This window comes from Nomascus leucogenys, chromosome 1a (genome assembly GCF_006542625.1).
Source record: "Nomascus leucogenys isolate Asia chromosome 1a, Asia_NLE_v1, whole genome shotgun sequence".
NCBI lineage: Eukaryota > Metazoa > Chordata > Mammalia > Primates > Hylobatidae > Nomascus > Nomascus leucogenys.
In genome coordinates, this window is record NC_044381.1 from 58,618,882 (window position 1) to 58,749,902 (window position 131,021).

The 131,021-nt window shown below is 40.8% G+C and overlaps 2 protein-coding genes across 4 annotated transcripts; one reads left to right on the forward strand and one right to left on the reverse strand.

The window, feature by feature from the left end:
* Window positions 1–8,086: 8,086 nt before the first annotated feature.
* Window positions 8,087–69,784, reverse strand: OSTF1 (osteoclast stimulating factor 1). Its single transcript, XM_003267427.2, has 10 exons — window positions 69,531–69,784; window positions 40,172–40,218; window positions 30,446–30,496; window positions 27,680–27,743; window positions 26,495–26,548; window positions 24,927–25,034; window positions 23,940–23,989; window positions 20,747–20,825; window positions 17,120–17,218; window positions 8,087–11,360 (listed from the first exon to the last, which is right to left on the reverse strand). Exons 1-10 carry the CDS (start codon window positions 69,562–69,564, stop codon window positions 11,302–11,304), a joined length of 645 nt encoding a protein of 214 aa, XP_003267475.1. The 5' UTR covers window positions 69,565–69,784; the 3' UTR covers window positions 8,087–11,301.
* Window positions 69,785–69,929: 145 nt separating this feature from the next.
* Window positions 69,930–97,397, forward strand: NMRK1 (nicotinamide riboside kinase 1). 3 transcript variants are annotated; one of them, XM_030809785.1, is made up of 10 exons: window positions 69,930–70,240; window positions 71,549–71,633; window positions 75,097–75,160; window positions 80,701–80,791; window positions 81,069–81,117; window positions 88,530–88,677; window positions 88,759–88,830; window positions 89,470–89,576; window positions 91,739–91,822; window positions 97,031–97,397. In XM_030809785.1, exons 3-10 carry the CDS (start codon window positions 75,132–75,134, stop codon window positions 97,048–97,050), a joined length of 600 nt encoding a protein of 199 aa, XP_030665645.1. In that variant the 5' UTR covers window positions 69,930–70,240; window positions 71,549–71,633; window positions 75,097–75,131; the 3' UTR covers window positions 97,051–97,397. The 3 variants fall into 3 exon arrangements, with proteins under 3 accessions (XP_030665645.1, XP_003267471.1, XP_003267474.1); XM_003267423.4 differs by lacking the exon at window positions 71,549–71,633; XM_003267426.4 differs by lacking the exons at window positions 71,549–71,633; window positions 88,759–88,830 and having other exon boundaries at window positions 69,931–70,240.
* The last annotated feature ends 33,624 nt before the right edge of the window (window positions 97,398–131,021 follow it).

Genomic DNA, 131,021 nt, shown 5'->3' on the forward strand with positions numbered 1-131,021 from the left:
ATATAAACAACAAAATAAACAAATCTTTGGGCAGGTTCATGCATTTCTTTGGTTTGTAGTGTCAAGCCTCTGAGTTTGGGAAGCAATTGTTTGATTTCAGAATCCAAATAATGTTGATGATACCTTACCCACATCCACAACTAGCCAGAAGTAACCTCATCATTTTTGAAATCTGAAAAAAACATTGTTTGTATGTCTATTTTAGAACTATTCATTATATATAATCTTTACGTATCTATATAATATATATAAATATTATGTATATGTCCATTTCTCTATGTGCCTCCAATGAGGCTTATCACAAATTTTGCTTAGGTATAGCAGTCCATAAGACCACATGGTTGAAATTATACTGATCATTTATTCACCTGTTCATTCAAAAAGCACTTGCTTAAACCTGTACACAAATATTTATAGCTCTTATAATTGCCAAAAGCTGGAAACAACCCAAACGTCCAGCAACGAACTGTGTTAGATCCGTATAATGGACTATTACTCAACAATAAAAAAGGAAGCCACAATTGATACACGCAACAAACTTTGATAATCTCAAAGTCCTTATGGTTGAGTAAAATGAGTCAGCCTCAAAAGACTACATACTGTATGATTCAGTTTATATGACATCCTAGGAAAAAACAGAACTACAGTAATGAAGAATAGATCAGTGATTGGCAAGGGGGAGGAGAAGGGGAGGGTGTGACTCTAGAGTGATCGCGCAGGAAGTTATTTAGAGTGTTCTGTATCCTGATTGTGGTGGTGGTTACCCAAATCTATATATGTGTTAAAATTTATAGACTTAAACATAGAAAGAAAAAGAAGTCAATATTGCTATGCATTTCTTTTTAATGTTTAAGCACTTACTGTACACTAGGCACTGGGCTATCTTGAGGCAAAAGCGATGACAGACCCTATCTTCAAAGAGTGCAATGAGTTAAGGCATGAATATAAACACAAAGTAACTATAACACAAAAATATTTGTTACCTGATAACTAAAAAATAAAAACAGCAAATGTTATAAGAAATTAAAGGAAAAAAGAGATCATTTCTAGCTTAACTACACAGAAAATGCTTCAGAGTAGAGGTTGCATTGGATCTCACTTTCAAGAGCCAGAAAAGGCAAATGATCATTCCATGTGAAAATTTAGAAAGATTATCTTGTCAATAGTGTGCAGAAAGGTGTCTCAGTCTGTTTTCTGTTGCTTGCAACAGAGTACCTGAACCTGGGTAATTTACAAAGAAAAGGAATTTGTTTTTTAAAGTTATGGAATCTGGCTGGGTGCAGTGACCCATGTCTGTAATCCCAGCACTTTGGGAGGCTGAGGCAGGTGGATCACTTGAGGTCAGGAGTTCGAGACCAGCCTGGCCAATATGGTAAAACCCCATCTCTACTAAAAATACAAAAATTAGCTGGGTGTGGTGGCACATGCTTATAATCCCAGGTACTCAGGAGGCTGAGACAGGAGAATTGCTTGAACCCAGAGGCAGAGGTTGCAGTGAGGCAAGAGCATGCCACTGTACTCCAGCCTGGGTGACAGAGTGAGACTCCATCTCAAAAATAAAATAAAATAATAAAATATAAAAATAAAATAAATTGAAAAAAATAAAATAGGGCTGGGCGCAGTGGCTCTCACCTATAATCCCAGCACTTTGGGAGGCCAAGGCAGGTGGATTACCTGAGGTCAGGAGTTTGAGACTAGCCCAGCCAACATGGAGAAACCCTGTCTCTACTAAAAACACAAAAAATTAGCCAGGCATGGTGACATGCACCTGTAATCCCAGCTACTTGGGAGGCTGAGGCAGGAGAATTGCCTGAGCCTGGGAGGCAGAGGTTGCAGTGAGCCGAGATCACACCATTGCACTGCAGCCTGGGCAAGAAGAGCAAAACTTCGTCTCAAAAATAAATAAAATAAAATAGTTACAGACCTAAGAAGTCTAGCTTCAAGGGGCTTCATTTGGAGAAAGCCTTCTTGCTGGTAGGAACTCTCTGCAGAGAACTGAGGTGGCATGGGGCATCACAGGTAAGGGGGCTGAGCATGCTGGCTCAGGTCTTTCTCTTCTTATGAAGCCACCAGTATGACTCCCATGATAATTCATTGACCTATTAATGGATTAATGTATTCATGAGGGCAGAGTCTCAAGACCCAATCACTTCTTAAACACCCCATCTTTCAAGACTGTCACATTGGGGATTAAGTTTCAGTACGAATTTTGTAGGGGACAAACATTCAAATCATAGCAGAAGGGATGCAACAGAAAGGGCCTAGAGGTAGAAAGCATGCTTAAACAGAAGACAAGGAATGCGGAAAGAGCCTGAGCTAGGGTGCTGGCCATGTAACCTGGCATAGCCTTCCAGGAAGCTGGATTCACACTTGGGCCCCCCCTCCCGCTTCAGGTTGTACCGCCTTTCCCGACAGAATCGATGTACACCTTACATGTATTTGAATGATGTCTGCTTGTAACTTCTGTCTCCCTAAAATATATAAAATCAAGCTATAACCCATCCACCCTGGGCACATGTTCTCAGGACTTAAGACTGTGTCTCAGAACTTGGTCACTCATATTTGGCTCAGAATAAATACCTTCAAATATTTTACAGAGTTTGACTCTTTTTCATGAGCAATCTGCTAAGAGGGAGAATAGCAGAGGCTACACCTGGGCCTTTTGTTCCACAGCAAGAGGTTTGAATCTTTATTCAAACTTAGAAGTATTTTAAGTTCTAGAGATTGTTCTAGATTCTTTTAGAGATTAGAGATTGTCCTAGAGTTGTACAACAATGTGAATAGTTAACAGTTGAACTTTACTCTTAAAAAATGGTTAATATAAATTTGACATTGTGTTCATTTCCAGAATTAAAAATTAAATATAAAAAAATTAGACAGTAATGATGGCTATACAACTCTGTGAATACACTGCAAACCACTGAATTGTATATGTTAAATGGATAAAATATATGGTATGCAAATTATATCTCAATAAAGTGGCTTTAAAATTTTTTTTAAGTATGGGAAACTGCATAATATAATTTTTTAAATATCAAATAATAAACAATCCCTTGACCAGACATGGTGGCTCACACCGGTAATCCCAGCACTTTGGGAGGCGGAGGTTGGCAGATCTCTTGAGCTCAGAAGTTCGAGACCAGCCTGGCCAACATGGTGAAACCCCATATCTGTAAAACAAACAAACAAAAATATACAAAATTAGCTGGGTGTGGTGGTGCGCACCTATACTCCGAGCTACTCAGGAGGCTGAGGTAGGAGAATCGCTTGAACCCAGGAGGCAGCGGTTGCAGTGAGCTGAGATCATGCCACTGTACTCCAGCCTGGGCAATAGAGCGAGACTCTGTCTCAATCAACCAATCAATCAATCAACAATCCCTCAAATCACAATTTAAAACTCCTTATTGAGGTGGAAATAAGGAAAGAATTTTCATAGATTTTATAAAATAGAGAATAAGAAAATAATACATGATAAGAATTTCTTAAGACTTAAGTATTGGCTTCTTTCATAATAAAGAAATTATGTTGAAAAAGAAATGAAAATGACTTATATACAGAATAAAGTAAGTTTATCACATAGCTTGTAGTAACAAGGAAAATGACAGTACTGGATGTACATTGTTACAGTTTTAGTATTAAACCACAATCAACATGCAACAGAGGAGACCCACAAAGGAATGTGAACACAATGAGACTTTTATTGTGTATCGTTATGAATTATGTAAAACCATTATCAACAGCACAATAAAAAATGCATGCAAGCCATTAAAATAAGCAAAGCATATCAATAAAGATTGAGGACATGAAATGGCCTTGTGTTCTCATTCAGTTGAAGTAATTACAAATTTTACTGGGCTCTTGGTTAAAAAGGAAACATAGTCGCCACCAAGTATTTACTGAAATATTACCTATTTGCCTATTTATGATGACTTCATTCTTAAGATTCCCCAGTGGTTCTAAAGGATAATGCTGCTACTAAACAAAGCCATTCAATACATTTATTCTTATTCTCCAACTTTAAAAGGAAGCATCTTAAACATGAAAGTGCTATTCACTGCTGATAGATGAAATAAAAAGTAGAGTGAACATTGATATTCTGTAATAGGACAGACTCCATGGGATTGAGTGATCTTGTTATTGTAGTAACTAAGAGACCATAAAAATCAGGACACAAGACATTCAGCTCCTGTTTATCTAGGAGAGGTAATAGGGGACGGCCAAAACACATGGGATTATAAACTGTATAATGGCATTTTGGTTGGCATTTCAATTTCTTCTCATATTTGCCACATTAAATCAAAAGATAAAAGGTTTTTTTTGTTTGTTTTGTTTTTTGTTTTTTTGAGATGGAGTTTCGCTCTTGTTGCCCAGGCTAGAGTGCAACAGCACAATCATGGCTCACCGCAACCTCCGCCTCCTGGGTTCAAGCGATTCTCCTGCCTTAGCCTCCCGAGTAGCTGGGATTACAGGCATATGTCACCACGCCCGGCTAATTTTGTATTTTTAGTAGAGGCAGGGTTTCTCCATATTGGTCAGGCTGGTCTCCAACTCCTGACCTCAGGTGATCCGCCCGCCTCGGCCTCCCAAAGTGCTAGGATTACAGGCCTGAGCCACTGCACCCAGCCTCAGAAGATAAAAGTTAAAAAAAAAAAAATAGTTGATTTAATCAGGCCCTTTCCATTCCCCTGTGTGTGGCTAAAATGGAATTAAAGAAAAGGAAGGAGGAGAGCGCTGAATATAGAGTACCTAGAAAATTCACTCAAGGAAAACATGCCCACAGTGGGAAAATGATCTCATGCAGCAACACGATCTAGAAGGAAATACTCATGGTATTTCCTTGCTTCCAATTCCTCATTTGCTGGTCAGCTCTGGGGTTGACTTATGTTTCTCATAGCAAGTCACTTCTGGGCCTCAGGCTCCAGCTATTAAAAAGGGGGTGGGGGTAAGGCATGGGACTGGACATCTAAGGACTGTTTAAAGACAATATGGAAGAACAATTCTCATATGAGCAGTTATAGTTTTCCTGCTGAGATTTCCTAGCAAGGAATAATTGCTTAGTAGTTAGAAGTAGCAGTAGCAGTTTCAGTTTCAACACCAGAGGAAAATAAATACATTAATAAATAGTAGTGGTAGTGGTAATAATTAATGAATTCACATAGCAGTATACAAGACACTATTGCTAACTAAAAATGAGAAATGGGGAGAGAGAGAGCTGATAAGGCATGATTTCCCATTTCCAAAAACAGAAGAAAGGCATTCACAAACTTCATACAGTATCTATATATGGTGGCTAAAACATAAACAGTCTGTGAAATGCAATGGCTCGTAGAAGAGCAAGACTCCCAGCATTGCCTAGAGCAGGTCTAAAGATCCAGTGAATACCTCCACCACACCAGACCATACTCACATACTCAGCTGGGCCCTTGAGTGCTCTTTCATCCTGAGACTGACCACCTGAGCCCCAGATCTGAGATTAAGCACAGGAGTTTGTCACGCGTCCTGATGCAGATGAGGCGTACCACACCCTGGAAAGTTGACACAACCACCACAGAGGGTTAAGCTGTGATCCAAGGCTCAAAAATCAGGTCCTGGTCGAAGACCTCTAAGAAACTGTTGCAGCAATGATAACTTGCTTCACACAAGGAGGAGCTGATATCATCGATTCTAATTTTGGGCATATCATGTGGACCAAGGGACCTGGTCAATGTCACAGGCTCAGGATGACAGAGGACTGCATGCCAGCTTTCCCTGAACCTGCTGTCAGGGTGGCATGCCCCCTCTGAGAGCTTTCAGGGCCACGAATTTCTCCAAAGCCATTTCTAGTTTTAGTCAATGACCAGCTTTGTGTGACTCTTCAAGCCAACCTGTATCCAAACAGGCATCACATCCACATCTCATACTCACTGTTGGCATGAAGCATTTTCTTGTAGCCTCAGGAATTCCCCTTCTGAAATGGGTAATAACAAAATATGCAATTTAGTTCTTTTTTGTTCGCCTTGTTTTTCAAAGTTAATGATTGTATGATACTTAACTTTAAAGTGTGTTCAATTCTCTTTTTCTCATTGACGCTGTGAGACTAAATTCTTGAAGTTTAGACTTTATAGAGGAACCTATGAAGGTGCAAAGTGTATTCATTTGAATAATAGTATTGTCTGAATTTTGAAGTCATGTAACAGCAGGATAGTAAAAACAAACACCTTTCTGATTTCAAATCATCACGTATCAAACATCAGACCCAGGGTCTATCAAGCCCATCAAACCACTTGAAAGCAACAAGATAAAATTGAAACAGTGGCAGAGACAATCTCCCTATTTCATCTTTGAATTACTGTAATAACAGTAATAACCAGGTCTTTTCCAGTTACATATCTCTTCCCTGTAACTCAAAGCACATTTATATTGAAAAACTCGGCCGGGCACAGTGGTTCATGCCTGTAATCCCAGCACTCTGGGAGGCCAAGGCAGGTGGATAACTTGAGGTCAGGAGTTCGAGACCAGCCTGGCTAACATGGTGAAACCCTGTCTCTACTAAAAATACAAAAATTAGCCAGGCATGATGGTGCGCGCCTGTAGTCCTGGCTACTCAGGAGGCCGAGGCAGGAGAATTGCTTGAACGCGGGAGGCGGAAGTTGCAGCTGAGATCGCATCACTGCAGTCCAGCCTGGCAACAGAACAAGACTCCATCTCAAAAAAAAAAGAAAAACTCTACTACCACAAATAAAGAAACCTAAATGACTGGAAGGCAACATCATTGTCCTCCACTCATTTTTAAAGTATTTTAGGAAATTCTGCTCTTCAATATTGGTGAAATTGAAAAACGTGTTGACACACTCCTTTGTATAACACACATATCTGGTTTTAATGCAGACTTCCCAGTTTATGGTTATACCCAACATTAACTGAGCAACTGCTCAGTAGTAGAGTTTTTCAGGAAGTAAGTCATTTGCATATATGATTTTATTTAATCCTTCTAACTCTAGACAGTAGATACTACCACTTCCTCCATTGCACAGCTAGGGAATCTGGGTGTTTAGGCAACCTGTCGCAGGTCACTCAGCAGAGTCAGGCTTGAATCCAGACAGCGTGATTCCAAAGCCCACACCTCTCACCACTTCTCGAAGCATTCTACTAATTTCTGTCAGAACTACGTGTCATTTAGAAAAGGTAACCATTTTTCCTTTGAGGCTCAGCCTCTTCACTCCTTGTCTATTCCTTCCACTTTCCTTCCTGCTTCCTGTCAGGCTCTCTAATGTATACCTTTGGATTTCCTCAGTGTTCTTTTCCAGCCACAGCGAGGAACCTGGCCTCCCTCTGGCTCCCAGTTGCCCACAGTGCAAACTCTGGAGAAAGGCTGAGCCTGCTGGGAAACCCAAGCCGCTGGCCACTGGCGACAGACACAGCAGCACTGCCTGGGAAGTGTGAAGTTACTTACCTCCATGTACACATCAAGCTCCCAGACTCAGGTAAGACCACATCCCCTGACCCTTCCAAGGGATGCATTTATTTTCATGGTTACACAGAAGTGAGGCGCTCTCAGACTCTCTGAGAGAACTGCTGAACTTAGCAATGTAAACTCAAAGCAAAGTGCATAGCTGCTGATCTAAGCTTTCCTTCTCTTATACTTACTCATACTCTAATGTGTACAGAGTAGGAAATTTTGGAAACTTAGGAGTAAAACCTGCTTCATTAAATCATATTTCTTTAGGGTTACTGGGAACTAAAAGTTTTGCAAAAATTTCTCTGGAAGCGCTTAGGATCATTTTAAATAAATTATGAATTGATTAACAGATATGCTGAATTTGTTAGATGCCTATATCCAGGGCTTCTGTTGGAAAGAAGCTGCTCTGTTTCTGCAGCTTGTGAATGATGACATCTGACTGTTGCAGCAGGCAATAGCGCGTGCGTTCCCCAGACCCGTGTGTCCACCTTCAAACAGTGTGACCTTGAACCAGTTCCTTCACTTCTTCAAACCTCAGCGTCTCTGTAAAAAGTTGGGGCATTAACATTCCTCGCCTAAGGTTACTGCAAAGATCAAATGACATCATGTCTGTGAAAATGTCCTGCACAGGCACTGGCAGAGTAGACATTTCATAAATGGTAGTTTTATTTAATTTTATGTCATTTTAAGGGAGGGGCAGATGTAAAAGCTTGTTATTGAGAAATAAGGAAACAGAAGCCATAAATTTGTGGTCTGCAATTTTTCCTTCACATAAGAAAACTGTTCACCAAAGCTATATTTGCAAACAGGAATACCAGAATCTTTTACAATATTTCTCCCACTAAAACCTCAACTTTTAGTAATTGGACACTTCAAAGTTTGGCTATACAATCTTTTCCTGCTATATACATATTTACAATATAAAAATTAAGACAAAAAATACACAGTCTGAGTCAATAGGGAATGCAGATGATCAGATGTAAATGTTAGGTTCCACAGCCTATCAGAAATCATCATTTACAAAGATGATAAATATAGTGCTCACAATAAGAAAATCAGCAAATCAGAAATTCTACACAATAAAAAACATTTATAAAGAAGGCTTATGTGGAAAACTTACATTTCCATCTTTAAAATTATCTGCAAATCACCTAAAATTTCATTTTCAGCATTATTTCTTTTTTCTTTTTTTTTTTGAGACGGAGACTCTCTCTGTTGCCCAGGCTAGAGTGCAACGGTGCAATCTTGGTTCACTGCAACCTCCGCCTCCTGAGTTCAAGCGATTCTCCTGCCTCAACCTCCCAAGTAGTTGGGATTACAGGCACCCGCCACCATGCCCAGCTACTTTTTTTTGTATTTTTTAGTAGAGACAGGGTTTCACCATGTTGGCCAGGCTGGTCTCGAACTCCTGACCTCAGGTGATCCACCCACCTCGGCCTCCCAAAGTGCTGGGATTACAGGCGTAAGCCACCATGCTCAGCCTATTTCCAGTTTTTTTTAAGAATAATAAAATGGAGTCGCCATTGCTTTGTTCAACATTTCCCTTTGGGTAATAACATAATTATTCTACTGAAAACAGGACCCATGGGGGCTCATAAAGAAATGCTGTAATACATGTCAGCCCAACAACAACAACAAAATGTGCAACAGAACAGCCCAGAAAGAAAACTGAAATGGGAACCCCTGATAAGAATTTTTCTTTGCATGAGGCTCCTGGGCCTACAACTAAACAAGTATCGCACTGCCCAAGTAGCTGGAAGGCATTTCCTATTTAAAGGGTGCAATCGCTAGAAAGGAGTTCAGGCCACAGTGACTGTCAGCAAGCTCAGATTACAGCAAAACCTCTGAAGTTATTTCCAAAACATAATCAGAGCTCTCCTCTGCACAGTCAAGGCAGTGGCAAATTCCTAGAACTGATTTTTGTCGCTGAGTTCAGCACTTAATCTCTGAGAAAGCTCAGATTAGCCAGGCTGAATAAACAAGAAACAAACCAAAAAAATTTCCAGTGGAGTTTCAGCCACAACTAAATGAGTTGTCCTGTTTCACCAAAAATTCATGCACATAGCTAAGTACTCTCCTCATCTTCAAAAAATCTATAGTTGTCCAACTTTCTAAAATTCTCTTAAGTTTGATAATGTTAAAAACAGTGATAGTGAGACCTCCACTATTCCTTCCCTCAGATATACAAGTAATATATCTAAGCAAGCAACATGGTATTTTGATAAAAATTGTCTATAGCCACACAAGCTGTATTACTTCTGCCCATGTTTTAAAAATTAAGAGTCTTTAGTTGAAATCCATCCTAATTACCCCAGCCCAAAGTATAGAAGAACAAAAAGTTACAGGGTTCTCTAAAAGCTTTTTGTTAAGAAGTCCCATTTTAAAGAAAAATCTTAAAGGATCTATGGGAACAGATACAATTTCAGGAAGAATTTCATATCTTCAAGTTTATGTTTAAGAAGAAATACAACTGGTTAAATCAAATTTAGTAACATATTTATTTTAAGAATAAAATGCCCTCTTTTGTTGGTGCCAGAATTTGTGTTCATACTTTGTTGTCACTAGTGGTACAGATTCCCTTCTACTAAAATTTAGTTGGGGGTGTCTGAAAGACCTCAAATGGGCTTCTCTGGGTATCATTTCTCAAGGCTCCCACAGAGAGAAAAACCAGTCACAGAATAAACTCTTATAGAGGCAGTTATTCATTTCCTGAGCTAACCCACTTCCTTCTTCATACATTTCCTTCTCTTCATCAACGTGTTTTTTGAAATTAGCATTGAAATCATCTTGCAAAATATACTTTTGGACCTAGGGCCGGGATTCTAGGCAAATTCCAATGGCCATGTCATTTTTAATATCATCACTGTAGTGATACAAAATTAGAACGCCAAATGAAGTGTCATGTCAGTAGTACAGAAGGCTCCCTGCAATGCTAATTGTGTTTCAGCAAAAGAATCTGAATCATTATGAACTAGATCCATACTGTGAGAAAACAAATGTTATTAAAAAAACTGAATGCAAAAAGTTTCATGGTTCCTGACTACTCCATATGGAAAAGTATGGCATCTATCATAAAGAAATAAATTTTTTTAACCTTTCAAAGCTTAGCGAAACTGTAATGAGTTGTTGGGTTTCTCCACTCTAAATACAACCTTGCAGATAAAAACTGGAAGTCTCATAATTAAATTTACCTATTTTATTAGACATGCACCTTCTCCATGATTATTGTCTTCACTTTGATCAAAGCTAACACAAGAAGTTGAACTAAAATGTGGCTCTCATTATTCTTCTGTGCTAATAAATATAAAATATAATTTAAAAAATAAAATCAGTTCTTACCTAAATATAAAAAGCTTTACTTACTTAGCAACAATGAGTGATACCACGGAAACAGACAAAAGAAATAGTCTCTCAAAATGTTTATTTTTGTCAGAATAGCTGACGATTTTCTGTTAAGTATTTTGGTGTAGTATTATAATAAGCATTTTCCCCCCTTGAAAAATCCATTCAAAATATCTCAACCATCGAGGTAAAGCACTTTAACTAAAAAAAAAAAAAAAAAAATCCTGATTTGTTTTAAAGAAAAAAAAATCTTAAAATTCCTTTTGCTTGATAAATAGAAATAATCTCTTCTTGTTCTACTCTGGTGAACACAAATGTATTTTATACAGCCAAGAATCCAGTCACTTATTGGCAAACCAAAGGTGGGAACAATTCATTTACACGTTCTACTCAAACACAGGGCAACACTGCCGTGTTCATATATACTTTTCTTTATAGTTACCAACACTTTTCTGGCAAAGACAAAGTTTTGGAATGGCAAAAGCAACAGAAGTTTTAGATCTCAAAGCTCCAGAAAGGAATTAATCTGAGTCTTCATCATCGAGATAGTCCTCGGCATTGCTTAATGTTCGAACTGCATCTGAAAGAAAGAGGAGGGAAAACAGCAAAATAGAGAAATTATAAACTGCTCAGATTTTATTTTTTCATTTTCAAAGCTCTTAAATTAGAATAGAATCTTCCATCTGACCCAGGGATTCTACTTTCCCTGAGGATCTTTCTCTGCTTTTGCTTTTCAGCCTAACCATTAAGTTTCTGTTGCCACAGAGGCTGACGATGCATTCCATAGTCATGCAGAAGAGTTTTGGTCCTAGGTGCCATGCATCCATTTCCAATAGAAAGCCCCAGCCACAGGCACCATGACCAACATGACACACCACCAGCAGCACTCCACTCTGACAACTGCGCTTCCAGCCTCCTCTCCCAGTGACAGCCTGAGGTCTTGCCTAAAGGCAAAGTCACTAGGTAGGACGTTAACTACCGAAGGGGAAAAAGGAAAAGAAAGAACGAAAACAAAGAAGCTTCCATTTCAATGTAGAAAACACCGACAATAAAGCAAAAGGCTGAAATGGGGGGAAAAAGTTTTAAAATAGAAAGAGCTGGACCCCATCAAATTTCAAGCAACCTTGAACAGGACTCGAAAGGAAGACATCTGATCTTTCACAGTCACCCCTTCAACTGTCTAGTCAAATTCCTATAGCAACAGATTAGCCCAAGTATCATTTTAGTGGGAAAAACAGAATGCAAACACAGGCACATTGTTGAAGTTCAATAAATATATGTCACAGCACCCAGATCTTCATGGTCTCTAAGTATCACATCTCTGAAGCTTATCATACATATGACCAGTTCCAAGTATGGCGCAGGAAGTGTAAGGGATGGACCTAGAACCCTAGTCATGTCATAAAGCAAGCATCCTATCAAAGACAGCATCATGTGAAAGGGTCTGAGATTCAACTTAAAGAGGCCTCCACTAGCCAAAGATGGGCTATTGATAAAGCTACTAACTGGACTGGATTAAAGCACATCAAATATTTCAAGGCACACCAAAAAGAACTCATTTGTCACCCTTTGCAGGATGACAGAGACCAGCTTATTATTTTAAAAACTCTTAAATAAAGGGCAAAAATCAAGCATTTATCCTGCCCTTGCTACATTAACTATTCCTCTGCATAACAAAACAATTGATGAGGGAAAGCTTTTCCTAATAGAATGTTCCAGCTAATAACTCAAAAAGAAGATGATTTAATATCATCATTTTGTGCTGTTTAGTGAAGTAACAGATCTAGGCAATGATCATCAATGGATGTCATATTACAGGAAGAGAGACAACCAGGGATCAGGTGCCCCTGATAAAAGAACACAATATTCTATATGATTTATTATTCCTTCTACTCCCAAAAAAGATACATGATAAGGTAGGTAAGTAGATAGGTAGGTAGGTGAATAGATAGATAGATTGAACCTAAATTGGATCAAACCTCTGGCTAGCTAGCTAGATTAGATACATAGCTAGGTAGGTAGGTAAGTAGGTAGGTAGGTAAGTAGATGGATAGAACCTAAATTGGATCAAACCTCTAGATAGATAGATAGATAAGATAGGCAGGCAGATACATGATTGATTGATTGATTGATTGATTGACTGATTGATAGAATGAACCTAAATTGGATCAAACCTCTAAATCTAACACTAATTGACAAAAACATAAAGGACAGAGGAACATGACAAATAACACCATGGGAATGCAGTTAGCAATGTCCACAATGGGAAATTCAAGTGAGTTGACCCAGTTTCTTTAACAAATAAATTGCAAGGTTAAAAAGGGGGAAGAGGAGAGGGAAAGGAACTATTGCTTAAAAAATAAATAAAGAGATATATCTACCAATCACAAACTGACCTTATGTGAATCCTGACTTAAATAAACCATAAGTAAATAAATAAGTAAAAACAAAGATGTATGAGAAAATGGAAGTTTGGACAAGGACAAGATATTTGATGATATTAAGGAATATTAAGGAATTATTTTTAGGTATGCTAATGCTCTTTTTAAAAAAAGAAGTTTTCATGTTTACATGTTTCGGAAAATGATTATTGAGAAAAAGAAAAGAAGAAGGGATGATCAGTACAAGGGAGGTGGAAGCCGATTTATCTTGCAAGAGAGAGAAGGAAAGATAAAGCAGAACAGAGGCCGAGTCTCTTTTCTGGATCTCATTCTGTCACCCAGGCTGCAGTGCAGTGGTACAATCATGGCTCACTGCAGCCTCGACTTTCTGGACTCAAGCGATCCTCCCACCTCAGCCTCCCAAGTAGCTAAGACTACAGGTGTGCATCACCACACTCAGCTAGTTTTTAATTTTTTTTGTAGAGACATCATCTCACTATGTTGTCCAGGCTAGTCTTGAACTCCTGGATGCAAGCAATCCTCCCTGCCTCCCAAAGTGCTGGGATTACAGGTGTGAGCCGCCACACCTGGCCATGTTTCAGTGACTTCACACCAGCCTTCAAGCTACTGGAAGTCTTCAGGTTGACTCTATTATTCTCCACTCTCCTCAAGAGAAGTTCACAAGAAGTGGGAGCAATATATTTTGTTCTCCCCCAACACACACCCAGGAACTTCAGGACTTCATGTCAACTTGGTAAAATGTAGCTTTCTAAGCTAAAGCCTGAGAGACAAATAGGAAAACTCTGTCCCCTTCTACTTTTCTATCCTAACTTTTGCCCATATTCTGTGTCCTTGGATGGTTACTTCTGCTCTTTATTTTATTCTTACTTCTCCTATTAAAAAGAGAGGATGATTTGCCACGGTGCAGACTCTGACTGAGTGGTCATCAAAAGACAGGCCCAAGTCAGGCAAATAAATTCCTTCTCCTTCCTTCCTTTCATGAACTGTTGTGAGGCCCTTTTCTCAGGAAACCTCCCACATGGTCAGTTGTTGTGTGATGAGCTGTATCTCTTCACAGCCCACCTCTGGGCATAGCACGCACAGGAATGTATCTTCCTGCAGCACTGCCATCCTTCCCTAGCTCACGTTCATTTTACCTCAATCCCATCACCCTGGCTTTACATATCTCAAATCAAGAACCAGCACTTAAAACCAACCAACAAACATACAAACAATAAATAAATGATGGAGAAATAAACACAGGCATACGGATGAATCTCACAGACATAATGTAAATGAAAGAGGTCAGTCACAAAAAGTATATACGGTTTGGTTCCATTTACATAAAGTTCACGATTGGGCAGAACTAATCTATGGTGAGAGAAGCAGAAGACACTGAGGGAGGCATGTGGCGTGTGGGAACTGTTCTCTAGCTTCATCTGGGTTGTGGTGAACAGGTGTAAAAAAAATTAATCAAGCTGTATACTTAAGATTTATGTACTTACTTAATGTAAATTATACACAAATTTTTAAAAGTTGGAAAAAAATTTTAAAGGGCTCAACTCTTGAGTATAACCCCAAGCCCTATAACCTAGTTATCTTCCATAGTAACTGCAAAATGTGAATTTTTGTACCTATTAAAAAATCCACATTGTGCTTCTAAAAGTAGACTACAACTACTTTGGGAGGCCAAGGCAGGCAGATCGCTTGAGGTCAGGAGTTTGAGACCAGCCTGGACAAAAAAGGTGAAACCTCATCTCTACTAAAAATACAAAAATTAGCCGTGCATGGTGGCTCATGCCTGTAATCCCAGCCACTCAGGAGGCTGAGGCAGGAGAATCACTTAAGCCTGGGAGGCAGAGGTTGCAGTGAACTGAGATTGTGTCACTTCACTCCAGCCTGGGTGACAGAGTGAGATTCTGTCTCAAAAAAAAAAAAAAAAAAAAAAAGTGGACAACAGTATCAGAATATACCTTTTCCAACTTAGAGTTCATGCTGACAATTAACTCTATGGCCAAATAGTCCAAACCTACTCCAATGAGGATCATAATACAAATTAAAGCTTTTTTTTTTAACTGTATAATTGGGGAAATGAAGCAAGAAAAAACATTTTAAAAGTAACATGAAAATTGAAATATAAAAACTCATTTCTTGGCTCTGTCTGCCACCAGGCCCTAAGATTACCTCGTTAATGAATCCATTACCTAATCAGTTCAAATTTAGGAAGGTAGACTAAACACACTTGGGGTGCACAGAGAAAAGAGTACCTGCCTCCCAGCCCTGTTCTACAAAGGCTGCAGAAAGGCTCATCACCTGCTTCCCTCAACTCAAACCACTCCTGAGTAAGGCTTCTGGGTAAGCTCTCTGGGGTCTAAGAAAGTTTGGTATATGCCTTGTCTATCAAAATGGAGCTCACAGCATGCATGAGACTCTGATACCTTCAGGTCATAAGAAGCCTTACTCTTCGGTCAGGACAGGCTAAGGGTAGCCACACAACAGGAAGTCAGTGGCAGAGAAAGGAAGTTAGGCCAGAGTCCTACTTCCTGACCCAATCAAGGCAGCAAGGAGTAGGAGGTCAAACTCAAGCAGAAGTATGTCTCTCACACTGCTGCAAATATGGCTACTCAATCATAATGTAGCTGGGGAGCACCAGCTCAGCTGATACTTTCTCATTCCCTTAGTAGAACCCATCTCCATCTACCCATGAGGAATTACTTTAAAGAAAGGCTTGTACTGCCAGTGAGGTCTCATGGATTAAGGAATACCAACTGATTAACAGTTACACTATATTCAAACTGAAGTTAAAAGAAGAAAAGAAATCTGGAACAAAGACATATCTAGAATAAAGAACAAAAGGAGGCCAGGCACAGTGGCTCTCGCCTGTAATCCCAGTGCTTTGGGAGGCTGAGGCAGGAGGATGGCTTGAGTCCACAAGTTCGAGACCAACCTGGACAACATGGCAAGACCCCTATCTCTACATTAAAAAAAAAATTAGCTGGGCATGATGACACATGCCTGTAGTCCCATTTTCTCAGGAAGCTGAGATGGGAGGTTCACTTGAGCCCAGGAGTTTGAGGCTGCAGTGAGCTATGATTGCACACCTGCACTCCAGGCTGGGCAACAGAGTAAGACTCCATCTAAAAAAATAATAAAAATGTACACCTAAACTCTATTTTAAAAAACCACCCATAGTACTACAAGTAAAGTCCAAAAGATTTAGCAAAGTCTAGAATAATTTTGATTATAGTTTACTGATATCCTCATTTGAAACAGAAATAAAATATAATCATGGAGCTATTAAATGTTATTTTAAAAAATATTTAGTGATAATCGCTCATAAATACATACTGAAATGAAGGAATGAAGACGATCGTTCTCTGAAAAGGACTATAATCGAAAGCAAGGTGATTAGAACTTGATTGCAAGGAATAAAAGAAACACACAATAAAGGTAAAAGATTATGTTTCTTGTCTAATTTCTGTTTAATTGAGGATGTCCTATTTTGGGGGTTCTGATTAAGATCAAGGATACAGAAACAAACTTCAGAATCATCTGAAGAGTGTATCTTTTTTTTTTTTTTTTTTTTTTTTTTGAGATATGGTCTCACTCTCACCCAGGCTGGAATGCAGTGGTGCAATCACAGCTCACTGCAGCCTCAACCTCCCAGGGCTCAAGTGATCCCCCAGCTCAGCCTCCTGAGTAGCTGGGACTACAGGCCCACACCACAATGTCTGGCTAATTTTTGGTACTTTTTGTAGAGACGGGGGTCTCACTTTGTTGCTCAGGCTGGTCTCCAACTCCTGGGCTCAAGTGAACCTCCTGCCTTGGCCTCCCAAAGTGCTGGGATTACAGGCATAAGCCACTGCACTCAGCTGAGTTTATCTCTTTTGCGCAATTCTAAGTTAGTAAATCTTAGTTATGGGGCACCAGAGAAGAAAGGAGAATTTAAAACAAATACCTGTTCCCTGTTTCTTTTTTAGGAGAGATGCACAGGCAGCATTGGTAGCCATGTCGAAGGCCAGCTTCTTCTCATTGTTTCTTAAGTCTGTTCTAGCACCTTCCCAACACAAGAAAAGTCAATTAGGTGTCTTTGAAGACTATATAGTAGTAGCCAATCCTCTCTCCCCACAGCTAACAACTTTTGGCAAAATAAACTAGTGAACAACTCTGGCCCAGAAGTAAACGTTCTCAAAACAATAAACTTTCTCATGCAGTATAATTTGGCATCTTTAATCAGGAAGCTTGTTGCTGCACCTACGATAACAATTAATTCCGAGCCTTTCGGGTCCCTATAGAATTGCATGTGAACTTTTCAGTGAGGAGTTTATGGTCCCTGTGGGGCTTAACTTCAATGAGCCCTTTGCTTCCTCTTTTGCTCAAGAGGGTCTTTAGAAAAGACCAAGTGGGTAGTGCTTGAGGGGATTAATATTTTATATCTCTAAGTATGCTCTCATGCAAATTAGCAGAATAGCAACACATAAAACCAAGAGGCAATTCATTATTCCCATAAGCCATCTTCTACCCACTTTTCCTTTGCCTTTATTGTGTTCAAAATTACATCAGAATTCATGAATACATTTGCATTGTTAAGGATTCAAAAATACAAATGTATGCTGAACAAAAGCACAAGTTCCATTTCATTCCTTCATCTTCTACCTACTCCTAAGGTAACCATTCTTAACAAGTGGGTGTGAGTTCTTATCTCCCTTATTTGCATCAATGCATTCATATACATATTGATATAGACACAAAATCATACTACACGTATTGGTCTGTAATTTCATGTTTTTAAAACTTAATGTCTAATGGTACTGTTTTCTTAGCAAATACACATATTTGTAACTCAACCATTTAAGTATTCCATTTTGTGGATGCTCCAAAATTTAATTACTCCTGTACTGATGGGCACTTAGGCTACTCCTAATTTTCATTATCACAAATACTCCAGTGAACATACTTGAACAACATCTTTGTTCACATGTATTTCTGAAGAATGGTTTACTAAAAATAGTACTGGAAATTCAGGCTAAGTCCATTTTAAATTCTGACAGCTACTGTCAGATTGCTTTTCATACTAGTCTCTAATGATCCTCTGAATTTCTGTGGTATCAGTTGTAATATCTCCTTTTTCATCTCTGATTTTAAGATTGCTTTCCAAGAAGGCTTTAGGCCAAGCACGGTGGCTCACACCTGTAATCCTAGCACTTTGGGAGGCCAAGGCGGGCGGATCATTTGAGGTCAGGAGTTCAAGACCAGCCTGGCCAACATGGCCCATCTCTACTAAAAATACAAAAATTAGCCAAGCATGGTGGCGCATGCGTGTAATCCCAGCTACTTGGGAGACTGAGGCATGAGAATCGCTGGAACCCAGGAGGCGGAGACTGCAATGAGCCAAGATTGCACCACTGCACTCCAACCTGGGCAATCGAGCGAGCCTAAGTCTCAAAGAAAACCAAAAAAAAAAAAAAACAAAAAAAGAAGGCTTTATCAGTTCATACTTTCTGCCACAGTGTAGGAAAGTATCATTTTTTTTTTTTTTGCAACCACTTCCCCTTCAATAAACAAAAATAGGCCAGCACAGTAGCTCATCATGCCTGTAATCCCAGCACTTTGGGAGGCTGAGGCAGGCGGATCGCTTGTGTTCAGGAGTTTAAGACCAGACTGGGCCAGGCGCGGTGGCTCACGCCTGTAATCCCAGCACTTTGGGAGGCCAAGGCGGGCGGATCAAGAGGTCAGGAGATCGAGACCATCCTGGCTAACACGGTGAAACCCCGTCTCTACTAAAAATACAAAAAAATTAGCCGGGCGTTGTGGCGGGCGCCTGTAGTCCCAGCTACTCGGGAGGCTGAGGCAGAAGAATGGCATGAACCCAGGAGGCGGAGCTTGCAGTGAGCCGAGATCCTGCCACTGCACTCCAGCCTGGGCGACAGAGCGAGACTCCGTCTCAAAAAAAAAAAAAAAGACCAGACTGGGTAACATGGCGAAACTCCGTCTCTACAAAAATTAGCCATGTGTGGTGGTGCAGGTTTGTAATTTCAGCTATTCAGGAGGCTGAGGTGGGAGAATCACCTGAGCCCAGGAGGCAGAGGTTGCAGTGAGCTGAGATCATGCCACTGCATTCCAGCCTGGGCAATAGAGACCTAGTTTCAAAAAAAAAAAAAAAAAAAAAAAAGAAAGAAAGAAGTGTCCCCAAACTTAAAGGCACAGAAATATTGCATCAAGGAAAAAAAAGTATGTTTAATTAGTAATATAATGATCTTGTGTTAAAATCTTTCTCCTAAGCAGATCGTTCTATTCACAGTAGGGTTATATAAAACCTCATTCTCTCATGTGCTACAGATCAAAAACTCCTGAGGGTTAACAGTTCTGTGACTAATCATATATTATACTTTAGAGCTCATAGACATGATTTCTATCAGAACAGGAAATATTCAGAGACAGTGATGATAAAGAAGAAACACAACCATTTCCTGGGTCCCTTTAGATGAGCACTAATAGGAATATAATGTGATCCACGTATATAACTTTTAATTTTCTAATAACCACATTTTGCAAAATGTGAAATTTTAATTATATATTTTATTTAACCCAGCATATCTGAAATGTTATCATTTCAACACATAACCAACATGAAAATTACTGTGATGTTTTACTTTGTGTTTCACTAAGTCTTTGAAATCTGGTATGCATTTTACACTTACAGCATATCTCAATTCAGATTGCCTCATTTAAAGGGCTCAGTTGTGCACGTGGCTAGTGGCTGCCATATTAGACATCAAAGTCATCAGCATATCCTTTACAGGGCACTAAAGTGATCCTCATAATGTCTGGCCTTTTAGACCTGGAACTTACATCACCAGCATACTTAAAATCTAAACCATTTCCTATCATATATCCCACAATATTGCTCTGAGGATCCCTAATGAGGGTAATTCCATGACCAAGTGTCTTGGGGACTCAAGCATCCTACATGATAGGCTTCTGGACTAGAGTATGGTATAGGTGATCTGCCTGGCCTTCTCTAAGAGTAAACTAATATTTGTGGGACAAAAGGATAAAGGGATAGTCAGTTTATAAATTCACTGTTTCCTCTGACTTATAAAAACAGGGAATCAAGATATCCTCTGTCATTCACTTTACATCTAGCACCTGCTCAGCTCAAAGCAGGACATTGCAGCCACATCATTCTTGCTTATCCGTCAAGACTTCCCTGTGAGAACAGGCGCCTCAGCAACTTTACCTATATAGCTTTCTCAGACAGGATCTCCCCAACACATGTGTACACATACATTCTTTGTTTCTAAGGTTCTATAATCCTGCAGAAACGTACAATACAGTTCTTACTAAAAGTAATACATGTAATGTTAAAGCTTGCCATGGTTTTAGTTTATATTAAAAACTAACACAAACCAACCCCCAATAATTTCATTTTATCACAACTACTCCATGATACACAGGCAGAGCAAAGGTTCAACCCTATTTTGAAATAAGACTATTATTCTTCTTACTGTTTCAAATGGCTTAATTTGATATAGACTATTTTTCAGGGCAAGCAAAGACCAGATAAACTCAGCACAAACTTTACCTTTTGCCAGAAGCAACTGGACAATATCTGCATAACCCTTCCAGGCAGCAGCATGCAAAGCTGTGTCTCCTAACTTGTTCTATAGTGATAAAAAGAGAAAGTACCATTTTTAAGATAGAAGGTGGATTGAAAGCACATGTTAATTTGAGTTTAACCCAGTTAAACCTAAAATGGGAACAAAGTTATAGAACCAAATAAAATTCCAAAGAGAAAAGGAAAGGAGACTCAAGAGATGGGAGAGGAGTCATTTTTGGGAGATGGAATGGGATGGAGGAGTACAAGCTGACTTGGTGGAGCACGAGCTGAAAAGCAGATGACTGCAGAGGGAGAATCAGGAGGAAGCAAGGAGATTTGAACATTCAGAAGCCCGGCAAAAATGAGGAACTGGAGATTCCTGGAGGTGCTAGGGTAGATATGAGGCATGGGTGGGAAAACAGAGATACTGGTTAAAAGTACTCATAAAAAGTAGAGTCTCAGAACCTCTTCCCCTTCTCTTGCTGTCAGATGACCCAATAATGATGACAGATTTACTTGTTGATAAATTAACCTGATAGTTTCCAAGTTCATGAACACTAGGTACAAGAGAAGGCGGCAAAAGGCCAGAAACTAAAACCTGAGGGTACAGACTGAACAGTAAGACTCCTCTCTCAGGTACCTTTACGTACCCCACTGCCCAGTGTGTACATACCCCCAGGCAGGAGACTGGAGGGCACTTCTCTGGTGAAGCAGTGCAGCCCCATGTGCAGGGAAGGGAAGGAGTATACTTTCATTAGCATTTGAGTGTCACCTAGCAAAACAGCCAGGACCTCACCACATCGCCCTGTGAAGAGGCCTACCAGCCAGCAGTTCTCACCAAGCTCACACAGCTTCCAATCACACTTAAAAATGAATGGATAAGGGCCAGGCATGGTGGTTCATGCCTGTAATCCCAGCACTTTGGGAGACCGAGGAGGGCGGATCACCTGAAGTTGGGAGTTCGAGACCAGCCTGGCCAACATGGTGAAACCCCGTCTCTATTAAAAACACAAAAATTAGCCAGGCCAGTGGCACAGGCCTGTAGTCCCAGCTACTTGGGAGGCTGAGGCAGGAGAAGAGCTTGAACCCAGGAGGCAGAGGTTGCAGTGAGCTGAGATTGCACCGCTACACTCCAGCCTAGACGACAGAGCGAGACTCCATCTCAAATTAAAAAAATAATAATGAATGAATAGATAATGACACCAAGTGTTCATGGAAAGTCTATAATATTTTAGGAAAGACTAAAACAAAATAAATGGATCTCAAAGGGAAAAAACACAGTACAGTGAAGAGCCAAAAAATATAGTTTGAAAAGTTATAAATAGTATATCAGCAAGATATAAGATCATACTGGGTCATGAAACAAGAAAAAGATACTATGTAAAAGTAACAATCAGAGTAAAATAAGCGCTTATAACAGAATTCTAAGAACGGCCCCCACGGTTCCTGGGCCCTGGTATAGGCTCCCTCCTCTTGACTGCGAGTGAAAGCAGTGCATGTAACAGGCTATCACTCCCGTAATTAGGTTTCTAGTCAGCGGATGTTGAGTTCATCAAAAGGGACATTATCCCAGGTGGGCCTGACCTAACCAGGTGGGCCCTTAAAAAATAAAAACGATGAAACAGCAGAGAGACAATCTCCTTCTGGCCTTGAGGAAGAAAGCAAACAGCCATACTGTGAGCTGTCTACAGAGAGGGGTGGCCTCTAAAAGCTGAGGGCCTCAGTAATACTACAGATAGAAGAAAATCAATTCTTCCAACAACCTAAATGCACTCAGAAGAAGACCCCAAGCTCCAGATGAGAATCCAGCTCCAGCCAATACCTTGATTTCCACCTGGAAGACCCTGAGCAGAGAACGCAGCTATGCCACGCCCAGAATTCTGACGTACAGAAAGTATAAGCTGCTAAGCCTGTGGTCGTTTGCTAGGCAGCAATAGAAAACTAATACAGAACTCTGGGGAATTAAAAAGATAACCAAAATAAAACAAAGATGGGAATATCTCTGGGAAAAATTAAGAAAACTGAAGGTTCAATCCAAGAAGTCCAACATCCTACTAATAGGCATTCCAGAACCAAAAGAACAAAGAAGGGTCAGACAAACACTCTAAAAGAAATAATACAAGATAATTTTCCAGGCTGAAAGAGTTCATCACAATCATTGGGAAGAGACGAACGCTAGCACATCATCATAAAATTTGAAAACACCAACAATAAAGTAAATATTCTTAGCAAGAGAAAAAGCAGATCACACATAAAAGAATGGGAATCAAAATGGCACCAAATCTCTCAAAAGCATCCCTGGAAACAAGAATGCCACAGAACCATGCCTTCAAAATTCTGAGGGAAACTGTCTTTGACCTAGAATTCTGATCAGCCATATAATCAATCCCAAGCTTCTGTTTCTCAGGAATCTACTTGAAGATGTTCTCTGACAAAAGAAAGACAAGGGATCCAGAAAAATGAAGATGCAACATGGCAGAGAACAGAAGCGGTTCCCTGGAGGACAGCAAAGGACCACAGGGACCAAGCTGCTCAAACTGGAGAATGATGGAGAGCTTCAGGAAGTATGAATCCAGGGAGAAAAAAGAAAGCTGTTGATTATCTTACACATTTTGGAAAAGTATTATATATCAAGACTGTATAAAACAGTAGAGAAGTCACAGTGAGATAACAGAAAATGAGTTTTAAAAAGTACAGAAACAAAAAAAGGTTATATAAGCAGTGAACACTATTTAGACACCCATAATAAAGTAAACATTATATAGTAATATAACCAAAAACTGTGATGAAGTACATTGAGGAGCAGAGGAGAACAGGCTTGGTGCTGGGGTGCTGAAAGATGAGAGCTGGGGCAGCTGACAAGCTTAAACCTTCACATACCCAACAGGAGGCCAAAGTACACGTGAAGATAATGCATGGTAAGATAGCTCTGTCAGCCTATTCCTTAGTAACACAAAGGTAAGTACACGAAGAAAGAACTAAAAGCTGAAAGTGACATATGAGGAGGAGTGGGTTTGGCACTTGGGGCTGTGGATAATTTGACTTTCAGTACAATTATAATTTTTAAATTATGTGCTTGTGGTATTTTGACTACAATACTTCACATGCCCATGAGTTGCTCTGTACTAAAGAGAACAAGCAGGTATGTGTTAAATAATTTTCAGATAAGCAGTCTTACCTGCTGGTTCAGTTCAATATTTGGTTGAGTAAAGAGCATTTCCACTATATCTGAAATTCAAAGAGAAAAGATACTTTTTAAGAATGAAAATTAGAAGCCTGACAAATCTAGGTACAATAATTTTATAAAAGAGAGATTCTTTAGAAGAACCTTCAAGAAAATGTTAACACATTTTGTAAAATTTATAAAATAGAAAAACTTAAGAATCTAAAAAGTGGAATTATTTAGGAAAATATACTTTTTCTAATAGTTTTGGCTTTTGCATTTTCATATGACATAGGAATATTTTTACATTCACTATAATACTTTTCATTCATATAATAACATGTTTATTAGCTGAAATAAGATAGGCTTCTTTTTAGGAGACAGTTACAAATTTTCCTTTGGCACTGCTATTTAATTTGTTGAGATCTTCATTTCTTAGTGTTGTTGAGTTTATTTCTTTTGTGATAGAGAGAGGTAGAAAAGCAGTGGGTGATAAATTTTTGGCCAGGAAGAAATACATCTAAAAATTCAATTTGTCATTATTATTGATTATAACAGAAAAAGTATCAATGGAATCACTAACTCTGGCAAATGTTGGCTTTCTCTTGAATCTAATAGTTTGCATGAAACTTAAAATGCAAATCATAAAAGCAGACCTTATGAAAAGCTAAGCTAGAGGAGCAAATTCTGATCTTTGCTTCTGTAAGATTAGACAGTGGTTTTGTTTTTATAAATGCTGTTTTCCAGTAACCTTTCTAAGCCTGAGAGAGGAAAGGAAGTGTCCAGTCTTTCAAGAGAGAGGGGCCCATGCAGTGAGGCTGACTGACCACATTCTACCCACTGTTCTACAGAGCTTCGAGGAACAAGGCTTTTGGCCGGTGTTCTAAAGGATTCAAAAAGAATAGCCAATGCTTTTTCTTTCTCATTTTTTGTAAATCTGGCTCCCACAGGTGAAACATATTTTCAGCAGCATAGAAACATATAACAAACAAAATGTAATACCTTTGTGGCCCCCGTGGCAAGCCCAGTATAAGGCAGTGCTTCCAGCTTTGTCTAAGCCATTAACACCCACTCTGTTGTCCAAACACTCTCTCAACCAGCTCAAGTTGCCTGAAAGAATTTTACATTTACGAAAACACAAGAAAAAAAGCTTTCACTTTTTATTTTGCTTTTAAATCAATTTCATTCTGTTTCATTCTGCATAAATTTCCATTTGCAATGGATTTATCAGCAAGTATTAAATTAAGACCTCCCCATTAATGCATTTATTATGGTACATTTTGACTTCCAGCTTATTAATGGAAAGTATTAACATCAATGTTTCTAATAGGTTAATGGGAAGAGTTGCCTAAATGGGTATACTTATTTCTATTCTGTTAAAAAATATATAGGTCTGTGTGTGTGTGTGTGTGTGTGTGTGTGTGTGTGTGTGTGTGTGTATTTTTTTCTTTGTGAAATTCTGGAAATTGAGGAAAAAACAATCAAACCTAAGAACAAGCAGATACTATTCATATTTATATTTACAATGCATCTTCAGTTCCTATAAGAAAGGCTAAATAACCTACTCAAAGCTGCTGCTCTTATATGCTAAACTATAACTATTAATTTAACATCCTCAGGCTAATGTCCCAAGTATCTAATTTACAAAGAATTTTTTAAATGTCACTTTAGTCCTTTTACTTTTTCACAATCCTCACCAATAATTTCCTTGTGTACATTCAGATTTCCAAAAAATCTAAAAATGGAATGAAATGGAGCTCATTGAGGCTTTACAAAAATTCCCCATTATCTACAGCAGAGTTTCTCAGCAGCAGCCCCATTGGCATTTGGGGTTGGATTATTGTGGGGGTGCTCCTGTGTGGTGTAGGATGTGTGGCAACAACCCCTGCCTCTCCCCAAAAGATGCCAGTAACATCCCTCCAGTCATGACAGTCAACATGTCTCCAGATATTGCCAAATATCCTCGGGGTTTGTGAAAGAGGAATCACCCCTAGCTGAGGACTACTGATCAACAGAATAAAGCCCAGACAAGGCTGATTGTTGTTTGGTCAAGGATCTTCTCCAGGTTCATCCCTGTTGTTCATGCCCTCCCTGGCCAAATGCTCACCACACCAACGCTCTCCTAAATGCTGTACCCACCAGACCCTTCCATTCTCCTGCCCTCCGGTTACTCACCCTGGCCTCTACAGCCTGTCAAACACATTTCAATTGCTATACTTATCATACCATATTTTAACGATCTGTTACATCTCTCTCTCCCCTGCCAGATGTTGCGCTTTGGAAGTCACAGACCATGTCTTTCGATTTGCATCTCCCCACAACAGTGCTTCTTGTCTGACATTTTAAAATTAAAATCACACTTCTCTAGGGTAATAGACATTGGGACAGACTGTCTCTGGGGAAGGCAGGGATTTAACTGAGAAGGTGCAAAGGGAACTTTCTAGGATGGCAGAAATGTTCTAGATCTTGATCTGGGTGTTGGTTACATGGGTGTATGCATTTGTCAAAACTAATTGAAATCTGTGCATTTTACTGTACTGTATACCTCAGTCAAAAAGAATCACACCTACCTCTTTTTGCTGCTTCATGCAATGGATTGTCAATGGATTCTGCCTGCTCAGCCACTAGATTGAAAATAAAAAGTGTTAACCCAATGTTGAATTGCCACACAAATGATTTACTGAAGCCACTCATTCACCACAGTCCCCCAGCTTTAGGAGTACCAGGGCCTTCAACACAGTTTCCTTTACTTAATGTGGATAAAAAGTAACAGAAAATCAAATGGATAGTTCTTGCATTAAATGAAGCTGAATTATGTGTTAAGGGAAACCAAGCCAAGCAATAAGGCAATTAACATAGTAATTAACTGGAAGTATAAACAAAAACAAACAAACCTGCATACCTGAGTTAAATGCACACTTGATATTACTCAAGTATTTAATAAACAAAGTCACAAAAATGCAAAAGAAAGCATTTGATGTTCATTTTTACATTTTGTAGATCACTCTGCTTTAAAGATAGCTGAAAATAATTTTGGTTCTCTTGTGTGTATTTATGTAGGATCGGATGAAGGGGGAATATTTTGCTTCCTGTATTCAGAAAGAACAATCAGCATAACTACCTGCCTCTTAAAGAAGGCGCGTTTGCTGCTGTCCTAGAATCAGTAGGAAGTGTTATTAGGAAATGGAAGAAAGAGGATTAAAACTCAGGAGACTTGTTTATCAATTCTGTGCTCTTTTGACTTGATTCTGCTGACAACTAAACAAGTGTTTTATCTGTTTGTCCCACTTCCAGCTAGAAGCAGCTTCATGGCAGGAGTCGTGTCTCTCATCTCTCAAGGTCCCCAAACTGCCATGATAAGCATTTAATGAACATCACTGCCCCGAACATGAATGAACAAGGTCAGGTTACTCCATCACAAAAGAAAGGGCTAGTCTAAGAAACCATCTGCAAGACTGAGTTTATCAGCATTAAAAAAAATTGTTTTAAGGGTTGAAGAAAGTAAAACCATAAGCGTTTCCTTGGAAATCTTGGGTTAAGAATGCTAAAATGCATTCTCTTAGGCCATAGAGTCAGGCTCAAGCACATCTGGTGTTCATGGCCAGTTTATTAACAGGAGGCTCATGGAATGGAAAATGTCCTAGACTGACAATGACTCCATTGCTTTCTCAGCCACAGCAGCAAGCAGAAAAGCCTCAAGAACCAAAAAATTCCAAGTGAACGAAGCTAAAGTAAAACCACTCAGCAACACTTACCATAGTTGCTTGGAATTAGTCCAGTCCTGCCTTTGGAGGTGCCTTTCCACCAATTGGTATCGCTCTGGTAAAAGAAGAGTTAAATTAAGTGGTATGAAATCCAGATTGCATTCATTCACTTTTCAAATTATTTGGCTCCTAGGGAGTACCTGTTCTACAAAATGTTCATCAACCCTACCCACACTACCAAGCTTCCTCACGCCCTAGCTGTGGGTGTCCGTCTCCCTTACCACTAAGTTACAAATAAACATGCATCTGCCTGCAACAAATGGAATATGTTTCATGACAAAGTCTCAACAACCAAACAAATAAGAGATGATATGAAACAGAAGAAAACAAATTACGCTAGTTTAGACTAGCTATATGATTTTGTGTCCACAGTTTCATTTCTCTTAGCTTCGAGATAATTTTTTTTATGGGGGAGGAAGTTCTAAAGATCTCTTTATATTATCTGCATTTTGGGGGTAACTTTTTATTATAGAAAAATTTAAACTTACAAAAAAGTAGAAAGAACAATGTAATGACCATATATATACCCATTTCCCAACTGCACATTTATTAATGACCAATATTGTTTCATATATGCCCCCACGACCTCCCTCCCCTCCTGGATTATTTTAAAATAAATTCTAGACATCATATTATTTCATTTGTAAATATTTCAGTATGTATCTCTGAAAGATACATACTTTTTGAAAGGCAATTATAATGCCATTATCACAGCTTAAAAGTTTTTTCCAACAATAATTCCTTAATATCATCAAATATCTAGGTCAATACTCAAATTTCCCAACTGCCCCATAATTTGGGATTCAAATAAGGCCTATACAATATGATTGATTTGTCTTTTAAGTATCTTTTAATCTATAGGTTGTCTCTCCATTCTTTTTTATCTCTTACAATATATTTGTTGAAGAATCCAGTTGGTTTGTTCTGTAGTTTCAACCTCTATGGATTTTGCCTTTGTATCCCTGTGTTATCATTAAGCATGTTCCTCTGTTCCCTGTATTGCCTATAAATTGGTCATCAGTTCTAGAGGTTTAATTAGATTCAGCTTCAATTTTTTTTGGCAAGGCTATTTCCTAGGCAGTATTGATTTTTTCCATTAGGAAATGCGAACTATCTAGTCAGCTTCTTTTTGTAATGTTAGTAGCCCTTGATGATCATTGTCTAGATCCACTATTTCCTAGAGGCTGCAAGATGGTGACATTCTAATTCTATCATTCCTTCTTCATTGAAATAACCTGAATACCTCTTTAAACAAAAACTTCATCAACTCTCAGATTGCCCAGATAAGAAATTCATAAAGAAAACACGGAATAAATGGTGATTCTTTCCCTTAACAGTTGTCAGAATAAAAACCTGGTTTCCTAGCATTCTCTCATGCTGACCAATGAGATTTGTTCAGAAGTAACATTAGAAACTCATAAATTTAAATGTATTTAATGTGTTTCAATTCTTGGAAGTTGTTGCCCTAATTGATGCTCAAATTGTCCTATCTTTGGCCAGTGGGAGTCTCTTCAAGTTCGTTCCCAAGTCCTTTCAGTGTGACCCTATTGTCTTTAGGAGCTTCCATGTTTTCTAATAAGAGGATGTTCTGGGTTTATCTTGTACCTCTGCTGCCCCTGACTTGGTACCAGCCATTTCTCAAAGAAGCCTGTTCGTTTCAATGGAAAATAACATATTATTATTGGGTTGGTCATTTTTCCTAGGCCCCTTCAAAGAACACAGCAGGGAATATTTTTGTTTTATTTTAGATAAAATGCAATATGATCCTTCCAATTCAGATGAAGGAATACAGAGTTTTTCTTAAACTGTCATTAATCTTACATCTGTGTATCCTTTTTGCCATGCTGAAAATCCGTTAGCAACATCACCAACCTAATGACTCATTTGCTCTAAACCACAATACACATGCAACAATCTCAGAATTAGCAATACCTACATTTCCCTAACAAGGGCATGATTTAAAACAATTTACCCTTTTTTGGCCAGTTCTTTTTGTCTATATATATATATGTCTTTCATATATATCCATATTCTACTATGGATGTTCAGTCAAATTGCTGAGCATTAAACTTGGAATATTTCCTCTCTGTGTGGTTATGCCAATTACCAGGGTACAATTAAGTTCATTTGATTCATTCTGCTTTTAATTTTTAGGGATTCCTTTTTATTTCAATTTTTTATGTCAAGGTTTACATCAGTTCAAAGTCAAATCCACAAAACAAGGTATAATTTTCTTAAAAGTCTATCTTCCATCTATGTTCATTATACCCTATTTCCTTCCTTCCACCTAGAGAAAGGACCTTTACTCTTCGTAGAATAAAACTCAATTTTACTTTGCAACTCATCTTTCAACTTTTTATCTGAAATTGAGAAAAACAAGTGTCTGCATGTGTGTGCGTGTGTGTGTACACATACACTCTCATCCTTTCCTAGAAAAGTGAGGATATACGATCTACATTTTCTCACTTTGCTTTTTTTTTCACTTAAATTACTTCATAATAGCATATAGAGATATTCCCCATTTCTTTCTATAGCTGCATAATATTCTGTTTGCAGATAGACCAAAGCTTATTCAACTCTTTTCCTATTGATGGAAATAAGGGCTATTTTCAATCTCATGCTACTATCAATTATGCTAAAATGAACAGACTTGTACATATGTATTTCTATGTACATATACATTTAAATAACTTACAATGTTATAGCTACATAAAACAGTCTTTATATATGGTATTACAAGATGTTATCTGGACTCACCATGTCAGTAATGTAGATAATATCACCTTCCTCAAAGTATAATTCATCTGGCTAGAAGAAAAAAAAAAGTTTGACTCCATGTGATTTTTCATGAATTAGAATTAATGATTATATAGATTTAAAATTCTATCATATTCTAATAAACAATGTGGTTTTATACACTTAAATCAGCACATAAGCCATATAATAAAACACTACTGAAAAATTAACACATGAATAGACGGCTAGATTTTTTTCCCATGATGAACTTCAAAGAATTACATATATAAAGATTCTCCACACACATCTTGCATTCTTCTACAACCAAAGCAAGACATTTCTATATCAAAACAGAATATTAATAAAACTTCTTCCTTGTAGAAATCCTAAAAGGTGGTGTATATTTTTTCATAAAAATATAAATGTCTAGAATTAGAATCATGAAAAACAGCCAGAAGCTTGATTTTCTCTTAAGGCCTCAATCCTTGAACACTTTAAGATCAACATCTGCTATCTGCTCATTTTGAGAAAATCATTACCCTAGCTCTTCATGTTCAGGGAGAATGAATGTTTTCTGTATGAGAAAAGTTAATATGTAATTCAACCATTAATAAGGCTAAAGAGCTAAAAGATATGAAGCAGTAACTCAGCCAGTCCAGAAACCCCAAGCAGCTCTAAGGAGTTGGCTAATTACACAGACCATATGTGCTCTGGCCTGTACCAACCAAATGTTCTAAAAACTTTCTGAGGCCAGGTGCGGTGGCTCATGCCTGTAATCCCAGCACTTTGTCACGAGGCCAGGAGTTCAAGACCAGCCTGGCCAAGATGGTGAAACCCCGTCTCTACTAAAAATACAAAAATTAGCTGGGCATGGTGGGGGATGCCTGTAATCCCAGCTACTCGGGAGGCTGAGGCAGAGAATTGCTTGAACCTGGGAGGCAGCGGTTGTGGTGAGCTGAGATCACGCCACTGCACTCCAGCCTGTGTGACAAAGCAAGACTCTGTCTCAAAAAACAAAACAAAACAAACAAACAAAAACAACCAAAAAAAACCTTTCTGAATACACATTTTAAACATCTTTTGACCATCAGTAGATAACACTTACCATGACTTTATAAGTAAGTAGGGTGATGCCTACTGAGAGCAAATTTCAGATATTAGGAAATGTTTACATCATCATGGTGGATGAAAAATGTAGGACACAAATTTCACATGTGATAAGAACCCAACTATGCATTAAATAGACACAGAAAAATTTCCAAATTCTGTCATGAGCATGTGTTGCTTTCATAGTTTAGGTGGGAAAAATACTTTTAAAAGAGAGGCTTTGATATTTCTGATTATAATTACTATTCCATATAAATCAAAACTATGCTAGTGAAACAAATTACTTCATCCAGCCAGGCGTGGTAGCTCATGCCTGCAATTCCTGCACTTCGGAAGGCTGAGACGGGCAGATCACTTGAGGACAGGCGTTCGAGACCAGCCTGGCCAACGTGGTGAAACCCCATCTCTACTAAAACACACAAAAAATGTGCCAGGCGTAGTGGTGCACACTTGTAATCCCAGCTACGTGGGAGGCTGAGACATGCGAATCACTTGAACCTGGGAGGCAGAGGTTGCAGTGAGCCAAGATTATGCCACTGCACTCCAGCCTGAGTGACAGAGCAAGAATCTGTCTCAAAAAAATTTTTAATAAATAAAATTAAAAATAAAATATTTCATCCATTCATTTTTCCATTTGTTTACCTCCTCTCAGTAGCAGACTAGGGCAGTAAATATGATTCTGCACTAGCAATTTATTTAGTTTTAAAGCTGATCTACATTCTTATTATAACTATTTCTCCATGAATCTAAATAAAGGCTATTATCAGCCATAACATGCTTTAAGCAACCATAATACATGAAAATGCTTAGATGCATTATGCATTCAAATATAAAAATTAGCAAATGATGATTATTGATGACCCCAAATGGCTAAAGTCCTTTAAAAGGTAACTTTCTGAAATATATATTGCTTTTACACTTTGATTTGCACAGACTAGTCTTATGGACAGACACAAACTATGGAAAATTAGTTATGTGTACTAGACCTTGTGACATACATTTTGATATTATTAGAAATATGTTTTTACTTTTTATTTTTGTTGCTTGAATTTGGGAAAAAAGAAATTAATGACCACTAATATTCTCTCAAACCTGTCTCTAAAATGTTCTCATGATCAATGACCACTATTACTACCAATATGTGACAGATATAGAAGGTGATTAGGTAAACAAACTATTTCCTTTAGTATTTATTTGATGCAAACTGGATCACTCCCAGAGAGGCCAGAAAGATGACTCTCTCCCTACCACAGCATCCCAGCTGGACTCAGCAGCCACCACCACCCCCCACCCCAACATTAAGGCTGGCCTTTGCTGGCAATTTTAACACCATCTGACCCTCTCTCCTTTAGATGGTGCTAAGGCCTGAGAGGGGAGAATGAAGGAAGAAGAAGAGTGTAAGGAAAAATAGGATATGTGGGCTGCAACATTTTCCTGGAGCAACTTTTCATTTCCTGGAACTTGAAAGAGTTCAAAGCCTTGAAGCGGTCTGTCCCATCTTTGAGCCATCCTGGGTTATTCTTACTGAGTACATCTCCCAAAGTTAATCTCACTCAGTTATGTCTTACAAAAAATCCTCCTCAATCGGTACTTTCAAGAAGTTAAGAAGTCATCTTTCCCTGCAGTTTTACCCTCCTTCTAAAATCACAAAAGTCAAATCTCCCTAAATTTCCACATTTAATAAAATCACTCACCCTTTAAACAAACAAACAAAACACATTATGAAAAAGTACCAAACAAATAGCTTTTAAAAACAAAGAACACACACAATCATGGTAATGAGTCTTTCTTATAAAAATAAGCAATAAAGTCAGGGGGAATAGGGAGTAACTGTTTAATGGGTACAGGGTTAATCTGTGGGATGATGAAAATGTTTTAGAACTAGACAGAGGTAATGAATTGTGAATGTACTAAACACCAATGAATGATTCACTTTAAAATGGTTAATTTGGAAATAAGCCAGGCACAGAAAAACAAACATCACATGTTCTCACTTATTTGTGAGATCTAAAAATCAAAACAATTGAACTCATGGACATAGAGAGTAGACGTATGGCTACCAGGGGCTGGGAAGGGTAATGGGCAAACCTGGGGGGAGATGGAGATGGTTAATAGGTACAAAAAAAAATTTAGAAAGAAATAATAAGACCTATTATTTGATAGCACAACAGGATAACTATAGTCAATAATAATCGTATGTTTTAAAATAACTAAAAGAGTATAACTGGATTGTTTGTAACACAAAGGATAAACGCTTGAGGGGATGGATACTTAATATCCCATGATGTGATTATTCCACATTACATGCCTGTATCCAAACATCTCATGTGCCCCATGAATATATACACCTACTATGTACTCACAGGAATTAAAAATTTTAAAAATGGTTCATTTTATGTTATGTGAATTTTACCTCAATTTTTTAAAAAAAGTAATAAAGCCCAAAATAGTTAAAACTCTTAATGTCTTTCAAGTAATTCTTGTCCTCTGTGGTTTGGGAAAGTGCATCATTTGAGAAAGACCACTAAGTGCCAGTCGCTTCGATACCCCTCAGTGCTATTTCGGTTTTTGAATTAATGGCTGCCGTTCAATAGTGGTGTCTGCCACAAGCCACCCATTAGGTCAGACTTGTTTTCAACTGAGGCAATGAGAACAGGCAGTCCATTTCAGTCAGGCAAAAAGTGACCTCATTTTTTCATCCCGAGAAATTACAGTTGACAGTTTATTCTCTTTTAATCCATAGCTCCCAGACACGGAATGCTACTACTCGTAAAATGTCTTCTTCCAAAGAAACTAGGGACGCATTTTCCTAATCTAGCTAAGTAGGTAGTCTACCAAATTCTTCACAGTGTTGGTGGCAGTACATACAACACAGTAATTTCATTATTTTAACAACAGATTTCACCTGCAATATTCACATTTTCCATTAAGAAACCACTAGCAGGATACCTGATGTAAATTGTTCAATGAGCATCTACTTTTAAATTCCCAGCATCATAGTGAGGGAACAGAAATGGGAAAACAGTAACATAATGAAGTATGCACTTCTCTATTTCCAGCTTCTTCTTTGTTTTTTAACCACATTCCTCCTTTCCTCTCTCCTTGAAGAACAACAAGGTATAAGAATAAGTAGGCTGTTGTCCACTGGGATGTTACAGCAAAGAGTACACACTTGGTAACATATATTCCCATTCCCATTCCATATATTCTTGGTAACATATAATTCCCAAGGCATTAATTTTGTTGGTTTATGCAAATATATTTTATGAAAAGTTTAGAAAAACTGATATACTTTTGAAATTTTTCAGATTTGTCAGTCTGAAGCCCCCAAAATTAATAAAAAGAGCAAACAAATTCTCCACAGATGTTTTTATTTAACACTTTATAGTATATATTATGTGCCATGTACTGGTCTGGGCATTCAGAAATATTAACTAATTTGTTCCTCACCAAGAACACTATGAAGTGGGTGCTATTCTTATCATCATGTTACAGATGAGAAACCTGTCTAAGGCCATAGAGCAGGTACATGGTGGAACCTGGACTTGAACTGTAAGTCAGATTACGGAGTCCCTGCTCTTACCCACCACCTATGCTTTCTCTCATACAAAAGGCATCACACGCAGCCATTATTGGCCATCATGGTGTCATGACCAGATTAAAAGCTGGCCGCCTTGGAAAATATCTGTCTCTACCCACTCCCAACTGCCCTACCCCTATAGTGCAGTATAAAAAAACCAATGGCAGCATATTTTACTTGCAAAGTATACTTGACCTCATTTGGTCCTCACAACTCACTGGGCTTGGATGGGTCATGGATATAATCTCTATTTCAAAACCAGGCTTAGAGAAGTTAAAAAATCTCTACAAATCAGAGTGAGTGGCAGGGCTGGGCTCCTACCTCAGCTCTTAGATTCCCAGTCTCCTTCCTCTACACGTGGCTCTATTAACCTAGTGCAGCCCAGCAACCTTTACATGACAGAGCAAGGTCCTGCTGGTTTCCCTTTGGAAATCAATGCGCCTCCTAACACAGGAAATTCTGTTCTCTCCTCATCAGTCTGTCTTGACACTCATCAATTCAGTCCAGCCAGGTCTGTGGTTGACACTTTATTAAAAGGAGCTGGGTGAGAAAAAAGAACCAAACGGGGCTGGGTGGTGCCAAGACACCCTTGCCTTTAAGCAAGACAGATGAGAAATGGGTTGGCAGGAAGAACCAGGAGCTACCTAGCGTTCTTCCTGTTCAATGGATCCCCAAGACTGGGGTTGGGCATTGCTGTCCTCATCTCCTGAGGGGGAACAGGAGCTTAAAACTGGACCCAGGCCTGCCTGGGGGGCTGCACATACCAGCAATGTCCCTCAGAGCCCACCTCAGCCTTTCAATATTGCCTGGTCCCAGTGACTTCGAGGAGGCCAGGTCAGCTTGGGATATGCTGTGGTGTATCTATCCCTCCAGAGAATATGGCTGCTGGTCAACAGGGGAGAGAGAAAGACCAAAGAGCTTCCAACAGAAATTCTCGTTCAGAAAAAGAAGGTAAGACTAACCTAGTTCTGGAATGAGATTCAAAATTTAACAATGGGTATGGCATGGCACTTAACCAGTCAGGAAGGCCTGTAGGAGCTAGAGGCTACCTGCTGTGCCAGATGCTACCCCCTTCATACCTGGATTGAACTGAGCTGAACAGGGGAGAAATATGGAGGCAACAGGGCTTGAAGTGATCATTACTGATAGTAGCCTACAAATCCTTGGGACTAAAAATATTAAAAATACAACATTTTAAATATAGAATATTTTGTAAAGCCTAATGAATTAAATGTATATTCTCCTGTATATTCAATAATAACTAAGATCTTTTTAAAGCAGTGGAGAAACTCCATCTTTGAGTAGAATTGGAAATAAATCAATACACAACCCATCAAAAATATCTGTTAAATGTCTATTAATATAGCAACCACTATTCCTTCGATAATAATAATTACTCCTTAATAGTAATAGCAGCTTTATGCAATTAATCTCATTTAATTCTCACTAAAACCTGGTGGGACTATTATTATCCTCACTTTACAGATGAGAACACTGTGACAGAGAGGTTTGGTAATTTCCTCAAGGTCACACAGCTGCTCAAGAGGTGGAGCTGGTCCTGAACCCTTAGTGCAGGCTCTGAACCAGGTGCTACTCTGCTTCCTCAGATGCTGTGCCTGGGAGCAGGACTGAAATACCAAGTGTGGAAGTTCAGAGGTGGGAGAGGCAGTCCACCTCCAGCTGGAGTGGTCAGAAAAGTCTTTACAGAAGAGGAAGTATGTAATGTGATCTTGGAAGGGACAGGGCCATGGGTCTAGAAAGGGTTGAGAGATAGGTTCTACTGTGAGTCATATCTAGATGGGATAGTTCAAGAACAGGAAGGAGCAGAGCACAGCAGGGCTGGAATAGGGGCTGGACTATAGAGGATGACATCTTTAGTCAAATAAAAGGTTGAAGCAGGAGGTGGAAGCAAAGGCACCTTTGAGGAATGCCAATCTAGTTCAGATGACAGATGGAATAGAGGAGCTAAGTCTGTAGGTGGGAAGTGAGGAAAGGCATAACCAGGACATGAGGAAGCAAAGGGGAGGGAGGAGGTGAGAAAGGACAACGAAGCATACGAAGAAAGGAGATAGAGTCAGGAGTCACCTCAAGTCTCAAAACAAAGTAAATGCAGGTCCCATTCTAGATTCGAGGAGGCAGCAGAGAACGGTCTATTCATTGAGGGGCCCAGGCTGGCACCTGACCACCTCTCACCTCCCTCACTCCTATCCCTCTCAGGGTCATGGAACCAACCAGGACACAACTGATAAGGACAAGCAGAGGCATAAAATGACAGCACTCCCTGTGAGCAGGGCTTAAAGACAACAGCCCTGGGCCTCACGCTTCCCTGTTATGGGCTCTTTGTGCCCTGTCCCTACCTCAAATTCTTACATTAGAGTCCAAACCCCCAGTACAGACGCCCCTGACATGTGATGATCCAACTTAACAATTTGTCAGCTTTACCATGGGCTTATCGGGGTATTAAATGCATTTTTGACTTATGGATTTTTTTTGTCTTACAATTAGTTTATTGGGTTCATCGTAAGTTGAAGAGCATCCGCACTTCCATATATGACTGTATTTGGAGATAAGGACTTTAGAGTTAATTAAGTTAAAATGAGGTATTTAGGGTGAGCCCTAATCCAATGACTCATATCTTCTTTTTTTATTTTCTTTTTTTATTGAGACGGAGTCTCACTCTGTCGCCAGGCTGGAGTGCAGTGGCGCAATCTCGGCTCACTGCAATCTCTGCCTCCTGGGTTCAAGCGATTCTCCTGCCTCAGCCTCCCGAGTAGCTGGGATTACAGGTACACACCACCACACCCAGCTAATTTTTGTATTTTTAGTAGAGATGGGGTTTCACCATGTTGGCCAGGATGGCCTCGATCTTCTGACCTTGTGATCCACCCGCCTCAGCCTCCCAAAGTGCTGGGATTACAGGCATGAGCCACCGTACCCAGTGACTCACATCTTTATAAGAAGAGGAGATGAAAACACTGACATTCAGAGGAAAGACCATAAGAGAGAAGTCCGACATCTACAAGCCAAGGAGCAAGGCCTCAGAAGAAACCAATCCTTTGGACACCTTGATCTCAGTCTTCTAGCTCCCGGAATTGTGAGAAAATAAATTTCTTTTGGTTAAGCCACCCAGTCTGTAGAACTTTGTTATGGCAGGCTCAGTAAACTAACTCTACCCATTCCCAATCCCTCACCAACACAGGAGAGTTGTCAGTGGAATCTCTTGGTGAGAAGAATAAAAACCCCACCTTTCTTGTTCCAGAAACATTTCATGGACAAAGCCTTGGGAGAACTGTCTGAATATGCACACCCTCATGTTAGTCTATTAGTGGCTACCATTTTTTGGTGCTCACCATGTGGTAGGCCTTCAATATTCACCCCACTCCATACTCACGGCATGGTTCCACTGCAGAGTGGTATCGCCACTTTCACATGAGGAATCAATGGCAGTGAGGTAAGAAAATTCACACAGTAAGTAAAAGACAGATTTGGGATTTGAAGGCAGGCCCTGGCCTGATGGCAGTGAATTGATGCTCAGTGTCACTTGTTCTGTGTGACCTTCTGAGTTGCCTCTAGCTTTGGGGACAGCAGGGTCTAGGGCAAACCCAGGTGAGGCCAGCAGCAAGCTGACTGCCCACAGAGAGAAACCTCTGGTCCCTAGCATATATGAGAGAAAAGTCAATGATAGCAGGTTTCCCCTTGATATGGTTTTGCTGTGTCCCCACCCAAATCTCACCTTGAATTGTAGGTCCCATAATCCCCATGTGTTGTGGGAGGGACCTGGTGGGAGATAATTGAATCATGGGATCAGTTTCCCCCATATCGTTCTCGTGGTAGTGAATAAGTCTCACAAGATGTGTTGATTTTATAAGGGGTTTCCCCTTTCACTTGGTTCTCATTCTCTCTTGTCTGCTGCCATGTAAGACATGCCTTTCACCTTCCGCCATGCCTGTGAGTCCAATAATCCTCTTTTTCTCTATAAATTATCCAGTCTCGGGTATGTCTTTATCAGCAGAGTGAAAACGGACTCATACACCCCTTCTCCCCAAGAAACCTTCTTGGTTTCTTTCCTTTCCCTCCTAACTGTCTCAACTCCCTGCTTCACCAACTAGTCACTCCTGTATCAAAACCATCTACTCACCTCCAATTTTACCCAGAGCAAAATCCAAATAAGATCCACAGGCCCTAAATGCTCTGCCCTTCCAGTCCACCCCAACTCTCGGAAGTAGTCTCCCACCACCCACTCCCATGTTTGCAACTTTCCAAGCCGTGCTGTCTTCCCTGCTTTTTCTATTCTAGCATCCAGCAAGGATGCTGCTTGCACTTGTTGCTCCCTCACTTCCTTCAGGTCTCTCCCCGGATGCCACCTTTATAGAAAGGCCATCTCTGAACGTGCTATTGAAGACAGCACTCTTTTCTCCATTAACCTCTTTGCCCCTCACCCTCCTTATTTTTCTCCAGAGTACTTAGCCCCTGACAGTCACATTCATTTGTCTACTCTCTGTCTCTCTCCACTGGATGCAAGCTCTAGGAGACCATCCTTTCTGTTGTCCCTGCACTAGTCCCAAGGCCTGGACCAGTGTCTGGCATATAATAGGCGATTAATAAACCACAGATAAATGGATGGATACCAGCAACTATAACAATGGAAAATGCACACTGCAGAGAGATAAAAAATTGTTCTGGAAGGTTAGCAGTAGGTACCATTATGAGCTATTCTGAGGTAGAGGGTCAAGAGGAGAATGAAGGAAGGTTAGTATGAGATTCAGAAGGATAACTAAGACAGGGTCGCTGTGCTTTATGTGCAAGTCACTTGTCAATTTGAAAGCAGGTGGTGTCACCATGTAGGGAGAAGCTTTACAAGATAGACATGACCTCAAGATGCAGAAGACATGCAAATCAGCCTGAGACTTAACTTGCACAGCTCTGGACCCAACATCCATTCCTGAGAATTGCCTAGGTCTATCAAAGAAAAGGCAGACCATTCACACCAGAGGAAATGTCTAAATAAAATCATCTTAGGTTTTTCTGTCAATTTTAAAAGTTAAAAACTGAACACTTACAGTTCTGGGTTCAAACGTATACAGGGCTCTGAAGACTTTAACTTGCCCTAAAAAAGGAAGAAAAAACAACAACTGAATTTTTCATTCCTGAGTTTGCTCTTAATAGCATTATCCATCATATCCTTCAGAATTCCCTAATTCAAAACCCATGTGATCAAGTAGAACAGAGGATACTAGAGGCTGAAAAGGGTAGAGAGAAAGGAAGGACAGGGAGAGATTTCCTAAAGGATACAAAATCACACCTAGATAGGAGAAGTAAGTTCCAGTGTTCTATACCACCGTAAGATGGCCATAGCTAACAATTATTATATAGTTCAAACGGCTAGCAGGAAGATAGTAAATTTCCCAATACAAAGAATGATAAATGTTTAAGATGATGAAATGCTAATTACCCTGATCTGATCACTATACATTATACGTATCAAAACATCACTATGTAGCCCATGAATATGTACAATTATCTGTCAATTATAAAATAAATTTTAAAAGCATATCATTATATATCAATGTGACTACATAGAAAAATTATATAAGTAGCAGCAGCAACTACTGTCATTATAAAAACACTGACTGAAATATCTCTATCCAAGAAAAAAAAAGCCTGTGGGAGAATTGTATTTCAGAATTGAGTGCCTTTTCTACATAGGAGATATTTTTAAATATTTAAGTGAATGTAAGAACAGACACACACCTCTGAAAGATGACTTTGCTTCCTTCTAACAGCAAGGAGCTACATAATTATTTGTGCTTAGGTTCTGTCCTATACAGAGTCCTTCCAATCCTGAGATCTAAGTTTAAAAATATAAACATGACCATCTTAACATAAACAAATCCTTAATGTGATAATCTACACTGGTTTAATATTCTTAAATCAGTGGGTTAGAATTCTATATATTCCAAAAGAAAAGAAAATACCACAGAGAAAAAAAAAAAAAGGACCCACTGGAAAAACCTATGATTCCATTAAGTCCCAAAACAGAGAAGGGGCAACGAGGCCACATGCCTGAGAGTTGTCCTCCTTCCTGCCAAACAATACTTCCTCCTTTCTCTCTTCATAGACTGCATTTCCATAACACTCAGGACTATAATCACTGATTTGCTACCTGTCTCATTTGAGGGCAGGAACTCTAACTTGGTCAATTTCCCAGCACCTAACTGGCACATAGTAGAACTTAATAAATGTTTGCTAAATGAGTATAATCATCCCTCAGTATCCAAGGGCACCGGTTCTAGAACCACGATGGATACCAAAATCCATGGATATTCAAGACCTTTATATAAAATGGCATAGTATTTGCACATATATACATCCTCCCATATACTTGAAATCATCTTTAGATTACTTATTACACCTAATGCAATGTACATACTATGTAAATAGTTGTTATACTGTAATTTTTATTTGTATTATTGTATTATTATTATTATTATTATTATTATTTGAAACAGATTCTCACTCTTTCGCCCAGGCTGGAATGCAGTGGCACAATCTCAGCTCACTGGAACCTCCACCTCCCAGGTTCAAGAGATTCTCCTGCCTCAGCCTCCCGAGTGACTGGGACTACGGGCACCTGCCACCATACCCAGCTAATTTTTATATTTTTAGTAGAGATGGGGTTTCACCATGTTGGCCAGGCTGGTCTCGAACTCCTGACTTCAAGCGATCTGCCTGCCTCAGACTCCCAAAGTGCTGGGATTACAGGCATGAGCCACCATGCCTGAACTGTATTGTTATTTTTTAGTATTTTTCCTGAACATATTTGATTCACAGTTGGTTGAATCTGTAGATGTGGAACCAGTGGATACAGAAGGCCAGCTGTACATAAGTAAATTAACAAACTCAAACAGTATAGGAAAAAAGCCTATAGATAGAAAAAAAAAAAAAAAACCGGGGGGATCCTCTTTTAATAAAATAAAGAGATTTAGAACAGATATCAAAATAGAAGGACTATCTATTTGATAGCTATTTAAAAGCTTTGGGAGGCCAAGACAAGTGGATCACTTGAGGTCAGGAGTTCAAGACCAGTCTGGCCAACATGGTGAAACCTCATCTCTACTAAACATAAAAATTAGCCGGGCGTGGTGGTGTGCACCTGTAGTCCTAGCTACTCAGGAGGCTGAGGCAGGAGAATAGCCTGAACCCAGGAGTTGGAGGTTGCAGTGAGCCGAGATCACGCCACTACACTCCAGCCTGGGCAACAGAGCAAGACTCTGTCTCAAAATAATATAATAATAATAAATAAAAGCTCAGTTGCAGCACTAGAAGAACATTTACAGATGGTTATCTAGGACAAGAAAATCATGCAGAACAGTGGCCTCCAAGGTGGGATACAGGAAGACTACTTCAGAAATTATTTACATTTTTATCTTTCTTATTCTTTTCTATTCATATTTGAACATGTTTTATGATATAACAGCATAGAATAATATACATACAACTTATAAATCCACATGTGTTTATATAGACTGAGTACTCAAAAACCTTTTGTGGATCAACTGTAAGCATTATGAAGGCACGTATTTTTGCTGTTTTATGAATGAGACATCCGAGTGCCTACCACAGTGGCTGGCACATATGAGGCACTCAATAATTAATTATTTACGGAATGAATGAAGCATGAAGAAAGGAATAGATGGAAGCATGAATTTTAAAAAGTCTGAGGCCAGGCATGGTGGCTCATGCCTGTAATCCCAGCACTTTGGGAGGCCAAGGCAGGTGGACTGCTTGAGGCCAGAAGTTCGAGACCAGCCTGGCCAACATGGCAAAACCCCATCTCTACTAAAAATACAAAAATTAGCCAGGTTTGGTGGTGCACACCTGTAGTCCCAGCTACTCAACAGGTGGGAGTCATGAGAATCGCCTGAACCTGGGAGGTGGAGGTTGCAGTGAGCTGAGATTGCACCAATGCACTCCAGCCTGGGTGACAGAGAGAGACCCTATCTCAAAAAAAAAAAAAAAAATTAATATTAAATAAAAATTTAAAAGTCTGAAATCAGTAGTTTACAACAGTACTGTCTGACATAACTTCACACAATAATAGAAAAGTTCTGTATCTGTGCTAGTCACATGTAGCCTCTGGGCACGAGAAAAATGGTTCATGTGACTGATAAATTGATTTTTAATATTATTTTAGTTAATTTCCCTCATGTTGCAGGTTTAGAACATCAGAAAATGGATTGACTTGATGTCCATTAAAAGGGGATTATGTAAATACACTCTGATTTGTCCACAAGACACAGTCATTTTAAAAAGAATGATACACATTATTCACAATAGCCAAGATAGGAAATCAACCCAAGTGTCCATCAATGGCAGAATGAATTTTTAAAATGTGATACACACACACACACACACACACACACAACAGACTACTATTCAGTCTTAAAACAGAAAGAAATCCTGTCATTTGTGACAACATTGATGAACCTGAAGAACATTATGTTTTGTGAACTAGCCAGGCATGGAGAGACAAAAACTGCATGATTTCACTCATATATGTGGGATCTAAAAATGTTGAACTCATAGAAACAGACAGTAATATGGTGGTTGCCAGAGGCTGGCGGGTAGGGAGACTTGGGGGGATGCTGGTTAAAGAACACAAATTTCTGTTAGACAGCAGAAACAAGTTCAAGAGATCTATTGTACATCATGGTGACTACAGTTAATAACAATGTATTACGTACTTGAAAATGCTGAGAGTAGATTTGAAGTGTTCTCACCACAAAAATATAATGTAAGGTAACACATGTTAATTAGCTTGATTTAGTCATTCCACAATGTATGCATATCAAAACATCATATTGTACACCATAAATGTATACAATTTTTACTTGTCAATTAACAAAAAGGGTTGCCTAGCCTGGACAACATAGCAAAACCCCATCTCTACAAGAAATACAAAAATTAGCCGGGCATGGTGACATGCACTTGTAGTACCAGTTACTGGGGAGGCTGAGGTGGGAGGATGGCTTGAACCCAGAAGGCGGAGGTTGCAGTGAGCCAAGATTGCACCACTGCACTCCAGCTTGGGCGTGCAAGACTCTGTATCAAAAAAAAAAAAAAAGAGACAGAAAAGAAAAAAAGAATGCTGCAGACAGAACCACAGACACTGACATAGAAAATAATCTACACACAAAAAAAACAGGTTTAGAACAGTAGGCAAGTACCATCCTGTTTATGTCAACAAAACACACACAGCCATTGAATGAGAGCACCAATTGTGGGGGCATCATATTCTACTTGACATTTATTGTTTACATTCATTATGCCAAGTGTGTATTACCTTTTCAATCAATGAAAACAGTAACAGTGTGATTTGGGATTGGGAGGAGGAATCATGCTCCTTCTAAACATCTTAATATAGAAGAGTAGCTCAGATCCCTGTTACAAGAAAACACTCTTTTCACCATCAGAATTCCAGGGCCACATCTCTCCTGATCTACTAGGAGGAGCTTAATAGGCACACACAAAAGTAGGAACTTTTTTGGGTCTGGAGTTTGTTTTTCACTCATATAGACTGAACAAAGGAAACACCAAGCGGAAGGAGGAGCTGCCAGGAGAAATACAGTATTTTCTGCTGACTAGATTGTCTCTCTGAGAGCAGAGATTAGTTATCTTGATTACTTCGAACTTTCCAAAGAGAAGTTATACAAGGAAGCAGTCCACTTGTGACCAAAATCAATAACGACAGAACTTTCTTGTTCTTTTGAGGGAAGACAGCAATGAGATGTGTTATGGTTAATTTTGGAAACCAGATCCCATGCGAACTAAAGGGGTTTAGGTGAAATTCAACAAAAATTACAGAACCTGAAAACAAATATGTGGAGTGTGACTAAACCACTGATTTTTGTAATTGTATCTTTCATGATCATCTTACTTAAAATGTTCACAACTGAAAGTGGGAGATTTATTTGCATTTTGATTTATACTAAACAGTGAACAGCAGGCAACTCCTTAGGCTATTATGCAAATTTCTATCTGTTGTAGAAAACACTTTTACATACACAACTTTATTTATTGCTTAATGTTGGGACATTAGCCTCTTGTCCCTTTTCATCCATACATTATAAAAGTTCTGGGATTAATTTATTCCGTCCTCAAAATTGAGTCAAGTGGAAATGAAAGAAGGCAACAGAAATAGCCTCAGAATATGAAAAAAAATGCATAAAGAAGAAACACAGATGACTTTTATGATTACTGTTTAACAACCCTGGATATTATTCTTCTCAAGAAACAATAATAATACTGAATTCATTGATCATTTTACGTCATATTTATTTCAATTTTGAGCAATGTTCTATAGGACAATACGTTTACAGAATATCGAGGGGAAGAAATTAGAGTACTCTGTGTTTCTGTATTATCTTCCCTGCAAACATCTTTAAAAAAAAAAGGCAGTAGGCTGGGCGCGGTGGCTCATCCCTGTAATCCCAGCCAGGCCGAGGTGGGCAGATCACAAGGTCAGGAGTTCGAGACCAGCCTGGCTAACATGGTGAAACCCCGTCTCTACTAAAGATACAAAAAATTAGCTGGGCATGGTGGCATGCGTCTGTAATCCCAGCTACTCAGGAGGCTGAGGCAGGAGAATCGCTTAAACCCGGGAGGCGGAGGTTGTATTAAGCCGAGATCGCACCATTTTACTCCAACCTGGGCAACAGGGAGAAACTCTACCTCAAAAAAAAAAAAAAAAGCAGTAAACATCTTAATAAATCACCAACAGGAAGCAGAGATCAATTCCAAATTTACTGGTTCTTGTATATGCATGGAGGCTAAGTTAGATACTTTCCTCAGGCTCCCTCAAGCTTGACCATTTTCTCATCAAAGTCTAGTGACATATAACAAAGAGGAAAAGTGGAGCTCAGAAGACGATATAAATAACCTGAAATTACCCTGGAATTCAACTGAATTAAGGTTAAAAAGAGGCCCAATCTTTTGTCTGAGGCTTTAGGTGAACCTTGCATGAACGATTATGTATTAGCACTAAGGATCTATGCAGGGCTGGTCTCTTCATGTAAGCAAGATCAGCAAACTCCCATTACAGCAGCAGCAGTGGTGCACCTGCTGGCTCACTTCACTGGCTCCTCACCTTGCCAGTCCCACCCTTCTCTGTTCTGTCCAACCCCACCCAGTCCCTGAAGAGAAGGGTGAGTCCACTAGTCATCAGCCAAACACTGTATTTGACCCTAGGCTTCCATAAACGAATCCCTGTCCATAGTGGTAGAGGCATGGCAAAGGCAGAGAGAAGGGTTCTGCAACAGGACATTCTACAGGCAAAGGGTAACTAGGTGAAACTTCTGCTCTAAGTTATGCAAACAGAGTATGTGTCAGCTCATTTTTGAGGCCCTGAGACAGCACTTAGAAGGGGTTGGGGCTTACAAATTTGAGGAAATAATTTCTAACCTATTTTATTCCCTGTTGGTGAAGAACTGGAGAAGCCTCTGAAGAAAGCCACTCAGATATCATTAAAAAGGGATTGGGGCCCGGCACAGTGGTTCACACCCGTAATCCCAGCACTTTGGGAGGCCAAAGTGGAGGACTGCTTGAGCCCAAGAGTTCAAGACCAGCATAGGCAACACAATGAGACCCCAGCTCTACAAAAAAATTTAAAAATTAGCCAGGTGTGGTGGCGGTTGGTACACACCCACAGTCCCAGCTATTCAGGAGGCTAAAGTGGGAGGACTACTTGAGCCCAGGAGGTCAAGGCTGCGGTGAGCAATGATTGCACCACTGCACTCCAGCCTGGATGACAGAGTGAAACCTTGTCTGAAAAAAAAAAAAGAAACTGTTCACTATAAGAGACAGACATACGATAAACAGCAAGAGGAATGACTATTTAAAGTATCAGCCCCTGGCCATCTGTAATAGATAGACTATTTCACTTATGTCTTTTTAAGAATGTTAAGAAGCATGAGACACTTAGATGGGCTTCACTTACAATGGCTATGATAACTACTACATACTCACTCTGATGGCTAAAGTGAAAAATACTGACAATGGGATAAATCAACTGTGGTGTATTCAGACAATGGGAAATTATTCAGCACTAAAGAGAAATGAGCTATCAAGCCATGAAAAGACATGGAGGAAACTAAAATGCATATTACTAAGTGAAAAGTCAACATGAAAAGGCTATGTACTATATGATTCCAACTATATGACATTCTGGAAAAGGCAAAACTATGGAAACAGTAAAAAGATCAGTGGTTGCCAAGGGTTGGGGGAGGTACAGTTGAAAAGGCAGCATACAGTGGATGTTTAGGGCAGTGAAACTACTCTGTATGATACTCTGATGGTTTATTAGAGCATCACTGCCATTATGCATTTGTCCAAACCCATGGAAACCACATCAACAAGAGCAAACTCTAACGTAAACTATGGATTCTGGATGATGATGATGCATTGATGCATCAATGAAGATTCATCAATTCTAACAAATGTCTTTTTAAGAATGCTATATCTGGTGGGGGATGTTGATAATGGAGGGGCTACACATGTGTGGCAGCAGGGGTATAAGAGAAATCTCTGTACCTTCCACTCAATTTTGCTGTAAAACTAAAAGTGCTCTAAAAAAAACAGTCCATTAATTTAAAAACAATACCAGCATTGCTAAGCATTATAGAACAAATAGAATTCTCAGATACTGCTAGTGGGAGCGTAAACTAGTACAGCCACTATACAAAATTGTTTGGTGGTAGCATTAATTCATTTTTACTAGTCTTAACATGCCTTGAGACCTTAAGTTGCATTTTTGGGAGTGGAACACAACTAGAAATTCCTTCCGGTTATCTTCTGTAGGACAAAAATATTGCATACAAAAATAACCCCTCTTCACTGTTTCACTAATCCCAGAAAACAGTGAGTCACCTCAACACTTTTAAACTGAAGGTCATGACCTATTAGTAGATTGAGAAACTAACTTAGTTGACTTTAAGAAAATTAAATGGGTCAGAAAGACCAGTGTACACTATACATAATAGAAGAAAGTATGGTTTTGTGAAATTTTGTTTTATTGGGAATGGATAGGTAGATGGATATTTAATTAATAAATTTACCAAATACACATTTTTTGGCCTAATGCCAAATGACCAAATGCTAAAATTAATATTTGCCAAAGCCAAATGTGGCTTTAACAGAATGAACTACTGGGATACAAGAATAAACCTGAAACCTGGCCAGGCATGGTGGCTCATGCCTGTAATCCCAGCACTTTGGGAGGTGGAAGAAGGCAGACCACTTGAGATCAGGAGTTGGAGAACAGCTGGCCAACACGGTGAAATCCCATCTCTACTAAAAATACAAAAACTAGCCGGGCGTGGTGGCAGGCACCTGTAATCCCAGCTACTTGGGAGGCTGAGGCAGGAGAATCTCTTGAACCCAGGAGGTGGAGGCTGCAGTGAGCCAAGACTGCGCTCTAGCCTGGGCAAGAGAGTGAGACTCCACCCCCCCCCAAAAAAAAAAAAAAAGAATAAACCTGAAATTTTATCGGAAAAAATAATTAAAATTACACTCATTACTAAAATTCCGGTAGGCTCACTTTAAAAGTTTGATATAAAAGGGCAGAAACAGTAATTCCTTGGTACTGTTAACTGCAGCCTGATGGGACTTTCGTAAAACTAAACAAATCCTCTCTCTATAATGAGGTCTGTAGAAAAAGCAAGATGTTTTTGCGCTAGCTCTGCCAGAGTCACTACTGCCGGAAGTGATGCTGCCAGCACATTAGTAAGCTATCCTTCCTCCCTGATAGGAACCAACTGAGGTCAAGACTTAACCTCTTCATCTCCTGGGCCTGAAGATTTGCTGAATGATGATGATATAATGTCACTGAAAGTAATCCCACAAAGAATACAATGGATTCCCCAAAATTACTAGCATTCATACTCTCTCAACGTTAATTCTCAATCTATGCCTGTAATTTTTACTCTTTATATAATAATTTTCATACTTAAAATTCAGACTCATTATCATCATTAACTATTACAATAATTTACTCCTCCAACAATGAATAATCATTTATACATTCAACTAACTTAAAGAATTTCAATATATCAGCCAGGTGCGGTGGCTCATGCCTGTAATCCCAGCACTTTGGGGGGCCGAGGCAGGTGTATCACGAGGTCAGGAGATCAAGACCATCCTGGCTAACACGGCGAAACCCCGTCTCTACTAAGAAATACAAAAAAATTAGCCGGGTGTCGTGGCGGGCTCCTGTAGTCCCAGCTACTCAGGAGGCTGACGCAGGAGAATGGCGTGAGCCCAAGAGGCGGAGCTTGCAGTGAGCCGAGATCGCGCCACTGCACTCCAGCCTGGGCGACAGAGCGAGACTCTGTCTCAAAAAAAAAAAAAAAAAAAAACAAAAAGAATTTCAATATATTAATACTGAAAATTTTCTTGGGGAAAAATGGAAGAAAATGATTTCAGTCCTGGGAATTTAAAAAAAAAAAAAAGTTACCCTGGTCATGCCACCTCCACAAAAGGCAAATCAGACCAATACATAAAGCACATATTGTAAATAAGTTACATTTAGAGAACTTAGTTGTTTTCAAAGCAAATTTTTTCTTTTCTTTTTCATTTTTTTTTTTTTTTTTTTTTTCGAGAGACAGTGTCTCGCTCTGTCACCCAGGTTGGAGTGCAGTGGTGCAATCATAGCTCACTGCAGCTTCGACCTCTTAAGCTCAAGAGATCCTCCTGTCTCAGCCTCCTAAGTAGCTGGGATTACAGGTATGCACCACCACACCCAGCTAATTTTTTGTAGAGACAGGAGTCATGTTGCCCAGGCTGATCTCAAACTCGTGGCTTCAAGTAATCCTCGCACCTTGGCCTCCCGAAGTGTAGGGATTACAGGTATGAGCCACCAGGCCCAAACTTCAAAGTGAATATTAAGGTAACGGTAAATCCATATGTCATGCCTTGTTTGCATTACTGATGCTGCTAAACTGATTAGGCATGAGTGTTACCGATGCAATCTATAATCCTTGCTCAAGCAGAAGTCTTGGTGTGCCAAATAAAGTAGGTATTCCACCATTTGGCCGGTTATCCAAAGCTTAATGGTAGATTTTGGAAGAAATTTCAGTCTAAAGCGAACTTCCGTGTTCCCCTCTGGTCACGTGTGTGTGTATTTTTATGTTCTGGGTTACATATCTTACTGAAGTTCAAGGTCAAAAAATGTTTGGGAGCCATTGCTCCGGACAAGGAATTGTTACAGGACTCTATAAAGAATATTTTCCTACTTTGTGGATTTCAGCAAGTATATAAAAAACAATATTCTCCCATTTCCCCCAAAAGCAGATAATTACAAGCAATCTTAGAGCTCTCAAAATGAAAGAAGATAATTATTTGATCAAGACAGAATCATGAAAAATAATACTTTACTATATACATGTATCTTTCTCACATCTGTCTAAGAACATGCAGGGAGCGTTAATCTTCTTAATTTATACCCTGTGGGTATGAAAAAATAGTGTCATCATCTCTGGCTACTCTCGGGATAAGAAAAAGTATTAATTATTTCTATGAGGCATATTTGAATTATTCTATTAAATATGCATGATGAAACAGGATGTTTTCTCTTGAAAAACAAAACAGGAGGAGTCCGTGGGATGGTATCCAAGAGTTAAGGCCATCATTTTTTATTCTTGGGGTGATAGAAAACAGCTGTACTCTGTTGGGCCAACACAGGCCCCCCCTCAACCTCTGGCTTTGTGGATTCCAACAACCATAAATGAGGTGATTAGCTCAGAACAGGCCTCCTGGCCCAGATCTCTATTGGCATCATTCCACAAAAGCCCACTGCTTTTTTCTTTCTTTTTCTTTTTCTTTTTTTCAAGACGGAGTCTTGCTCTGTGGCCAGGCTGGAGTGCAGTAGCGTAATCTGGGCTCACTGCAACCTCCGCCTCCCAGGTTCAAGTGATTCTCCTACCTCAGCCTCCCAAGTAGCTGGGATTACAGGCGCCCACCACCACACCCAGCTAATTTTTGTATTTTTAGTAGAGACGGGGTTTCACCATGTTGGCCAGGATGGTCTCGATCTCTTGACCTTGTGATCCGCCCACCCCGGCCTCCCAAAGTGCTAGGATTACAGGCATGAGCCACTGCCCCCAGCACCCACTGCTTTTTATTTCTTTTCCTTTTTTTCTTTTTTTTTTTTTTTTTTTGAGATGGAATTTCACACTTGTTGCCCAAGCTGGAGTGCAATGGCACGATCTTGGCTCACTGCAACCTCCACCTTCCAGGTTCAAGCAATCCTCCTGCCTCAGCCTCCTGAGTAGCTGGGATTACAGGCGCCCGCCACCATGCCCAGCTAATTTATGTATTTTTAGTAGAGATGGAGTTTCACCATGTTGGCCAGGCTGATCTTGAACTGCTGACTTCAGGTGATCTGCCTGCCTCAGCCTCTCAAAGTGCTGGGATTACAGGCATGAGCCACTGAGCCCAGCCTAAAAGCCCACTGCTCTTGAAAATAAAAAGAGAGGCTATAATCCTTGGAAAGAAAGTCATACTGTGAGCATAACGATGTCCAATAGTTTCCAATGTAATAAATAAGTTTCTTCCTGCCTACTTATACTCTTGGATTAATTAAATCAAGTTCAATTAATTCTGTTTGCACATATACCTTTAAAGAAAAAACTAATAGCAACAACTCTGAACATGACATTTCCATCCCTCCTCTCTCTAACACCACCTCTTCCCACCATTTCCCCTATCCAATCCGCAAAAGAAATAGAAAAAACCTAAAGAATTTGAAACATGTCTTGATTTCAGCTGCAGGAATAGCGGACTCTTTAAAAACAGTAGCCTGTGTGTTTTCTGACAAGAGGGTTCTGTTTATTAACAGTGTGCCTTTCTAATCCATTTTTTCTTTGCTTATACTTTTCAGTGCCTTTCAGCAAACTTGGTTTAGTTTTACATCTTGAGGGACCATACCTACTGGTTAATTTTATTTAGCCTCCACCATATAACATAAAAATCCCAGAGAGCGGGGTTTGAAATTTCAACTGACAAGCTCTTTGCCAACTGTCTTCACTGGGTAAAAAATAGAGAAAGAAAGCAATGGTTCCTAAAAGCCCTTCATCTCAGGACAAACTGCTTCCAATGTCAGTTTGAAGAGACCTTGGGAAAAATGGAAGAAAATGATCTCTGTCCTTGGAATTAAAAAAAAAAAAAGTCACCCTGGTCATGCCACCTCCGCAAAAGGCAAGATCAGTCCAAAGGCTCGTCCACGAAAGCAATGCTTGTTTTTGTATGACCTTTAAGCTAAGAATGGTTTTACATGTTTAAACAGATGAGAGAAAAATGAAAAATAGTATTTCAAGACACATGAAAATGATCTGAAATTCAAATGCAGTGTCCATGAATAAAGATTTATTGGAGCACAGCATTCATTTGTTTTTTGTCTGTGGCTGCTTTCACATTATACCATGGCAGAGTTGAGTAGCTGCAAAAGAGCGACATGTGGCCTACGAAGCCTAAAATATTTACTATTCGGCTCTTCATAGATGATGTTTTTAGACTTCTACCTTGTAGTCCTCTTTTTCTGCAAGTAACAAGTCAGACAAACAGAGCACTGGGCCACAGCACGAAGATCTGCAGCTCCTAATCTGCTTCTCCCCAACCCCAAAACCAATCTGGGTCACGACTTCCTCCCATATGAAATGACTGGTTGGACAAATGATTACATATATGCAAGATTAAAGACAGAAAATTCCCTAACATCAAAATCTTTAATCCAAAACTAAATTATCCTTCTAAACTCACATTTCTGGGACACTTACCATGGGCCAGACACCATGTAAAGTACTAACTCACAGCAATTTATTTAATCCTCAAAACAATCTTGTGATGTAAATGTTTTATTAACCCTATTTTATAGCTGGGGAAACTGAGGTTAGAGAGGGTAAGTAACTAGTCCAGGTCCACACAATTAGGGAGTGGCAGCAAAGAGCCTTAAACTCAGGCCCCTCTGTCTCCAGAACCCATGCTCTGAATACCGGGCTTTTAATTCTGGCACCCAGGAACTGAATGACACTAAACAAATACCATGTGTGAAATACTGAGTGCAGTTCCTGATGTGTTGTATGTGCCCATAAATGTTAGCTACTATTAATTACTTTACCTTTTTACATTATTCTGGGACTTACTCCTGTGTTTCTCTTTATTGGCAAGACAGCATTATTGAAATCCTCACCCTGTATATTAGAAAATTTATCACATATGATATCCCAGCAAGAGATATTCTAATGCTTTTTTTGTTTGTTTTTACTTTTAGGGACAGGGTCTCACTTTGTCACCCAGGCTGGAGTGTAGTGGCTCTATCATAGCTCTCTATAATCTCAAACTCCTGGGCTCAAGTGATCCTCCTGTCTCAGCTTCCCAAAGTGCTGGGATTACAGCCACCATGCCCGGCTAGCTTTTTAAAAATTTTTTTGTATAGACGTGGTCTTGCTGTTACCCAGGCTGGTCTTGAACTCCTAGCTTCAAGCAATCCTCTTGCCTTGTCCTTCCAAAGCACTGGGATTACAGGTGTGAGCCATTGCACCTGGCCATAATGCTTTTTTTGTTTGAGACAGGGTCTCACTCAAGTCGCCCTGGCTGGAGTGCAATGCCACAATCATAGCTCACTGCAGCCTTGACTTCCCAGGCTCGGGCAATCGTCCCACCTCAGTCTCCCAAGCAGCTGAGACTACAAGCTTGTGCCACCACACTGGGGCTGGGCTACTTTTTTTTGGTTTTTTTTGGATTTTCAGTAGAGACGGGATTTCACCATGTTGCAACAGGCTGCCCTTGAACTCCTGAGTTCAAGCGATCTACCCGCCTCGGCCTCCCAAAGTGTGGGATTACAGGCATGAGCCACAACGCCCAGCCCATAATGCTTGTTTTAAGCAAACAAAGCTCACACCTGTAATCTCAGCATTTTGGGAGGCTGAGGCAGGAAGATTGCTTGAGCCCAAGAATTTGAGACCACCCTGGGCAACACAGCAAGACCTTGTCTACAAATAATTTTTAAAAATTAGCTGGGTGTGGTGGTGTACATCTGTGGGTCCCAGCCACTTGGGAGGCTGATGTGACAGAATCTCTTGAACCCAGACAGTGGAAGCTGCAGTGAGTCAAGATTGTGCTACTGCACTACAGCCTGGCACTCCGGCACTCCAGCACTCTAGCAAGAGAGGGAATTACCATAATTAAACATAAGAGTTTATTGTGTCCCTTAAAATTTAGTTTTTGGGGTATATACCTATCTTTTGTTGTTATGTAAAAAAGGCTGGTGGTAATATTATATATGCAATCAGCTATGTAAAACAAAAATCTGCATAGAAGAAAAACTGGAAAGAAACAACATCAAAATGCTAACTTATCTCTGAGTGATAGAACTATGAGTCATATTCGTTTTCTTATTTTCTAAATTGTCTACAATGAATAGGTATCCCATATACAATCAGGAAAATATGTTCTCTTTTAATGCCCTTTTGAAGAATAACTTACAAGGTACCTGCATTTTATTTTATATATTTATTATTTATTTGGTGACAGGGTCTTACTCTGTTGCCCAGGCTATAGTACAGTGACGCAGTCATAGCTTGCTGTAATCTTGAACTCCTAAACCTCCTGGGTAGCTGGGACCACAGGCACGTGCCACCACACCCAGCTAATTTTTCTTTCTATTTTTTGTAGGGATAGAGTATCATTATGTTGCATGGGCTGGTCTTAAACACCTGGCCTGAAGCAATCAGCCCACCAGGGCCTCTCAAAGTGCTGGGATTATAAGCATGAGCTTTAATCTGGCCTACTTGTGTTTGATTTATCAGCAATGTATTTACTAATATGAGTCCTCCTTTATCTGCTTTCTCTTCCTGACTTCACCATGAAAAAAAAATTGCCATGTGTAGTACACCCACAAAACTGAGAACATAGGGACACTTAAATTAACACAGTGAGAAGGCTTTCATGATCAGTGCAGGCTATTGTGGGAGGTGACATCTACTTTAATTTTGGAGATAAAAGTAGTTATCCATTGTGATGCCACAGGGGTAGAAAAAATTTTAAAAAACAAACAATTAAAAAAAAATTTTTTTTTTATTTTAAAAAACAAACACCGGGCGTGGTGGCTCATGCCTGTAATCCCAGCACTTTGGGAGGCCGAGGCGGGTGGATCACGAGGTCAGGAGATCGAGACCATCCTGACTAACACGGTAAAACCCCGTCTCAACTAAAAATACAAAAAATTAGCCGGGCGTGGTGGCGGGCGCCTGTAGTCCCAGCTACTCGGGAGGCTGAGGCAGGGGAATGGTGTGAACCCGGGAGGCGGAGCTTGCAGTGAGCCGAGATAGTGCCACTGCAGTCTGGCCTGGGCAAAAGAGCGAGACTCCGTCTCAAAAAAAAAAAAAAAAAACAGTAGTTACCCACGCAAAAGGGGGCAGGGTCAGGCAGCCCCAGAATAAAGAGCAGGGTCTGGGGTTCAGGAAGCGGGGGTCTAAGAATGTCCAGTCAATCAACATGCCTGAAGCCTGGGGTAAAAGATGGCGAGAGATTAAACTGGGGCATGAGCGGATGCTAGAGGTTTTCAAACTTTTTTGAGATCCATAGCAAGAAATATATTTCATATCAGGATATGCACACTCATAAAACGTAAAAAAGGTCCTATAAAAATTTCTTATCCTTACTTTGAGTGATTCACTCTGATATTTTTTGTTTGTATTCTATTTTCTTTTCTTCAAGACGCTAGTCATGACTAATTATACTGACTTTACTAATTCACCACTCACAGTGTGAAAAACACCAGGCCAGAGCATTTCACATATCAATGTGTGCATCCACTGTTTAGAGATGAAATTATAAAAATGTTCTCACTGGCTGGGTGTGGTGGCTCACACTTGTAATCCCAGCACTTTGGGAGGCCAAGGTGGGAGGATCACTTGAGGCCAGGAGTTCAGAATCAGCCTGGGCAACAGAGCAAGACCCCATCTCTACAAAAAACAAAAATAAATAAAAAATTAGCTGGGACAGTAACGCGCACCTACAGTAATGTGCGCCACGGGAAGCTGAGGCAGGAGGACAGCTTGAGCCCAGGAGGCTCCACTGAGCTATAATTGTGCCACTGCCCTTCCAGCCTAGGTGACAGGGCAAGAAGCCGTCTCTAAAGAAAATAATAATTTTAAAAATTTTTAAAATGGCCTTAGTCTTGGCCCTCTATAAAGACACATGCTAGCAAGACAACATGATAATATAAATGTGCCCTTTATTTACAGCGCAACCTCTTTCAAACCTGATATACAGACCAGGATATACACAGCATCTAAGAATACAAAATGGGAATCACTAGGGACAAAACTGAACTTAAGCTAAGAGCTCAATCAAAGCTGACCCAACAGATACACAGGGGCCAAGTTTGTAGCTGAGGGTATTTTACTATTTCTAGCTAATATTAGAACTCTGGTAAAATAATACAAACTTTGGACACAGAAGAAAGATTATAAAACACAAGAAGAAAAAGTAAAGTGCAAAGGATTATCAATATCTTTGAAAACGGAGCCCCTCTTTGTTCAGAAAACAGAAGGATTCAAATGTTCTTATGTAGCACATACAAGAGCCTCCACAAAAGTCCGTATCTCAAATTCTAACAGACCCAAAAAGAGGAAAACGAATTCAGAAAGGTCATCTATGAGAAACTAACAAGCTGTCCAAAGCATCTGTTTCTTCCAAGATCATCTACTCACTAAGACAACAGCCTTTAAACTGAAAATTGTTTCCCTAATTGCATCCTCTGTCAAGTCACAGCAGTGCTCCTTCAAAAGGTTGGTGTTGTGTTCCTAAGATCCACATTCCTATCATAAAAGTGGCTTGCCTGGTGACCTGGAAATGTCTGACCTGATGCCCTGACCTACCACTCCACTCCAGGGCTCCTCCTAGACAGACCTGGTGGTGAGCCCTTTCTCCAGCTTGGCCCAGTCGTGAGAGTCGAGATTGTTTATGGGAAGGAGGGGCTAGGCAGAAGTCAGGAGGATCTGGAAAGACCGAAGGAGTCCAAGTGACTGCCAGCTCAAATTAGGGGTGGAGGAAGGGAAGCACAAGAGAATGGAGTCCTTTAGGATTTCCCCAGAGAACAGGAAGGCCAGGAAGTGAAAAGCTGTGGTTTCTGGGGCTGTAATTAAAATACGGTAGGTAAATTACAGGACCATTCTTGCCGAAATTCCCCTTTCTCCTGGAAGGTGGGGGAGAGTTGTGACAATACTTCTATGGTCATATTCTTACCTTCAGCCACACCAAGGCCCTGGGGTCACACCTACTCCTGAGGCTGCAGCTGCTCAGAGTTTTTTTTTGTTTTTTTTTTTTTGTTTTTTTTTTTTTTTTTTTGAGAGGAGTCTCGCTCTGTTGCCCAAGCTGGAGTAGAGTGGCCTGATATCAGCTCACTGCCACCTCCGCCTCCCAGGTTCAAGAGATTCTCCTCCCTTAGCCTCTCGAGTAGCTGGGATTACAGACATGCGCCACCACGGCCCGGCTAATTTTTGTATTTTTAGTAGAGACAGGGTTTCGCCATGTTGGCCAGGCTGGTCTCAAACTCCTGACCTCAAGTGATCCATCTGCTTCGGCCTCCCAAACTGTTGGGATTACAGGGGTGAGCCACTGCACCTGGCCTCAGAGACTTTTTTTTAAAAAAACTCTTTTTCACTGATAGATGCCCAGAAGATCATTTTATCTTTTTATGAACATGGGCACATGGACAAGGAGGCAGGAAATGGAGACCATGGAATTTTTTCTTAAACTTCTAGGAATGCCCTGGTTCCCTCCCAAGCCCTTGAGCCTGCAGAACTATTTACTGTTTAAGATGTGGATGGCGTGGCAGTGAGAATAACCTCTGCTCACAGAGACAGAAGAAGGAAAAATCAGTGCTCTCTGGGGCAGTGGCTTCCCACCAATATGCAGTGGTCATTTAAATTGTAGGCTTTCAGAATAATCACTAGGAATTTGCTCTCCTTCTATACCCACTGTCTACATGCAGAAGTAACCCGCTATCTCTTGCTATCTGTCCTAACAAATTGTAGTTCTTTACCTCTGGTTTTAAGATACTTAGTGGAAAACTAACACTTGAGCACTACAATAATTTTCAACTATGAATAGAATGATTTTTGTTTGAATTCTAAAGCCATAGCAACAAAATTTATTCCCATAAGTATAATTCTATGTCCTTAAAATTGCCATTTTGGCCAGATGTAGTGGGTCATGCCAGTAATCCCAACACTTTTTTTTTTTTTTTTTTAAATAGAGTCTCACACTACTGCCCAGGCTGGAGTGCAATGACACTATCTCAACTCACTGCAACCTCCACCTCCCGGGTTCAAGCGATTCGCCTGCCTCAGCCACCCGAGTAGCTGGGATTACAGGTGCTCATCACCACACCCGGCTAATTATTTGTATTTTTAGTAGAGACGGGGTTTCACTATGTTGGCCAGACTGGTCTCGAACTCCTGACCTAAGGTGATCCACCTGCCTCAATCTCCCAAAGTGCTGGGATTACAGGCGTGAGCCACCACACCCAGCCTAATCCCAACACTTTGGGAAGCCCACGTGGGAAGATGGTTTGAGCCCAGGAGGTCCCACTATGGAGACCCCATCAGACTAGCCTGGGCAACACTGTGGGACCCCATCTGTACAAAAAATGTTTTAAATGGTTGGGCTTGGCAGCACATGCCTGTAGTCTCAGCTACTCAGGAAGCTGAGGCGGGAGGGTCACTTGAGCCCAGGAGGTTGAGAATGCAGTGAGCCATGCACTCCAGCCTTGGCGGCATAACAAAACCTTTTCTTAATTTAAAAAAAAAAAAAAAAAAAGCCATTTATCAGAATCTCTTTAAATATATAAATGTTATTTTCTTTACCTCTGTAATCCCAGCACTTTGGGAGGCCGAGGCAGATGGATCACCTAAGATCAGTAGTTCGAGACCAGCCTGGCCAACATGATGAAATCCCGTTTCTACTATAAATACAAAATATTAGCTGGGCATGGTGATGCGTGCCTGTAATCCCAGCTACTCGGGAGGCTGAGGCAGGAGAATCACTTGAACCCAGGAGATGGAGGTTGCAGTGAGCCGACATCATGCCATTGCACTCCAGCTTGGGCAACAAGAGCGAAACGCTGTCTCTAAAATAAATAAGAAAATAAAAAAGAAAACCGGTTTCTGCCAGTATAACTGGCAGAGTGATGGGTAGGGAGAGAATCATTCTCTTAGTAGATTAGTCCTCCCTCTTCTAGAGAGGGAAAACCCTCCTCTCTGGAATCAAATACAATGATTTCTGTAAAGCAAGGTCTTAATTTAAATTTAAATCTATGGCTTAAAACTATCACCTCCAAAAGTGATGGGAAAAAATAAGATGAGAGGAGACAAGAGGATCCTGAATGATATTTTGCACAGAGAATTTCTAAAATCTAGTAGAGTACATAGTATTTTCACATCTTGGGTCTACAGAGTTGATGTTACTGAGTTATAACCAACTTTACGTTTTCCAAATATAAAAGTCTTCAGTATCTTGATGGCCATTCATGAACAACCAGATTTTGCAAGGGTCTCCTTGGAATCTGTGCATATAAAGCCCTAGACATATTCCTGCAGGAAGACCCCAGTGTTCTCTTTCTCTAGACAGCTACAAGAAAAGAAAAAAAAATTCTGCCCTATGTAGCAAGAGCCTATGTGAATCAGATCAGGCCTAATTATTAATACATTATGCCCCCTTCCTAATCCTCATCCTATCCTTTCCCATCTCTGTTGTTTCTCATGGAAATCTGGACTTATGAAAAGCCTTTGCTTGGTATGTTTAATTCCTCCATATGTTTCTATCCACATGCTGCTGAGCACTGAGTAGCTGGGAGTTGGGAAGGGGATCATCAAAAATGGCCCAGGAGTCTAGGAGAAGGAGCACGAGATGAAATTAGTCAGAAACATGAGAAATTATTTGAGAGGCCAGTATGAGGCCATGAAGAAGATTTCAAATCAGATTTAGCATGAGATGAAGAAACTAGCCTGGGCAACATGGTAAAACTCTGTCTCTACAAAAAATACAAAAATTAGCCAGGCATGGCGATGCACACCTGCAGTCCTAACTCCTGGGAAGGCTGAGGTGGGAGGATCGCTTGAGCCCAGGAAGCAGAGGTTGCAGTAAGTCCAAGATCATCATACCACACTCCAGCCTGGGCAACAGAGCCAGACCCTTGCCTCAAAGAGAAAAAAAAAGAAAAAGAAACAAAAGAAACTGAGGCATAAAGTAGTCTAGTGACTTATAAAGGTCACCTAGCAAGTTAACTACAAAATTGGTGCTAATGGAGCTGTTGCTTTAAAAAAGGGGGGGGGATGGCAGGAGGGCCAGAAGTTCATCCCACTCATAATGAAGCATGTCCAACCCCCATTAGACTTTTATGTTTGGAAAATGTAAAGTTGATTATAACTCAGTAATATCAACTCTGGAGACCTAAATATGTCTGGGGCTTTATATGCACAGATTCCAATGAGATCCTCAAAAAATGTGGTTGTTCATGAATGGCCATCAAGACACTGAAGACTTGATGTTTGGAAAATGTAAAGTTGATTATAACTCAGTTTATCATGGTCTGAACTAGCTTTTCAGGTTAAATCTGGCTGAGGGGAGGGGTCCATTCCATTGGTTGGAGAGCTTAGAGTTTTATTTTTGGTTTACACGTTAGAGCCCCAATATTTAGATACAGAATAGGTTTTCAAGAGTGCAAAGGCCTTAGGCAAGGACCAGAAGCCCTGTCAGATGGGAAGGGGTCCCTGAAAGTGGAAGCAGGCAATCACTATAGCAGTGACTCCTACCTCACATTTCCAGCTTCAGATAGGCCCAGGTTCTAGTGAGCAGTTGTTTGGATGACCTGAATGCAGAGAGATCAAAGAGAATGATTTATTCCCCCAAAGAAAAATATGGTCGAAAACAATTTTAAGTTTGGCACACCATTCAGAATATTAACTTTGGCAGGAATGGTTTCTGTTGCAATGTTTCATGGATACTTTCCTTGCCTGAAAAACCAGTAGGAATACCTTCAGATGAAGTCCTCCCAGGGCTAGCATCAGATAAATCTGAGCACTGACTCATCAAAACAATAAGCCCAAAAAAGCAATGAAATAATCCATGCTAGCCAGAAAGTCTTGTGAACCTGGGTAGTCAACATTTCAGACATAAGCATAAGAGTTTGGTTTTCAAGGATGAGACTCCAAGATCCTCCAAATCTTCTGGAGTCTGAGATACCTGCCAACTGTGTCTAAAACCTAGAGGGGCTTCTTTCAGCCAACCCCCTCTAACCAACACTCAGCGAGCTAAAGTTTGGAAGCATCTTCTCCCCAAATATGGATTTGGTCAGGAGGTTCCTCGAAGACACACAGACATTCCAAGATAACCTCCAGGTTGTAGTCATTTCTTTGTCTCATGGGAGTAAGTCCTGGCTGGGAAGCCGGGAATCCTAAAATAGAATCCATGAGTTTCTCAGAGCCAAGCAAAATTCCTGGAGTGCAGGGATGCCAGAGAGACCCTTGTAAGGGGCCTGAGACAGTCCCTCTAGCATGAGTATAAACTGAGTTGGTTAGAGGGTCTCCCTTAATTTGAATTCAAATTGCCCTCAGGCTCCCTGGAAATTGGGAGCACCCAGCAGAAAAGATCCACATTAGATGCATTCTTCGGTCCCAAGAATATAAAACCAAAATAGCTTATTAAATTATAAGGCATGCTAAAGAGTTTTAAAATTCCACGCCAATCAAAATGCACAAATATAAAACCATCCCCCAACTCTAATCCCAAATGTAAGCTGAGAAATTTGCCTTGTGGCTTTCTAAAAATCCTACAGATGCAGACATAAAGTGGTAAATGACTGGAAGAATAAAAACGAGGGGGCATGGCCGGGCGTGGTGGCTCATGCCTGTAATCCCAGCACTTTGGGACGCCGAGGCAGGCAGATCACGAGGTCAGGAGATCGAGACCATCCTGGCTAACACGGTGAAACCCTGACTCTACTAAAAATGCCAAAAATTAGCCAGGCGTGGTGGTAGGCGCCTGTAGTCCCAGCTACTCGGGAGGCTGAGGCAGGAGAATGGCGTGAACCCGGGAGGCGGAGGTTGCAGTGAGCCGAAATCACACCACTGCACTCCAGCCTGGGCAAAAGAGCGAGACTCCGTCTCAAAAAAAAAAAAAAAAAAAAAAAAGGAGGGGGGCCACAGCAGTCACACCAGTAACTTTTTAATTGATTTGCAGTTGCTAAATCTCTTTAACTCATTGCCCTAAACTAAACACCTACAGCAACTGGTAACACTCTGAGAAACAGATAAGCAATCTGTGAAGAGGGCTGACGTGTGCATTTAAATTCTTGCTTTCTGTGTGGAGCAATACCATTTTTCAAAAACTGTTACACTGGGTAAATGGCCTTCTCTTTATTCAGAGAAAATTATCTGGTTCACAGTTCTCCGTGCACATACCAAATTTCCTTGACTTCTCTGAAAGAAGCTTAGCCCTTACTTAGTTAGACAAATGTGGATAGGAGGATGCATTATTTCATTTCTGCCTGAATCAAATGACTTTTCCCCCTTTGCTGCCCAGCAAACTCTCACTCAGCATTCGGAACTCTGCTTAGATTACTCCTCTTCCGTGATTACTCCATCTTCTCAGCTGCCTCAAGCTCCTTGCCCCTTGCTTCCCAGCCCTATGATCACACTTTGATGACATCTCCTATCGCAAGCACTGAGATTTCTCTGTTTAAGACATGCTCATACATTTTTGGTAGGGAAGTAAACTGGTATGACCTCTTTGAAAAGCGATTTGGAAATTTCTATGAAAACAGCAGTGCACTTACCCTCTGAAACAACAAATCCCACTGCCAGTACTTTATCCTGTGGATTTACATGTGTAAGCAACAACAATACTATTGGGAGACTATTTGTTATAAAAAAAGATTGAAAACAATCCAGAAGTATGTTAATTGGGGTCTGGTTAAATGAGCTCAGCAGAATACTATGTAGTTACTTAAAAGAACCAGGAAGTTCTCCTGGTTCTAATATTTGTGTTGTATTGTTTGTTTGTTTGAGACAGGGTCTCGCTCTGTCACCTAGGCTGGAGTGCAGTGGCACGATCTTGGCCTCCCAGGCTCAAGTGATCCTCCCACCTCAGTCTCCTGAGTAGCTGGGACTACAAACACGCAACACCAAGCCCAGCTAATATTTCTCGTATTTGTTGTAGAGAAAAGGTTTCACCATGTTGCCCAGGCTGGTCTCAAACTCCTAGGCTCAAGCAATCTGCCTGCCTGGGCCTCCCAAAGTGCCAGGATTACAGGTGTGAACCACTGTTCCTGGCCTGTACATTTTTCTGAAACTCCTTTAATTTGATAGAGAATCTTGACACCTCACTCATATCAGCCCACTGAAAGGTGTCCCTGTATTTTTTTTTTTAAATGTAGTCTTTCCCTGTCCATTAAGCAAGTGAGGACAACTTTGGCAATGGGTTCTGTTATGCCCTGAGGTATAAGGTGTGTATTAGAAAATCTCACTGCATTAGTCATGTAAGTCAAATTGTTGGAATGCTGAAACGCCAAGGGAGGGGACCCCAGTACTTCCAGAAGGGAGGAGTGCTTATCAGAAGCACATAACCTCCAGCCTTTGCTACTTTGTAGTAAAGCTACAAGAAAAGCCCAGTCACAGTCTCTGAGTCCACCCCCACCTTCTTTCAGACAAAAAAAAAAAAAAAAAACCCACCTTTTTTTTTGTATCAAAGCGTTTTACATTATCTGTCATTCATAAATGATTTAGTGGCTGTGCAGTTACAAAGAAATAAAAGACTGTTCCACTCTCAAAAAGTGCATAGTTGAATGCTCTAATACGGATCCATTGAAAGAGGGCAGTTACACAAACCAAATACTAATAATACAACTGCATAAGCTAATAAAATGACTGTCCAACAAAAGCAGGTCCAACCCAATAACATCTCTGGCAGGTTTCTCTGCTCATATGCATGGACTCAATTAAAGCTTCTGTTCCACTTCCAGGTCACACCAACCACTCACTAGCTTTGAGATCTTAGATAGTTTACTTGACCTCATTAAGTACTACTTCATCCATAAAACAGGGATATGAGGACCCACCCACCTGATAGGAAAGTCAGAATAATTAAAGAAGACAGAGCATATACGTGCTGGGTGCAGTGCCTGACATATGGGGCCAAATATATGTTAACCATTCCCATCATCATCATCATTGTGAAATTTTCAAGATGTTTCTCAGGCTTTATTCTGCCAACAGGTATAAAAAGTATCAAGTTTATAAAAGAAGACTATTCAACGTGCATATTTCACCTCACTTTTGATTAATTCCTTTGTTGGGGTAAAAAATAAAAAAATTAAGTTCATTTTAGATAAAAACCTTTTTCTCTCAAAAATGTTATTTAAGCAGCATGTGTGTGGTGTCTTTTAAGTTTTATGATGTTTTTACTCTGAATAACAAAAGAACCTGAAACACTGACATTTGCTTCTTCAAAGTTCCATGAATTTATTTTCACAAGGCACATGAAATATTTATGCTTTACTTTCACCACCAAAATCAATAAGCCATTTGGAAAAAATGGCCAAGGTCAGACATCAGGTTTCCAACTACAATAGAGAGTTACCAAACCTGCTCAGAATGAGATGATTCTACAGCCCAAATCTCATTCAGTATCCTTTGGCCCATTCTTACTCTCAGAATAAAATATTTTTTAAAAGATTTTATGAGAACAAAAGTTCTGTTTTCTACACTTCTACACTCTAACAAGCCAGATAGATTCACGCTAATTGAACTGCAAGGCTTCTGAGAGTAGCTGAAAACAACATAAATGCTATCTGTGTAAAACTAAGAGGTTGTACTCATTCAGAAAAAGGAAAGGAGGGTCCCAGCCAGGTTTGGTGGTGAGCACCTATAATTCCAGATACTCTGGAAGCTCAGGTAGGAAGACTGCTTGAGCACAGGAGAGCAAGACCAGCCTGGTCAACACAGCAAAATCCCATCTCCAGAAAAAAAGAAAAAAAAAAAAGAAAAAAAGAAAGAAAAGAAAGAGAGACAGAAAAAGAAAGAAAGAGGGTACCATAAAGAATGAGCTGAAGACCACGAAATTGCAACACATCTTAGTAGAGTACCATGGTGGCACAGGTAACAGTTAAGGGAGAAAGTTTCAGTGACAGACCTTGTATGGCCAAAAGTGATTCTATAGAAACAAAATCAGCAAGGAACGGTCAAACTGCGACAGAACTGATTTTTCAAGCAGAATGCAGGCAATACCATACAGCCTTTCGGAAACATATGCCAACCAACAGCAAGACATTTCAAATGGAAGCTGAGACACTGTTCTGAGGATAATTGCTTTTATTTTCTTTTTTGAAATGAAATGGATGTGAAGAAGAAAGAAACCTGAAAGAATATTCAACCAAATGTAAATAGTGATTATCAGTAGATAACAGGGATGATTTCTATATTTTAGTTATATATTTATTGTTTACCTTTTTCCAAATTTTCTAAAAATAAAAAAAATTATATTTTTACTTACATGCTTTTTTAAAAAAAACAAAATGAATGAGATCAGCCATCCACTTGTAAATATGGGATACTCTAGGTAATATCTGTAGATACATACGTCTTCCCCATTAGACTCAGGACCCTCGTGAATGACACCTTATTGTTCCTTGGAACCCCAGTGTCTAGCACAGGGCCTAAAATATGAGCTACATTTATTAAGAAACGTTTGTTTAGCAAATGAATTCTGGATATGGCCAAAAACCCAAACAAGGTAACCCTGATCTATCCTCCAGATGGTACAAAAATGGCCAGGGTCTCCCACTAGCATCTGCCCAGGACTTCCCAGGGCAGCCTCCTTCCACAAACGGTCCCCCTGTTGGGGATGTGCTGATGAGCCGGAAAGATGCTATTAGCCTGCATTATAGCTTAATGTCCCTTGTTTTTAATATCTTCCAGCAAGTCCTTTGTCCTTACTCACCTAGCTCCTTTCCTTTTAGTACTGTCTACTGAATTGAGCCATGCTGTTTTGCCCAAATCTTGCTCTGAAAGAAGCTATAAGAAACATGGCTAGGATGTTCTGTCTTGTATTTCTGCTAGAGATATCCAGGCCACTCCAATACTTTAAGAGAACTCACAGGAAAATCTGTCTCAGATCTCAATGCCATTAAAATAACTACTTTTCAGAGCAAGTGACACATTTTAATTTTATGAGCACTATGAATCTTGAGATTTTTCTCTCTGCTTGCAGCTGAGAGCCAAATCTACAGTGACCTTACTACACATGGAGGTCTGTCTGTAAGCTAGCTTTTCCTCTTGTTTCATCTTATTATTCTTCCCTTCCTCTAGATGACCATGCTTTATCTTTACTTTTTCCTCTCTCTCAGATCATGTGTATTTTTAGAAGCCCTTTTGGAATGAGGTAGGGTTTAAATAAACCAAAAAATTAACTACAACCGCAAAGCCCCCAATCCCATGCTGTCTTTGGAGATTTTTATCCATGTAGCTTGCCTGCAGGACAAGAAAGTAAAGCTCCACACCACTCTCCTTGCTGTACCAACCAGGGGGTGACCTTTATGTGCATTTGTGACAAGAAAGTCTGTAGACCAGAGGCCCCTCCCTTTCGACTTCCTGACCACCAGCTCTAAAATACACATTTGACCACCAATGTGAATGGAGCACTATGACTTAAGGCAGAACAGCAAATGGTTAAGAGTGCAGACTTAGGCCAGGCGCAGTGATCCCATACTTTGGGAGGCCGAGGAGGGTGGATCACAAGGTCAGCAGTCCAAGACCAGCCTGGATCCCGTCTCTACTAAAAACACACACACAAAAAATTAGCCGGGCATGGTGGCGGGCTGCCTGTAATCCCAGCTGCTCGGGAGGCTGGGGCAGAGAACTGCTTGATCCCGAGAGGTGGAGGTTGCAGTGAGCCGAGATCGTGCCACTGCATTCCAGCCTGGGCAACAGAGCGAGAGTTTGTCTCAAAAAATAAAAATAAAAAAAGAGTGCAGATTTCAAAGCCAGACTACCTGGGTTTTAATCCTGCCTGCTACATCCCCCACTCTAACTGTTGACTTTAGACAAGTTAAATAACATTTCTGCGCATCTTTATTTCCCCATCTGTGCAACAGGAACAATATAATGATACTGATCTCATAAGATTGTTGAGAACAGTAAATGCGTTAACACATGTAGAAGTGACTATACCATTGCCTAACACACAGTAAATGTGGGACAGTACTATGATAGGACATTTCTGTTTTTGTTTTTTGTACTCTGTTGAGACAGGGTCTTGCTATGTTGCCCAGGCTAGTCTCAAACTCCTAGCCTCAAGCAATCCTCCCACTTTAGCCTCATAAAGCACTAGGATTACAGGCATGGCCCACTGCTCCTGGCCATCGCTTTTTTTTTTTTTCAGCTAAGCTGGTCCACACAAAGTTTCAAGTCTGATTGGCAGTAATGTTTCTCACTGTAAATTACTAAACTGGCAAACCCATTTCTATGGTAACTTTGTGTCTGGATCTCATTTATAAATTAATGTTGATTCAAAATTCCCTTTATCCTGAATCAGGGACCAGATAAAACAAATTAAAATAAAATAAAATGCAAAGTTCCCTCTAAATACCCGTCATGTTTAACCATAAGCTTTCTGATGTGAAGGAGAAAGGAGGTTCCTGGGAATGTATCCACAATTAGTAACAGGATGACCCTTAAACCCCCAAGTGTGAATGAACCCACAAGTATACACTACTGTGTGCACACACACACACACACACACACCTGTCAGTGTCCCTCCATTTGCAATATAGACAGCATTTAATACGCCTGAAGAGATTTTTTAAAAGGGCATTCTTTAACGTATTTCAACAGGCAGCAGGTGATCAGAAAAAATAAATAAAATATTGTTTAACTATCAAAGAACAACTCTGCACTGTTAGATACTTGAGGTCCTGATTTGCACCTGAGTTTAGAAAGCTACCTCATACATATGCACTTAAAATGGAAATTTCTCATCAGATTCCACATCTAATGCAATGCAGAATCCAACTCTAGCTGTGCCCCATCTTTGCTCAGGGCAGAGCCAGTCTCAGCAACTTCCTTCACACTCAGCCCATCAAGATGTCAGTCCTCAGTGAAGGACTATTCCACATACGTACGTACGTGATTATCAAATAAAGGGACTTCATACTCCAACTGCAGAAACGCAAAGAAAGAAAACTAGGTAAGTATGAAAGCTATAGAGTTTAGGAAAATCAAGGAAAAAAGTAATCACTGAAACTCTTATCTCTTGCAACGAAAATTACTTCAAAATTTGATGTAAATGGATTAAATTTCAGCATTTCGCTATACCGAAATTACACGATGGGAAGAAAAAACCCAAGAATACATCGGAGCCATTTATCTTCCATTTCCTGTATTTCCCTTAATTACCTACCCAAATGAATGCACGTAAGAGTTGTTAAAGTATTGAAATACGTCAGTCCTTTCTAATTACCTACCCAAGTGAATGCGCGGAAGAGTATGTTACAACTTTTAATTAAAATACGTCAGTTTCTTTTACGATTATCTTATTTCTGCATATCACAGAAAATATTCTAAGAACAGAGCAAAAATCAACAAGAACAATCCGCCCAGAAAACTGCTTTTAGGAATTTAGTAATCTCAGCCCTCTCTGGTTTAGCACGCCAACCTCTTTGGGAGAGCGAAGGCAAAGGAGATGATAAAATGACACTTCCGAATAGCAACAGCTGAGATTACTGCCGCATCCTAGATTCTTTCCACCAGGAGCTCGAGTACTGGGTTTTTTTCTAAACGCTCTTCCCAAGATCCGGAGGTCAATTTCAAACGCTGCTCCTTGCTTAAGTCCCGAGGGAGGCTCGCTCGCCCACCCCACCCTGCAGGCATTGCACTTCCCGTTCGCTCTGGCCGGTCAGGAACCCTAACTTGACAGTGACAAACACTGAGAAAAGAGGAAGTGGCTAAAGATCATTTCAAGACATTTTTTAAAGGGAGATCAATGGCCCTGTCTTTCCGGAAAACTTCCATGGGACGCTGCCATCACACCCTCTGAAAGTTTCAGCGAATGACAACGTAGCAAAAGTGAGGTCTACTCCCCTTTAAAAATATATACATTTTTTAATCCTCGAAATCCTCTTGCTATCAAAATCGATCCCTCCTCCGTAACAGCGAACGCAAAACTAAGAGCGCCCGTCCCGGTGGGGCCGATCTCGGAAGCCAGGCTCGGGGCCGGGTGCGCGCTGGGTCCTCCCTGCCGAGCGGCAGAGGAGGCGCCGGCACCGCGGCGGTCGCAGGACCCGGCGAGCGCCTACCTTACCTCCCTCACCTGGTTTGACTGGTTTGGGTGGCGGCTTCGACATCTCGCTTCCTGGAGCTGCAAATCCTAAAGACCCCGCCGAAAAGCCCACTGCTTGCCCGCCACCTGGCACTCCGGGCACCCCAGTTTCTTTTTGTCTGGCTTACAACCGTGCGCCTCCCAGGACCGGCGCCCACCCCTGGCTGCGGGAAGAGCGGACGCAGGCAGAGCGGCTAAGCCGAGTGCCCCGCCCCGCCTCGCGGCCGCCGGAGCAGTCCAGAGCGCGCACCGGGCAGACGAGGAAGTGGACCCCGCCCAGCCGAGCGCTAATTGGCTCCCGGGCTGGCAGCTTCGCCGCAGCAGGAGCGCGGGCCGCGCGCACGGCGGCGGAACCAGCCGGAGCCGAGCGAGGGCGAAGCGGGCGCGCGCCAGTGCCGCGGGCCGCGCGCGCTCCCGATAGGGAAGGGCCGGAGCTGGGCAGGGGCGCGCGGGAGAGTCCATGCTCACCGGAGCCCCGCCCAACCCCGCCCCAACGGGGGCTGGAACCCGGCGCCGAGCGGAGTGGAAAGGGGCCTCTGGTGACCACCCCTACCTGGCATCCCTCTAACCCAGGAGGAGCGTAGGGAAAGGGGCTGTGGGCCTCTCGGGGAGCGAGCTGCGGGTAGCGGCGCATTGGGGACAGGCGCGCGCTTGGCTGTCGCTTCTGCCGCTGTGTCTGGGAGGACTCGAACTGGCGCCAGGTGAGTGCGTACCTGCTCGTCCCTGCCGCGCCGCGCCGCCTTGCTGGGGCCTGGAGGTATTTACAGAGGGTTTCTGTGCTGGAGCCCGGGACTTGGTTGCGCCCTGAAAGCCTTGCCTGGACTCTTGCCACCCTCACAGAGCTGATAGGTGGCCTGCCGAGGAGGACGTGTACTCACGGTGGCGTGGTGCTCTAGCGCCCCGGAATAATCCTGAAAATGGGAACGCTGCCTCCAAGAGACCGCGCAGCCTGGAGAAGTCGCCAGGGACAGGATCAGGACTTGATCCTCGCGGGTCGACACGGTCTCATTCCTCTAGTGTTGGGGTAGTGACCTACTGCCCGCCTGCTGCCTGCTATTGTACGGCCTGCTAAGAATTTTTTTTTTACTTTTTTTAATGGCTGAAAAGAAATCAAAAGAAATATAATACTTTGTGACACGTGAAAATTACATGAAATTCCGATTTCAGTGTCCGTAAAATTTTATTGGAACATGGTCACGTTCATTTGCATCTGTGTTGTCTGTGGCCGCTTTCGCATTACCCAGCAGGGTTGAGTAGCAGCTGGCAAAGCCCAAAGCATTGCCTATCTGGCACTTTATAGAAAAAGTTTTCCGACCCCTGATCTAGAGGATTGAATCTTCGGTGGGAGGGAAGAACTGGAGCACACAAGGAAGCCAATGGCATAAGTTCAAAATAACAGTCAATATTGTAAATTAGTTGTATATTTGGGGAAAGAAAAAACTACATAAGAACCTACATAAATGAAAGCAATGGGGGAGGGGAATGAATTGCATTTTCAAAAACCCCAGCCCTTCACGTCTGTAATCCCAGCACTTTGGGAGGCCAAGGCGGGTGGATCACGGGGTCAAGAGATCAAGAGCATCCTGGCCAACGTGGTGAAACCCGATCTCTACTAAAACTACAAAAAATTAGCCGGGCTTGGTGGCGGACGCCTGTAGTCCCAGCTACTCGGAAGGCTGGGGCAGGAGAATCACTTGAACTCAGGAGGTTGCAGTGAGCTGAGATTGCGCCACTGCACTCCAGCCTGGCAACAGAGCAAGACTCAGTCTAAAAAAAAAAAAAAAAAAAAAACCCCAGCCTTGAGGGATTTGTTTACCAAAAGGGAGCAAAGTTTAAACAATAGTAGGAAAAGACTGCCCTATCTCCTGGAAGAAGAGAATCAAAATAGCTGTTGAATAGAATACAGAATGAGAAGTCCTGGAAACATTTTCCTCTTTTTAAAATATCAGACTGTCCTGTGATACATTTAAAAAGCACATTTAGCAGGAACTTTGTCATCTGTCTTTCAGATCATTTGCGTTAGAGTTGCCCTCGTACAATCTGCTGATTCTGCACATGCCACTTCTGACCATTCTGCAGTTTAGAATCCAAAAGGTAAATGTTTAGTAGTGAAATGAATTAAGCATAATGAACACATCTGAATTATTTTTAAAAACCCAACATTTTACTTGGGGTTAAAAAAAAGTGTAAAAAATAAAAATTAGTCATTTCAGGTTTGCTCTTGGCTATCCTAGTTTGTTCTCCCGTTATGCAAAAGCTCTCTGCTGTTGAGAAAAGCTTTGCACGCACTGGGAAAATAAACTACACAGATATTCCATGAGATTGAAGGTGGTGTGGATTCTAGTGATAGACGTGCCCTGAAATGATGACTCTTTGGACACATCACATGATTTACAGTTTGTACGAAGCTTGCATTTGCTTCATGAAGCCTGGCAACTCATAATTGCGAGCTTTTTAAATTTGATTTTTTGTTTTGTTTTTGGTTTTATGGGAGGCAGTTTTGGGGTTGTTTTTTGCCTGTTTGTTTTGGTTTTTTTTCAAGATAGGGTCTTGCTCTGTCACCAAGGCTGAAATGCAGTGGCGCAGTCATGGCTCACTGCAGCCTTGGTGATTTTTAATAGTTCTTATAGGGGCAACAGGCAATGAAATAGTAGAATGTGATGTGGAGGTGGACAGTGCCAGGCCTGAACTTGGAGCTCCCCTAAAGCTGCCCTGTGCATCCACACTGTTTTTGAAATAAATGGCTTCAGGGATTGCTAGGCCCACCCCCTACCCCACCCTAGTCACTTAGTCCAGTTGCCTCTCCTGTCTCTGCATGTTCCAGTTGCCCACCCTTCCCATCGCATTGTCATTTGCTCATAGCTGATAGAGTATGCCCAGCATTTACCCAAACACTGGCTTGGACAGGCCCAGACTGCTAACTAATGTAGAACTGGGAGTTCCTGTTTTGGTAAAAAAAAAAAAACTTACATTTGACTGTATCTGAGAGATTTTATAAGTAGGTTTTTTATGCCATCTTACTCCTGGTTCCTGAATGCAAGTAACCCCCTCAAGCCTATTTCCCATGCCACAACCATGCTCACTTGTTATTTACATGCCATGTAATTGATGCAATGGTCACACGTGTAAGCACAGATGTGGCAATTAGGACGGGGGACCAGTAGTCCTTTTCATTCTGTGTGCACAGCAAATAGATGCCCCATCAATAATACATCAGTAAGAATGACATCAATTATACATCAGAGCCTGACAATTAAGCTAGCACATACCTAACACCCTTTCTTTGCTGTTAGTAATAAAGTGCTTTTTAGCAGCTTGCAGTGATAGAAAGAAGTCAACTCAATTGGTTTAGTTTAATATCTGGCTTTTCCACTTACTGTCTGTGTGACCTTAGGCAAATTGCTCTATTGTCTGAGCCAGTTTCCACTTCTGCAAAATGAAGGGGTAGACCAAGTAATCTCTAAAGCTATACTTCTCCAAGTTTGAGAATTTATGCTTCAGCGAGCTATCCAAAAATAATGGGGGCAAGGAATGACAAAGTTTTATGAATTTTTATTTTATTTGGTAAAGTGAGGATATCACTCTACTAACATCTTCTGACAACATAGTTTTGTAAGAGAAAGAACATTTATCACCACAAAAGTGAGATAAAGAGCAGCCTCTCCCTTCCCAAAAAAAAAGGCTAATTGGCAGCATTGCACTGACATACCGAAAAAATAAGAATAGGGTAAAATAAAATTCAAAGGCAGAAAAATTACAACATAAAAATGTATTTTACAATATTCATTGTATGCAATCATTCCCTCGATACATCTTGTAAATTTGGATGGAGATGTGTATTCAACAACATAACTCTGGATGAAACTCAAATATCCAACTTGTCTGCTATTTTATTTTACTTTTTAAGACAGGGTCTCACTCTGCCACCCAGGCTGGAGTGCAGCGGCTCAATCTTCACTCACTGCTACCCCCACCTTGCAGGCTCAAGCAATCCTCCCACCTCAGCCTCCGAAGTAGCTAGGACTACAGGAACATGCCACCATGCCTGGCTAATCTTTTGTATTTTTGGTAGAGACAGCGTTTTGCCATGTTGCCCAGGCTGGTCTCAAACTCCTGAGCTCAAGCAATCCGCCTGCCTTGGCCTCCCAAAGTGCTGGGATTATAGGCATGAGCCACGGTGCCCTGCTGCTATTTTATCGCAGTCATTATTGAATTCTCGTCTCACGTAGACTTGTTAATGGAAGTAGACCCCAGTCTTAAGCAATTGTACTCAACGTGGAATATTCTAGATAAGCCAAGAAGTCAGACAACAATAGCCCTCTCCCCACCAGGCTTTTTTCTGCATAACCCCTCCCCAGGGAGAGTGTGGACACAGATCATAGAAACTGGAGCATTGCTGGGCGCCTCCAGCTTGGCAGGCAGCCAGTTGCCCCTGGCTACACAGCCTAGGTCCCTGGCCACCCCCCTGAGCAGATAGGAAGGAAGAACAGTGGCCATCAGGGATGACCTTCAGGAGCCAGTATTCTAAGATTCCCTCCAGCTGTGCTTCGCCTTTTCACTTAGTGACGAAAAATGGCCCATTGTAATAACCAAGGACTACTTTAGTGAACCTTAGGGAGGCATGTATGAAACTGCCCTCCATCCCCTAAACCAAAAGTCCACAAAACAGTGGCCGGTGGCTTAACTTGGCCCTCTGCCTGAACATTTGCAGTTTCATGTAGAAAGCACTACAGAAATCCAATTAAGGGAAATGATAGCCCAGTAAAAGGGAATTTCATTCTTGTCATTAGTAGACCTGTTAAAAAAAAATTATGATTATATATTGAATTTCATCAAAAAAATTTGTGAAAATGTTTTTTTCTCATTATATAAGTCCATACATAACAACCTAGATTTTGCCTCTTGGCCCACATAGTGTCAAATATTTACTATCTGGCCTGTTTCCAAAAAAAATGTACCTAGCCAGGCCCAAGACCTAGGCTTTTTGGTGAAGAAATAGTGTCTTTAAACGGCATTAGCTTCATTTTGCCTCTGGTCAGCAGTAACTTTCTTCTTGTCTCATAAGGGCAGTATCTTTAAACGGCATTAGCTTCTTTTTGCCTCTGGTCAGCAGTGACTTTTTTCTTGTCTCATAAGAGGAGAAAGAGGCCAGCCCACAGGGGTCCCTCCCTCACTGATAATGAGTCATGCCCAGGTGACTGAATCGTGCAGGTGGAAGGCAACCTGGCTAAGGAGAGGATGAAACTTCATATACCACGCTGTGGCCTAGCAATTCTTCCACACCCAGAAAACAGACGTTCAAGGGGGAGTGCTCTGGCAGCTCACCTGATGTTGAACTGTTTGACAGGCCCTGAGCACGCCCCAGTGGTTGGCACTCAGTAGTAGCAGGGGAAGCCAGTGCAGCGGGAGTGTGGATAATGCGGGGCTGGGCTGAAAGGTCACTGTCATCCTCCCCTCTCAGCTGGTGCTCCTAATTTAGGATTCTTTCTTTTATCTCCCTAGACATCTAAGTGAAATGCATTTGATTTTTTTTTTTTTTTTTTTTTTTTACTTTTAGGAAATATTAGGAAGCTGTGGTTTTCAAAGCTAATTATGAAAACATTTATCATTGGAATCAGTGGGTGAGTAATTTTGCTACAAACAGCTCTTTAAGATACTGAGGATGTCCAAATGGTGTTTCTGTGTGGATGGAGTGGGGGACGGAGAAGCAGTGAGGATTCCAGAGTCCTGGGGAAGAGCAGACCACTGTGGAATATCAGTGGAGCACTGGCTTCATAAACACCAACAAGAGATGGAAGAGTTTTCTATAAACCGAGAAACAGAAGAGTCAGTCAACCACGTTTACCCACTTTCCTATTTATTTTGTGGAGCTAACACCAGAGACAAGGTCTGATTGGGCACTGCTTTCATTCAGGATGATTTATCATTCCCCATATGGGTGTTCCTTCATCAGGACGGAGGAGAAAACTTAGTTTCTTTCTAGCTTCAGACATGTGGTATGCAGAACACCTTCACCTCCATTCCTCTCCCCCATGGTTTGGGTGGCCTTATGTCCCATGTTGCCCAAGCTAATCCTTGTGGCCCTGGATGCACCTCTCTTTCTCTCAAACGTGTTCTAAATTATGTGGTCATCCTACCTGTGATGCCAGAGGCAGGCATGCAAATAAAACATCAACATCAACTGAAAATGACATTATTTGTTTTGCTACCATATTACGTTCACCTTTACTCTAAGTATATTCACATTATTTGTGACCCAATTAATAAAATATCTGAGACTACTTTGTTTGTAATTTTGGGGAAATCATTGTGTTATGGTATTACATTACCATAGTAAGTCATCAATCAGAAGTAAAATTGAGTGAGCTAAATGTCAGAAGTCTGCTTTGCCTCCCATCTAATCAGAAGAAAAGTTCAGTTTTTCTCCGCAGTACTTCTCTTGTGTTTCTCTTCCTTCCCACACTCACTGCCACCATCCTGATATAGGCTGTCATTCCCTAATCCCCATCTTTCCCTTCTAATCTTTCCTACACACCTCTATCAGTTTAATCTTCATACAGAACATTTTAATTATCTGCCTGATGAATGATATTCAGTGGTTCCCAGTTATTGAGAATTAAATCTGAATATCATGGTGTATGAAGGCCATCCGTAAGTAATAAAGGAAATGTATTAGCCTCAGGGGTAGCAGGCTGCAGGAAAAATTTGATACAAGAGCTCAGTGGTATCACCAAAGGCAGTTTTTCTCTCTTTTATGTGTCTTTCATTTGGGTTCATCTTAGAATTGGCTTATGCTTTTGGACACAAAGAGCTACTAGGAGCCCTGTGACTTGTTTCTTCATAGCCTGTCACTGGGCAGAAGGGGAAATGCTTTTCTTCGCCTAGGTCATAGGTCTCCCTTTGCTGGACAAGCTTGGTCCACATACACCCAGCCACCGTGGTAAAAGAGATGGGATTACACTGATTGGTTTAGGTCAGTGGGTTCTGTTCTGGAATTGAGAAGTGGGAACAGTCCCAACCGGACCTAGAAAACAGACATGGAACCTGGAAAGGCAAATACAAAGTCCACTACAGGATCCAGTCCAGCCTTCATCTGGCATCTGTATAAGTAAGATTTCCCTCTTCTCAATGTCCCAATACAGGGCCGTATCCCTAGAAACCTACCTCCTGTCTTGTCCTGTGCACTAGGTACTATCCGTAACTTCCTAAGAAAGCCTTCTTTCCACTATCTTTTCTTTAGCAAGTGCCATGATTTCTCCTTTTTTTCTTTTAAGAGACAGGGTCTCACTATGTTGTCCAGGCTGGTCTTGAACTCCTGGCCTCAAACAATCCTCCCACCTGGGCCTCCCAAAGTGCTGGGATTACAAGGATGAGCCACTGCTCCTGGCCAAGTGCCTCGATTTCATTTTAGTGCTGCTGCATCTGTGAAGCCCATGCCAGATTCAGTTATGGGGACTTTTGTTCCTGCCTTACATCTGAGAGAACTTAACCACTGCTTCCCTAGGAAGTAAGTGTCCAGTAAGTCTCCATCAAATAGTTACTTCATAGGGAAGTAATAACTTAGTAATTATTCAATTGCAAATAACAGGGGTTCCGAAGGAATTCAGGGGGCATCCATGAACCTCCTGGAAATTTAACACTAATGTAAAGACAGTCATTTTTCTGGGTGCGTTATCCCATTTGTCTTGCTATAAAGGAATGCTTGAAGCTGAGTAATTTATAAAGAAAAAAGGTTTATTTGGCTCACTGTTCTGCAGGCTCTACAGGAAGCATGGTGCTGGTATGTGCTTCTGATGAGGGCCTCAGGAAGCTTACAATCATGGTGGAAGGGGAAGGGGACCCAGCATGTCACATGGCAGAAGAAGGAGCAAGAGAGTGTGAGAGGGAGGTCTCAGACTTTTTAAACAACCAGCTCTCACATGAACCAACATAGCAAGAACTCACTCATTACCATGGGGATGGCACCAAACCCTTCATGAGCGATCTGCCCTCATGAGCCAGTCACCTGCCAGCAGGCCCCACCTCCAGCTTGGGAATCACATTTCTTTTTTGAGATGGAGTCTCGCTCACCCAGGCTGGAGTGCAATGGCACGATCTCAGCTCACTGCAACCTCCGCCTCCCAGGTTCAAGCGATTCTCCTGCCTCAGCCTCCTGAGTAGCTGGTACTACAGGTGTGCACCACCACACCCAGCTAATTTTTGTATTTTTAATAGAAGCAGGGTTTCACCATGTTGACCAGGCTGGTCTTGAACTCTTGACCCCAGGTGATCCGCCCACCTCAGCCTCCCAAAATACTGAGATTACAGGTGTGAGCCACTGCACCTGGCCAGGGATCACATTTCAATATGAGATTTGGAGGGGACAAACATCCAAACTCAGTCACTGGGAAAAGAGATGATAACCTTCATGGGATTCTCTCAGAGTCCCACAGCGTAAAAAAATTTAAAATCCATCCTGGCATTAGACTTTGTATCCCATCTCCATTACTTAACATGGACTAGTTTTATTAGTATACAACTTCTCAATCCTTAGTTTCCTCAACTAATTGGAATACTGACATCTACCTGTTGCAGAATATATTCTCCACGTATTTGAATAATTACAGACTGCCTTTTAACTTCTCCCTAGCCCACCGTTGTGTCCAAATACAATGAGCCCTCTTGTTACCTGGCACATAAAAAAATAAATGGGCCAGGAGTTGTGCGTTTATTTGGGTGTTGTGAGCAAAGAAGGGAGTGGCACCAAGTAGTCACCCTTTTTCCTTCCTCAGATCCTAGGACAGAATACATACTGGGCACACTTCTCCTCAGGTTGGATAGCACATGCGAGCAAGGCTGTGAGTGTGCTGCGTGTGGTGGATGTGGGCGTGCCATAGGAAAAGTTTCCTATTCCTTTCCCACATGTTTTGGGTGGCTTTCCTATTCCTTTCTCCCAATTCCTTTCCCCCATTCCTTTCCCCCATCCTATTCCCCCATTCCTATCCCTTTCCCCCATCCTATTCCCTTCCCCAAGGAAGGTTCCTGTTCCTTTCCCCCATGTTTTGGGTGGCCTGAGCTGTCACCTGACCAGGATGTCTGCAGTCTGAGTGTGGATCTTAGGCGCAGGCTTGTTGAAATACTTTTTCTCCCCTCTCCTCTCCGTATCTCAGACTATCTTCTAGCCGATCTGTCTCCTCCAAGGCTTGTGCAAAAATGGCATGTGTATTTCTCATTGGCTTTAGCTAAGTCAGTGAGAAAGGATCTAATTACTACTGTTGGTTTGACTGCATGACCTTAACAGATAAGTCTAAAAAATGACAGATTTTTCTAGCCAGATTGTTCATATTGTAATAAAGTCACCCCTGTTCACTATCTCATTTAAACCAAAACTTAATACCTAAACTATGGACATTTGGTGTGGTTTACAGACATTTTTGTTAAAGAGGGGGAAAAGTCATAATATGTTCTCGATACATAGGGTATCACCCACTCACTTTTCATCGTTTTCAAAGAGGTGGCCCATATCCTACCCAATTGTATATCATAAGGTTACATGAGAAATCTTGTGAATCAGGTTCCTTCTACCTTGAGGTATAAGGTAGTAATTGAGTTATATACAAGCCATTTTGATGAGTGGATATTAGTTCATTTTCCCTTTTCTAGATTGTAAGTATTTGTGGATTGATCTCATCTGGGATTAAGCAAAGTTTCTTACAAATAGATATGTAGTCAGGAGGTTTTTGTGCTGTAAACATTTTGGTGGTATGGTGAAATCTTGACCTCAGAGTAATAGTTTTAAGTGTACAAAATAAAATGCAGACATACAAAATAAATTGGTTATATTGAAATATAGTTATAAAAATATTTCTAAAAACAAATCTGTGATATTGTGATATATACTCTTCTATGTTAATATATTAAATAACAATATCCAGAGGTGGGTCTAAACAATGCCATAAATCAGAAATAATAATGAACATCGATGATACTTCAAGATATCCACCCCAACTGCAACATAATATGAAAACATCTGTGATTTCTCTTGGTGAATGTCAGAGGTACTTATATCACTTATATTTATAATTAAAGGAGACGCTAAATTTCTGTTAGAATTCAATGAAAATAAAAGTATAATTTTTTTCTCATTCAAGTTCACAAATGCCCTGACTTATGTTCACAGACATGAGCCCCAGGTTAAAACACTCTTCCAGTAAATGACTGAATAGAGAAGTGCCTCCCTCCCGTGTGATCTCCTCGATGCTGCAAAACTAGATCTAAAGAGGAGTAACTCAGTGCCCCTTCTCCTGGACTTCACAGTCCAGTCAGAAGGGACAAATAACAGGCCTGATGTGATAAGCTACAACAGACCTCCCAGATGGCCCCCAGATGGAAAGAGGTGGGGAAAAGGAGGCATCGCAGAGGAAATGTGATTTCATGGTAGGTGGGCTTGTAATAAGCCACTCCTCTGTTTCTTCCACTGTGCCTTGAAGCAAAATCACAGTGACCATATGCAGTTTTATACACTTGCACTAAAATGTGCTACTCATATTCTCTGTGTTGCATATGAACCATGTGAATATTTTGACATAGGCAAAAAAGCATTTCGCTTCCAACACAGTGTCTGTATTTTTAAGTGTTAGTGTTACTCAGTTCACTTACTCAGCAGTTACCTTTCTCCTTCATCTTTCACAGCTTATTTCTTATCATTAAGTACATAAGATCTACCAGTGCCTGTGGTTTAAGGCACTATCTATGAAAGAAATCATTTTTTTCTTAAATAGTAAATATTGCTTTAAATATCCTCTTAAAAATTTATTTTAAAGTGTTTAATATTGGGCCAGGCCTGGTGGCTCACGCCCAAGCACTTTGGGAGGCCAAGGCAGGTGGATCACCTGAGGTCAGGAGTTTCAGACCAGCCTGTCTAACATGGCAAAACCCCATCTCTACTACAAATACAAAAATTAGCCGGGCGTGGTGGTGGGCACCTGTAATCCCAGCTCCTTGGGAGGCTGAGGCTGGAGAATCACTTGAACCCGGGAACCGGAGGTTGCGGTGAGCCAAGATTGCACCACTGCACTCCAGCCTTGGTGACACAATGAGACCCCGTCTCTCAAAAAAAAAAATTGTTTATTGATTTTTAATGCATTTTCCTTCTTGGTACTTTCTTTTTTCTTTGCTTCAGTGTGACAAACGGTGGGAAAACAACACTGGCTAAGAATTTGCAGAAACACCTCCCAAATTGCAGTGTCATATCTCAGGATGATTTCTTCAAGGTATCTATAGAACTTCTTAAATCATTTATTTAATGCAAAAATGTTTAACCACCAAGTTAATTGAATTACATCCAAGAAGTCTTTGGCTAGAGATTTACGTTTTGTATTGAAATTAGGCTCAGCGCAATGGTGTTACTTATCCACTAGATGGCACTGTCTATCAGTGCTGATCTTTCTTTGATCATCCAAAGCATTTATTAAAGACTTCTCTTTAGTCTATAATTGTATTATTTCTTTCCTACACGCTGTTTTGATGGGTACTTTATTATTTTTCCAGCCAGAGTCTGAGATAGAGACAGATAAAAATGGATTTTTGCAGTATGATGGTAAGTAGATTTACTTGTCAAATGTTATATGCTTATGTTCATTTTCTTTTTCAAACCCAAAGAACTTCTCTATGTTGAAGTTGATGGTTCTGTGGAACAAAAATTTAAAAAAAGAACTTCACTATATCTGTGAAGGCAGTCTTAAAATGTGTTTAAATATGTTGTTGTACTTTAAGCCTGCATTTGTAGGTTTCTGATTTATGTTGAACTCTTTAAATAAGTTAAAACCTTTTTCCAGTTTTATATTTAAAACTGAAAACATTGGGGCCAGGCTTGGAGGCTTACACCTGTAATGCCAGCACTTTTGGAAGGCCGAGGCAGGCAGATCACTTGAGCTCAGAAGTTTCAGACCAGCCTGAGCAACATAGGGAGATTCCATCTCTACCCCAAAAAAACACAAAAATTAGCCAGGTGTGGTGGTGCATGCCTGTAGTCACAGCTCCTTTGGAGGCTAAGGTGGGAGGATCACTTTGCCCAGGAGGCTGAGTTTGCAGTGAACCGAGATCGCACCACTGTACTCCACCCTGTGTGACAGAGTGAGACCCTGTCTCAAAAATATATATTTTTAAAAATAAAATAATAAAACTGAAAACACTGAAATGATAGATTTTTCTTCTTTTTAACTGAGGTAAAATATGCCTATATAATTTGCTATCTTTACCAATCTTAAGTGTACAGTTCATTGGTAATAAATACATTTTTTTTCTCCCTTCATTCCCCCGACCTGCCTCCCCTTCCGAGTCTCTGGTAACCACCAGTCTACTGTCTATCTTCATAAAATCCACTTGTTTTAGCTCCCACATATGCATGAGGACATGAGATATTTGTCTTTCTGTGCCTGACTTATTTCATTTAACATAATGGCCTCCAGTTCCATCCATGTTGCTGCAAATGACAGGACTTCATTCTTTTTAAGGCTGCATGCTATTCCATTACATATACACACCATACTTTCTTTATTCATTTATTCATCGATGGGTATTTAGGTTCATTTCATATTCTGGCTATTTGTGAATAGTGCTGCAATAAACATGGGAGTGCAGATATTTCTTGGATATATTGATTTCTTTTATTTTGGATATATACCTGGTAATAGAATTGCCGGATCATGTGGTAGTTCTATTTTTAATTTTTTGAGGAATCTCTGTACTTCTCCATAGTGGCTGTACTAATTTACATTCCTTCCAATGGTATATGATGGTTCCCCTTTCTCCACATGGAATCATAGGGTTTTCTTCTGAAGCAAGTTCGGCTTGCTGTCCCTCTGCCCATTCCTGTTCTGAAGATGTATAAGTAGCTGCATTGGCCACCCTCAACCACCCCATGAGAAAATTTTGCCTGAAGCAAACTATATTCTCTCATTCTTTCAGCTTTCCTTCTTGGTGGCCAAAGTACTAGGCCACTGTGGTTTGGTTTTGTTTTTTTCTCTGTTCAGAAAGGTTTGTGAATATATTTTAGATGGATTCTCCTCATTCCTTACTCCAAGCTCAGTTTTGAAGCCAAAGGATTACAGTCTATCATAAAATATTTTCTGTAGAGAATATCATGCTAATAGGCTGTTTATTATTTGGTGATCTTATTAACTTTTATAATTAAAAAGATGATCATTGAGTACTTACACAAACTAGTGACAGAGGGAGCTCTCTTTAAAAAGTAATAATGTTCTCTATTTTTAACTGATAACCTTTTAGGAAAAGTGTTATCGATCAGTTCTTACAGACACATAATAGTTTTATGAGAGGCAAAATTCTTGACTCACTCTCTGTTCTTGCATCTTGAGTTGCAGCCAGGATCATTTTTTTTTCTTCTCTTCCTCTCATCCAGAGGTTAGTGAGAAAAATCACTACAAAGTAAGTGTGAAAAACAAGGAAAAACAGTTTTCAACAATTGGAAAAGAATTACTATTTCTAATTTTTAATGAATTCTTACAAACTGATAAGAAAAACTAATATCCCAGTAGGAAAAGGGCCTAAGGATGTGAATAAGCTCTTCATAGAAGCAGTCAGTTATTGGATTAATAAATGTACAATAAAAGTCAACCTTAAAGAACTGCAAATTACTTTTTTTCCCACCTACCAAATAAACAAAGATGTTTAAAGCAATGATAATTTTCCAGTGATAGCATGGGCTCAGTAAAACAAAGGCCCTAATATACTTTATATGGAAGTATATAGATAAATTGCTACAGTCTTTCTGGAAAGGAGGTTGAGCATGTGTCCCAAACTTAGCATGTTCATGCCATGACTTCAAGCATCTCACATCGGGAATCTATCTTAAGGAAAAACTTGAACATTTTAGGTAAATGTACAAATTTAAGGTAAATCAAAGTACTAGTCAAGTCTTTCTATGCACAAACAGGATAGTTTTACAATGTGGAACTATCAAGTTTGTAGAGGAAATAATTGATTTTCAATGGAATATAGTTGATTAATATGAAAGAAGTCAAAACAAAAATTAAAAATCAAAGGATGGCCAGGTGTGGTGGCTCACACCTGTAAGCCCAGCTCTTTGGGAGGCCGAGGTGGGTAGATTACTTGAGTCCAAGGGGTTCAAGACCAGCCTGAGCAACATGGCAAAACCCTGTCTCTACAAAAAATACAAAAATTAGCCAGGTGTCATGGTGCGCACCTGTAGTCCCAGCTACTGAGGAGACTGAGGCGGGAGGATCACTTGAGCCCAGGAGGCAAAGGCTATAGTGAGCCGAGATATGCCACTGCACTCCAGCTTAGGTGACAGAGTGAGACTGTCTCAAAAAAAAAAAAAAAAAAAATCAAAAGATGGTGGAAAAATAGAAAATAGTAATAAGATGATAAATTTAAGCCCAAATATACCAGTAGCCACATTAAGTGAAAGGAACTAAAATACTCCAAAAATTGTCAGACTGGTATTTTTTTTTTAAGCCACCAATAAGCTCCTTAAAAGAGAAAGACTTAATGGCCGGGTGCGGTGGCTCACGCCTGTAGTCCCAGCTACTCGGGAAGCCGAGGCAGGAGAATCACTTGAACCTGTGAGACTGAGGTTGCAGTGAGCCAAGGTTAGGCCACTGCACTCCAGTATGGGCAACAGAGCGAGACTCTGTCTCAAAAAAGATAAAAAAGAGAAAGGATATGTATAAGGCCATAGAAATATAGGCAATATAAACGATCCATGATGGAAACACCTACTGAAAGAACTGTTTTAACTCTGGCAACTATACTAATACCAGACGAAGTAAACTTTAAGGCTGACTATTACTGAGATAGAGAGAAATGAGTTACTTCGACAGGAAGATAAAACAACCTAAAATTTATATCTACCTAATAACATAGCATTAAAATGCATTAAGTAAACACTGACAGAGCTAAGAGGAGAGAAAGACACAAATCCACAACTGGTGTGGGAGTTTTTTGTTTGTTTGTTTGTTTGTTTTTTATTGACATGGAGTCTCACTCTGTCACCCACGCTGGAGTGCAGTGGTATGATCTCGGCTCACTGCAACCTCCGCTGTGCTGGTTAAAACGATTCTCATGCCCCAGCCTCCTGAGTAGCTGGGACTACAGCCACACACCACCATGCCTGGCTAATTTTTTTTTTTTTTTTAAGTAGATTTGAGGTTTCACCATGTTGGCCAGACTGGTCTCAAACTCCTGACCTCAGGTGATCTGCCCACCTCAGCCTCCCAAAGTACTGGGATTACAGGTATGAGCCGCCATGCCCAGCTGATGAGGGAGATTTTAACACAACTTCCTTTGTGTATTAGTTTGCTAGGGTGACGTAACAAAGCACCACAGAATGCCTTAAACAACAGAAAATTATTGTCTCACAATTCGAGAGGCCAGAAGTCTGAGATCCAGGTGTCAGCAGGGTGGGTTCCCTCTGAGGCTGTGAGAGAGACTCTTTTCGGTGCCCCTCTCCTGGCTGCTGGTGTTTGCTGGAATCTCCGGCAGCCTTGGCTTCAGCTGCATCACCCCAGTCCCTGACTTCATCTCCACATGGTGCTCTCCCCATGTGTGTGTCTGAATTTTCTCCTTCTGTAACCAGTCATATTGCATCAGGAGCCCACCCTACTCCAGTGTGACCTCACCTTAACTGATTGTATCTGTAATGACCATATTTCCAAATAAAGTCACATTCTGGAGAACTGGGCATTAGGACTTTAACATAGGGGTACGCATTCAACTCATAACAGCCACTAATGAGACTAGCAGACAAAAATTACTAATGATATAACAGATTTGAACAACACAATTAACTAACTTGACCAAAAACTGACATGTACAGAACATGCACCTAATAACAGCAGAATACATATTTTTTTTTCTTGAGTACATGGAATATATTACCCCAAACAGTCCATATATGCAAGGGCATGGAGTAAGTCCTAATACACTTTATGGATTGAAGAAATATAAAGATACTGTGTAATCACCATAAAGTAAATTAAAAATCAATAACCAAATGTTTGAAAAGTAAGCATTATCCTTTTTTCTGATTTTCAAAAACTTTTTCTAATGGAAAATTTCAAACATATGCAGAAGTCAGCAGAAAAGTATAATGAACTCTCTCATGAGTTCGCCATCCAGTTTTAATACTGATGAAATTTTGACCAATTATATTTCATCTATACCCTCACCCACTCTATTCATCTATATTGTTTTGAAGCAAATCTCAAACATCATTGTATTTTATCTGAAGCAAAACACTTATCTATTCCTTGGGTCAAAAGCTAAATCACAATGAAAATTAGAAAATATTTTTAACTGAATGATAACAAAAATATATCAAAAGTAGTAAGACTGCTGGTTCCAGCCAAGATGGATTAGTCCCATTGCTCACTGGTCCTCCCTCCTACAGTGAAAAACCCTGGACATAATGCAACAAACAGACAAAGGAAGACTGAAAGGAAAAAAGAAAGCATGCTGGCTAGAGATTCCAGGACATGAGGAATGACATGGCTATGGGATCCATGGGTTTTCTTTTTGCCTCCTACATATACAGGAGAAGTATACAACATGGAACCATCCATAGGCACAGGCAAAAAAAGGGACAAGGAAAAGGGTGGCCTACCAAAATAGAAAATCTTTTTGATAATAACCACCCTACTCTAGCCAGACACAAAAGGCAAAACTGTCCTCCCTTCATGGTGTTAGCTGGGTGTGGAGCTAGACTTCCAGAAGATCCATCCAGCATTAGCAAGGCAGGGTGAGTCACCCCTCCGTGTCACCCACGGGGGTTGGATCAGTGGAACCAAATGGGAAGCTGCACTTTTGCCTCCACCTGGCAGTACTCAGGTGGAAAGAGGCAGTGTGCAGTGGAGCAGGTTGGCACTTCACCTTCCTTACTCAGGTGGTGTCAGCTCTTGTCAGCAGAACCCAGTGGAAAGCTGAACTTCTACCCACAGCTAGCAGCAGTGAAACTTAACCAGCACTCTCCTTCACCCCCTCTTCCCACAATGGACCAACTTCCCCCACAACACAGCATCAGCAGGGCCTAGCAGGAAGCAGAGCATCCACCCCCACCTGAACCTGCAAGCTATACCGGAACAGAGTGACTGCCTGCAAAAGAAGATTAAATAGGATCTACAGCCTCTTAACACAGGATCTAAAATGTCCTGGACACAACTGAGAATCACTTATTATACCAAGAACCAGACAAGTCTCAACTTGACTAAGAAAAACGAATCAACAGACACCAATACCATGACACAGATGTTGAAATTATCTGACAAAGAATTTAAAGCAGCGTTATTAAAAGGCTGTAAACATAATATTGCAAACAGGCTTGAAACAAGTGAAAAACTAGACTGCCTCAGTAAAGAAATAGAAGATTTGAAAAAAAGAACCAGATGGAAATTTTAGAATGGAAAAAATACATTAATCAAAATTTGAAAACTCACTGTATTGGCTCAGTAGCAGAGTAACTATGACAGAGAAAATAATTAGTGAACTTAAAACAGAAAATACAAATTACTCAATCTGAACAACAGAGAATAGACTGAAAAGAAATGAATAAAAATGTGGAACAATAGTGAAAGATCTAATATTCATATCATTGGAGTCTCAGAGAGGAGAAAGTGTGGGACTAAAAAAGTATTCAAAAAAGTAATGGTTTAAAAAAACCCTTCTCAAATTTGGTTTAAGACATAAAACTTCAAGAATCTGAGCAATCCCCAGATTAAATAAGTCTGATAAAAAAAAATAGAGAAGGAACAGATTACAAATACCAAGAGCAAAAAAGGTAGTATCACTGTAGATCCTACAGATGTTAAAGAGATGAAAGGATAGTATGAACTCTTATTATACAAATAAATTTGAAAAGTCAGGTGAAATTGACAATTTCCTAGAAAGACATCGCTTACCAAAACTAACACCAGAACAAAGAAAAAAAATCTTAATAGTCCTATGTCTATTAAATAAATTAATCCATCATTTAAAAACCTTCCACTAAAAAACACTCTTAAGTGCTGTTGGCTCAATTCAGTAGTTCTGGAGTGGAGCTGAGAATTTGCATTTCTGACAAGTTCCCAGGTGATGCTAATACTACTGGTTTAAGTACCATACTTTTAAAAGCTATAGGCTACTTTTCTAAAATCACAATTAGCTCGAGAAGTATGTACATTTTAGAGTGTGACAATGACATATTTGTGTTCTTTACAAATAGTCTGACTTTTAGTTATTTATCTAGAAGAGCTCTTTGGTATATTAAATATCTTAACTCTTTGCCAAAGACATTACAGATATTTCCCTCCATGTGTCATGTATCTTTCAAACTTATCTGTAGATATTTCATCTTCTAAAAATTTTAAATTTTTGTGTAGGCAGGAGAGAATCGAAGTTATAAGTAAAGCAAGGTTAGCCATGGGTTTCTGATTATCAGAGCTGGTAATAGGGACGTAGGAGTTCACTGTACTTTACTTTTTTGTATGTTTGAAATTTTCCATAATAAAAATGTTTCACTCTGGTTTGTCAGCATTAGAGTTTCAACGTGTTATCTAAATTATTTGTTGTTTTTTTTTTTTTTTTTTGAGACGGAGTGTTGCTCTGTGGCCCAGGCTGGAGTGCAGTGGTGCGATCTCGGCTCACTGCAAGCTCCGCCTCCACGCCATTCTCCTGCCTCAGCCTCTCTGAGTAGCTGGGACTACAGGCGCCCGCCACCACGCCCGGCTAATTTTTTTTGTATTTTTAGTAGAGACGGGGTTTCACCATGGTCTTGATCTCCTGACCTCGTGATCCGCCCACCTCGGCCTCCCAAAGTGCTGGGATTACAAGCGTGAGCCACCGCGCCTGGCCTAAATTATTTGTTATTAGGAGTTTTGAAGGGAAATAAAATGGTAGTGTATATATTTACAGAATCCTGGATATACTCATCACAAAAAGTCACATCACAAAATTTTTTGCTATATTGATTACATATTTTTGTGTGTTTGTTTGAAGTGCTTGAAGCACTTAACATGGAAAAAATGGTGGCAGCCATTTCCTGCTGGATGGAAAGTGCAAGACGCTCTGTGATATCAACAGACCAGGAAAGTGCTGAGGAAATTCCCATTTTAATCATCGAAGGTTTTCTTCTTTTTAATTATAAGTAAGCATCTCCACCCTAATATTGTCTCTGAGTGAATGGGGGGAAAAAAACCCTTGTGAACTAAGTATGCTGTTATTTTAGGCCCCTTGACACTATATGGAATAGAAGCTATTTCCTGACTATTCCATATGAAGAATGTAAAAGGAGGAGGAGGTAAGTTTTGAAACCATCTTTGTGAGTTGTAATTCAAAACAAAAAAATTAGAAGAAAAAGGAGGACAGCAACGTTATTGAGCAATGTGTATAGGTCATTTTTCAGAGACAGGAAGCCTTAACTCTTTTACAAAAGGAGTAAAACCTTTTTCCATAAATGGTCATCCGCATGGAGTAATGCAAATTACTTTCTAAGAAAAGGGCCTTATATCAAGCTTTTGGCTCATTTCTCCTAAATCCTCAAACAAAGCAAGCCCATGGTGATTACGATTTTAATGTGAGTGAGCCTGTTCTGCCACAGCTACAAAGAACACCAATTAGTTCAAAGCTTAATCCAACATAGTGGTCTGTCCATTGTTATTTACACTATTTGTCTCTTAGTTCTCTTATAAAGCACTAGAAGGAAAAAGGATAATTAAGAATGATAGTCAGTGGATTGCAAAGTTAATTTTAATATCAGAGAACTAAATCCATGTTACTGTTGTTCTAACTGCCATTGAGTTAAAACATGAAGCACATGTAGTCCTAATCCTGTTTAGATTCAGCCTCTGAGTGATTTCCCCATTATCCTGACCATTCATATTTTACTTTATCAATTGTGTGTTTCTGTCAACATAAAGTTTCTTACGTGTTTTGATAGTACAAGGGTCTATGAGCCTCCAGACTCTCCGGGATACTTTGATGGCCACGTGTGGCCCATGTATCTAAAGCACAGACAAGAAATGCAGGACATCACATGGGAAGTTGGTAAGTGCCTTTTCTCCTTCTGTTCAAGGCCTTTTATTTGTCATTTGCCTCAAAGTATGGAAAAGAAAGGACTCATAGAAAAGTATAAAGGAACCCTTAAGCAAGAACACTCTGGGCTTCTCCTCTTCCATAGCTGGTTCTCCTGGTTTCTGTTTCTCTCTGTGGCTCTTGTCAGCTTCTGGATGGTTATTCATTCAACCAGTATTGAATGAATGCCTTCCGGTGCTGCCCTGGAGATGGTGAGGGGAATAAGGCAGACCCAGCCCCTGCTCTTATGCAGGTAACATTCTATCATGGAAACAGGTGCTAGAGATACCAGCGGCCCAAGCCTGTCCTTTCCAGCTGCTGTAAGTTCTGTGATACCAAGCTCTAGGGGACTGCCGAGATCCCGGTAGTCAGGAAAGGCTTCCTTGAGCAAGTCACATTTAACCAAACTTTGATGAGTTTAACTGAACAAAGGAGATGGGTTGGGGAGATAGAAGATCACCCCAGAAAGTGGGTGTGGCACACGAAAGGGCCAGGGGACAGGAAGGAATGAGAAGCCCCTGAAAGAAAGCTGGTGTTGAGAAAGCTTTCTGGTAAAGAAGACCAAGGGAGTGGATTGATGCTGGTGATACAGGCAGGGTCCAGACCCTATAAGGCCAATAATCTAGGTAAGGACTTTGATCATTATTCTCAGAGAAGTGGGAAGCTCTCCAGAGAGAAGTTTTAAACAAGGACATGATTGATAAAAATTCTTGTTTTAGTTAAGACCCCTCTGGCTGTGTGGAGAATGGAGGAGGATAGATTTATAGGGTGTGATGTTAGACGCCCGCACTCAGTAGAACTGGGTGATAGAACAGCTATGGAGGGGGCGGGAAGATGACAGATGCCTCAGCAACTGACGGATGTTAGAAAAAAGTGAAGGCATTGCAGACCTGTAAGGGAGGAATGCATGTCTGTTTTGCACATAATGAGGTTGAGGTGACTGGGAGACATATGTAGCAATTTGGAGGTAAGCATCCGGATCTGTGGGCTTGAGCTAAGAACAGACCACTGGAATAGGACACTCAATGCAGAGAAGATGGCAGAAGGCTGTTGGTTAAGGCAAAGGAGTTAGAACTGACGTATGCTTTTCACAATAAAGGGGACTTGTCTGTGTTGTGAGAAGCCTGTTGGCCTCCAGGATAGGCAGCTATGTCAGAGCCGTGCGGAATGCACACGGAGTGTATCCCCAGGGCCAATGCTGAGATTCTGGCTGCACCACATCCACCTTGGACCACTGGTTGCAAGAACCTCTTCTTGCTTCCCTTCTCTCCCTTTTACTTAAAATGCAAATCTATTCAGGCTCCTGCCCTGCTGAATACCTTGAGTCATCTCCAGATCTTTGAGATACAATCCAAACAGCCAGACATCAAGGCCTCTAACAACTGAGGTACTGAGGTACACCCTTGCTCTAAAATCTCATCTCACGCTGTTCCCGGAGCTTCCCCATATTCTAGCCATTCCAAAGGGTGCATCAGTGCGCTTGCCTCTCCCTACTCATGCTGTTTTCTGACCAGAAGGCCCTTTCCTACCTTTAACCTTGACAACTTCTACTTTTTCTCCAAAGCTGCTTATGCCAGTTTTATTAAAAATACATCTTTTCTCTGATAGCAGAAAACACACACACACACAAACACACACACACACACACACACACACAAAATACATATTTTCTGAGCCTGGTGAATTCTGAGTTCGTACATATGTTGCAGATCCCAGACCACTGCATGGTTTAAGAAGCTTCCCAGGTGATCCCGATGTATAAGTATGTTGAAGAATTACTCCTTCAGTGACCCTTTTGGGTGAACACCTTTAGTGCACCTAAAGTGCCGTATGCACAATACCACTTTCTTTTTTCTGTTTCTTTCCTCTTTTCTTCTTTCTTTCTCTTCTCTTTTAATTAAATAATTTTCACATAAGCCAGTGTGGATTTATCTGTAACAATCCAATATTTTTGACCTGTTATACCTGGCTAGCATCTATTTCTTTCTTTAATCACTATTAATTTCCTTTAAGTTATGGTCCTGGGTGCCTTGGTTAAACCTATTGGCATTTACAAGAGATGTTGGGTGCCAAAATAAACATTGTATATTAATAAGCCTGTTAGCATTTGAACCGCTCTCTTTTCCCCTTCGTAGTGTACCTGGATGGAACAAAATCTGAAGAGGACCTCTTTTTACAAGTATATGAAGATCTAATACAAGAACTAGCAAAGCAAAAGTGTAAGTATTATGCTAACAAAGTGGATGGTAGAGGAGAAACAGCCAGGAAAATCGTTCATTACATATGAAAGAATGGAATACCAGAATGCTAATGTAAGAGTGATTGTGCTCATCCATTCTTTGCTTTGAGGATAATTCAGAATCAGAAATTCTGGGGGGGGGTTGGAGACTCAATTATTTTGTCTGTTTTTAGGGGTAAAACCATGTACCCTTTGTTACATCTCTTAATGCTATTTATGTGATTTACTTTAAAATTTTTAGTAGATGGCTGTACCAAATGGGACTGGAAGTATCCTTTGGGCACAGTATAATTAAAATGCTGATGATTTTGTTTTCGTATGTCCAGAGCTCCCCTTTTCTTTTATTCCCTTAAAGACTTTCCGTAAAATTTCTACTTTCCAAATACCTCAAAGATAAACAAAAGATTTTAAAAAGTATTATGAAGTGTTTGTTTAAGGTTTTCATATTGGACGGCACTTTTTGCAAGTGACAGAGATCTGCCTAAATATGGCTACAGCAGAAAGACAGTACAGGGGTAATGGTGGCTTCAGGCTCAGCTGGATGAACCCATTTATGCCTAGTGTTCCATTGTTGGAACTCTAAGCGTGTAAGAGTTATTTATATCCTACTGCTCAAGGTCATCACCAAGGTTTGGTTTTTCACAAAAATAATTTGCAACCTCCAACATTAATGGGTTAAGGAGCTCAAATAAGGTCCTCAGGACTCTGCTTCTATTCTACTTTCTATTTAGGGTTTATTTTGAAGTCAGGCTCTCCACTGACCTGATGTCTGTTGACATCAACATCCTCCTAGGTCCATCAGTCCCAGTGTAAAAAAGATATCTTTTTCAAGATTTGACCACGAGTTGATAAATGTTGGAGCTGGGTATTGAGTACAAGGAGGTTCATATTTATTCTCACTTCTTTTGCATAAATTTGAAATTCTTTATTTTAAATAGTTTTCTAAAAAGCAATGTTCTGTTGTAGCCCAGATGATTGGTCCTGCTGAATCACATGACTTGCCAAACCAGTCACTATGGCCAGGGAGATGGCATACTCTGATTGGCCAGGCCTAGATCACGTAACCCATCTTGTAATTGAATACCCCATCTAAGACCTTCTGATTTTAAAAATTTCTCTGGCCAGGTGCAGTGGCTCACATTTGTAATCCCAGCACTTTGGGAGGCTAAACTGGGAGGATTGCTTGAGGCCAGGAGTTCAAGACCAGCCTGAGCAACATAGTGAGAGGGACTCCATTACTACAAAAATTAAAATTTTTAAAAAATTAGCTGCCAGGCACAGTGTCTCACACCTGTAATCCCAGCACTTTGGGAGGCCGAGGCAGGCGGATCATGAGGTCAGGAGATCCAGACCATCCTGGCCAACGTGGTGAAACCCCGTCTCTACTAAAATACAAAAAATTAGCCAGGTGTGGTGGCACGCGCCTGTAGTCCCAGCTACTCGGGAGGCTGAGGCAGGGGAATCTCTTGAACTCGGGGGGCAGACATTGCACTGAGCTGAGATTTCATGCCACTGCACTCCAGCCTGGTGACAGAGTGAGACTCCGTCTCAAAAAAAAAAAAAAAAAAATTAGCTGGGCATAGTAGCACATGCCTATAATCTCAGCTACTCAGGGTATTGAGGTGGGAGGATGGCTTGAGCCCAGGAAGTCAAGGCTGCAGTGAGCCATGATTGTGCCATTGCACTCCACCCTGGGAGACAGACAGCCCTATTTCTAAAAATTAAAAAAATCAAAAATTTCCCAAAGAGAAAGCAGGGCAGGAGGTAGAAAGCAGAAGAAGGTCAAAAAAAACGTGCTTAAAGTACAAAACTGTAGATCTAGCTGTTGTTATATTTGAACTATCTGAATTAAAAGAACTTCCATGGCTAACACCAGCAAAATGCAATCATCAGCTGGCTCAGAGAAGACAGTATGACTCACTCCAGCAGTGAAGAATATTATATGTTTTTTTGGTGAGAAGCAACTGCCCTAGTTCAAATGTTGTCCTTCCTCAGTAAGAATTAGATTTCCTACCTGCATCACTCAATAAATTCCTCTTTGACTATGAGACTGAGCCCAACTAGGCAGCTCAGTGATCCTAAACATTGTTGATTTTAGGATCAGCCCATCATATAGGCATGAACCCATTTGAAGGAATTTCAGGACCATTTTAAATTTTCTTCTTGCAAGTAGAATTTAGAATCCTTGCCAGATATGCCTGCCCACTCCTGCCATCTGTTACTTTGATGAAAGTCAGGCCTTCCATAATGAATCTCAGAGCACCAACATGAGTGGATATAGAGGGTGTGGGGTGAAGGGAGGGGCTCAGCCTTCATAAATGATAGCACATGAGCCAGAGCCACTTCTCTGACAGTTATTGGCTCCCCTTTCTGTCCCTAATGAGGCACTTCCAGGAGTGTTTCAGCTGTTGGACACCTTTAGCTCTTTGTCTTCTCAGCAATGGCCAGCGCTTGGGTCCAACTTTCCTTTATGACTAAGTCATACACTGGAGTTTGGCCTTATGATCTACCTACTGATAAAGATGAAAGTAGCCTTTGTCGCGTAGCTCAGGTAAATTGCAACCAGCTCCGTTCCAAATTCAGTCTTCACCATCTGTTCCAAGGCCCAAGAACAGCTGACATGTTTTGACAGGTGCTGCTAGCCCACAAGAAAGTGCATTTCCCTGTGTTGTGACGCCCCTCCTCTTTCCTTCCCTACACCCTAGAGGCAGGCAGGAAAGTATTTAGCTACGCCATTTGAGGCTTCTAGATATTAGATAAAGTTAAAAAAAAAAAACTTAAAAGAGGGATAAAAACAGAAATACATCAGCTTTTCTTACCTCCAACATTTATGCTGATTTTTCTCAGTTACATAAATAAGTTACTGTTTTATTTCTAGTAACCTATCACCTTTCCTAGTTCTTCCATCCACAGTATCCTGGCAAAGCTGTCCTGAAGGTACCCTCAGCATAGCCTGGTTTAACCCTGAGTATGGCACACACTGAGCTAGCTGGGGAGGACTTTCAGTGTTTCCAGTGACTAATCTTCAGGGCTTTTTTCTCACATCTCATAAACTTGTTTAGCTAATTTTTCAGTCTTAAGTACATAAAATCATAATTATGATAAAATAATAATACCGAAAGGGAAACAAGAAAGACTGAATTTAATTGTTAATGAAACAATAAATTATCCAGCAGAGTAAGAGAATGGAGTTACACATTTAATTTAATCCTTATTTAAATCCAAAGTGTGAGGCAAAATTTAATCATTTCCTTATTCTTACTAAAACAAGGTAGTCTAGCCACCAGGAACATTCAAACTCCCTTTAAAAACATTTATTTTCACCTCATTATAAAAACATATCATTTTTTAAGTTTTTTTTATTTTTTATTTTTATTTTTTATTTTTCTGATATGGAGTCTTTTTTTCTTTCTTTCTTTCTTTCTTTTTTTTTTTGAGATGGAGTTTTGCTCTGTCGCCCAGACTGGAGTGCAGTGGCACAATTTTGGCCCACTGCAAGCTCTGCCTCCCAGGTTCACACCATTCTCCTGCCTCAGCCTCCCGAGTAGCTGAGACCACAGGTGCTGGCCATCACGCCAGGCTAATTTTTTATATTTTTTTAGTAGAGATGGGGTTTTACCATGTTAGCCAGGATGGTCTCGATCTCCTGACCTCGTGATCCGCCCACCTCGGCCTCCCAAAATGCTGGGATTACAGGCGTGAGCCACCGCGCCCGGCCAATATGGAGTCGTTCTGTTGCCCAGGCTGGAGTGCAGTGGCGCGATCTCAGCTCACTGCAACCTCCACCTTCTGGATTCAGGTGATCTCCTACCTCAGCCTCCCGAGTAGCTGGGATTACAGGTATGCACTACCACACCCTGCTAATTTTTGTATTTTTAGTCAAGACACGGTTTCGCTATGTTGACCAGGCTGGTCTAGAACTCCTGACCTCAGGTAATCCGCCTGCCTCGACCTCCCATAGTGCTGGGATTACAGGTGTGAGCCACCATGCTCAGCCTTTTTAAATGTTTAATATAAAGCAAGAGGGAGGAAGTAATTACCTGTGTTCCCTCCAATCATTAGTGTTAACATTTTAATGAGTACACATCCAGTCTTTTTGCTGTTCACATCAATCTCTCTTTTACAAGACTGCAAGGACAGTGTAGTTAATCAGCCATGCTTATCTCTGTTTTTAAATTAGTATTTAATATTTATGCAGCTTTATAGAGTTCATTATATTATATAATGAAACTAAGTAGTTCTTCCAGTTAAAAAATAAAAATCAAGGTTGAGTTCTGTTTTGTACACTGAAGAGAAATGTAAGACTTGACATTGACCCTTTAGTACAGAAGAAAGATGTCACATGTCTAGTTCCAAATCAAAGGAATAAGAAGTTGCAAAATAAAATTTAATTATCAGATGTTTGTATTTTTCTCATTAAATATAAAATATAATCTAATTATAAAATTATGGTATAATTATCTAGTACAGTAGTCCAAATTAACATAAGATCACTTAACCGTTTCCCAATTGTTGGATATTTACTGCTGTTACAAGTGTTTCACATGGATAAACCACATGCCATAAAAAATATCTACACGTACTCTTTGTTGGTTTTCTTCTTTTTGAATTATATCCCTGGAGTAAATTCCCAGAAGTGTCACTTATGTAGTCAAAGGATGTAATCATTTTTACATATTACATATTTCAAAAATGAAATACTATGCGAAAAAATGTGTGCTCTCCAATATGAGCTGTGTGATAAGAATGTGGTAGGTTTATCATTGAATTTCTATGCCAAATCAAGTATTGCACTGGGCTTCCTTCATTTAAGAAAAGGGATTAAAGGTAACAATACTTTCCCCACATAAAGGGTAACACTCCAAAACAAGGATTATACTGCAGATAATTACCCTTTGTGGTTTTATTCTAGTCTTCAAACTATTTCATTCCCTGAAGTCAAGGATTACTATACCAACTACAAGTGATATTGGATATCTATCTGATATTTTAAGGTATGCTTCAAATTTAATGCAGGGATTAAAACAATGGAACTTGGATTCAATTTAGTTCTTTACAGGAAACCAGCATTTTGGCTCCAGAATCCCTGTAATTTAAACATCCTTAGATTTTACTGTTGTTGATGTAAAGATTTAATAAAATGAGAATTGGAATTCTCCATTAATTTCTTTTTATGTTTATTCCCAAGGTTTACAAGTGACAGCATAAAGACGGAATGCAGCAAATCCTTCCTGAAGTGAATTAGGAAACTCAAGGGGTAATTTAAGAACCTTAACGAAGATACAATGTATACTGTGGTACAATGACAGCCATTGTTTCATATGTTTGATTTTTATTGCACATGGTTTTCCCAACATGTGGAACAGTAAATATCCATGCCAATGGACAGGACTCTACCTTAGCAAGTTGCTCCCTCTCCAGGGAGTGCATAGATACAGCAGAGCTCACGGTGAGTCAGAAAGTCTCCACTTTCTGAACATAGCTCTCTAACAATGGTTGTCAAACTTTTCTAACTGGAGCTCAGAGTAAGAAATAAAGATTACATCACAATCCAATATCTGTAGAATTCATTGTGTGTATGTTTGTGTATTTGTATGTAGGTGTGTATGTGTGTGTGTGATACATACATACATCAAGTATCACAAGACATTGACCTTATATATTATGCACTGTGATGTTTTTCCGTCTTTAATTTTAAAAAATATATTGATCACAACCACAATTTGGAAAATGTTGCTCCATACCATCCCATACCAACACTCACCACCTGCAAATAGTAGCATTACTAGGAGCTGCAGTCACAATGAATAAATCAATAATTTGCTACAAGATCTAGGATTATTTGTGTATTTTGCTGAGTGTGTGTGTGTGTTTGGCATGTATCTAATACCATGGTATCTCATTGTTGAGACTTTGTTACAAATAGGGTTTCTGGTTTCTTTTTCCCCCCACGTGGTTCATTTTTGTTTTTGTCAAACCAGCCTCTAAATCACAGAAATAAGCAATTACTTCAATCTTGTGGAATCCAGGGGACCTATCTTTGGAAAGCACAGAAGGAAATCTGAATTGTATGATCTCTTGAGGCTGCTTTCAATGCTGGAATTTAAATTATGTGCTGAACAATCTTTTGCTTATTAATAACAAAAAAATTACACACAACCATCTCAATCTTTTTTTATATATGTACTTTAAGTTCTAGGGTACATATGCACCACGTGCAGGTTTGATACATAGTTATATGTGTGCCATGTTGTTTTGCTGCACCCATCAACTCATCATTTACATTAGGTATTTCTCCTAATGCTATCCCTCCCCCAACCCCCCATCCCCGACAGACCCCAGTGTGTGATGTTCCCAGCCCTGTATCCAAGTGATCTCATTGTTCAATTCCCACCTATGACTGAGAACATTCAATGTTTGGTTTTCTATCTTTGTGATAGTTTGCTGAGAATGATGGTTTCCAGCTTCATCCATGTCCCCTAAACCACATTAATTCATCCTTTTTTATGGCTGCATAGTATTCCATTGTGTATATGTGCCACATTTTCTTAATCCAGTCTATCATTGATGGCCATTTGCGTTGGTTCTAAGTCTTTGCTATTGTGAATAGTGCCGCAATAAGCATAAATGTGCATGTGTCTTTATAGTAGCATGATTTATAATCCTTTGGGTATATACCCAGTAGTGGTATGGCTAGGTCAAATGGTATTTCTAGTTCTAGATCCTTGAGGAATCGCCACACTGTCTTCCACAATGGTTGAACTAGTTTACAGTCCCACCAACAGTGTAGAAGTGTTCCTATTTCTCCACATCCTCTCCAGCATCTATTGTTTCCTGACTTTTTAATGATCGCCATTCTAGCTGGTGTGAGATGGTATCTCATTGTGGTTTTGATTTGCATTTCTCTGATTACCAGTGATGAGCATTTTTTCATGTGTCTGTTGGCTGCATAGAAGTCTTCTTTTGAGAAGTGTCTGTTCATATCCTTTGCCCACTTTTTGATGGGGTTGTTTGTTTTTCTCTTGTAAATTTGTTTTAGTTCTTTGTAGATTCTGGATATTAGCCCTTTATCAGATGGGTAGATTGCAAAAATTTTCTCCCATTCTGTAGGTTGCCTGTTCACTCTGATGGTAGTTTCTTTTGCCATGCAGAAGCTCTTTAGTTTAGTTAGATCCCATTTGTCTATTTTGGCTTTTGTTGCCATTGCTTTTGATGTTTTAGTCATGAAGTCCTTGCCCATGCCTATGTCCTGAATGGTATTGCCTAGGTTTTCTTCTAGGATTTTTATGGTTTTAGGTCTAACATTTAAGTCTTTAATCTATCTTGAATTAATTTTTGTATAAGGTGTAAGGAAAAGGTCCAGTTTCAGCATTCTACACATGGCTAGCCAATTTTCCCAGCACCATTTATAAATGGGGAATCCTTTCCCCATTGCTTGTTTTTGTTAGGTTTGTCAAAAATCAGATGGTTGTAGATGTGTGGTGTTATTTCTGAGGCCTCTGTTTTGTTCCATTGGTCTATATATCTGTTTTGGTACCAGTACCATGCTGTTTTGGTTACTGTAGCTTTGTAGAATAGTTTGACATCAGGTAGCGTGATGCCTCCAGCTTTTTTCCTTTTGCTTAGGATTGTCTTGGCAATGCAGGCTCTTTTTTGGTTTCATATGAACTTTAAAGTAGTTTTTTCCAATTCCGTGAAGAAAGTCATTGATAGCTTAATGGAGATGGCATTGAATCTATAAATTATCTTGGGCAGTATGGCCATTTTCACTATATTGATTCTTCCTATCAATGAGCATGGAATGTTCTTCCATTTGTTCGTGTCCTCTTTTATTTCATTAAGCAGTGGTTTGTAGTTCTCCTTGAAGAGGTCCTTCACATCCCTTGTAAGTTGGATTCCTAGGTATTTTATTCTCTTTGTAGCAAGTGTGAATGGGAGTTCACACATGATTTGGCTCTCTGTCTGTTATTGATGTATAGGAATGCTTATGATTTTCGCACATTGATTTTGTATCCTGAGACATTGCTGAAGTTGCTTATCAGCTTAAGGAGATTTTGGGCTGAGACAGTGGGGTTTTCTAAATATACAATCATGTCATCTGCAAACAGGGACAATTTGACTTCCTCATTTTCTAATTGAATATCCTTTATTTCTTTCTCTTGCCTGATTGCCCTGGCCAGAACTTCCAACACTATGTTGAATAGGAGTGGTGAGAGAGGGCATCCTTGTCTTGTGCAGGTATTCAAAGGGAATGCTTCCAGTTTTTGCCCATTCGGTATGATATTGGCTGTGAGTTTGTCATAAATAGCTCTTATTATGTTGAGATACGTTCCATCAATACCTAGTTTATTGAGAGTTTTTAGCATGGAGGGCTGTTGGATTTTGTCGAAGGCCTTTTCTGCATCTATTGAGATAATCATGTGGTTTTTGTCATTGGTTCTGTTTATGTGATGGATTACGTTCATTGATTTGCATATGTTGAACCAGCCTTGCATCCCAGGGATGAAGCCGACTTTGAGACAGTCTCACTCTGTTGCCAGGCTGGAGTGCAGTGGCGCGATCTCGGTCACTGCAATCTCCGCCTCCCGGGTTCAAGCGATTCTCCCGCCTCAGCCTCCTGAGTAGCTGGAACTACAGGCGCATGCTACCATGTCCAGTTAATCTTTGCATTTTTGGTAGAGACAGGGTTTCAGGATAGTCTCGATCTCCTGACCTAGTGATCCGCCAGCCTTGGCCTCCCAAAGTGCTGGAATTAGAGGCGTGAGCCACCACACCCAGCCAACTATCTCAATCTTTAAAATATATTGTTACATTAACCATTCTCTACAGACTCAGTCAACTCTCATTATTTCTTTATTTCTAACTAGCTTGCACTCACTTGGTGATGACTGGACAGTTCTTTGGATCCCACACACTACAAAAAATACAAACAAAAACAAAACCCAGGTTCAAATTGCAGTTCATCCGCTCAGTAGCTGTGACTTCAATCAAGCTATTTAAAGTCTTGGTTTTGTCTTTTTATGATGAGGGATATCAACAGTATTTAGAATGGGTGTAGGGTAGAATAAGGATAAAGTTCAAATATTTTAATGTGGCCTCCAAGGCTTTCTCTGATCTGGCTTCTGTGTACCTCTCTATCCTCATTTCCCATAAGAACTGGGTCATATAGTCACTTCTCCCTGCAAGGGAGGTTGGGAAGATGTCATGATAGTTTCAGACCAATTGTGACTCTGCCTTGGGATCTTGCCACTGATCAATATCAAGGATCTTTTAGTGAGGAAATACGAAAGCCACTGAAGATGCCTACCACAGCCTTTTTCTGCATACCTTCCCTGGCCATGATTTTATCAAGTTTGGGTTGCTGTAATTTGTGTTATTAATACATTAGGAGAATTTTGTTTTATTAGGATAAAAATAGAGTATACATATGATTATTAAACTTCACTTCTAAGAATTTCTGAGATGCCCTCTTCTCCCCATCCCCACTACAGAGGCACGGCCCTGCTAATTGAGAATCATCAGTTTTCTCCCCATTTCAGCATATGAAGGTCAGAGAAAATATCTTTATCTTGCGAGAAAAAAAAAAAAAAAGCATCAAAAAGGAAAACATTCCAGTAATTTTGGGAAGAAATAAGTATATTTTTGCTCACTAGTATCAGAATAAATAGGAATTTGAAATAAGAATACCAGTGCTTCATTTCTGTATGCACTGATTCACATTACAGTTGCTCTTCATTACAGGAGTTAATGGTGGTACTGTTATCTATTTAGAAAGATACAATACATATTTGACAAGGAGCACATCTGCTGAAGTCTTCACTTTCTGTGCATAAATAACCCCAGTCCCTTTAAGATGAGTTTGCTGTACTCATTGTGTTTAGTACTGTTCTGTACTCAAGGCTTCATTGTGTTTAGTATTAAATTAAACATGAATTCAATTTCAAAGGTTTGAAAGACACACAGACCATTACACTAAAGGATGAGATTCAAGCCGAATGGTTTATCTTTTAAGTATATGCTTGTGATATGTTACAGTCACAAAATGTTGAGGTATTAGTCCAACACTCTATATCTCAGTATTGAAATTGAAACTAAAGCTGTCCAACACCATGCAACTACCTGATGACAGGACAAGTCCACAATCCTGACATCATACAAGCATGCACACATACATTTTTCATTTTAGACAAAGTGCCAAGACCAGCTCAGTCTGGGAGACCCTAACCCAACGGCACTAGAGGAATTAAAGACACACACACAGCAATACAGAGGTGTGCAGTGGGAAATCAGGGGTCTCACAGCCTTCAGAGCTGAGAGCCCCGAACAGAGATTTACCCACGTATTTATTAACAGCAAGCCAGTCATTAGCATTGTTTCTATAGATATTAAATTAAAAGTATCCCTTATGGGAAACGAAGGGATGGGCTGAATTAAAGGAATAGGTTGGGCTAGTTAACCGCAGCAGGAGCATGTCCTTAAGGCACAGATCACTCATGCTGTTGTTTGTAGCTTAAAAATGCCTTTAAGCGGTTTTCTGCCCTGGGCGGGCCAGGTGTTCCTTGCCCTCATTCCAGTAAACCCACAACCTTCCAGTGTGTGCTTTATGGCCATCATGAACATGTCACAGTGCTGCAGAGATTTTGTTTATGGCCAGTTTGGGGGCCAGTTTATGGCCAGATTTCGGGGGACTTGTTCCCAACACAAAGAATGGCAGAAAAGTAGCCTGCTAGAATACATCATCTCTCTTTCCCTATTTTAAGGGAGCAAATCAAGGAGCCTGGAAAGGCAAGAGCTCTGTCAGGGCAAAATGAAGCTTTCTGTTCTGCACTTTTGGAGCCTAGTCAAGGATGCAAGCCATCTCATGAGGTTATCCATGGGGTAAGGAACAGTGGTGAGGTCCTGGAGCTCCATGCCACCATCTGGCTGTGTTGACCTGTGGTTTGTGGCTCTAGCTGTTCTTTCAATATGCCATCAATGGTGGGGAGTTCAGAAAAAGCAGGCTGGGTGCAGTGGCTCTTGCCTGTAATCCCAGCACTTTGGGAGGCCGAGGCAGGTGGATCACCTGAGGTCAGGAGTTCGAGACCAGCCTGTCCAATATGGTGAAACTCCATCTCTACTAAATATACAAAAATTAGCCAGGCCTGACGGCATGTACCTGTAGTCCCAGCTACTCAGGAGGCTGAGACAGGAGAATCTGAGAACCTGGGAGGCAGAGGTTGCAGTGAGCAGAGATCGTGCCACCGCACTCCAGCCTGAGCAATAGAGTGAGACACCATCCCAAAAAAAAAAAAAAATCTATGGTAGAAGTGAGCTATGTGACTTCTTAGGCCAGATCATAAAAGGTGATATAGCTGAAAACATATGGACAAGGCAGAAAAGGCATTACTCTCCTTTACTCTCCTGTGCCCACACAGAAATAGATGAATATTGCAACAGCAGCTTTTGGGTCCTAATCAGGGTAGCATGACATGCAGATAAGAGAACATCAAAAGCAAAACTTCTTACCACAGTGAGCATATCTGATGCATTCATGCTACTGAGTCCAGAAATGCAAAAGTAGAGATATAGGAATACGTTCCACTTCCAGATCCTAGAAAAGTCAGGTTGTCTTCTTCGAGATTAGAAATAAAGACTAGGCTGGGTGTTCAGGAAGCTGAGATGAGAGAATTGCTTGAACCCAGGAGGTCAAGGCTACAGTGAGCTGTGTTTGTGCCACTGCACTCCAGCTTGGGTGACAGAGCAAGACCTTGTCTCAAAAATGAAAAAAAAAAAAGAAAAAAAATAGAGACTAGGCTGGTTGTGGTGGCTCATGCCTGTAATTCCAGGGTTTGGGAGGCGGTGGTGGGAGGATCACTTGAGGCTAGGAGTTTGAGACTAGCCTGGCAATATAGTGAGACCCTGTCTCTACAAAAAAAACAAAAATTAGCCACATATGGTGCCTTGTGTCTGTAGTCCTAGCTACATAAGAGGCTGAGGCAGGAGGATCACTGGAGCCCAGGAATTTGAGGCTGCAGTGAGCTACGATTATGCCATTGCACTCCAGCCTGGGTGAGAGTGACCTTGTCTCTGGAAAAAAAAAAAAAAGAGAGAGAAACTAAAACTCATACAAAGAAATCCTATTGACTCTTCCTGTCAAGCTTGCACAAGCAGATTCCTGGAACTTCCTGCATATGGCAGTGGTTTCCAAACCTTGGCATGTGTCAGAATAACTTGGAGAGGTTGTTAAAACGTAGATTGCTAGTCCCCAACGCCAGAGTTTCTGATTCAGTAGGTTTGGGATAGGGCCCTAAAATTTGCATTTCTAGCATGTTTCTAGCTAGATGTTGATATTCATTACCCAGGGACCACACTTTCAGAATTCCGGCTCTCTAGCGGACAAATAGCAGTTTCTAGGATCTGAAGGGGCCACACTGAATTGTTATTTGGATATTAAAAGCCTGAAATTACCGGTATCATCAGCCCCTAAAATATTGCAGAATCGCTCTTATACCAGTTATTGATTTTACTGACATTTAGTTTCAAATTCTCCCTTTTTGCCCCATCTGTGAAAATGAATCTGGGCCCTTTAAATATTTTTTCTTTTGCCAAGTGGCATAGTGTTGAGCATTGTCAGTAGAAGGCACTGGAGAGACACTGCAGGAGGAGGTTTTGCCTTTTGGTTCCTATGTGCTTGCTTGCCAAGTGACTGCAGCAAGCATGACTTGCCCAGCTTTCAGTTCCTGCAGTGCAGGGCAGAGAGCAGCACCCCAGGGCCAGCTGCTGCAGTGGAGCCCCTATAGAGAAACACCTCCTCATGAGCAGCTTTTCCATGGCGCCCCAGAGGGCAGATTTCCCCAAAATTCCAGAGAATAGATTTCCAGCAAATTATGCCAACATGGCACCAGAGCTACTTTCTTTAGTGCCCTCTCCAACAAGGTCTGGCTCTCCTTCCTACCAAGGTTCTTCCTTCAGTGGCTGTTAAGTTTTTTTTTGGAGACAGAGTCTTCACTCTGTCACCCCAGCTGGAGTGCAATAGCGCAATCTTGGCTCACTGCAATCTCCGCCACCCAGGTTCAAGCGATTCTCCTGCCTCAGCCTCCCAAGTAGCTGGGATTACAGGCATGCGCCACCACACCCGGCTAATTGTTTTATTTTTAGTAGAGATGAGGTTTCACCATGTTGGCCGGGCTGGTTTTGAACTCCTGACCTCAGATAATCCACCTGCCTCGACGTCCCAAAGTGCTAGGATTACAGGTGTGAGCCACTGCACCCAGACAGCTGTTCTTTTATCTCTTCTTAGAGTCCCCTGTTTACTTCTTACTAGCCAATCCTTTGTGTATATTTTATATAATATCTAATTATATTTATTAAATTGTTTATGTGTATCTATATATTGTATTTTTATGTTTTATATTTTTCTACAGCTCTTTTTAAAGCATGAATGCTTTGTATTTTACCTATTTAAGAAGATTTAAATAAATCTATTTAAAATATATTTTACACATTTACATAAAATTTATTATCTGTTTATTATTAAATTTATATAAACAATTATCTATTAGATTTTTAAAAATAATTAGATTTATTTTATAGAAAGAATTTATATCGTTATTTTCATTGTTGTTTGGTTTTTTGATGCAGAGTCTCCCTCTTGTCACTCAGGCTGGAGTATAGTGGCACAATCTCAGCTCACTGCAACCTCTGCCTCTCGGGCTCAAGTGATTCTCATGTCTCAGCCTCCAGGGTAGCTGGGATTACAGGTGTGGGCCACCACACATGGCTAATTTTTGTATTTTGAGTAGAGACAGGGTTTTGCCATGTTGACCAAGCTGGTCTCAAACACCTGACCTCAAGTGATCCACCCACCTCGGCCTCCCAAAGTGCTGGGATTACAGCCGTGAGCCACCTTGCCCGGCCTATATAATTCTTTATATTAAACTTCCTGTTCACCTTATTATTGAGTGACTTTTCTCTCCTGATTGGACCCAGACTAAGACAACTACTGGGTGTACTATCCAACTGATTTATAGAAGATGGACTTGGGCAACTGTGTGGCTGTCCTTTCCTTTAAAAAAAAAAAAACTTTTGCCACCTCTTACTTCTCAGATTCATTGCACATACCATTTGCCCATAGAGTAAAAACATTTTGGCCAATCACAAGTGCCACAGACTGCAGTCCTGAAATTTTACCTTACCATACTTGTTCTACATCAGACAGTCAACGGGTTTCCTAAGGATATGTTGGATACCCTCAATTTGAGGGTACAGTTTCTCAGGCAGAAAGAGGGGCTTGGTTTTTTTGAGTCCAGGATTTCAAGATAATTTTAAAATATGGCTTGCTTTTTAGACATGATCTACCATCTGTTAGTCTGAAGGTTATACTGAAGGACTTTCTTAAAACCTTAAAGTAACTATGATGGAATAATCTAACAAAAATAATTTCCGACAGTGCTACAGCCACTGTAGTGCTCTTCACAGACTCCAGTCTAATAATGTGCTTATTTTATTGAATGGAAATTTGGCCTTCTACCTAGTGGCCTGTAAATTTATAGTAATAACTAACATTTACTCAGCACCTATCATGGACTAGGTACTGTGTCAAGTGCTGTCGAGAACATTTTCTAAAACTTGGGGTCTGGCGTGGTGGCTCACACCTGTAATCCCAGCACTTTGGGAGGCCAAGGCAGGCAGATCACTTGAGGTGAGGAGTTCAAGACCAGCATGGCCAACAGGAGAAAACCCATCTCTACTAAAAATACAGAAAAGAAAATTAGCTGGGTGTGGTAGCGGGTGCCTATAATCTCAGGTACTCAGAAGGCTGAGGCAGCAGAATCTCTTGAACCTATGAGGCGCAGAGGTTGCAGTGAGCTGAGATGGTGCCACTGTACTTCAGCCTGGGTGACACAGCAAGACTCCATCTCAAAAAAAAAAAAGAAAATTTTCTAAAACTTGGAAATAAGCAAAAGAGGTCTTTTCAGGGTTATCTGAGCATTGTCTAAACAACTTGCCCAATGGTTATCAAATTCTTCATGAGTGTGTACCTTTCACTTGGTGTTTTCTCTTAATTAGCATATTTTAAATCTCATAAAGGTGGATATTAACTTGCAGAAGCTGACAGCCTGGGTTTCTCAACCTCAGCACTGTTGGCATTTGGGGCTGGATAGTTCTTTTGTGGGAGGCTGTCCTGTGCATCAAAGGATGTTTAGTATCATCCTTGTTCTCTACCCACTAGATGCTAGTAGCACCCACCTCCCCTACCTCCAACAGAGTTGTGACAATCAAAAATACCTTCAAACATTGCCAAGTGTCCCCTGGAGGGCAAAATCATCCCCACTTGAGAACTGTTGATTGTGATACAAATTAAATTTGTCCAGTAGAGATGCAAATGACTTTTTTGGTAGAAAAGATCATTCTAAAATTACTGTTTTATTGCTCTATACATTAACGTTTTGTATCAAATTGATGATCTTATTCAAACACTCTTTCAGCCACCACGAATACTTTGCTGCCTCCAATACTCTTTGAACAAGATTTACCATCTTGCCAGGTTAAGTGAATGAATCTTTGAGTCATGTTCTCTTTATATTGGTATGAGAGTCATATTTTCAACTTTTGGAAAGTATATTTTGACAATACTTTACATACATTATTTAATCATTATAACAACCATATAAACTTGAGGCTTTGAGTGGTAAAGTAACTACACAAAATCTCATGGCTTACAAGTTTTAGAGCCAGATTTGGAACCCAAGTTTGCATGGCCCAAATAGTGAGTTCTTAAGTGTGCTCACTTAATTGTGTTATCACAGGAGGCTAATTGAGGAGTACCTGGAATCTGTAGCTACTCAATTCAAGACACTCCTTGAACTTATCTCCATGAGTGAGTTGCTGCTTTCTCCAGGCAAAAGAGAGACCCAGCAGGAACTCTGCAGAGACTCGCTTATCCTGATACTCACGTTTTTGTCCCTCTTCCTATTTTACATATGGTGGATGGATATAGTAGAATAAAGCACAAAGGCATCAAAGATTGATGATATCAGTACTTAATGCTATTTCATTTAGGTCTATGCTGATCTTCATGTTTTCTCCATCTATGCTGCTTTTTTCTTTTTTTTTTTTTTGAGACAGTGTTGCTCTATTGCCCAGGCTGGAGTGCAGTGGCTCAATCTCAGCTCACTGCAACCTCTGCCCCCTGGGTTCAAGTGATTCTTGTGCCTCAGCCTCCCAAGTAGCTGGGACTACACATTTATGCCACCACACCCGGCTAACCTTTGTATTTTTAGTAGAGATGGGGTTTCTCCATGTTGGCCAGGCTGGTCTCAAACTCCTGGCCTTGAGTGATCTACTCACCTTGGCGTCCCAAAGTTCTGGGATTAGAGGCGTGAGCCACCACACCCGGCCTGTGAATGCTTATTAGACTTTCTTCTTAAACAGCCATTTACCTGAGTCTTGAAGTTCTGAGGAGGTAACTCAGATTATACTTGAAGTAGCTGTATCTCAAGTTATACCACAAATAGCTATAACTTGTAGAGTGCTTATCACATACCAGCTACCATTCTAAGCTCCCTACATAGATCTCATTTAATGCTCATAAAATTCTATTAGGATCATGCCACTGCACTCCAGCCTGGGCGACAGAGTGAGACTCCATCTCAAAAACAAAACAAAACAAAACAAAAAACAAACAAAAACAAAACAAACAGAAAAACCTCTATTAGGAGATATTTTTACTTTTCAGATGAGGAAAATGAGGCACAAAGATGTTAAGTAACTTGACCAAGGCCACACAAGTATTGGCAGGCCAAATTCAAATTTGAGTTCAGAGTCCATGCTCTTAACCACTGGACTCTAATGGCGGAAGTGATTGTCTATCAGATTAGCAGGAGTAAAATGATAGTGTCAGAAGAATAAGATTTTCTCATGAGTGAAAGCCAACTATGGGGTTGGTGGTGTGGGTGGTAAGAAGAGTTTACCAAGACAGTTATAGATAAAGAAAGGTAGATTTATTAGAGAAAGTATGAAAATATGTTGCAAGGAAGTAATGGGCAAGTCAGCAAGAGAGGAGCTGACTGCAAGGAGACAAAGGCTTGCTGGGGATTTTATAGGACAGTACTTGTGCTGGAGAGAGTTACATGCAGTACTGATAATGCCAAGGCTGCAGTGAGCTAACTTGCATTTTTCTATCAGCCAAGGGTCTGGGCAGAGGAAGATTGTGAGTTATTTGCGCAGGAGGGTTATGTGTCCTGGATTGTGAAGAAAGGCAGACTTAGAGCTTATCTGCTTTTTCTTTTTGCTTTCCTCTGCTCCCACTAGCTTGACTCCTTTTCCTTAATTAGGGCTCCACAGACTTCACTGAGGATATGACTGGCTGAGTGTTTGGGAGTCCTAGATAGGTAGGGCATGTAAGATGAGAGCTCCACCAGACCTCTATTTTTATGTGGTCCTTACTGTCCTGCAGAGGTGCTGCAAGGCTCAGAAAAGAAGGTGCCTTGTTTTCGCCTATGATCACCCTGATAATACTGGATTTAGGACATGTTGTTCAGCTGGTCTACAGCTGCTAGAAATAGCAGATTCATTTGGTGGGAAAGTTGAAAGTTGACATCTGTATTGGATAATCTCAGGTATTATTATTATTATTACTTTTTTTTTCTTTTTGAGTTAGAGTTTCACTCTGTTGCCCAGGCTGGAATGCAGTGGTGTGATCTCAGCTCACTGCAACCTCCACCTCCCAGGCTCAAGAGATTCTTGTGCCTCAGCCTCCAGAGTAGCTGGGACTACAGGTACCTGCCACCAACCCCAGCTAATTTTGTATTTTTAGTAGGAATGGGGTTTCACCATGTTGGCCAGGCTGGTCTCAAACTCCTACCTCAAGTGATTCACCCACCTTGACCTCCCAAAATGCTGGCATTACAGGCGTGAACCACCATGCCCAGCTATTACTATTATTGGTTTTAGTAAGCCACAAACCATGTGAAGAAGTAATGTTTACTTCTTGCAGTTGGAAACTTTGACTCAAATCATGTTTAAGCATATTTGTAAGGTAAAAGAGTGATTAAAAAGCTTGAGACATTAGCAATAGAGATAATATAAACTTCCTTAAAATGATTTATTTCACCCAAATACCTATAGGAACACAAAGTGCTTTCCACCATTCATGCCACCTATTCTACTATATCCATGAAAGGTAGGGCAACCCTAAGAAGTGTTACTACACTTGACAACAAAGGAAAATGGGGCACCAAGATGTTATTTGAGGCCACTCAAGTAGTCAGTGTTAGAGACAGACTTTTTTGGTTTATTTCAGTATAAATTGTGAACTACTTATCCTTTCCAATCCAATATACTTCCTTCTCTCTCTCTCTCTCTCTTTTTCTTTCCAATAGGCTTGCAATAAGGCAGTTACCAAAACAAAAGGAAAAAAATTTTTTAGGGCATAGTAAGTCTGGACCTGTGTGGAGGCCAAAGCAATTCCATCTTCGATGTCTAATCCACCATGTTGGCTTCTGATTAACCCCAGGTCCGAGAAGGCCTCTAAGATTTTCAGTTTATCTACTGTCCCTATGTAAAAGCAGGTACATACCATAGATCCTGCCCTTAGATCAAACCATCTTGGTGTTATCATACTTCGATTGTCCTATACATCCCTTCTGAACCACTCTTTCCCTAAGGAATATGAGCTCTGGGTCTGGGGGGTAATTGCACAAGAATCCACCATCTTGTTTTGCCTCTGCCCAAGACACAGACATGGCTTCTGTTCCTAAGTCCTTATTTAATATGTTTTTTTCTTTTTTTTTTTTTTTTGAGACAGAATTTTGCTCTTTTTTCCCAGGCTGGAGTGCAATGGCACGATCTCAGCTCACTGCAACCTCTGCCTCCGGGTGCAAGAGATTCTACTGCCTCAGCCTCCTGAGTAGCTGGGATTAGAGGCTCCTGCTATCACACCCAGCTAATTTTCTGTATTTTTAGTTGAAAGGAGGTTTCACCATGTTGGCCAGGCTGGTCTTGAACTCCTGACCTCAGGTGATCCACCTGCCTCAGCCTCCCAAAGTGTTGGGATTACAGGCGTGAGCCACCACACCCAGCCTAGATGTTTTTTTTCTAAGAAACGGAATTCATCAGCCTATTCCTTTGGCCTCCCAACTTCCTTGGACTTTGGCGGCAAACTTGCATAGACGTGCCCACCATGGAACAGTCTACATTTGCAGGGTCCTCTGTCTTTTGGGGAGTCCTTTGCTGCCAGAAGAAGAAGAGGAAGTCAGGGATGGAACATAAGGGAAGTGACAACAATGGCTGGTCATGCTGAAAAATGAAGCAGCTGAGTTGAAAGCACATGGGACTGGGAAAGCTGGGTTCTCAGCCCGACTCTGATGCTTGGCCACGAGCATGTCATTTAACCTCCCCAAGCCTAAGGAAGCTGAGCCTCCCTCAAAATTAAAATTATTCATTTCTACTTCATGGTATTTTATTTAAAGAGTTCATGAATATAAAGCATCCAGCCAAGTGCCTGGCACCTGGTGGGTGTTCACTATTATTAGCTCCATCTTTCAATCCCAACTCTCCTCATTCCATCCTACAAACCTAAGATTTGTTCTTAAATTCAAATAACAAGTTATGAAATCACCTGAGAAACTCTAAAGGGTTCTGCAAATATTAAAGATGTTAAAGGTTAAAAGACAGAGCTAAGCCTATCACCATGGCTAAAGGCAGTCATCCATAACCTTGGAGTTTTAAAGAGTATTATTCTTTCCTCTTCAAGGCTTCCCTTGATATTCATTTTAATTATTTAATTATTTTCACTTTATTAAAAAACAAATGGGTACAGTGGAACATGTGGTATATTTTCTCTTAGTACCTAAAACTCCATATAAGGGTGGCCCTCAGCCTTTGCAACATTAGATCATCCAACCTATGCATACCACCCACCTTCTCCTATGCGAGCACTCCTGAATCCCAGCTGTAAAATTGTATTGAGCTGCTCTGCCTTGCCCTCTTGGATTGCTCGCTCTGGGAAAAGTCAGCCAACCCATTGTGAGAATACTCAAGCTATTCTGTGCAAAAACCCATATGGCAAAACAGCAGGACCACCTGCCAAGAGCCAGCACCAGCTTGCCAGCCATGTGACAGGCACCATCTCAGAAGTAGGTCCTCCAACTCCAGTCAAGCCTTCAGATGACTGAAGCTCAGCTGACACCTTCATTTCAACTTTGTGAGAGGCCCAGAGGTAGAATCACCAGCTAAGTCACTCCCAAACTCCTGACCAAAGAAACAGTACAAGGTGACTGTGTTTTAAGCTGCTAAGCTTTGGGTAACTTGCCATGCAGCGTTAGATAACTAATACACGACTCCCTTCAAATTGTTGGCTGAGGCTGATTTGAATTGCTCTCTGCCACTCCCAACCAAAGAAATTCTGAATAACACACCTACTGCATCAGAATTGCTTGGGATGGGTCCTGGGCATCTGTATGGTTTAAAAGCTCTGCAGATGATTCTGATATGCAGCCCCATGTTAAAAACCTGTTTTATTTGGGGATGTAGATATTTAACATGTAATGATAACCCACTGCTTTCAAATCGGCTACATTTCCTTCTTCCTTTCATGATACATTGTTAGCTTTAGGTCCAGTTTTTAGGTCAATGAGAGCTCAGGTAGGCTTCTCAAAATTAGGGAAATTTAAGAGTTTTATCTCCCCTCTATTTCTAATAGAGAAATGAGCAAAAAAGATTAATTTTCATTACTTTACTCTTGAATATCCATCTTGGCTTCAGTGTTCCAGGGGAAGACCAGAGGTAATTTAAGTGGAAGACTCCTTGGCTGTGGAACAATTTACAACTGCTCCCATGACATTCTGTTGCCAGCCCCTGACTCAGATGTACTATTTTTTTCATACAACATTCAACAAATATATATATATATATATATATATATATATATTTTTTTTTTTTTTTTTTTTTTTGGAGATGGAGTCTCACTCTGTCATCCAGGCTGGAGTACCGTGGCACGATCTCGGCTCACTGCAATCTCCACCTCCTGGGTTCACGCCATTCTCCTGCCTCAGCCTCCCGAGTAGCTGGGACTACAGGCGCTCAACAAATATTTTTAAAGTACATGTCAAGTTATCTTTTACCCAGAGAAAATGAGAGCAATGATGAAATGCTGGTACTTCTGCCTGGTCCTCACTCATAGATATAAACCAAAGATACTGAATTTCCAAACCTGGAACTTGAAAACAAGAATCAGTAAATTGCTCAGCATCTCTTCCCCATCCCCTCTCTTTATCACAAAAGTGGAGGCAGCCACACATTAGCAAATTATTTTAAAATCTTACTAAGGAATCTAAATTACAAAGATCTTGGCCACCAATTGACAATGGAGTCAACCATCTAACTAATATCGCAGTAATTACCCTCACTTCCTCTCTCTCTTCACTCCACTCATGGAAACAACCCCCAGATCCTATCATTTTTACTTCAGAAATCTCATATTCAGACTTTCATTTGTCTCTGCAACTACAGCCTTTGTTCAGAGCACCTTTGCTCATTCCCTGTCTAGTTTATTACAACAGCCTCTTAACTGGTGGCTTTGACAGTAATCTTCCTCTCTCCAGTCTACCCTGCACATAGCTGCCTGAGTTGTCTTTTTATTATAAATTGTGAATTGTATCATGCCACTCATTTGAATAAAAATATGCCATTTCTGTCATGTACCCTCTAATGTGTACACTGGGAAGGGTACGCTACTTTTATAGTATTATTGCTGAAAATGTGTACCCTTGATCTAATTATGAGAAAACAGCAGATAAACCCAAATTAAGAAACATTCTATGAGACAAATGACCAGTACTCTTCCAAAGTGTCAAGGTCATGAAAGAAAAAGACTGAAGAACTGTCACAGACTGGACAAGACTAAGTAGGCACAACAATTAAAGGCAATGCCAGATCCTGGATTGGATTCTGGTACAGTAAATGAACCTTAGTGGGAAAACTGGTGAAGTGCAAATAAATTCTGTAGTAGTGCTATGGTACCAATGTTTTAGTTTTGATCATTGTATATCATCAGGCAAAATGTTGACAGAGGAAGCTGGGTGAAAATGATATGAAGAACCTCTGTACTGCTCTTAGAACTTCCCTAAAGTCCGAAATTATTTCACAAGGTGATGGAAAAGAGAGCAGGAAAAAAAAGCATATCCCATTGCATCAAATTCTAATCAACTATATAGGCTTAGAGGAAAGAGAGAGAGAGAGAGTGAGAAAGAGAGACAGATAGAGGGGCGGGGAGCGTTGGAGAGAATATGAACGCATGCCTAGCAGGTACATGAGATGAGATGTGAATTTACAAGACAAACCATCAGCTCCCCCAAATGCACATATAGTATGAACATCCCACTGTGCTAAATGTGGTTTGACTCTTGAGAGAATGTGATGCCTAATTGCAAGTCAGTTACTTTATCTGGCACTCAACTGAAGAAACAGTGGTCTGTTCCAGCACTACAGGAAAAAATGATTGTGCTAATTTATTGGATGTGGCAGAGAAGCCCTCCCAATTTCCATCTGCCCCTTCTTCTTTAGCAATAAAAATCCTGGTTTTCAGATTAGAACATTGTCACCCTGAGAAAAGAAATTTCAGTATTTCTCTGTGTATTTGGAAAAGAGTATAATGTAATAATAAAATGCAGAACTTTAGTGTCCATCATTTAGAACAGAATCAAATCTGGCTGTGTGATTTCAAGAAGCTAAGTCTTGAGACTTAGTCACCTTGTCTGTAAAACAGAGATAATGACAAACTTGCTTTATAAAGTTGCTTTGAAGATTAAATTTTTTAACCTACACTTTACATTTATCACAGTAATCTGGCACAGGACACATGGCCTTTACATATTAGTTATTATTATTTAAAGATGTAAACAAAAGTCTAAAATTTGTAGCAGTGGAAGGCTAAGGGTAAGACATTCAAGTACAGCTGTTGGCTTATAGTTCTTTGGATACTGCGCTAATGTGTGTTCCAGTAATCCAGTAATCAATAGTTTTGAAATTGTGAGCTGGCACTCAGCTTTCTTTTTTCATTATAGACTTTACTTCTTTGCTCACTCTTACATTCTCTACATTCTATCCACCAAATCATCTAATCACTTTAGTTTCCTAAAATGAAGAATCTATCCTTCTGATCTAGTGCCCAGAGAAGGGAAACTAGGAAGGAAAGATGAATATATTTGTCCGAGTGCCAATGCCAGCCCTCTCCCAGTCTGAAGACATCTTTACCTGATGGACTTTTCATCTTTCATTTTCTCTCTCTTTTCTTCCTTCTGCCTATATATAACTGATATCCCTATCAAATCGTTTAATTACTAAAATTAGGTAGATATATGTGTGTGGGGGGCGGGCAGGCTGTCACTCTGTCACCCAGGCTGGAGTACAGTGGTGTGATCTCGGCTCCCTGCAACCTCCGCCTCACAGGTTCAAGCAATTCTCCTGCCTCAGCCTCCCTAGTAGCTGGAATTACAGACAAGCACCGCTATGCCTGGCTAATTTTTGTATTTTTAGTAGAGATGGGGTTTCACCAAGTTGGCCAAGCTGGTCTCGAACTCCTGACCTCAAGTGATTTACTCACCTCAGCCTCCCAAAGTGCTGGGATTACAGGTGTGAGCCACTGCACTCGACCTAGATAGATACGCTTTTTTTTTTTTTTTTTTTTTTTTTTGAGACAGAGTCTTGCTCTGTTGCCATGCTGGAGTGCAGTAGCACGATCTCAGCACACTGCAACCTCCACCTCCTGGGTTCAAGTGATTCTCTTGCCTCAGCCTACTGAGTAGCTGGGACTACAGGTGCGCACCACCACGCCCAGCTAATTTTTGTATTTTTAGTAGAGACAGGGTTTCACCCTGTTGGCCAGGTTGGTCTCAATCTCTTGACCTCGTGATCCGCCTGTCTCAGCCTCCTAAAGTGCTGGGATTACAGGCGTGAGCCACCGCGCCTAGCCTCGATACACTTTTTTAACAGCCACAAGTTGTAAATAATTTCAGCCACAGGCTGGACGCAGTGGCTCGTGCCTGTAATCCCAGCAGTTTGGGAGGCCAAGGCAGGTGGATGGCTTGAGCCCAGGAGTTCAAGACTAAAAACACTAAAAATTAGCCAGGTGTGGTGGTGTGTGCCTGTGGTACACTGGGAGGCTACTCGGGAGGCTGAGGTGGGAGGATCACCTGAATTTGGGAAGTCGAGGCTGGAGTGAGCCATGATTGCACCACTGCACTCCAGCCTGGGTGATGGGAGTAAGAGCCTGTCTAAAAAAAAAAAAAAAAATTCTGTAGTATTCAAGCACCATTTTAAAAGTTGCCTTAAACACACACACACACACACACACACACACACACACACACACACACACAAAACATCTATAGTCTAAAAACATGTTTCCAACCTGTGAGTGAAAAATAATGACAATAAAAGTAGTGATGAGGCCGGGCATGGTGGCTCATGCCTGTAATCTCATCACTTTGGGAGGCCAAGGCAGGTGGATCACCTGAGGTCAGAAGTTTGAGACCAGCCTGGCCAATGTTGTGAAAACCTTCTCTACTAAAAATACAAAAATTAGCCAGGTATGGTGGCACCCACCTTTAGTACCAGCTACCCGGGAGGCTGAGGCAGGAGAATCACTTGAGTCTGGGAGGCAGAGGTTGCACTGAGCCGAGATCACACCACTGCACTCCAGCCTGGGCAACACAGTGAGACTGTGTCTCAAAAAAAAAAAAAGTAATGGCCAGGCATGGTGGCTCACGCCTGTAATCCCAGCACTTTGGGAGGCCAAGGTGGGTGGATCACCTGAGATCGAGAGTTCAAGACCAGCCTGACCAACATGGAGAAACCCCATCTCTACTAAAAATACAAAATTAGCCAGGCGTGGTGGCGCATGCCTGTAATCCCAGCTACTTGGGAGGCCGAAGCAGGAGAATCGCTTGAACCCGGGAGGCGGAGGTTGCGGTGAACCAAGATCGTGCCATTGCACTCAGCCTGGGCAACAAGAGTGAAACTCTGTCTCAAAAAAAAAAGTAGTGATGGATTACCTAAATTAGTGTATCAGCAGCAAGTCAATTTCTAGTTAGAAAAAAATTATAAAATATCATATATGCACCTGTAAGCAAAGCATCATGGTAGCATCATGTGAGAAATCATGCCTGTTGGACTTCCTTGACCATTTAGTAGTTGTTGTTGCTGTTGTTTTTAGAGGCAGAATCTCACTCTGTCACCCAGGCTGGAGTACAGGGATGCCAACAGAACTCACTGCAACCTCAAACTCCTGGGCTTAAGGGATGCTGCCACCTCAGTCTCCCAAGTAGCTGGGATTATAGATGCATATCACAGTGCCTGGCTAATTTTTTAAACTTTTTGTAGAGATGAGATCTTGCTATGTTGTTCAGGCTGGTCTTGAACTCCTCAGTTCAAGCGATCCTCTCACCTCAGACCCCCAAAGGTTTGGGAATATAGCCATGAGGCACCACGCTGGGCCTGACAATTAGTATTTTTATTTGGAATCACATACAGTGATGGAGGTGGGAGGCCATAATCTTTCAGTCATTAGAACCCCTAGCAGTCTTAATTCAGTCTGCTAGATTTGATAGAAATTAGAGGACAAGAGAGCAGGCCTGTGGGGCAGGAGGCATCAGAAGAAGGGGAAACTTACTCTCCTTATAAATTTCTAATAGTAATGCCTTTGTAACTCTAGTGACAGCCTCCGGCATCTCTTTTGATTTTTCCCCTTATTCATCCCCTATATTCAACTTTGTCTTTTCTTTGAAAATATTATCTGGATTTTTGCTTTAATCTCTTCCCTTTGCTATTATTGTCTAGCCTAAACCTTTATCATGCCATTTCAGGATTCTTTAAACAATTTTCTCATCTGGTCTTCTTGATGACAGTTAATCCCCTGGCTCTTGTCTAATGAATCATTCTATACTACTACTTTCATCATATGACTCTAGTGCTTCAGAATCTAAAAAACAATCTCCATTGCTTAGTGATTTATCCAAACTTTTGGTCTGACTTGTAAGTTCCTAATAGTTTTATACCATCTGAATTATTGAATGTGGTTTCTTCGGCTTCTTCACATGGTTTATAATGAGACAGGTCTTTGCTTTCCTTTCCTCCTTGCTCATGTTGTTACTCTTCCACTACACCACAGATGGTTGTATTTTGCTGTCCAGAATCAGTTTTACCTTTTGGTAATATTTCTCAGCATTTTGAGGGGGAACCATCAGACCCTTACTTACAGTCCATAAATTTGGATACGGCTGACTCCGCAGCCAGCTCTAGGGTAGCATGTGACCAAAACCTGGCCAATCAGAGCACCTCAGTCCCTTGGTTACAGCACTTGAGTCAGTGAAGGGCGCAAGATGCAACTTGGTCCAATCCGGCCCTGCCTAGAGCTTCTGTTAGAATTTTTAGAAAAGAATAGTGTTTGGGAAAGCCAAGAAATAGCAAGGGACAAGTTCCTGATGATGATATAATTTGAGCCTCTAGATCTATCTATGCCTGATCTTTTTAGTTACAAACAATAAATCCTTTTGCCTTTTGGCTTAAACCAACTTGAATTGGCTTGCAAGGAGTACTCCTACCTCTTCACTTCTTTGAGTTAAATTCACTCTTTGAGATCTAGCTGTCATGCCCCTTTCAAACTGTTCTTTCCTTTCTTCAATTCCCATTACACCCTCCTTAATCCATACGGTTTTAACACTAAATTGTCTCAACTGTTTAACATTTTCTAGTTTTCTTTCCCAATGGGCCATAAGTTTACTGAGGGCTTGGACCATGAATTACATTTCTCTTAGTTCTCAAAACTTAAGAATGTTTCATACTTAAGATGCAGATTGATAAATTCTTAAGATAAGTTACTTTTCTTTAAGAAATCAGTAGTAAGAATCTCAAAAACAAATGAAAACTGGGCAAATTATTGCTAATCAGGACCTAGATATTTAGATAATTCTGTTCTATCTTCCTGATTTCAAAAGAAACACATCAGGAACGAAGGGAAAAATGATATTTGTTGGGCCTTTGGAGGGGCCCAGTAACAACTGCTTGTTTTAAAATGTAGATGTTATTATTTAGGTATGGTGAGGCCAGCAGATGATGAGATGACTGCCAATGAAGAGATAACTTGTGACTCACAATTCCCAAGAGGGAGGGGGCACAACACGCCACACAGGGCCACACAGGGAAGCACCAGTGTCGGTCAGGAGGCAGAAGAAGCAAGAGGAAACCATGGGCATGAGCCTTTATCATCGTTTCTACAGGAAAGAGAAGGGGAGGGGAGAGCAAGGGAGGAGAGGGAAGGGAAGGGGAAGGGAGGGAAGAGGAAGGGAAGGGAAGGAAGAGGAGGGAAAGGGAAAGGAAAGGAGGGAAGGGGAGGGGAGGGGCAAGGCAAGGAAGGAGCAAGGCAAGAAAAAAGGCAAGGCAAGGAAGATGTAGGATTGCTTAGTTTTAATAATTTCAGCTGTCTCTGGGGTGTAGGGACTGTCCTGAGTTGCGTGGTACCTGGCTCTAGGTTGATTAGGACAGGGGAAAGTTGGCTTGTGTATAAGAGTTAGATAAAGGAGGTGGTTGGGGGATATGAGTTCTGGAGTGTTCAATTTACAAATGAAAGGCACAGAGGAGTTGTTGACTATCTCTAGGAACTAGCTAGTCCGGGGAGAGTCAATCTCTCCCTGGCCAGTACGGCTGCAGATGCCAGGGAATCAAGAATACCGAATATAAGAAGATATCTTCATACACTCCCCTCTTTCCCACTGGGCTCAGAAGAGATTAAACAACAAGACGAAGAAGAAACTGATGGTGGCCAAAATGTCTGCTCAATCACAGGCAATAAAGCTACACTGGAAGAAATATGTTAATGTGAGAGTAAAATGAGCCTCCTAACTCTATCCAGAAATAGTCAGACTTACTCACATCATGATAGGCAGTACTAAATGAGGACAACTAGGAAGAATTTTATGGAATGAGTAACAGAGAAGAAATTGTGCTTGATGTAAGCAAATGTAATCCTAGGAGGAAAAAATAGGTCAGGGGCTGAGCCAAGCAAGCCCAGTTTATTCTTTCCAGATGTACTCATCAGACGACTTGTTCTACCTTTCCCAAACAGGATGAGTAAAGAGCAGAGGAAGCCAAAGACTGTTGCTTGACTGTACTTCCTTTCTGTGGAAACCTCAAACGTGAGAAAGAAATATCACTGACTGCTCCCCTCCACCAATACCAAGAAACACTGACTTTTCTAGAGATTTTAGGAAGATAAAATTCTGACACATTCCTAGTTATGGTTCCAGCTTCAAGGTTTTACATTTTAAATCCAGAGTTTTAACTAATTGACGTTGAGAAGAAGAGAAATGATTCAACCCACATAGGGGTCCATAGGTGGGTTCCTACACTATAAAATTTAGGGTGAACTTTCAGACTCTCTGGTATGTGGGAAATATCCTGCCATGGCTCTTGGTTGCATAGTCTCCTTCTTAGACTTTTTCTGAAAGAGTGAGGGGAAGGGCCAATAGGCCCAGACACTGGGGAACTATCATCTGGCAGATACGTTAGCAATGAATGATTTAGACATGATGTTTGAGGCCTAGAAAGGCCTCAAGGTGGTATAGGAAAACAGGAGAAAGTCATTTACAGTAGCATTCATGTTTACTGTCAACATTTATTCATCTGTGTTAGGGTCAGCAAATTATGTCCTATTGGCCAAATCCAACCAGTCACCTGTTTTGTTTTGTTTTTTAAGTTTTATTGGCCGGGCACTATGGCTCATGCCTGTAATTCCAGCACTTTGGGAGGCAGAGGCAAGCAGATCACTTGAGTCTAGGAGTTCAAGACCAGCCTTGGCAACCTGGCAAAACCCCAGCTTTATAAAAAATACACAAAATTAGTTGGGCATGGTGGTGCATGCCTGTGGTCCCTGCTACTCAGGAGGCTGAGTAGGAGGACTGCCTGGGCCTGGGAGGTTGAGGCTCCAGTAAGCCAGTATCATGCCATTGTACTCCAGCCTGGGTAACACAGTGAGACCCTAACTAAAAAAAAAAAAAATGTTGAAACGCAGTCACATCACTCTTTGTGCTCTCTGTGGTTGTTTGCATGCTATAACAGCAGAGTTGAGTAGTTGTAAGAGGTCTCGTGGCCTGCAAAGCTGAAAATGTTTATGCACTGATTCTCTGTAGAACAGTGGTCACCAAGTTCTTGGCATCAGGGACTTGTTTCGTGAAAGACAATTTTTCCACAGACCCCAGGTTGCAGGGGGATGGTTTTGGGATGATTCAAGTGCATTACATTTATTGTGCACTTCATTTCTATTATTATTACATTGTAGTATATAATGAAATAATTATACAGCTCACCATAATGTGGAATCAATGGGAGCCCTGAGCTTGTTTTCCTGCAACTAGACAGTCCCAGCTGGGGGTGATGGGAGACAGTGGCAGATCATCAGGCATTAGATTCTCATAAGGAGCACACAACCTAGATCCCTCACATGTGCAGTACACAATAGGGTCCATGCTCCTATAAGAATGTAATGCCAAAGCTGATCTGAGAGGAGGTGAAGCTCAGGAGGCAATGTGAATGATGAGAAGTGGCTGTAAAATCAGAAGAAGCTTCACTTGCTTGCCCGCCACTCACCTCCTGTGTCCTATTTCCTAACAGGCCACCGAATGATATTGGTCCATGGCCTGGGGGTTGGGGATCCCTGCTATAGAAGTTTGTCAATGCCTGCTCTATACATGTTCATTGTATGTTTACAGATTGCCCTCACCGTGCAAGGCACAGTGCTATGAACAGGGACAACCTATGCCTTAAATGAGTTCACATTCTACTGGGAAACCAGATATTTTAGCAGTGTGAGAAACTTAGTAACTGAGGAAGGAGTGACTCTTTGGGGGATGATAAGGTAAGGGGTTGAGAGGGAAGTCACGGGATTGACTGGAAAGATGGCCCGTGGCCCACATGGGAAGGACATTATATGTTATGTGAGGGAACTTAAGACTCTGTCCAATAAATAGTGGAACACCATCGAGGGATTTGAATCAGAAGAGTAACATAATCAATTCACATTGGACAAAAAAAGTTGTTTATTGAAAAAAGAATAATCTGAAGTCACTCTATATCTAGTGGCACTGGAGGAAAGTCTGGAGGCTGGCAGATTAGTTAAAAAGTGTTGGCCCAATAACTGGACTATGCCAAGCCCTGCCCCAAATAATTTTTATGTAAGCGTATTGATTAGCAAGTAAAGCACGCACTAGCATTTCGTTTGGCATACAGCATAGAACACAGTAAAGTAAACTGAAGCCAAACATTAATTAAATACATGTATTTAGTTAGTTATGCTTACAGTGTGGGTATACATTAAATCAGAGAGAATTCATTCCTTGAAGAAGATTTAGTTGGGTTTTTTCTGTTTAAACATGAAGATAAAGTTATTTTCACTTGTCTTCTTAGAAGCAAACTCTCCCGTCTCTACCCCACTGTTCGCCTTTCTTGTTTCATTTTTTAATTTTTTATTAAAGACAGGGTCTCTCTCTGTTGCCTAGATTGGAGTGCAGCAGTACAGTCATAGCTCACTGCGCCCTTGAACTCTTGGGCTCAGGTAATCCTCCTGCCTCAAGCCTCCAGAGTAGTTAGGGCTAATTTTTTAATTTCTTGTATGTTGCCCAGGCTGATCTCAAACTGCTGACCCCGAGCATTCCTCCCACCTCAGACTTCCGAAGTGCTAGGATTACAGGTGTGAGACACTGTGCCCAGCCCACCGTTTTTTTTTTTTTTTTTTTTTTGAGATGAAGTCTCGCTCTGTCACCCAGGCTGGAGTGCAGTGGCGCGATCTTGGCTCACTGCAAGCTCCACCTCCCGGGTTCACGACATTCTTCTGCCTTAGCCTCCTGAGTAGCTGGGACTACAGGTACCTGCCACCACGCCTGGCTAATTTTTTTTCTATTTTTAGTAGAGATAGGGTTTCACTGTGTTAGCCAGGATGGTCTCAATCTGACCTCGTGATCCGCCCGCCTCGGCCTCCCAAAGTGCTGGGATTACAGGCGTGAGCCACCGCGCCCGGTCCCACCCTTCTTCTTGATAAAAGATGAGAGAGATTTGATTGGATTAGGTATCAGGTATCATGTGTTTCAGAACCATGGAGATGATATTTAGTCTAAGCCAGATATGGTAATTCTATATTTTTTGTTTATTATTTAGAACGTGATGCACTTCTGGGAAATCTGCTGGGGGGCTTCCAAGAAAAGTATCCCTACAGAAGAAGAGACATACATAGGAGGAAACACACCTTCTTTGCTGGATTTGCTGTATCTGGGTGTGATGCCTGGAACTGTGGCAACCATGTTTGGATCATGGGGGACTAAACTAATATGCTGAAAATACCAGAGCAAAAGGATGAGGAAAACTGGGTCCTTGATGGTACCGATGACACAACCTAGGGTTATTACAGCTTGAAACTTCATTTTATTTTACATAGCAAATGTCTATATTGTTTCAGCTGGTTTTAATTGGGTGTTCTGTTCATATTGTTGAGAGCATCCTGACATAGGTTCTCAGATAAAACGATACATATGAGGGGTTTTTTTGTTTGTTTGTTTGTTTTTGACAAAGTCTCACTCTATTGGCCAAGCTTGAGTGCAGTGGCACAATCTTGGCTCATTGCAACCTCCACCTCCCGGGTTCAAGTGATTCTCCTGCCTCGGTCTCCCGAGTGGCTGGGACTACAGGCACGAACCACCATGCCCAGCTAATTTTCCTATTTTTAGTAGAGACGGGGTTTCACTGTGTTGGCCAGCCCTGGTCTTGAACTTCTGACCTCAAGTGATCTGCCTGCCTTGGCCTCCCAAAGTGCTGGGATTACAGGCATAAGCCACTGCACCTGGCCCATATGAGATTTTAATCCATCAGTAAAAGGACTGAGATGTATACGTTCTGTTTTGTTTCTGGAGCAGTGCTTTTCAAAACTTTAACATGCCTGTGAATCACCTGGAGATCTTGTTTAAATGCAGATTCAGATTCAGTAGATGAGGTCTGAGATACTGCATTCCTAACAGTATCCCAGGAGATATAAATGAGCTGGTCCATACTTTTGAGTAGCAAATGTGGACTGCAGGTATCACCCATTAAGCGTTGGGTAGAGGGGAACCTTCCAGAGACTGAAAGGATTTTAAATGGAGAGACAGGAGTCACGATAGGGTGTTAGAGTGATTCTGCTAATTCAAATATGATAGCCCAATCTTACCCTTTATTAATAATTTTGGAAAACATCAGGGCCAGATGATAAAACCAGGCCAAGATCTTGGAGACCGGCTTTGCAGTGAAGATGGAAGTAGAAAGCATCTTTCTTACTTGTGTGAGGGTCTCAGACAAAACACAAATCTTTTGCTCTGAACATCCTGTGGTACTCCCATCTTTGCCACTAAAAGTAACTTAAAACAACAAAAATAATCTATAAGATAAATATAAGGAAATCCAACCAAATTCTCATATTTCCCCCCATGATTACTATTTTGATGCTTCTTGGGGAAGTAATAAATACATAATTCAGCCAAGCACAGTGGCTCACACCTTTAATCTCAGCATTTTGGGAGGCTAAGATAGGAGGATCACTTGAATCCAGGAATTAGAGGCCAGCCTGGGCAACATAGTGAGATCTTGCCTCTACAAAAAATAAATACAATTAGCAGGGCATCATGTTGCATGCCTGTGGTCCCAGCTACTTGGGAGGCTGAGGCTGGAGGATGGCTTGAACCCAGGAGGTAAAGGCTGCAATGAGCCATATTCATGCCACTGCACTCCAGGCTGGGCAACAGAGCAAGACCTGGTCTCAAATACATACATACATACATACATACATACATACATACATACATACATACATACATATCTTCCCAAAATGTTTTATTTGGGTGTAGTTGTTTGGCTAATACCCTAAGCATGCATGGGAAAGCATTGAATAATATCAGTTCAGAGTATTCTTTTAACTTGAAATGTTCCCCAACAACAACAAAAATATTTAAAGGTTATGGGATGGGAAGATATCTTTGTAGGGACCATTATGGGACCCCTAGAAAGAGAGACTTATTCCTAGCAGTACATACCCTGTGATGTTTCTTTGTAAACTAACTTAGCACTAATCAGTTGCACAAAATCCATTTCACTTTACTTTTTAACCACCCCCTCAAACATTAACAACAATAATAGAATTTTTATTCCAAGTTTGAGAATAACCATTGAGAGCATTAAAACTACATGCATACGAAAACTGCAACTGGGTTCTGGTTCCTGTGATTAAGAAAGAATATAAAAATTCACTAAAGGTGTTCTGTGAGTTACCAGGAGTAATAAGACGAAAAGCAATTTAATTATTGTATAAAATATTTAAATAAAAAAACTCACTAAAGGCATGAAGTGACCATTTACAGGAATCATATCCCTAGCTCCATAGTGAAGAGCATTCTTATTATTTTAAGAGCAAATTATAATATCCTTCGTGTGGATCCAGGGACTAGAACAAAGAATACAAAGACAAAACTAGCTAGTTCTAAGTCAAAGACAGTTTTGCATAAAGAACAGAATTAGTAGAGGAATCCCAAGAGTAAAAATAATAAATCCTAGAATGATGATGAGAATTATAAGGGAGCCCTTGTATTTTTTTTTTTTTTTTGAGACGGAGTCTCGCTCTGTCGCCCAGGCTGGAGTGCAGTGGTGCAATCTCGGCTCACTGCAAGCTCCGCCTCCCGGGTTCAAGCCATTCTCCTGCCTCAGCCTCCCGAGTACCTGGGACTACAGGCGCCCACCACCACGCCCGGCTAATTTTTTGTATTTTTAGTAGAGACGGGGTTTCACTGTGTTGGCCAGGATGGTCTCGATCTCCTGACCTCGTGATCCGCCCGCCTCGGCCTCCCAAAGTGCTGGGATTACAGGCGTGAGCCACCGCGCTCGGCCGGAGCCCTTGTATTAAGTGAAAAAAGCCACTACTTGCCTTTGCCTTTTTCCTTGAGGTTTTAGCTCAACAGCAGTTTGAGTCATTGTTGATACATAAACTAGATTTTTAACATAAAGCATAAGAAATTGTTTATTTTCCCTATAAACATACACCGTGGGCAACCTAGTCTTTCAGTTTCGGTCAGCAAAATATATATTTTCTTATCCAACTAAAATGCTAAATCACTGCAAACAATTACTTACAAATTAATAAGATTTCCAAAAGTAAAACAACTTCATGAAACTTATTTAAAGATAGACAAGACCAACTTCAGCAGAGGCAGTAGATCCAGTGGTTAATCATTTCCTGGGCTTGCTTTCAAATTGAGGCTTTACTTATTAAGAGCTGTATGACTTTGAACAAGGTACTTAATTATAGTGTGCTCATTGGTTTTTTAAAAAGTGTGTGTCGGGGGGTTCCCAGCTATTCCAACCGGGGCAACACAGCAAGTCTTTGTTTAAAAACAAACAAACAAACAAACAAAAAACAAAAAAGATGATACTATTGTATTAAGTTATATGTAATGATATATTACAGGGTTTAGTGCAGTGTCTGGCACTTGTAAATTCATTTATTCATTTCAAAAAGTGGTTATAGAAAAATCTCACTTTGTTAGATGCTGGGGATACAGGCATGAACAAAACAGATATGCCTCCTGCCCTCAGACATACAGTCTACTAGGCAAGGCAGTTAAAAGATCAGTTAAAACCAACATAATATATATTACAAACTTTTAACTGGGAAATGTGAGGCTAATAAAAATATATTTAGTAGCTGCTAAATGTTAATGTTTAAAAATATGTATATATACTTAGGATTAATAGATGAGAAGACTTGCACATTTCAAAGCCCTTATTTACAAACATTTATTGATTGTGAAACATCCTTGAATATAATAAGGGAGTAACTTCGTTGGTATGACTGGGAAAACAAGTTGAGTCTTCCTGGTTCAGACAATAGAGCGTGCAGTTTAGTGAGTTAACATTGGTATAACTAATGGACCTTATTTGAAATTCACCAGATGGATGAATTTGTGTGCGGTATCCATCTGCGTGTGGGTTGGTGTGTATATTAATTTTTAAATTTTATTTTATATTTTGTGGGGCGGTCTCCTGAGTCAAAGTAGGCTGAGAGAAATGCCCTAATTTTTATGCAATTGTATCTCGTGTGTAGATTTGTGTGACCACTGCTGTAGTCAAGATACAGGACAGTTCTACTACAAGTTTCCCTTGAGCTACCCTTTCACAAACACAGACACCGCCCTTACTCCCCACCACCCCCAACCCCGAGCGACTAATCATCTGTTCCCCATCCCTACAATTTTGTCATTTTGAAAATGCTACATAAATGTAATCGTATTACTTGAAGCCAGGAGTTCAAAACAAGCCGGGGCAACCAAGCAAGACCCCGTCTCACAAAAGAAAAAAAATCAGTCAGGTATGGTGGTGCACATCTGTAGTCCCAGCTACTCACAGAGGCTGAGGCAAGAACATCGCTTGAGCCAGGAGCTCAAGACTGCACTGGGCCACTGTCATACCACTGCATTTCAGCCTGGGTGAAACAGTGAGACCTTGTCTCTAAAAAAAATAAAAATAGAGTAAAATAAATGCAATCATACAGTATGTAATCCTTTGAGATTGCCTTTTTTTTTCCATTCAGCATAATCCCTTTGAGATTCTTCCAAGTTATTACATGTATCGAGAGTTCATTACTTTGTATTGCTGAGTAGCTACAGTTTTTTTAACCATTCATCTGCTGAAGGACATTGGGTTGTTTTCAATTTCTGGCTTTTACAAATAAAGCTGCTATGCACTTTTATTTACAGATTTTTGTGTGTCCATGTTTTCATTTCTCTGAGATAAATGTCTAAGAGTGCAATTGCTGGGTTGTATGGTAAGTGCACGTTCAGTTTTGTAAAAAAATCACTATACTCTTTGCATGACAGTTCCCAGTGGCCTTGGACTGATCAAATTCTCGCCAGTTTCTCAATTGTATTAATAGTTCTCAAGAATAACTGTAGAATGTGCTAGGAATGCAATATCCTGAGATAAGGAGGGACTGGCTGAAACAGCCCAGGCTCTGTTCCAGTCCCTCCTAGAAACAGGATGTCCTTCATCATTTTAGCCCAACATGTCATGTTGCCTCCAAAATATAAAACCCAAGATGGTCTGCTTTCCAGGATCACTCAGCTGTGGTACAAATGGGGTACACACAAATGAGACTCCATCCTCCCGGGGCAGCTTTCCTGAGTCTTGGGAGATTGGCTCACAGTGAATCCTATGCTTCGGTTGTCCCTTGTTGCCTAGCTGTAAATAATACATTCACTTCATGTAACTTGTACACATGAGTGTTCTGTCTCACCAGACTCGGTAACCAATGCACAGCAAACCTGCTTTGCACTCTTTTCCAGAGTGGCTGCACCATGTTACATCTCCAGCAGCAGTGTGCAAATGTATGTAAGCAGTTCAAGGGCTTCACCAACAGTTCTTCAGAATAACTAACAAAAGCATGATGGTGCTTTTTACTTATTAATTCCTGGAGATTAATTGGTCTCCTTCTGATAAAAACATTCCAAATCTTTCAGCTCAAATCACTCTATGGTTTGGGAAGATATCAGTGGAAGAAACTCACTGCAAAGAAGTTAGGTCAAGGAAGTCCTAAGAAAAGTGTTTTAGAACAAGGCTAAAACTTTATTCTAAAGACAACTGAGAGTAGGGAAGGTAACTAACATTTATTGAGCCTATATACCGGCATTTTTCAGTCTTTATCTCATTTATTCCTCCCAACGACCCTGTAAAAAGAGTAATATGTCTATTTTATAAATATTACAATTGCCGGGCTTGGTGGCCCATGCCTGTAATCCTAGCACTTTGGAGGCCAAGGCAGAAATATTGCTTGAGCTCAGGAGTTTAAGATCAGCCTGGGCAAAATAATCAGACCTCATCTTTATTAAAAATTTAAAAAAACATTAGCCAGGAGTGGTGGTGCATGCCTGTTGTCCCAGCTACTCAGGAGGCTGAGGTGGGAGGATCACTTAAGGCCAGATCATCAAGGCTTCAGTAAGCCATGATCACATCACTGCCCTCCAGCCTGGGTGACAGAGCCAGACTCTGTACCCCATCCCCCCGCAAAAAAAAGAAAGAAAGGAAAGAAAAAGAAATATAAGAAATATTGCAATTGAGGCTTTACATAATGTTTCATACAGGTCATGGAGTTACTAGCTGGTGAAGTGAGAATGAGAGGCCCGTACTTCTAGCTTCTGCTGCCTTCAGCTCAGGGCAAAGAAACATAGAAGGCAATCAACACGTTTGTTGAAAAAAAAAAAAAAAGAATAAATGAATGAGTGAGTTAACTTCAGCTCTGCTATTTATGTGTCCCTGGGCAGGAAAATTAATTTCTTTAAGTCTATTTCGTCATTTCTTATAGGAAGATAATAATGACATCTAGTTCACAGAGCTAACGGACAAATAAGGTGATAAATTGGGAAAACAATTTGAAAAATATTAACACAACAAATGTTAGCTAGCATAATATTTAAAAAGTACAGTCAAAAAAATAAAAAGTACAGTCACAGTCATAAACAAATACTGATAAAATATAGGTATGAGAGGTGGGTGGGTGTATGAAGATCACTCAATATCTCTGATTCCCTGGTTTCCTCACCTGTAAGATCACAATGGAGTTTAAAGTTGAGCACCTTCATGACACAGACTCTAAGACTCCGAGTTAGGAGACAGAGTCAAGCAAGCCTCTGCACATGACTTTAATTTGAAAATGTTTATTCTACCTCCAAGGATATTGCAAAGTATGGAGCTGATTATCTCTATCCATGACATTCTGGCCTTTATCAATTAGGTCATTCAGACCTATATCAATACATGTAACAAATTACAACATGTATAACTTGTGTGCATGTGTACATGAGAACAGTATTAGAAACAGCTACTGCTATGAGAGTTTATACATAACTTCCAAACAATTAGTGTTTGGAAAAATAGACATTAGATAGAAAATCTGGAAGAATGGGCAAGGAATTGGTATATTGTGTCTGGAGAGGAACATAGTTGGCTAGGGACAGGGTAAAGCAATTATTCACACTTGGCCGAGCATGGTGGCTCATGCCTGTAATACCAGCACTTTGGGAGGCCCAGGCAGGTGGATTGCCTGAGTTCGAGACTAGCCTGGGCAACATGGTGAAACCCCGTCTCTACTTCAGTATTTTCAAATACAAAAAATTAGCCAGGTGTGCTGGCGCATGCCTGTAATCCCAGCTACTCGGGATGCTGAGGCAGGAGAATCGCTTGAGCCTGGAAGGCGAGTTGCAGTGAGCTGAGATCGTGCCACTGCACTCCAGCCTGGGCAGCAGAGCAAGACTGTCTCCAATTCATATTTGTAATCCTTTGCACTTTCTTTTTGAATTTTGAAACATGTATTGCTGCATTACTATCAATAGACTCACATTTTAGAAAACTTTTATATAAAAATGTTAAGTCATTTTAAGCATTACCTTTATTTCAACTATTAATTTAAATAATGAAAATATGAAGCCACTTCACTTTCAATATGATTGTAACTTTTTAACAGACTTTGTGGTCACTGGGCATATTTAACCCCTCGAATAAAGCAATCTTTCCCTTTTATCATTACTTTGTAAGACTCATTTGCTGGGTGGTGGATTAAATTGAACAGAGTACGTTATTTCTTTTTTTTTTTTTTTTTTTGAGACGGAGTCTCGCTCTGGCGGGATCTCGGCTCACTGCAAGCTCCGCCTCCCGGGTTCACGCCATTCTCCTGCCTCAGCCTCCGGAGTAGCTGGGACTACAGGCGCCCGCCACCAAGCCCGGCTAATTTTTTGTGTTTTTAGTAGAGTCGGGGTTTCACCATGTAAGCCAGGATGGTCTCGATCTCCTGACCTCGTCATCCGCCCACCTAGGCCTCCCAAAGTGCTGGGATTACAAGCGTGATCCACCGCGCCTGGCCCCAGAATAAGTTATTTCCCAAGAGCCACCCTTAGATGCTGGTAGGTGTCATGGTCTACCCAAGACCAGGTGCTGGATAGAAGGTCCTTGCATTTTCCTTATCTGCTGCCATCCTCAGTAAACGAGGAATTAGGACTGCCGCAAGCCCCTAAAGACTGGAAAGATGGGACCGGCGCGATGGCTCACGCCTGTAATCCCAGCAATTTGGGAGGCCGAGGAGAGTGGAT

Coding starts and splice junctions, on each gene's coding strand:
- OSTF1 (XM_003267427.2), bottom strand. CDS start 69,564: ATGTCGAAGCCGCCACCCAAACCAGTCAAACCAG. Junction 26,549..27,679: donor ACTAATTCCAAGCAACTATG/GTAAGTGTTGCT, acceptor TTTTCAATCTAG/TGGCTGAGCAGGCAGAATCC. Junction 23,990..24,926: donor TTGCCACGGGGGCCACAAAG/GTATTACATTTT, acceptor TTTGAATTTCAG/ATATAGTGGAAATGCTCTTT.
- NMRK1 (XM_030809785.1), top strand. CDS start 75,132: ATGAAAACATTTATCATTGGAATCAGTGG. Junction 80,792..81,068: donor CTCAGGATGATTTCTTCAAG/GTATCTATAGAA, acceptor TTATTTTTCCAG/CCAGAGTCTGAGATAGAGAC. Junction 88,678..88,758: donor TTTCTTCTTTTTAATTATAA/GTAAGCATCTCC, acceptor CTGTTATTTTAG/GCCCCTTGACACTATATGGA.